This window comes from Brassica napus, chromosome C5 (assembly GCF_020379485.1).
Source record: "Brassica napus cultivar Da-Ae chromosome C5, Da-Ae, whole genome shotgun sequence".
Lineage (NCBI taxonomy): Eukaryota > Viridiplantae > Streptophyta > Magnoliopsida > Brassicales > Brassicaceae > Brassica > Brassica napus.
The window spans coordinates 14203601-14346666 of record NC_063448.1 but is presented as its reverse complement, the minus strand read 5'-3'; the positions used below and the strand labels follow the sequence as shown (position 1 = coordinate 14346666).

The 143066-nt window shown below is 38.9% G+C and overlaps 12 protein-coding genes, 1 long non-coding RNA gene and 3 other non-coding genes across 17 annotated transcripts; 9 read left to right on the top strand and 7 right to left on the bottom strand.

Moving 5' to 3' along the window:
- Window positions 1–3501: 3501 nt before the first annotated feature.
- On the bottom strand, window positions 3502–7131 carry LOC125587097. Its single transcript, XM_048757242.1, has 3 exons — window positions 5214–7131; window positions 4228–5144; window positions 3502–4071 (listed from the first exon to the last, which is right to left on the bottom strand). The coding sequence occupies exons 1-3, from the start codon at window positions 7129–7131 to the stop codon at window positions 3502–3504; spliced, it is 3405 nt and encodes a 1134-aa protein (XP_048613199.1).
- A 5573-nt stretch (window positions 7132–12704) lies between these two features.
- On the top strand, window positions 12705–15790 carry LOC106452052 (patellin-2-like). Its single transcript, XM_048756836.1, has 4 exons — window positions 12705–14512; window positions 14593–14720; window positions 14805–14940; window positions 15249–15790. The coding sequence occupies exons 1-4, from the start codon at window positions 12854–12856 to the stop codon at window positions 15495–15497; spliced, it is 2172 nt and encodes a 723-aa protein (XP_048612793.1). The 5' UTR covers window positions 12705–12853; the 3' UTR covers window positions 15498–15790.
- Window positions 15791–28680: 12890 nt separating this feature from the next.
- LOC125588039 lies at window positions 28681–28787 on the top strand. Its single transcript, XR_007324435.1, has one exon. It is a non-coding gene; the product is annotated as a small nucleolar RNA R71 (small nucleolar RNA).
- Window positions 28788–40657: 11870 nt separating this feature from the next.
- LOC125586927 (meiosis-specific protein ASY2-like) lies at window positions 40658–43511 on the bottom strand. The gene is made up of 3 exons (XM_048756835.1): window positions 43366–43511; window positions 42384–43279; window positions 40658–42295 (listed from the first exon to the last, which is right to left on the bottom strand). The coding sequence occupies exons 2-3, from the start codon at window positions 43176–43178 to the stop codon at window positions 41258–41260; spliced, it is 1833 nt and encodes a 610-aa protein (XP_048612792.1). The 5' UTR covers window positions 43179–43279; window positions 43366–43511; the 3' UTR covers window positions 40658–41257.
- A 14154-nt stretch (window positions 43512–57665) lies between these two features.
- LOC106345308 (E3 ubiquitin-protein ligase ATL15-like) lies at window positions 57666–59407 on the bottom strand. Its single transcript, XM_013784529.3, has one exon. The coding sequence runs from the start codon at window positions 59193–59195 to the stop codon at window positions 58065–58067; it is 1131 nt and encodes a 376-aa protein (XP_013639983.2). The 5' UTR covers window positions 59196–59407; the 3' UTR covers window positions 57666–58064.
- A 30733-nt stretch (window positions 59408–90140) lies between these two features.
- On the top strand, window positions 90141–90970 carry LOC125586926. Its single transcript, XR_007323453.1, has 3 exons — window positions 90141–90214; window positions 90428–90535; window positions 90620–90970. It is a non-coding gene; the product is annotated as an uncharacterized LOC125586926 (long non-coding RNA).
- Window positions 90971–91048: 78 nt separating this feature from the next.
- Window positions 91049–92012, top strand: LOC125587096 (pumilio homolog 24-like). Its single transcript, XM_048757241.1, has 2 exons — window positions 91049–91302; window positions 91400–92012. The coding sequence occupies exons 1-2, from the start codon at window positions 91049–91051 to the stop codon at window positions 91524–91526; spliced, it is 381 nt and encodes a 126-aa protein (XP_048613198.1). The 3' UTR covers window positions 91527–92012.
- A 3246-nt stretch (window positions 92013–95258) lies between these two features.
- On the top strand, window positions 95259–97839 carry LOC111202081 (transcription factor bHLH94-like). The gene is made up of 3 exons (XM_022694536.2): window positions 95259–95868; window positions 96461–96847; window positions 97539–97839. The coding sequence occupies exons 1-3, from the start codon at window positions 95434–95436 to the stop codon at window positions 97620–97622; spliced, it is 906 nt and encodes a 301-aa protein (XP_022550257.2). The 5' UTR covers window positions 95259–95433; the 3' UTR covers window positions 97623–97839.
- Window positions 97840–102011: 4172 nt separating this feature from the next.
- On the top strand, window positions 102012–103594 carry LOC125587095. Its single transcript, XM_048757240.1, has 2 exons — window positions 102012–103155; window positions 103203–103594. Exons 1-2 carry the CDS (start codon window positions 102012–102014, stop codon window positions 103592–103594), a joined length of 1536 nt encoding a protein of 511 aa, XP_048613197.1.
- LOC125588083 lies at window positions 102597–102703 on the bottom strand. Its single transcript, XR_007324479.1, has one exon. It is a non-coding gene; the product is annotated as a small nucleolar RNA R71 (small nucleolar RNA).
- A 4235-nt stretch (window positions 103595–107829) lies between the features above and the next one.
- LOC106345315 (blue copper protein) lies at window positions 107830–108901 on the top strand. Its single transcript, XM_013784535.3, has 2 exons — window positions 107830–108028; window positions 108417–108901. The coding sequence occupies exons 1-2, from the start codon at window positions 107884–107886 to the stop codon at window positions 108794–108796; spliced, it is 525 nt and encodes a 174-aa protein (XP_013639989.2). The 5' UTR covers window positions 107830–107883; the 3' UTR covers window positions 108797–108901.
- Window positions 108902–109550: 649 nt separating this feature from the next.
- On the top strand, window positions 109551–110288 carry LOC106345312. The gene has a single exon (XM_048756834.1). The coding sequence runs from the start codon at window positions 109717–109719 to the stop codon at window positions 110164–110166; it is 450 nt and encodes a 149-aa protein (XP_048612791.1). The 5' UTR covers window positions 109551–109716; the 3' UTR covers window positions 110167–110288.
- A 9605-nt stretch (window positions 110289–119893) lies between these two features.
- LOC106452055 (O-fucosyltransferase 7) lies at window positions 119894–124920 on the top strand. The gene is made up of 12 exons (XM_022702754.2): window positions 119894–122023; window positions 122148–122228; window positions 122299–122397; window positions 122849–122948; window positions 123047–123114; window positions 123204–123292; window positions 123389–123698; window positions 123777–123910; window positions 123982–124195; window positions 124278–124462; window positions 124540–124635; window positions 124717–124920. The coding sequence occupies exons 1-12, from the start codon at window positions 121865–121867 to the stop codon at window positions 124850–124852; spliced, it is 1671 nt and encodes a 556-aa protein (XP_022558475.2). The 5' UTR covers window positions 119894–121864; the 3' UTR covers window positions 124853–124920.
- Window positions 124921–125101: 181 nt separating this feature from the next.
- LOC106452057 (cytochrome c oxidase subunit 6b-3) lies at window positions 125102–126650 on the bottom strand. The gene is made up of 5 exons (XM_048756833.1): window positions 126405–126650; window positions 125878–126024; window positions 125686–125768; window positions 125509–125590; window positions 125102–125383 (listed from the first exon to the last, which is right to left on the bottom strand). The coding sequence occupies exons 1-5, from the start codon at window positions 126444–126446 to the stop codon at window positions 125330–125332; spliced, it is 408 nt and encodes a 135-aa protein (XP_048612790.1). The 5' UTR covers window positions 126447–126650; the 3' UTR covers window positions 125102–125329.
- A 5673-nt stretch (window positions 126651–132323) lies between these two features.
- LOC106452056 (alcohol dehydrogenase-like 1) lies at window positions 132324–134853 on the bottom strand. 2 transcript variants are annotated; one of them, XM_013894068.3, is made up of 8 exons: window positions 134586–134852; window positions 134457–134503; window positions 134010–134338; window positions 133692–133850; window positions 133110–133174; window positions 132902–132997; window positions 132651–132812; window positions 132324–132499 (listed from the first exon to the last, which is right to left on the bottom strand). In XM_013894068.3, exons 1-8 carry the CDS (start codon window positions 134778–134780, stop codon window positions 132383–132385), a joined length of 1170 nt encoding a protein of 389 aa, XP_013749522.2. In that variant the 5' UTR covers window positions 134781–134852; the 3' UTR covers window positions 132324–132382. The 2 variants fall into 2 exon arrangements, with proteins under 2 accessions (XP_013749522.2, XP_048612789.1); XM_048756832.1 differs by having other exon boundaries at window positions 132358–132454; window positions 134586–134853.
- A 4401-nt stretch (window positions 134854–139254) lies between these two features.
- On the bottom strand, window positions 139255–139361 carry LOC125588087. Its single transcript, XR_007324484.1, has one exon. It is a non-coding gene; the product is annotated as a small nucleolar RNA R71 (small nucleolar RNA).
- Between the last annotated feature and the right edge of the window lie 3705 nt (window positions 139362–143066).

Below are 143066 nucleotides of genomic sequence, written 5' to 3'. Positions count from 1 at the left end.
CACGAAGGCGGAGCCGCATGGAATATTCTCAGAGAAGATGCGTTCGAGCTACATTGTCTTGGCTGGGCATCCAAACAAGACGAAAGACTGGCAGCGCTCATATTTTTATATCAAGTCCGACGAACATGCCTTCTCAGAACCTCCTGGGGACGACTATCGCGTGCTATGGAACAAAACGCTCGGTAGATATTGTTTGTTGTTGTCATGTCCTATTCGGGTATTCTTAATCGCGTGTTTCTTGTTGTTGCAGTTCGCCATCCGAATACCATCGCATACCCGGAGAAATTCTTTGAGAGTGCCCAGGCGATCGCGGCTCACAGCCATCTCCGTTGGCCCGATCTTAGTCGAGAGTGGATAAGACGCCAAGAAGGTCGAATTGCCAGAGGTGAGTTCGTTGGTCTTTCACCGAGAAGTTTTCATCAACAACTTATCTGCGCCATCTCTATGTTTTTGTTGACCATTTAGTCTCCTCCTCTCTTTTTTGCAGTTGATTGGGAGTCGAGACTTCCCGTTGTACTCGGGCCCTGTAATCGCGCCTGTCCCTTTTTACTCGGAAACAGCAGAAGCTACTAGACGAAGCTAGAAAGATGGACGGAGTTCCTGATCTGAGTGCGTTATTGAAGGGGAAGCTGCAATTGCTTTCGAAGAAGTCAACTCCCGCCAATGTGCAAGCGTCGACCAGCTCTGACGGTGACCGAGCTTCCAAGGAAGGAGCACCCGATTTAGTCGACGAAGGGGTTGGGGCGGAGCCTCCTGACTCAAGTCCGAAAAAGAAGAAGAAAAAGAGTAGAAAATCCAAGAGGAGAGCAACCGAAGAGCTTCCTCTTGAAGAGATCGCCTCTCTCGATGAAACCTCTGAGGGTTTGGAGGCAAGGAAGGGAAAAGGAGGAAGGAAGAGGCCTTACGAAGGGGCTACTTCCTCTGTTGATCACGGAGAGGCGCCGGCAGTAGAGCGAGAAGGCGCTGCAGAGGATCCCGTCGAGACAAACCCGTCCGAGGGGGTGCCTGAGGATCGTCCCAGAAAGAAGAAAAAGAAGAGATCTATCGAAGCGGAGCCGCGTCCTTCTGATGTGGAGGCGGCCCTGGTCGAAGTCGTCACGAGAGACGGCGTTTCTCCTGAAACCCCTCCAGAGAAGAGAAAGGTCTCAACGCGAGGGAGTGATCCTGTTGCGAGCGAGAGGTCTGCTCCTGATCCGCCTGCGAGAAAAGGCTCTCGTTCTGAAGGTTCTATTGTGAAGAGGGGGAGGATCGAGTTCCCTGATCGCGTCAAGTTTTCCTATGATGAGACAACTCCCCTAATCCTTAATCCTCTTAGGTGCGCGGAGCTGACGCATCAAATTCGCGGCGGGACGAAGGAGATGCCGCAGTTGGAAGACCTTTACTTCAAGAGTGAATACATTGACGCTGCTTCCTCTAGAGCACGGGTAACTGCGTTACCTTTCTCCTTTTATCTCCTTCTTTGATTTATCGGGTTCATCCATCTCACGTGATCTGTGTTTGTCGTTCTGCAGAGTGACAGGAGCATGAACTTCCTCGTTGAGAAGTACGACAGTGCTCTGAAGCAGACGATGATCCAGTTGGGGTCTTCGGAGAAGCTTGCCCAGGCGAGGTTGAAGGCCATCGAGAGAGTAAGGGAGGAGCATAAGAAGGATAACGAGAAGGCTGCGAAGGAGAAAGAGATTCTTCGAGTGAAGTTCGAAGAGCTGGAGGGTAAGCTCAAATCTGCCGGAGCGGTGAGGAAAGAGCTTACCCGAGAGAACACTCGTCTGGAGCAGGCGGCCGCGAACCTGGAGAAGGAGAAGGCCGAGCTACACAAAGAGAGGGACGCTGCGGTAGAGAAGTTGACCAGAGAGAGGCAGCGCTTGAGGGACTCCCGGGGTTTGGAGGTTACTCGTGAGAGAGAAAGAGTCGAAGCTGCCATGATTGAGAAGGCAAATCGCTGCTTTGGTCGCGTGCGCGACCACTTTACTCGCTTGGAGGCCATTCGGAAGGCAAAGAACCTGTACGGTCAGGCTTCTGGAACGAAGAAGTGCCTCGAGATGATAAGGGCGAGTGGGACGGAGATCCCGCAAGAGATGATCGACGTCTTCGCTGAGCAGGAGAATCTCTACGAGGTGGAGGCTACGAAACTTTGTGTAGGTCCGCTATCTGATAGCGACCTCACTCTTTCTCCGCTGCGACTCCCTTCTCGCTTCGTCGAGGACAGGTTTAGAGCGTCGTTTGATCCTTATGGGTCGAACGTAAATTTGATCAGACCGGAGATGGCTTCTCAGCTTATTACCTCGCTCGAGATTACCGGGGAGCCAACAGAAGAGCCATTGGTTGACGTGACGTCGGTCCCCGCTTAGCACGTTGAGGTTCCGGAGAGAGGTGACCTTGAAGAGCGTCCAGAGAACGAGAACCTGGAGGAGGTCCTCGGAAAGGACAACCTTGAGATAGGCAACACTCCGGTTCGAGAGGAGGAGGCCGAGAACGTGGGCATCGAGGTTCCTGTCCTCGTCTCGGATTCTTCTTCTGAAGGACGAGAAGACGAAGAGGAGGAAGACGATAGAGTCGAGGAGACGTCGCCGTCGCAGCCTGTCGAGGAAGATCTGACTGCTGCCGCTACTGAAGACCCGGTCGGTCCTTCTGCTCTTGGAACGCCAGAGGAGGTCGGTCAAGATTATGCGCCTTGATGCTTTGTCTGTGTCTCCTTTGTACTTTTTGTGTTTGTGGTCTTGATAGACCCTGTTGTTGTATTACTAGACGTACTTCCATTTTATCGGTAAGTCGTTGTTTTCAAGCAGACTTTTAGATTTGCGGGTTGTTGTGTTCCTTATCTGTACTTGCAACTTTTCTAAGTAAATTTCAGTTATCTTTAGAGTCTCGCGATATGTTCGCCTAGAGACAATAGATTCTTGACCTTTGGCTTTTGCAAATAGATAACGACACAACCCGCTAAGGGACTTTGTTCAGCTCTTGTCGTGTTTCGATTGAGATAACGTCTAGACGCGTTTTTCTACTTTGAAAACAAGAAACTGAATCTAAGAGTAGAAGGTTATTTCGTCCGTTTTCTCAAAGACTATCGAGTAAATGGGTAGCTAATCCGTTACGCGTTTAGTCGAGAAAAGGTTAAAGATTCACTCCGTTTGGTCGGTCAATGCTCTTTGGGCATAGGTGACTCGCGACCGTTGGGTCCTTAGGCTAAGTGTCTGATCAGGACATAGTTAGGAGATGGAACGTGAGTGTCTGCGTACCTCCTGCTGGAGGTACGGGAGCCGTTGGGTTTGACAATCGGTATTTACTCGATCGGAGTCGAAACAAAGAACAAGATTTTGACTTTGGTTTTGTTACAGCTGGACCGGTTAAGGTTGTCTTCGTACCTCGGTTGAGGATCAAGCCATTCGTAGTTTGTTTTTCCCGAGTGAAAGTGGCCGATGGAAGCTCATTTACTCGGTCGAGTAGAAGTGACCGCGAAGGTGCATCTACTCGGTTTTTTTTTTTTTCTTTTTTTTTGTTTTTTTACGAGTAAAAGCGTCTTAGATGCTTTGAGTTCCATGCTCTAGGCACTTCTTCTCCGTGTGACGTTTGAAGTCGGTAGACGCCTGGTTTCACAACTTTGATGATTTTGTAAGGTCCTTCCCACATAGCGCCGAGTTTACCGGCGTTCAACTCCTTATTGTTTTCGAACACTTTGCGCATGACAAGGTCACCGAGTTCAAGGGGTCTGGCTCGGACCTTTTTGTTGTAGTAACTCTCAATCTGATGTTGATAGTTTTGGATTCGTAGCAGAGCTTGGTCCCGTCGTTCTTCAATTTCGTCGAGGACATCAAGCAGCATCTCCTTGTTGAGTTCGACGTACTGGGGCATTTTCGAGCGTCGGAGGCTTGAAACGTTAACTTCTGCGGGAGCCATAGCTTCGACACCGTATGCAAGAGAGAAAGGTGTCGATTTGGTCGACCCTCTTGGTGTTGTGTGGTGGCTCCATTGAACTCCGTCGAGTTCGTCGGCCCAATGACCCTTTTTCTGGTCTAAATGTTTCTTAATGCCGTTGATGATGAGCTTGTTGGAGGATTCCGCTTGGCCATTTGCCTGCGGGTAACGAGGGGTGGAGGGGCTTAATCAAATGTTCCATTTGCTGCAAAACTCCTTGAAGTTGCCTGACATGAACTAGGATCCATTATCAGTAACGATTTCATAAGGTAGACCGTGGCAGCAGATAATGTTTTTCCAGACGAAACCACAGACTTCTTTGTCGGTGACTTGAGCGTAGGCTTCAGCTTCGATCAATTTGGTGAAATAATCGGTGAGGACGAGAATGAAACGCCGCTGGCAGGAGCAGGGAAGAGGTCCTATGATATCCATTGCCCATCGCATGAACGGGTACGGCGCGAACGTCGTTCGTAACATTTCAGTTGGACAATGGATGCTTGGTGCGTGCCGTTGGCATTTGTCGCAGCTTCTGGCGTAGGACTCGCAATCTGCATTCATCGTCGGCCAGAAGAAGCCTAGGATTCTCACTTTAATTGCTAATGCTTGTCCGCCCGAATGGTTTCCTCCAGCGCCTTCGTGTATTTCGGCCATAACCCTGACCGTTTCATCACCATGGATACATTTGAGGAGTACTTTACTCGCAGTCCATCGATGGAGTTCGTCGTCTAGGACGACATAATGGGCACTGCGTGTTTTTAGTCGGCGGGCTGCCAATTTCTCGGTTGGAAGTTCCCCCTTTGAGAGATAGTCGATGAACTCAGTTCGCCAGTCGGGGCCGAATTCATCAGTAACGAGCGTGTCGGTTTCGGTGACTGGGGCAATGACGATGGTTTGGTCCGTCGAGATATCGATGCTCAGCTTCTCAATGCGATGTATTGGAATGGTTCGTTTAACTTGGTCCCGAAGCTTGCTTCCGAGGGCTGCAAGGGCGTCGGCGCAGACGTTTTCTCCTCTGGGAACTTTGACGAGTTCGAAGAATTCGAACTCTGCGGCTAAGCCCTGTACTATCTTGAGGTAGGCGTCCATCCGATCGTTGCGGGCGTCGTAATCGCCGCTAAACTGACTGGCGACTAACTGCGAGTCGCAGTAGGCACTTAGGAGTTTGGCCTTGACAGCTTTTGCTAGGCGGAGTCTAGCGATCAAAGATTCGTATTCTGCTTCGTTGTTCGAGGCTGGAAAGCCGAAGCTAAAAGACTGTCTGATCAGTTAGTCGGTCAGGGACTGTAGTTGAACTCCGGCACCTGCGCCCCTGTTAGTCGAAGATCCGTCGACATGCAGTGTCCAGTTTGGGTTCGGGAGTGTGAGATCTTTCTCCAACTCCGGGGCCAATTCGATTAAGAAGTCTGCAAGAACCTGAGATTTCGCTGCTGTTCTGTTCTTGTAAGTGATATCAAGCTCACCGAGTTCGATAACCCACTTCGTTAGTCTTCCGGACCTGTTTGTATTTTGAAGTATTGTTCGGAGGGGCTGGTCGGTTAATACTTCCACCGAATGTGACTGAAAGTACCAGCGAAGCTTTCTCGCCGCTTCAACGACCGCCAGCGCCATCTTCTCCAGAGTTGGGTATCGCGTTTCTGGTCCGGTCATGCGCCTGCTTGTATAGAAGATTGACTTTTGCTCACCACGGTCCTCTTTTATTAGAACGCTGCTGACTGCTGCTTGTGACACTGTGACGTAAAGAGATAGAACGTCGCCGATATCTGGCTTGGCGAGAACGGGTGGTGTTGTCAGATAATGCTTGAGTTGAGTAAATGCCTCCTCACATTTCTCATCCCAGATAAACCTTTTGTTACCTCGCAGGAGATCGTAGAATGGCAAGCATTTGTCGGTGGATCTGGAGATGAACCGGTTGAGTGCAGCTATCCTACCCGTAAGCCGTTGTACTTCTCTACTGTTTTTTGGGCTTGGGAGGTTCAGGACCGTGGAGATCTGCTTCGGGTTGGCTTCGATTCCCCGCTGCGTTACTATGTATCTAACGAACTCGCCTGAGGAAACCCCGAACGTGCACTTTGCTGGGTTCAGTTTCATGCCGTATTTGTTGAGAGTTTCAAAGCAATCTTGCAGGTGTCGGAGGTGATCAGCGGCGTGTAGCGACTTGACAAGCATATCATCGATGTATACTTCCATGGTGACGCCCAGCTTATCTGCGAACATTTTGTTCACAAGCCGTTGGTAGGTTGCTCCTGCGTTCTTCAAACCGAATGGCATGACCTTATAGCAGTAGGTTCCTCTATCCGTGATAAAGGCCGTTTTTTCGCGATCGTCGGGGTGCATCATGATTTGGTTGTACCCAGAGAAAGCGTCCATGAAGGTGAGCATCTCGTTTCTAGCCGTGGACTCGACTAAACGGTCGATGTTGGGAAGATGATAGTTGTCCTTTGGGCATGCTTCATTTAAGTCTGTGAAGTCGACGCAGACACGCCACTTCCCGTTCTTCTTTTTGACGACTACTGGATTTGCTAACCACTCAGGGTAGCGCACCTTAGCAATTGAGCCAGCGCCGAGCAACCGGTCGACCTCTTCATTTACAGCCTTTGACCTATCGGGACCGAGCTTGCGTCGCTTCTGCCGGATAGGCTTGAATGTCGGGTCGACGTTTAGTTCGTGAATTGTTATGGCCGGATCAATTCCTTTCATATCTGACATGGACCACACGAATGTGGACACATTCGCCTTGAGAAAGTTGAGAACTGACCGCTGCGTATCTTCAGACAGATACGCACCAATCCTTGCGGTCCGGCTTGGATCGGTATCGTTAATAGGTAACTCGAGAACTTCGCCTTCCTGGGAGCAGGCTTTATAAGTTGGAGGAGAAACGGAGTTAACCGATAAAGACGATCGTTGGAGTTTAACTGTGGCGACTAGGAGTTCCCTAGCGGCTTTTTGATCTCCTCGCATTGTTTTGATTTTTCCGTCCGTACCGGAGAACTTGACACACTGGTGATAAGTAGATGGAATGGCCTGCATTGAGTGTATCCAGGGGGTTCCAAGTATAGCGTGGTAAGGGGCCTTCGTGCTTTTAACGGCAAATTTGACAGTTCGAGTGACTCCACATGCGCGTACCGGAAGGCGGATTGTTCCTAGTATTGTTTCGGAGGATCCGTTGAAGCCGGTTAGTGTTCTGGAGGATGGTTTTATGTCGTCGAGATCGACTCCCATCTTCTGCAGAGTTCCTCGGAAGATGAGGTCGACGGAGCTTCCTGTATCGATGAGGACCTTGGTGACGTCGTACTCCCCAATTCCAAGGATTACAAGAAGAGGGTCGTTGTGGGGTACGTGAACCCCCTCCTCAGCGTCATCCGGCGAAAAAGTTATCGGAGGGTGATTTGTAAAAAGAAGTTCAATTTATTTTCATTATTTTATAAATTATTTAAATGTTCAGTTATTTAATGTATATAAATGTTTTGAAAGAAAATTGTTATAAATTATTAAAAAGATGAGTTCAAATGTTTTATCTAATTTGGACACAAGATTAGTATTAGTGTTGTTTGAAAACATAAATAGTAGTATAAAGATATGAGTATATTGTTTGAAAACATTGATAATATCATAGTAGTATAAAAAAATAAATATTAGTGATTTAATGTTTTAACTATAAAGTAGAAACATGTATTTTATTTAAAAACTTACAAAATAAAAGTTTGGTTCAACACAGTGTTTCTGTTTTAATAATATAGATTGATAATATTTATCATTGATATGTACTTTTGGTTAAAAGGTTTATCATTGATCTATACTTACATATATATAACATAAACATGTATATATATCAAAATATGCTAAAGTTTATCGACACAATTTTCACTTTTATAAATTTAAAAGTAAATAAATGGTAAATCATAATCCTTAAACCACAAATCCTATTAAGTAAGCCCTAAATCCTCAACGTTAAAAAAAAATCATGAACTTAATCTGGTTAGTGTACAATATACTATCTATAAGAGAACTAACATGAGAAAGCTAAACTCTAAACCATAGTGTTAAAGAACAAATTAACCCCTAAGATTTAAATATTACTAATACCTAAAGGCAAGATCTTAATTGTGCAATGAAATGAATTAACTATTTAACTATATCTTGATTCACGCTTTGCAAGCGCGAATTATTTTAAGCACATCACTAATAATTTAACAAATAGTTTGTTAATTTGTAAAAAAAATTTGTATTTTAAATATTTTTGCATTTAAATCAATCCTTTTAAATTCGACCCGAACATGCAGTCAAACCGGTTAATCCGGTCATCTGATAATTTGATTTAGGTTTTTAAAAATATCTATATTTGAAAAATCACTAAAACTCGAAACTAACAGATTGAACCGATGGATGACCGATATGTAATCCAATTTGATTTATATTATTATAGTTTCATAATTTTTCACCTTTTAATCCAACTTTTATTGTTCATCGTTTTACAATTTTATGAAATTATAACGTTTCTACAAAATTTTGATAGAGAAAATGATAGATATAAGATAATTAACAACTGTAAATATGTCTTGATCATATTACTCCTTTTTATATTGCTTGATTAATTTTATTAAAATTATGTTGTGTAATTTATCGTGTTAATAATTTATATTTTATCGGTTTAAATTTGTTGTTAACAATTAGTGTTAAGCATTTTTCTTTAGATAACATATATTTGGAACATTTTTCATAATTATCTTGTTATTAGATTTATTGTACAATTTATAACGTATATATATACATATATTTATGTAATGGCTATTATTGAATTATTATGTTACTTAAATAAATGATATAACTATTATTTAGTAATATATATAAGATAATCTGTTAATTTAATTAATTTATTATTGAATAAAATGTTTTTGTAGTATTTAAACCTGTAAAAAGAAGTTCAATTTATTTTCGTTATTTTATAAATTATTTAAATTTTCAGTTATTTAATGTATATAAATGATTTGAAAGAAAATTGTTATAAATTATTAAAAAGATGAGTTCTAATGTTTTATCTAATTTGGACACAAAATTAGTATTAGTGTTGTTTGGAAACATGAATAATAGTATAAAGATATGAGTATATTGTTTGAAAACATTGATAATACCATAGTAGTATAAAGAAATAAATATTAGTGATTTAATGTTTTAACTATAAAGTAGAAAGATGTATTTTATTTAAAAACTTACAAAATAAAAGTTTGGTCCAACACAATGTTTCTGTTTTAATAATATAGATACATTAACTATCCAAAATTGCACTAATAAGTATTAGTGTGTTTATTCACACAAGTTAACCTTGTAGCTAGTTACTGTTAATTTATCTTTTTACCAGGTTAAGATCTGCGTTTTGCACGGGATAACTATTATATATATATTATTTTATGTATTATATGTTTTTACATATTATGAAATAATATATTGAATAACTAAAAGTTAATAACTATTACATATATAATTAAATTAATACGAACATATAAATCAATTTTATTAATCCAAACAATATATTTTTTTTCTATTTGATAGGATATGTAATTAAATTTAAATGATATTAATATACATAGTGCATTTTTAATATTAATGTCTATTAAATGATGCTTTCTACTGATATCTTTTTTGTTTATCATTTGTATATTTATAGCAAAAAAATTCATTGTGGGATTAATAGTTTTAATAATTTATAATTTTTTAAAAATTAAGTTGTCAATGTTCATTCAAAGCTTTTATCAAAAAAAATTGTTCAAAGTAAATTTTGAAACTAAAATATTTATGCATTTTATATGGTTTATAGTTTAATTTAAAACGATATATATATATATATATATATATATATATATATATTAATCTTAATAATTAATTAAATTAAATTTTTACTTATATGATTTTGTAATCATTTGTATTTTGTTATAACAAAAATTTTAAACCATAGATCACAAAATTTGAATGTAAGACTTTTAACAATTTTACTAATTTATAGTCGTTTTAAAAAATTCAAAATATAACATATACAGAAAAATCTAAATGTTTATTATATTGTTATTACGGTTGTTTAATTTATTTTAATAGTTTAAAATTAAACAAATATGATAGAAGATACACTAATTTTTATAAAAAAATTATTATTGAAAATCATTAATTGTCATATATACTTTAAACACATTAGGCAATTCCGTAAATTTTATTTAAGGAAATAATAAAGAATATTTTTTTGACGACGAAAATAATAAAGAATATTAATAATGAATTTATGGTTAGTTTACAAAAAAATTTATTATATAATTAGATGGACCAACATATTTTCTAATGATGTTAAGAATCATCCTAGTAATAACGCGTGATTACAAAAAGAAGTTGTAATGTTTTTTAATTAATATATATATGAGATATTAAAAACTTTTCCCGAACTAAAGGAACATAAATTACTAAACAGTGAAATGCGACTTTTTAGGCAGTTACCAAACTGTTGCAGTGTTGCCATTTGGAACATGAAGTTAGCAATAACGCATATTTTTTTCGCATAAGAAATGTTTTGTCATTTGAAATATAAATTTCACTTGATAATATTGTGATCGCATATGAAATGTTTTTCTAAGTGTAATGGCCCATCTGAGGAGTTGTAAGATGTAACGCTGAGGTGTGTGTGGTAGGCCTACATGCATCAGTCCGCTTATTAAATTTTAAAACTATAAACCTAATACTTATCGTGACAGCTTCATTCTCTTGGTATTTCCCTGTTGATATCAAATCTTACATTAATATTGAATTTCTACAAATAAACATTTAATTTTTATTTTAAGATTACAACGCACCAAATATGGGTCCAAATTTTATGTTATAAATACAAAATCATTAGACGCGTTCGTTACGTGCAAGGCAGTCCGTAGATGTGTTTATATGTGTGACATCCTCTCATGACATGCTTTTTATAGTTATTAAATGAATATTAGGTTTGGTTTGTAGCAAAATTAATACTCCAGTTAGCTTAAAATTGAAGAACATATTTTATGCTTCAATGAGTCGTTGCCATGTAATTATTATGTAGTTTGACTTTTTATATTAAAAACATAATAATTTCACATCATGATTTAGGTCGAGTTATATGTATGCCAGGTTGCACAACGTGTGAAAAACATTCTCGTACTTTTACTATAAAGACATGAACAATTTGAACTAACAGACAAAGGGTTGGTTTCTTTTAATACTTTTCGACAAATGACAACATAACTTGACTGTTTTTTTTTTTCCAATTGAGTTTTCGTTGATAACTTTGGTAAACACACAAGAAAAGAATACAAATGCCGGCGGAAAACATGAATATCCCCGGAAACCAAGCCCACACAAGGGAATCAAAAGTCCAAGAGACAGACTACTAATAAACGAAGCATTAAGCTATAAATTAAATTCTTTCAACTAAAACATAACCTATGAATAGATAATAGAAACCATACTTAATTGTCTTACGAGTAGCCGGATGTCTCGCCACAAACAGAGCAAGAGAGCATGAAAAGTAGAAGTTCTTCATGAAGAGCAAGAACCATCATCTGAACCACCCGTTCAGGATGACCACACACACCACACACCACCACTAAGACGAAGCCAAGACATAAACCAAGAAGAAACAAACACCCGGGAGAGCTGTTATCTCAACCACGCCTTCATCTGGACACTACAAAGCCTCAACCTCTTTCTATTGCTTCAACACCTAGAAGCAACCGAGGAAATCTGGAGACCAAGAAAGATCAGAAGTAACATTTATTCGAAGGGCAGGAGAAGAACGTCTTAGAACCTGAGAGACTTAGAGGTGACTTGAAACCAACTCTTCTTCACGACACTAACCTTCAGTAGCTCTCCACATACCACTACTACTCTGCTTCACCGTTGCTTGAAACCAACTCTTCTTCAAGCCACCGTGGAAAACATAACTTGACTGTTTTCCAGTTTTCTTTTCCATCTTTTAAAAAAACAAATCTGTCTTCTCTGAGTCCTGACCAATGATATACATTTGCATGGACAATTGGACATCTATCTTGCAATCAATGATAATTATGTTGGTTGTTTTGCATGTAATTGACTATATTATGATTTCACATATGTATGTAAGAGTTATACCGCTTGTAGATTATCGAATCATTTTGATTTATAATCTTATGTTCACTAAAAGGACAATATACTCGAGTAAGAAGATGATAATTTGATTATTAAGTCACCCAAACAAGAAGACCAAAGAATCAATTCCTTTTCCTTTTGTTTAATCCCAAAACCTATTACATAGGTGATGATAACATGGTGTCATGATTTGACAAAAACTACTTTAACTATTTTATTGAAACCCTGATTAACCCCTTTTGTTTTTAATAAGATCAGCTCTTCTATCATATTATCTTCCTCTCCCAAAATATTCCACTTTTCTCCTCAAACAAAAACAAACATATCATTTTCATGATTTGTCCTTAAATTTAGAAGTTTTCTTTATGCGATGTGAAAGCATAACTCGTCTCTCTCGTGTCTTGCATATAATATTCAGCCTATCAAGGTGGTTATAAAATGAAAGAAGCTACTCAAGAATATCCTTCCTTCCATATAAAAGTCTGAAAATCGAATAAGAGAGAATATGATTTACTAATTAAAAAAAAGTTGTTGATTAAGTTAGTTTTAAAATTGAGATGTGCGATCTTTTGAGAAGCCCAAAGACGGCCGTTTTAGAGAAAGAAAAGGGGACCCACTAAGAAAAGTATCGAAGAAGTAGCTGTCTTAACAGCTCCGACCAGACTGTTTCTCTTTTGCTCTCATAGAACATCTCCTCCATTTTTTCTCTTCTTCTTATTTTTTTATAAAGACCTCTTCTCTTCTCTCTTCCCTCTCAACATTCCATCTCTTTTCTCTCTTTCTTTCTCTGATCATTGAGAAGTCCGAATCAATCATGGCTCAAGAAGAGATACAGAAGCCTGCTGCTTCGACCACCACTGCTCCTGTTCCGGCAAAGGAGGAAACTCCTGTTGTGCCGCCGGTTAAGGAGGTTTCTGCACCTGTTACTACGGAAAAATCAGTGACAGCGCCTGCTCCTGAGTCCAAGGAGGAGAATATTGTGTCTGAGAAAGAGGCGCCCGTTGTGGTGACGGAACCGGAGGTTACAGTGGAGGAACCGGAGGTGCCGGTGGAAAAGGTGGAAGAGATCGTGACGGGAAAAGTGATCGCGCATACGGAATCGTTTAAGGAGGAAGGCTATTTGGCTTCAGAGTTGACGGAAGCTGAGAAGAATGCTTTGGCCGAGTTTAAGGAGATGGTGAGGGAAGCATTGAACAAGCATGAATTCACCGCTCCACCTCCAACTCCGGCGAAAGAAGAGACAGCCGAGGAGAAGAAAACAGAGGATACAGAGGAAGTGAAAACAGACGAAGTGGCTGAGACCAAAACAGAGGAGAAATCTGCTGCTCCGACCGCCGCAGAGACCAAGAAGGAAGAAACATCCGCTGTTTCTCCTACGGAAGAGACCAAACCAGCTGCTCCTGCCGCCGAAGAGATCACGAAGGAAGAGAAACCGGTCGCTCCTACTCCTGTGGAGTCAAAACCGGCTGCTCCGGTCGTAACAGAGACAAAGAAGGAAGAGACACCCGCTCTTGTAGAGACCAAACCGGCTGCCCCGGTCGTCGCAGAGACAAAGAAACAAGAGACACCCGCTCCGGTCACCACTGAGACCAAGAAAGACGAGAAACCGGCTCCGGTAGAGACCAAAGCGGCTGCTCCGGCCACCACCGAGACCAAGAAGGAAGAGAAACCGGCTCCAGTAGAGACCAAACCGGCTGCTCAGGTCACCGCCGAGACCAAGAAGGAAGAGAAACCGGCTCCGGTAGAGACCAAACCGGCTGCTCCGGTCACCACAGAGACAAAGAAAGAAGAAGAGAAAGCAGTCACCTCTGCCCCTGTAGAGACCAAACCAGCTACTCCAGTCACCACAGAAGTGGTAACAATTGAGAAGGCTTTCGCAGCTGAACAAGAAGAAGCAACCAAAACCGTCGAAGCAATCGAAGAAGAATCGATCGTCTCCATCACTCTTCCAGAGACGGCTGTCTCAGTAGAGCCAGAAGAAGTCTCGATCTGGGGCATCCCACTTCTCGAGGACGAAAGATCCGACGTAATCCTCCTCAAGTTCCTCCGAGCCCGCGACTTCAAGGTCAAAGAAGCCTTCACCATGCTGAAAAACACGGTCCAATGGCGCAAAGAAAACAACATCGACGACCTCGTGGCAGAAGATCTCCAAGGGGCCGAGTTCGAGAAGATGGTGTTCACTCACGGAGTTGACAAGCAAGGACACGTTGTGATCTACAGCTCGTACGGTGAGTTCCAGAACAAGGAGATTTTCTCAGACAAAGAGAAGTTCAACAAGTTCCTCAAGTGGAGGATTCAGTTCCAAGAGAAGTGTGTGAGGTCTCTTGACTTTAGCCCCGAGGCTAAGTCCTCGTTCGTGTTCGTTAGTGACTTCAGGAACGCGCCAGGGCTCGGCAAGAGATCATTGTGGCAGTTTATTAGACGTGCCGTTAAGCAGTTCGAAGACAACTATCCTGAGTTCGTCGCTAAAGAGGTAAAGACATCAACATTTTCATCATGATTACAATTTTTTTTTAAAATGTTAATGTGTAATTTGAGGTATATATGTGTCAGCTGTTCATTAATGTCCCATGGTGGTACATTCCTTACTACAAAACATTCGGGAATATCATTATATCTCCAAGGACAAGGAGCAAGATGGTCCTTGCTGGTCCATCCAAAACCGCTGAAACCATATTCAAGTAAATAATGTTTCATTGAAACTTATGTATTAATGTTTCTCCTCACACACTAAGCTTTATATACTGTTTTTTTTGATGAAACAGATATGTAGCTCCTGAAGTAGTCCCGGTTAAATACGGTGGACTCAGCAAAGAAAGTCCATTCACCGTTGAAGATGGTGTCACCGAGGCAGTAGTTAAATCCTCAGCTAAGCATACCATTGAATTGCCTGCTTCCGAGGTATGTATGCTCTCCGCTGTTTATTTGCGTTTGTTTAAAGCACCTTTAACGCAGAGTTCTAATAACAATGCATTAAATGCAAAACATAAAAAAAAAATGTTGAAAAGAAACTTTCATGCCAACTGTTATTTTATTATTCGTTTATATTTTCTATTTAAATATATGATTTAACTTTTTTACAAAATAATAATACTTTTTATAATATCCCAACCGATGGACATGCTCTTATAATTTAGTTTTACATTTAATGTCTATTTTTCATGAACTCGTAATGTTGAAATAATAGAAGATAATGTTGCTACTACTAGGGTTCCACGCTCTCGTGGGAGCTTAGGGTTTTGGGCGCGGACGTGAGCTATGGTGCTCAATTTGAACCAACCAACGAGGCAAGCTACACCGTGATCGTCTCTAAGAACAGGAAAATCGGTTTAACTGATGAACCCGTGATAACCGATTCTTTCAAGGCGGGTGAACCGGGAAAGATCGTCATTACGATTGATAACAACAATACGTTTAAGAAGAAGAAGGTGATCTACAGGTTCAAAACGCAAGCATAAGACATATGTCCCTATCTTGAAAAGAAATATGGTTATTCGGGTCAACTTTTAATTAATTTAAATTAGAATTTTCATTTGTGTATGTACTTTTTGAACCTCAAAAGGGGATTGTGTTTTGTTGATGTTTTTGATTTGGTTTGGTGATGGGATTTTCTTTTCTTTTTTTTGTTAATGATTCCTATATATACAAATGTTTGTGTGCCGAGATGTGATTACTTGGCAATTTTCTTTTGTTTCGAAAAAATATTTGATACTTGACGATTTGTGTAAATTTAAAACTATGTTTGTGTGTTTCCAGTTTAAGAATCGATCTCGCATCAGATAATTACGTGAATCAAGTGTCTCATACTTGTTTTGACTATAAATTCCTAAATCATATGTTCTTATGGAGTAGGATAGACTAATCAATTTTGGTTCATAAACTAATAATCAATTTTGGTTTAAAAAAAGTGTCCATGGTTTAAAGTTTGACATTTGTGGCTTATGATTTTGGTATTTGTAGCTTAAGGTTTAGTTTTCTCATGCTATATCTCTTTTATATTTACTATTTATCAATTAATCAGTTTGGACTTTGGATTCACCAGTCTTTAGTTTTGGTTTTGGATTCATAATTTATAGTTTGGGATTTAGGTTTAGGATTTACGGTTTGGTGATTTAGGATCTAAGTTTTAGGTTTTAATTTTTAGAGTTTTGAAACTAAAATTGTAAAAATGAAAAATGATAGGGAAATAAAGTACAAAAATAATTAAACACAGAAACACTAAAGATATTAGTACTGAAAAACGATAGCTCGAAAAACTTGAAAAATGACTGGCCACACCGGAAAACGATACATGAACTCTAACTGATGTGTAACGTTTACTACAAGATCAACTCCAAGATTCTTACCAAGAGACTGCAACCCTTGATGGCGAAGCTGATTTCCGAGAACCAATCCGCCTTTGTTCCGGGCCGAGCTATCGGAGATAATGTCCTTATTACCCATGAGGTTCTCCACTATCTCAAAACATCCAAAGCGAAACAAAGATGTGCCATGGTAGTCAAGACGGATATGAGTAACGCTTACGACCGGCTCGAATGGGATTTTGTCTCACTGGTGCTAGAACGGTTGGGATTCCACCACAACCTGATAAAGTGCATAATGCATTGTATCTCTTCTGTTACATACTGCTTCCTCATTAACGGCTTGCCTAGAGAGAAGGTAGCACCGAGTAGAGGCATTCACCAAGGCGATCCTCTCTCTCCCTACATATTCATCATGTGTAGCGAAGTTCTCTCGGGACTATGTAACAGAGCGCAAGAAGAAGGCTCACTCCAGGGCCTGCGAGTAGCTCGAGGTAGCCCCCAACTATCTCACCTCTTTTTTGCGGACGATACAATGTTCTTCCTCCAAGCTAATAAGGAGAATTGTGCATCACTCAAAACTATCTTAGACAGTTATGAGCAGGCGTCGGGACAGTCAATAAACAAGGAGAAATCGGCAATAACGTTCTCTCGCAAATCACCCGCACCTCTGAAGACCATGGTTAAAGAAGCGTTACAAATCGACAAGGAGGGTGGTGTTGGCAAGTACTTGGGCCTTCCCGAGCACTTCGGACGGTGCAAAAAGGATTTATTCTCCTCCTATGTAGATCGAATCAAACAAAAAGCGAGGGGATGGTCCAACAAACTCTTATCTGCCGCGGGCAAACTCGTCAAACTGCAGAGCGTTCTCTCAGGAATTCTGTCGTATCCCATGTCTTGCTTCAGTTTACAGGTGTCGCTATGCAAGCGGATTCAGTCCGCAGTAACCCAGTACTGGTGGGACCATAATGAGGGGTCGAGAAAGATGGCATGGGTCTCTTGGGACAACATGGCCAAACCAAAGACACTTGGAGGGCTAGGAGTAAGGGATTTTCAAAACTTCAATGTCTCCCTACTAGCCAAGATTAGCTGGAGACTCCTTCAGAACCCACACTGTCTCCTTGGAAAGGTTCTCTTTGGAAAGTACTGCACAGACAACGACATTCTCCAGGCCACGACGACTTCATCTATATCACATGGGTGGCGGAGCATTTTACTAGGAAGAGACCTCCTAATCAAGAACCTTGGCTGGGTTGTGGGAAATGGCGATGCAATCAACGTTTGGAATGACCCTTGGTTGAGCCTTTCCGGCCAGCTGGGCCCAATGGGGCCTCCAAGCTTGCAGCACCTCGACACACAAGTATCTGCCCTTATGGTGCCTGAAACAGGAGACTGGGATTTAGCAAAAGTCAGGAGCATAGTGCCAGATTTCGAAGAACATATTCTGAGTATAAAGCCAAGCTTAACTGGGGTTCCGGACAAGCTTCTCTGGCTAGGCACGAAATAAGGCACCAACTCAACTAAGTCCGGTTACTACACCGCTGTCTGATGTTAGGAGTTTTCAAGGATCCTAAGACAAATGTTGTAGTATAAATGATTGTCGAACCAATTCTAAGGGATTTCAAGCACTGAGAATGCAAGTACTTACTTAATCTAAGTGCAACCGATGATTTAAAGGGTTTTCTAAACTAATGATTAATACTAATGCAGTTTCAGAATAATAAAAGCGGTAAATGAGTTGACTTTCTTAACTAAGGAAAATGAGAACTCGTGGGCATAGGAATTAGACCTTAGGTGATCAAGTTTCGAACTAAGGATGGCAGACGAACAATCAAACTATCAACCTTAAGCTTAGACACGATCCTAAACAAACTCTATGTCTAGATGAATGTTCATTTACTAACACATTTCAAACAACAAATGTCTTTGGTTGAATAATATGGAAGCAATCATTACTAACAGGTCTAAGGCTATCTTAGCACTTCTAACAACAAATGTCTTTGGCAAAATATGCTAAAAGCTTATAAGAGTTGTTTCATGCATTTCATCGAACACCTTTTGGGTGGGAAATGCCTAAAGATCAACTTTTGCGAAGCTAACTCAGAAGATGCATTATGATTACTCTACTAGCAAGGTTTTGGAATGATCTACACTAGAACATCCTAGCTCTAACCTAATCACCCTTAATCTTCCAAACCCATGAATTCAAATGGTGATTACTCACTACTCTTCATGATTCCTCTTAAACCCATTTTGGATTTCAGATTAATCATACAAAGGGATACAACAATGAATTGGAAACACAGAATTGCAATAACTAGATGAACAAAGATGATTCAAGAGATGAACTTTCCAAAGGTTTTACTTAAGAACAAAAGATAATCTGTCTGGTGGCTGCTAAAGGTACTTAAAACATAGGTTTTCAAAAGTAAAAACGTGCATAATGAAATGACCAAAAGGCCCTTAGAAAACATGAATTCGGCCAAACAAATAGACGCAGAGTGATCTCGGCACGTTGCTCCGACAAGTCGCTCCGGGCTTCGGGAGCGACCTCAATGGGTCGCTCTGAGAGGTCGCTCCGGCTCCATTGTGTTGTCGTCACGCGATAGACATGCGAGCGACCTCGGGGTGTCACTCTGGCCAAGTCGCTCTGGGCTTCGGAAGCGACCTGGAGTGGTCGCTCTGATAGGTCGCTCCGGGTAATTTTTCGGCTTCCACCGGGATGAGATGGCGAGCGACTTCTCGGGGTCGCTCCAGCGAGGTCGCTCTGAGAGGTAGTTTGGAGCGACCTCATGGCGCCGCTCCGTGATGTCGCTCCCATGCTCTGCTCGTCCAATGATCACCTAGAACACTTCTTTTGAGCTCAAAATGCACCCAAATGCCTCCAAGAACTCCATGTGGTACTCCAACACCTGATAAAGACTCATGTATGCAAAATGCAACCTAAACGTGGCTAAATCCTAGTCTATATGATCAAAATGCACATGGGTGAATGGATAAGACAATGGAAATATGCAAGACATCAACTCCCCCAAACTTGTTCTTTTACTTGTCCACAAGTGAACTTTCTAGAACTCATAGGGAGAGAGGTTTGAAGGTGGGAGCTCATAGCCAAAAGAAACACAACTAGCACTCGATTCAACATCTAATCCAACATGAGCACACTCTCTTATTACACTCTAGCTTCTGTAGGCCTATTTCAACTCCTTTTGCCCTTATACTCATCATCAAGCATCCACACATTCAAATCAACCAACTCTCACATTCATTAAGCATAAAACATCAAGTGAATTCTTGAAAATGTTCAATTGGTACAAATCATTTGGTTGAGTAAGGGAAGACTTTTATTCAAGTGGGTCAAGAGGTTCAAGAAGTTCAAAATCCATGATCTTTTAAAGTGGTTTACTCTCAAAACAAGTAGCCTTGACATTGCACATATTTTATATATCTAAGAAAGGGACCAACTCATGCATACAATGTTCAATCTCCATTATTCTACCCTTTTCCCAAACATACAAGTTACACAATCACTTCATAATGTCAAACCCAACTCCCGTCTCTCACCAAAAAATCCCAAGAACACTTTGCACATAAAACTCTTTTTCTTTGAAATCTATAAAGGATTTTCTCAACTTCTAAACAAATCTTAGCTCTACACAACTTTGCTAGCCTTTTTTTTTTTTAATATATATATATATATTTTTTTTCTCTTTTTTTTTTTCTCTTTTATATTCCTTTTTTTCGGGGGCCAAGACTTTTCATAAACTCGAGCTAGACGTTTATCTATTAATTCCAATAAGATTATTCATTTAAACACAAATAGTCTATTCTTTTCCTTCGAACTTTTCATGCTTCCAAACCATAGTCACAACACTCACCCCCACCTATAGCTAGACAATAGAGTGTCTAATCTAGCAAGAATGAAGACCAAGCATTGTCGTTCCCGATACTCTCAACATTATGCACATGTAAGGCTTTCCGAAAAAGGCCTCACTCATCAAATAATGAAAGCTCAAAAGGAGAGAAGGGTTTTGGGAATGGTGTACCACTCGAGTTTGTCAAAAAGATTGGCATAAGGGATGTGACAACTCAAGTGTGTATATCCATGACTCAGTACACAAGGGACTATAAGAAAGAAGCATTAAGTTCGTTCAGTTCAAACAAGGTTGTAGTTGGCTTCAAAAGTTGAGTTTCAGCAATCAACAAGTTTCAGGAAGAGTTTTCAAGGCTCAAAGCATACAAGTCTTTTTGAGAGGTGCATAAGCTACTCAGGTGCAAAGTAATGTTCTTTACAAGGCATTTCAAATCATTGCTCCCAATGCAAGTAAATACAACCTATATGCTCTAGACTCTCCTAGAAATGCAAATGATGCAAACTAAATGGTTTTTTTTTGTGTTTTTCAAATTTTTTTTTTCAAATTTTTTTTTTTAATGCAAATAGGTATGCAATGCATGACTCAATAAAACAACATCGAAGCAAACATGATCAAATACTTGGTACCTCGCCCAAACTTAAATGACACGGTCTCTGTGTTGTCAAAGAGAGAGAGATACCCAAAAAGAGAAAATTAATATGCAAAAACGAAATGGTATATACAAGGGAAAGTAGAGAAGTACCTTCAAGGATAGTGAGTGGGGGCAGATGCCCCAGCATCGTCGTCGTCCGGTGGGAACGTGGTGTAGTAACCTCCATGTCCTGAGCTGTAGTCTCCATACCATTGTTGGCTCTGAACTTCTTCAATCTCAGCCTCACTTTCTGAAGAGGCTAGGGATGGAGACTTGTTTCCAGAGGCGGAAGGCTGAGTGGGTGGGTTCCTCCATTGTCGCTGGAGCTGTCTATCAGTGAGTGGGAAACCAAGATCAGTGGGCTGAGGTGGGGGCTGGGGGACTGATGTGTTCGCGAAAGCGAAGTCCGCTGAGCTACATCCAGCTATTCCTCCTCTGGTCAAGACATCGGCCACCTTCTTCATGAACTTGGCTGAAGTCTTTGCTTGCCTCTTCACCGTCTTGCTCAGCGCCTTGCACTTGTCCTTCAGCTTTTCGATTGTTCTGTCTTGTGCCTTGTTCCATCGCTGAAGTCGGCCAATGTGGTCATGAGCGTCACGAAGCGCACCAGGGTGAAGGACTCCATCATGTGGCTTGAAGTAGTAGCGTGGAGGTCCATAGATGGGTACAGATTCTTCCCTAGGAGGTTCCGTGAAGTCGTGTCTCGTCGGAACACTCTTTTCCTTGGTGCAGCAATGGGACCGAGAGACCCGTGTTCTCCAAGAAAGTCTTCTTGGGAAAAGTTGAAGCTGATAGCTCCAGGTCTCTCTAAGCTCGTCAGTCTCTGGTTTGGAAGAACCACTTCGACCGGCTTGCCCTGCAAGTAGTAGTGGTAGACGTAGTCCTTCCCATACATCCCACTGAAATAGGTGGCAATCCTCAAGTAAGTGCCATCGATGAACTTAGGCCCTGCTGCGTCCTTTCCCAAGGGAACATTCAGAAATTGGAGCAGTGGTGTGATCATCCCGCCTATCCCAACCTTTGGTTGCGAATCAGTTGTGTATCATGCCCAGTCTCTGTAGTGCTCGAGACGATTCACGAAGAAGCTGACCATCCCGAAGGAAGCATAGATGTCGTTGCTAGGAAGGGACAACGTTCCAGGTGGGGCGTAGGGGCGGATAGCCGGGCAGAGCAGTCACATGTCTTCCTCGGTGACATTACCAACTTGCTTCCGTGGGTAGAATGCATGGACGAGCATCCTATGGAGGTAGCGTACAGACGGGTGCCGGATATGTGAGTTCTTGTCAGCCCCGGTAGAGTGCTTGTTTCCAGTGATTAACTTTCAAAGCTGAGTGGGGAGGTTTTCACACTTGGGAAGGGAGTAGTCTGCCAAGTCTTGGAAACCCATGACTCTCCCAATGTCTTTGAAGTTCATGTTGTACTCTCTCCCATTGACCTTGAACTTTATTTTGCCCCATCCTTGCCTCACGTGCGGAGCGTCATGGTAAGTGACCTCAAGGGAAGACAAGAACTGACAGGAGACATCCCGGTAGGCAGGGTAGGCCATGGTGAGGAGTTTGGGCATCTTCAGGTGCCCCAGCATTGCCTCAATATCAGAATCGAGACCCACCTCCTTCGGCAAAACAAGGTCAGCGAATCTGGTTGGAGTCCAAGTTACCCCATTCAGCAAATGATGATACAGCTCTTCCTCAGATGGAGTTTTCGCCCTATCTCTATCATCAGCAACCTCCTTCCCCTTGGACATCTTGGCCCTCTTTGTAGGAGCCTGCTCATCTGCACTTTCATCGCCACTCTCCTCATCTGTGGCAACTGCTATACTCTTTCCTGCCCTCTTCTCTTGCTCCTTTGCCTTCTTTGCAGCCACGGTTTGCTGTCGAGAAGTCCTTTGTGTCCCAGAACCAGCTCATTCCGAGGCTAAAGCCTTTCCTCTCAACGAAGACTCTTGTCTTTCAGGTTCTTGCCTATCAGCATCCGACTTTCCCTTAGTTTTCTTAACCATTGTACCTTGCTTTGGATGAAAGGAAATGGGGAATGGGTGGTGAGGAATAGACTGTTGGGGCGAAAGCTTGGATTTAGAAACAAGAACTAGGAGATTTGAGTGAGAATTGAGAAAGTTAGGAGATTTTGGTGTGGGTTTGTTTGAGAGAGTATGAGTGTTTGTGAGAGGAAGGGAGAGTGAAAGAGATGAAGGTCGTGGGTATGGGTAGGTCTAGGGTCGTCCAGTTAGGTTTAGGGCTGGTTAACTCGAATTAAACCAAACAAAATCGAAGAGGGACTTAGCTAGACCGGCTCGGGAGCGACCTGGAGTGGTCGCTCTGATAGGTCGCTCCGGGTCATTTTCTCGCGTCGTGTGTCGACAAAAACGCGGGCGACCTCACGTGGTCACTGCGAGACGTCGCTCTGATCGGTAGAAAACGCGAGCGACCTCACGTGGTTGCTGCGAAACGTCGCTCCGAGAGCGATTATCGAGCCCTGGAGACATAAATGCGAGCGACTTAGCCGAGTCGCTATGATCACGTCGCTCCCAGTCACCGAAAACGCGAGCGACCTCACGTGGTCGTTGCGAGACGTCACTCCGAGAGCGACTCTCGAGCTCCGGACACCGAGAATGCGAGCGACTTGGACCAGTCGCTCTGATCATGTCACTCCCAGCTGGAGCGACCTCGTGGCGTTGCTGCGGAACCTCGCTCCCACGCTCGATTCTTTGCCTTGACCTGATCGATGAACCACCTGAACACTACTTCAACACTTTTCCTTTTTTTTTTTTTTTTTTTGAAATATGATGAAAATGAAAATACCAATGCAATATGTACAAGGATACGCATGGGACTTCCTCCCAAGTGAGCTTGTTTTAAGTCTCTAGCTTGACTTTGCCTCCTTTTGGATTAGGCTGGGGTAGGATCAGACAGTGGAGTTGAAACTCCATCTTCCTCAGGTGCATCTGCCATGTAGAGCTTAACCCTTTGCCCATTGACTGTGAAGTCTCTTCCATCAGTACTCCACAAAACTATTGCTCCATATGGCTTAACCTCTTTGACCTTGAAAGGGCCGGACCACCTTGACTTAAGCTTTCCTGGAAACAACTTCAGTCTTGAGTTGTAGAGAAGAACTTGATCTCCTTCTTTAAACTCTCTCTTTAGGATATTCTTGTCATGGAAAGCTTTAGTCTTCTCCTTGTAGATCCTTGAGTTTTCAAGGCATCCATTCTTATCTCATCAAGCTCATGTAGCTGAAAAAGCCTTTTCTCCTTGGCACTCTTGATGTCAAAGTTCAGCAACTTTACTGCCCAAAGTGCCTTGTACTCAAGCTCCACTGGCAGATGGCAAGCTTTCCCGTACACTAGGTTGAAAGGTGTGGTCCCCAGAGGTGTCTTGTAAGCTGTCCTATAAGCCCAAAGCGCATCATCAAGCTTAACTGACCAATCCTTCCTTGTAATCCCCACAATCTTCTCCAAAATGGACTTGATCTCTCTGTTAGAAATCTCAACTTGACCACTTGTTTGAGGATGGTAAGGAGTTGCCACCTTGTGCTTAACACCGTTCTTCCTGAGAAGTCCCTCAAGCAGTTTGTTGATGAAATGAGACCCTCCATCACTGATTACAACTCTTGGAACTCCGAACCTTGGAAAGATGGTGCTCTTGAACATCTTGATTACCACTCTTGCATCATTGGTGGGACTTGCAATAGCTTCCACCCATTTTGAGACATAATCAACAGCTACCAGGATGTACTTGTTGCCATGTGATGATGGAAATGGCCCCATGAAGTCAATACCCCACACATCAAACACTTCAACTTCAAGGATTGGATTCTGAGGCATCTCATTCCTCTTGGTGATGTTTCCCCTCCTTTGGCATGAATCACACCTTGAAACAAAGTCTTGTGTGTCCTTGAACATGTGTGGCCACCAGAATCCAGCTTGTAACACCTTAGCAACAGTCTTGAAGGTAGCAAAGTGGCCTCCATAAGATGATCCATGACACTGTGTAAGGATCCCATCAATCTCCTCATTAGCAACCACTCTCCTATAAAGTTGATCTTTGCAGAGAATGTAGAGGTAGGGCTCATCCCAGTAGTATCTCTTCACATCCTTGTAGAACTTCTTCTTGGCATAACCCACAAGATTCAAAGGCTCTTTTCCTGTGGCTAGGTAATTCACCAAATCAGCATACCAAGGTTCTTTCTCTTCTGTTGCCTTGACTTCTTCAAGCTTCCTTCCAGTCTCACAAACTGCTATCACTGCTCCAATAGCCATGATCTGTTCCTCAGGGAGTCCTTCATCAATTGGAATGCCACACTCCACTCTCAGCCTGGACAAGTGATCAGCTACACCATTCTCAACTCCTGGCTTGTCCTTGATCTCTAAATCAAACTCTTGCAGCAAAAGAATCCATCTCAAGAGCCTGGGCTTTGCATCCTTCTTCGCCAAAAGGTGTCTCAACGCAGCATGATCTGTGTAGACAATGACTTTAGATCCCACCAAGTAGCTTCTGAACTTCTCAAAGGCAAAGACAATGGCTAGCATCTCCTTCTCTGTTGTGGCATATCTCATCTGAGCATCATTCAGGGTTTGGCTCGCGTAGTAGATCACATGGGTCTTGCCATCTTTCTTCTGCCCCAAAACAGCTCCCACAGCATAATCACTAGCATCACACATGATCTCAAAGGGGAGATCCCAATTAGGTGGCTGGACAATTGGAGCACTGATGAGTTCACCTTTCAGCTTCTTGAAGGCTTCTAGACACTCCACATCAAAGCTGAAGGTGGCTTCTTTGCACAGCAGCCTGGTCAATGGTCTAGTGATCATGGAGAAGTCCTTTATGAATCTCCTGTAAAACCCAGCATGACCAAGAAAACTTCGGATGTCTTTCACTGTCTTTGGTGGGGGCAAACCAACCATAACATCGATTTTGGCCTTATCCACCTCAATCCCCTTCTCTGAAATCTTGTGCCCCAGCACAATCCCTTCTTTGACCATGAAGTGACACTTCTCCCAGTTCAGCACAAGGTTGGTGTCTTCACATCTCTGTAGGACCCTGCACAAATTTGACAAACAAGCAGAAAACGAAGATCCATAGACAGAGAAATCATCCATGAACACCTCCACAACATCCTCAATCAGATCAGAAAAGATCGACATCATGCACCTTTGAAAGGTGGCTGGAGCATTACATAGACCAAATGGCATTCTTCGATATGCGAAGGTACCATAAGGACATGTGAATGTTGTTTTCTCCTGATCATTGGGATGTATGGGGATCTGGAAGAATCCTGAATATCCATCAAGAAAACAATAGAATGGATGATTTGCAAGTCTCTCAAGCATCTGATCAATAAATGGAAGTGGAAAATGATCTTTTCTAGATGCAGAGTTCAGTTTTCGGTAATCAATACACATTCTATGCCCAGTGACTGTTCTTGTTGGTATCAATTCATCCTTGTCATTTTTAATCACAGTTATACCACCCTTTTTGGCACAACATGCACAGGAGATACCCATTTAGAATCTGAGATAGGGTAGATAACACCAGCATCTAAGAGTTTAAGAATCTCTTTCTTTACAACATCCTTCAGGTTAGGATTTAACCTTCTTTGATGCTCGATAGAAGTCATTGATTCATCCTCAAGATGTATCCTATGCATACACAAAGAGGGTGATATTCCCTTGATGTCATCAAGTGAGTAACCTATTGCTTTTCTAAATCTTTTAAGTGTTTTCAAAAGTTCAGATAGCTCAGTTTCAGTAAGTTCACTACTCACAATGACTGGATAAGTTCCATTAGGACCAAGAAATGCATACCTTACACCATTGGGGAGAGGTTTAAGCTCCACTTTAGGCGCCTTAAGCTCGCTCCAGTCGTCTTGCTGGGTGTCCCCTTGTTGAATGACCGAGGCTTCCTGATGGACAATTTGAGGCAGCTCCTCATACTGATCCTTACTACCAAATCCTCTGTGTGAATCCAACATCATCCCATAGGCAGCACTCTCCAGGTTCTGAATCACTTCAGCTTCCCTCTCTATCGTCAAAGCATGCTGTAGAGGGTCTTCTAGTGACAACTCTTCAAGGAGCTCATCAGCAAGGGCATCCATCTCTTCAATGTAGAAAACTTGCCCTTGAACTGTTGGTTTCTTCATTACCTCCTTGATGTCAAAGTGAAGAACATGCCCTTTACCCAAGTGGAGATCAATCTTGCCCTCTTTCACATTAACAATTGCTCCTGCTGTAGCTAAGAAAGGCCTTCCAAGGATTAAAGGATCTGCAGCTTCCTCACCCATCTCAAGCACCACAAAGTCTGTAGGGATCTCATATTTTCCAACCATAACGGGGAGGTCCTCCAAGATACCCACAGGGTACTTCACTGAACGATCAGCCAATACCAGAGACAGTCTACACTTCTTGTACTGAGTGAAACCAAGCTTCTTAGCAACAGATAAAGGCATCAAGCTGACACTAGCTCCCAAATCGCAGAGACATCTATCAAATACCATAGGTCCAAGAGCACAAGGTAATGTGAAGCATCCTGGATCTTCTAGCTTCTTTGGAACAACAAGCCTCTGGATGATGGCACTGCACTCATGAGTGAGAATCATCATGCCCTCCATCTCCTTCTTCTTTGCAGCTACAACATCTTTCAGGAACTTGCTATATTGAGGAATCAGCATGAAAGCATCAATGATGGGCATTGTGACTTGAACTTCACTCATTTGCTTCTCAAATAGAGCTTTGTACTTCTCTAGCAGCTGCCTCTTGAATCTACCAGGGAATGGTAGTTTGGGTTCATAGGGAGGAGGAACAAAAGAATTCTCACTTGCTGGAGCAACAACTTCACCATCTTTCACTGTTTTCTTCTCTTCCCCAACCTTTCCTTTACCTTTTGCTTCCACAATCTTCTCCAAGATTTCATCATTGATTTTCTCATCAACAATCACCACTTCATCATCTATGTTGATGGCAACCCCCTCACCTTGTTTCTCAGCATCCTTGGTGAGAGCTTTCTGAGGTAACTCCTTACCACTCCTGAGGGTGATAGCTTTCATGGTCTCCTTGGGGTTTTGCTCAGATTTTCCAGGTAAAGAACCTTGTTGGCGATTTTGTTGAGTGTTCATGGCAGCAAACTGGTTCTCCAAGGTTCTGAACTTGTTGTTGAGCTCATTGTAGCTTCCATCAATCTTTGAGTGAAGGTTCTTCAACTCATAGCCAACATGCTTCTCACTTCTTGTCTGAGACTCCAAGATTTGTTTTAGTAGGGCATCAGTGCTGCTGACTGAGGAGTAGAGGTAGAAGTAGTAGGTTGTTGTTGGGCAGGTTGTTGTCCTTTGTTGTGGAAACCAGGAGGAGGGTTTGCTGAGGTTGATAGTTGCCTTGCTGGTTGTTCTAGGCTGATAACCACTCTGTTGGTTGTTGGGGTAAGATCTCTGTTGGTAGTTGTTGTACTGAAACTTTGGCTCTTTCTTGTACCAGCTACCATTGTTGTTGATGAAGGACAACTCTTCTTGCCCTTCCAAACCATCAACTTCCTGGACAACAGGTGTGGCTTCTTGGTTTGGGTTACCAACAAAGTGCAGCTGCTCCTAGGTGGCCTTATCAGCAGTGAGAATATCAATCTTATCCTGGAGAGCCTTTAACTCCTTCCTCGTCTGCTTGTCATCTGTTCTATTGCCTCTGTCGTTGTCTCCACTGTAGACTGCATCACTCTTTACCATGTTGTCAACCAGCTCTTCTGCATCTTCCTCAGTTCTCCCCAAGAAGAACCCATTGCTAGCTGTATCCATTCTGTCCATGTACTTAGGAAAAGCACCCCGGTAGAATGTGCTCAGCAGGCTTTCCTTAGAGAATCCATGATGAGGGCATTGAGCTTGGTAGCCTTTGAATCTCTCCCAGGCTTCACTGAATCCTTCCAAGCCTTTCTGTTGAAAGCTGGAGATCTCATTTCTCAGCTTAGCGGTTCTTGAAGTAGAGAAGAACTTCTCCAAGAAAGCTTTCTTGCAGTCATCCCAAGTGGTGATAGAGTCGCTGGGTAGAAACTTCTCCCACTGACGTGCCTTATCCCCCAAAGAGAGGGAATAACTTCAGCTTTAAGGCATCCTCAGACACACCATTGGTTTTTGACAACCCACAGTAGTTGTCGAACCTGTCCAAGTGATCAAACGGGTCCTCTAGAGCCAAGCCATGATACTTGTTGTTCTCGATCACGTTGAGGAGTCCTGATTTGATCTCAAAGTTGTTGGCTGCTACAGCTGGTGCTCGGATTCCCAATCTATGACCATGAATGTTTGGGCGGTCATAAGTGCCAATGGGTCGAGCTGCTCGCTGTTGGTTTTGTGGAACGTTGTTAGCTCCATTGACGTCATCATTTTGAGGTATGTCTCCCATATCAGTATCCAATCTCTGCAATTGAGACTGTTGCTCTTCTTCTCTTCTCTTTCTAGCACTCTCTCTCTCTAAAGCTCTGATGTCTGCAGCTCTTGGAACTAGGTTTGATGGACCCCTGCTCCTCAAGTTCATACACCTGTAAATTAAAGGGAGATGAAGAAGGAGAATCAGTAACAAAAGAAAATAAAAATGACTTAGTCTCAAGCAAGGGACTAATTCTCAATGTTCAAATCTACTCAGAATTTGGCAACAGCGCCAATTTGATGTTAGGAATTTTCAAGGCTCCTAAGAAAAATGTTGTAGTATAAATGTTTGTCGAACCAATTCTAAGGGATTTCAAGCACTGAGAATGCAAGTACTTACTTAATCTAAGTGCAACCGATGATTTAAAGGATTTTCTAAACTAATGATTAATACTAATGCAGTTTCAGAATAATAAAAGCGGTAAATGAGTTGAATTTCTTAACTAAGGAAAATGAGAACTCATGGGCATAGGAATTAGACCTTGGGTGATCAAGTTTCGAACTAAGGATGGCAGACGAACAATCAAACTATCAACCTTAAGCTTAGACACGATCCTAAACAAACTCTATGTCTAGATGAATGTTCATTTACTAACACATTTCAAACAACAAATGTCTTTGGTTGAATAATATGGAAGCAATCATTACTAACAGGTCTAAGGCTATCTTAGCACTTCTAACAACAAATGTCTTTGGCAAAATATGCTAAAAGCTTAGAAGAGTTGTTTCAGGCATTTCATTGAACACCTTTTGGGTGGGAAATGCCTAAAGATCAATTTTTGAGAAGCTAGCTCAGAAGATGCATTATGATTACTCTACTAGCAAGGTTTTGGAATGATCTACACTAGAACATCCTAGCTCTAACCTAATCACCCTTAATCTTCCTAACCCATGAATTCAAATGGTGATTACTCACTACTCTTCATGATTCCTCTTAAACCCATTTTGGATTTCAGATTAATCATACAAAGGGATACAACAATGAATTGGAAACACAGAATTGCAACAACTAGATGAACAAAGATGATTCAAGAGATGAACTTTCCAAAGGTTTTTCTTAAGAACAAAAGATAATCTGCCTGGTGGCTGCTAAAGGTACTTAAAACATAGGTTTTAAAAAGTAAAAATGTGCATAATTAAATGACCAAAAGGCCCTTAGAAAACATGAATTCGGCCAAACAAATAGACGCAGAGCGACCTCGGCACGTCGCTCCGACAAGTCGCTCCGGGCTTCGGGAGCGACCTCAGTGGGTCGCTCTGAGAGGTCGCTCCGGCTCCATTGTGTTGTCGTCACGCGATAGACATGCGAGCGACCTCGGGGTGTCACTCTGGCCAAGTCGCTCTGGGCTTCGGGAGCGACCTGGAGTGGTCGCTCTGATAGGTCGCTCCGGGTCAGTTTTCGGCTTCCACCGGGACGAGATGGCGAGCGACTTCTCGGGGTCGCTCCAGCGAGGTTGCTCTGAGAGGTAGTTTGGAGCGACCTCATGGCGTCGCTCCATGATGTCGCTTCCATGCTCTGCTCGTCCAATGATCACCTAGAACACTTCTTTTGAGCTCAAAATACACCCAAATGCCTCCAAGAACTCCATGTGGTACTCCAACACCTGATAAAGACTCATGTATGCAAAATGCAACCTAAACGTGGCTAAATCCTAGTCTACATGATCAAAATGCACATGGGGGAATGGATAAGATAATGGAAATATGCAAGACATCACTGTCAACACATCAGAAAGCGACACTGCTCCACCTAATGGAAACGGTTTTAAATGGAAGAAGAGTGTCTGGAACTTGCCATGTGCTCCTAAAGTTAAGCTCTTCTCTTGGAAACTTCTCAAAGGGGCCATCCCTGTCGGTGAACGACTTGCTGAGAGGCATGTTCTTGTGGATCCCCTTCGTAAAATATGCAAAATATGTTCTGAATCTATTTCTCATCTCATGTTCCACTGTCAGTTCGCACAACGAGTTTGGCAACTAGCTCCGTTTATAACTGACTTGGACATCAGCGGAACAATATATTTAATGTCTAGCTAGGATTCCCTCTGCGCTCTCAATTGCCTACCCCATGCGGGTATTACTTCAGGAACTCTGTTCCCATGGCTCCTTTGGACGATATGGAAAGCGAGAAATAAGTTTGTCTTCGAAGGTCAGTCGGCGTCACCGGAGGACACGCTCTCGTCAGCCATCAGATTAGCTAGAGAATGGGCTATGGAGGTAAAAAAGGACTCTTTTAGCGGACCACGACAGCCAACTCCGACGACTAGAGCCCCCCCAGGGGCGGTGGTGTTGCGATCTGATGCGGCGTGGGCTGCAACTACGAAAGATGCGGGTCTCGAATGGGTCATTATCTCCAGATCAGGCAACAGGTCCTTTAAAGCATCAGTTAAGTGGGTTACTTCGCCGCTAACTGCAGAAGGCCTGGCTCTACGCGAGGCAGTACAATCATGCGTTAACTTGGGACTGAAGACGGTGGCCTTTGAAGCTGATTCGGCTCAACTCATCAAAGCCGTGAATATGGAAGAGTGCCCAACGGAGCTTTGCGGAGTCTTATCTGATATTCTCTCTTATGTCTCAGCTTTTGATTTTCTTTCATTCTCCTGGATCCCTCGTGAGAGGAACTTCCTGGCAGATAGCTTAGCTAAAAATGCATTGAATGTAGCTGATACAATGGTTGTTGGTGAGGCCTTTATGGCAGCTAACTAACCCCGCTTTATATTAATCGAAGTATGTGTTTCAAAAAAAAAAAAGAACTCTAACTGAAGCACATACAAATAAGATATTAGTAGTTGAAAGATGAATTACTCGTTCAAACGTGTCATATAACAGGTAAAGCCATCATAGAAGCTTCAAAGATAAAATTATTTCCAGATTTCATTTAAACGGTTACAGATTCTTGAGATCAAATGCATCTTAGCTGTTTACCTTTAATTTCACATTCTGAGTGTGGCATTTAGAGTACTGTGTGTGGCTGTTGATCTTACTACAAATGCCTGACTTTCATGTAACTCTTAGTGTCGCGACTGGGATACGTGTTGGAAATTAATGATTAGTTATAAGTCGCTGGTAAATGAGTGATAATAATTAAGCAAAGAAGAACAATGGTCGAGTATCAAGAGCTTAAACCAGGACAGTTTAGAGTTTTGTTTTTCCTAATCTCTCTGAAGGCGTAAACGGTAAAAACCGTAACAATAATAACAAGTTCTCCCTCCCCTCTATTTATAGTAGTCTATCAGTACCTTACACACCCTCCCTTATCGCAGTTACTAGGTTTTGTTTAGAAGTGAAAACAGCTTGAATCTTTTGTCAGGTGTACGCAGTTTGTATTAAGTGTGCCATTAATTAAAAGTGACTAATCCAGTCATGCTCATCGTTGGTTATACTTGCACATTCAAGTTCAATATTTTCGGCCGCCATAATTTAACAAATTACAAGTCAAGCTTATTTATTAAGAAACAATTACTCTGGCCTAGTTTGGATGTGTCCTTCTTCTGGTATTTCCTTAAGTCGAACCTATCCTTTTTCGAGGTTAATAGCTACTTCATCCGTATCTAGACATGTCAATTAGGGCCGAAGCCCGCAGCCCGAGCCCGCCCAGCCCTAAAAATTACCGGGCTTGGGCTTAGTTTTATAAGCCCACAAAAAAATGGGCTTTTCGGGCTAAAGCCCATTTGGGCTTTGGACATTTTGGGCCTAAGCCCGTATGGGCTAGGGCCGGCCCGAAAACCCGAAACTTTATATTTTAATTTATTTAGTTATGTAAAATAGTTAATTTTCTTAATTATTAATTTATAATATTATCTTAAATCATAGGTAAAAACCCTAATCTTTAACTACGTATCTATACAAACACCTATTATCAATCTCAATTCTTTGCGGCAACCATCAAAAAGTCAATGTCTTCCCCAAACCATGTAAGTCGATTCATCATTCATTCACATAAAATTATAAACCATGTGTGTATATACGTAACATCGATGCTAAAAGTATTTTTTTATCCTACTGAATCATTTTCTAGAAAAGCTTTACGTCCACAAATTCTTAGTGTTTGTCAATAACATGCAATATTTGACCGTGTATAGTATTTCACTTTCAGTAACATGCAATACTCAACTGTGTATATACTTGATTTTATGCAATTTAAGTGTTATATTTAATTACATTCAATATCAAACATAAGCGATTACCTTTCATGTGTTTCATAGATGTTGTGTGTTTTATATATGGTTATGGTTTCACTTGTAATATAGAAATTGATCTTCTGTGTTGTATTTGTATTTGAAGGAACCAATTGAGAATGATATGGAAGATAATGATTTCCATGACTTGGAATTTGACGAGCTTAGCGAAGAGGACATGCCTTCCCAAAAAAAGAAAACAAAAAGAGGTGTAAGAGTCAACAAACCAAAGACACGAAAATGCACTTCACTTGTTTGGACGCATTTTGTTCTTAATGGAAAAAACAGTGAGGGTCTAGAAACAGCAAAATGCAAGCATTGTGCTGCGATACTTCTTGCAGAAAAAAGCTATGGAACATCACACTTGAAACGCCATGCATTTGGATGTAAGAAAAGGCCACGAAACGGTGATGTGAGGCAACAAATGGTTACCGGCGAGGCACGGTTAGCCGCAAAAAAAATTGATCAGTCGGTTGTTCGTGAGTTGATAACACTGATCATCATATGTGTAGGAGATGGATCTAACCATCCCTCAAGGCCCAAGGAATAGGAGGCCTGGCCCGGACCAATGAAAGCGACGGCTCGGATAGCCGGCTTAGAAGGTCAGTCTCTCGGCTCACTTCTAGAGTACCTCGAGTCGACCGTCGTCGACTAGGAGGCATCCGGCTCGGCGATCGCTCGGATTAATACGGGCCCTTCGGCCCAATGAGGAAGGCCCACGAAGACGACCTAAATTAGGTCAAGAACGACACATCAGAGGATTATATAAGGAGAAGGAAGAGGAACGAGAGAGGGATCCGAAATCATCTGACTAACACTTGGCGGCTAGATTAGGGTTTTCACCTTTGCTCATCTTGCCGATATCTGTATCTCTCCGGTAACTCATCGAGTTGCCGGCTTCTCTTCTGTCGCTTTCTCTTTACTTCTCTTGTAACCGACTGAAAGTCTCTCCGACCATAATAAAACGTCTTTGTTAAACCCACATCTTTTTATCACCGTTTTCCGATCAAACAGTTGGCGCCCACCGTGGGATCTTTAGCAAAGTAACGTTAGTACCATGGTTGTCAGCAACGACAGTTCTTCGTCAGGCGAGGAGCGCGAAGCTCTCGAGGTGATGCCGGCTCCCGAGGTAACACCCACGCCTACACCAGCGACTCCGCTCCCCCCTCCGGCGTCTATGGAAACCATCTTGGCACGCCTCGCTCTGCAAGAGGCGGCGCAGAAGGCGGCGGTCGACCAAATCACAGCGATAGCAAAAATACTCGCCCCTATCGCTGCAAACGCCGAAGCTTCAACGGCGCAGTACCGTCGACACCTGTTCGCCACTGAACGGACCACCAACGTCGCTCCCGCGCGGAATAACAACGACCAGAGCGCCGGTATCGATAACCAGAGCGCCGGCAACAATATCAATGCCGACACCGCAAGCGAGCTGGCCGCGTTGAAACAGTCGGTCCTCGACATCAACTCCAAGATCCACCAGGTGACGACCTCGGCGCCCCAAATCGAGCACGTACTCGCGGAGTCCCTCCGTACGCCCTTCACGCAGAGGGTCACCGCCGTACGACTCCAGAAGATGGAAAAACTTCGCCTCCCGACTTTCAAGGGTCTCTCTGACCCTTCTACTCATGTCACGTCCTTCAACATAGCGATGCGGCGCGCAAATCTGACCGACGAAGACAAAGACGCCGGCTTTTGCCAACTTTTCGTCGAAACCCTAGAAGGACCGGCCCTTACTTGGTTCACAGGCCTCAGAGAAAACTCCGTCGATTGTTTCCACGATCTCTCGACGGCCTTCCTGAAAAATTACATCATGTTCACCAACCAAGAAACGACCGTGTCAGATTTGTGGAACCTCACTCATACCAGCGGCCAAAGTCTCCGCGACTTCATGGAGAAGTTCAAGGCTATCGTCTCGAAAGTTGATATTCCTGACCATATCGCTGTCGAGTCTCTGATGAATACTCTGCACGTCGACTCCACGTTCCGTCAGGATCTTTACCGATACCCGACGAAATCTGTTTCCGATGCCATCGCTCGCTCGAACAACTTCATCCGCATGGAAGAAGACACAAGAGCAAAATTCGCAAAAGAAGCAGCAGCGAAACAACGACCTGCCCGAACAAACGACACCCACCCTGAGCCCCGCCAGCACTCCTCCGGTGGGAACACCACTCAGAAACGAGGCTACGTTAGTTCGGTGGGCGACGAGGAATCACCAAAAACAGCAGCTGTCACGCGAGAGAAAGCCTGGAATCACTGGGACCGAGACTCCGCCTCGAAACAGTCGAAGTCGTCCGAGCCAACGAGTTCAAACTCCGAAGAGCCAAAGAAATGGTGCCTCTACCACAAAAGGGATTCCCACGATACAAAAGAATGCAAAGTCCTCATCGGGCAATTCTTCGACGGGATCACTAACGGAACGATTCAAATGCCCACTTCTCCAACAACACCAAAAAACACCAAGAGCTGGAGTAAAAACAAGGAGAAGAAGGCACAGAGGTCTCAACCAAACGCGGCACCGAGCGAGGAAAGAGCGAGCCCTGAGCGCACTCCTGTCAACAATGTTGGCCCCGCCAACGACTCGTCAGAAGACGAACATCCGCGTCGCCGGCGGCGAGTGGACGTCATACTCTCTCATCCTTGCGACTCCTCTGACGACGACTCCTCGGCAGTACAGCCAGATCTACGCGAGAAACTGAACAGCAAAGTCGAGAAGTCTCTTACTACCACGACAACAGATAAAGACCTGCGTACCCTGTTGAAGCGAAAGAGCGCTACAAACGAACACGTAGGAAGCGCCGACCTCCGCACAACCATCTCAAAATCCAGCACCAGGAGAATAGGTCAAGACGGCGACCTTCGCGACCAGCTCAACTCAAAGGCCGATGACCTGCGAATCCAACTAAACCGTTCGAAGAAGTCCGATCTGCGACGACGTCTCGAGTCAAAAAAGAAAAAGCCCGCGGAAGCTCCTCAGTTCGAGAACACAACCGACGATTTAAGGAAGCAACTCGAATCATTGCGAGCTACCCGCACGCCAAACATTAGCGTCATAATGGGAGGATCGCCTCCTTGCGGCGACTCAGTTCGAGCCGTCAAAGACTATAAGCGACAAGCCACCACTTCCAAGAAGTGGCCACTTCCAGTCGAGAATGATCACCAGATCACTTTTTCGGCACTAGATACCAAGGGTATCCACATGCCGCACAACGACCCCCTCCTCGTCGATCTCGACATCGGAGAGTGCCTAGTCGCGAAAGTACTTATCGATACAGGCAGCTCGGTCGATCTCATCTTCCGCGACACACTCGATAAAATGGGAGTCGATTTAAGAGATATGAAGCCTTCCTCTCGCACGCTCACTGGCTTCAACGGAGCCTCAGAGCAGATGATCGGAACAATTCGTCTCCCAGTATACGCAGGTGGCATAACCCGCACCGTCAAGTTCTCCGTCATCCGAGCCAAAGCACCATACAATGCCATCCTCGGAACACCATGGTTGCATTCCATGAAAGCCGTTCCCTCGACGTACCATCAATGCGTCAAGTTTCCCGGCAAAGACGGAAAAACACAGACGATACGGGGAGATCAACAAGCCGCGAGAGAACTGCTGATTGCAACTGTAAAGATGCAGCAACAGGCTTCCCTCGTCAACTCCGTCAGCAAACCACTCCACAAGATATACCCCCAGAAAGAGGAAGTTCGAGAAGTCGCAATTGATGAATCCGACCCAACGAAAATCATCCGAGTGGGCGTATACCTGTCCGACGACTTGTGTTCAAGGATCATCTCTTTCATCAAAGACAACGCTTCAACGTTCGCCTGGAAGACCTCCGACATGAAAGGGATCGACCCCGCAGTTACATCCCATGAACTGCACGTCGACCCCACGTTCAAACCCATCCGACAGAAGCGACGGAAACTCGGTCCAGAAAGATCTAAAGCAGTGAACGACGAAGTCGACAGGCTCCTCGACGCAGGTTTTATTACCGAAGTCCGATACCCCGAGTGGTTAGCCAACCCGGTCGTCGTCAAGAAGAAGAACGGCAAATGGCGCATATGCGTCGATTTCACGGACCTCAACAAGGCGTGCCCAAAGGATAGTTACCCACTCCCTCACATCGATCGTCTGGTCGAGTCAACCGCTGGCAACGAACTCCTAACCTTCATGGACGCTTTCTCAGGCTACAACCAGATCCTGATGCATCCCGACGATCGCGAGAAGACGGCATTCATCACCGACAGAGGGACCTATTGCTACAAGGTGATGCCTTTCGGGCTAAAGAACGCCGGCGCGACCTACCAGCGACTCGTTAATCGAATGTTCGCTGACCAGCTGGGCAATACCATGGAAGTGTATATCGACGATATGCTAGTCAAATCACTCAAGGCCGACGACCACCTCAATCACTTGCGCGACTGCTTCAAGATCTTGAACGACTATGGGATGAAACTCAACCCGGCCAAATGTACCTTCGGTGTCACTTCCGGAGAATTCCTCGGCTACATCGTCACTCAGCGAGGAATAGAAGCCAACCCCAAGCAGATCTCAGCGATTCTCGACCTTCCAAGCCCGAAAAACAGCCGCGAAGTGCAGCGACTAACAGGACGCATTGCAGCTCTAAACAGGTTCATCTCGCGATCGACCGACAAGTGTCTTCCCTTCTACGAGCTACTAAGGGGAAACAAGAGGTTCCTCTGGGATGAAAAATGCGAGGAGGCGTTCAATCAACTCAAGCATTATCTCACGACCCCACCCGTTCTATCGAAGCCAGAAGCCGGCGACACACTATCTCTCTACATCGCCGTCACCGCCTCTGCCGTCAGTAGCGTATTGATTCGAGAAGATAGGGGAGAGCAGAAACCAATCTTTTACACAAGTAAAAGAATGACGGAGCCCGAGACGAGGTATCCAACACTCGAAAAAATGGCCCTGGCCGTCGTCACCTCGGCAAGAAAACTGCGACCCTACTTCCAGTCGCACACGATCGAAGTACTGTCAAACCAACCACTCAGGACGGTTATGCAAAATACCAACCAATCGGGACGGTTGACCAAATGGGCGATGGAGCTAAGCGAACATGACATCGTTTATAAAAATCGCATAGCAGCAAAGTCGCAAGTCCTTGCCGACTTCTTGATCGAGTTAACGCCAGAGCTGGAACAAGACCTCATCCTACCAAGCGTAAACTGGATCCTCCACGTCGACGGTTCATCCACGAGTAAAGGATCAGGAGCAGGAGTGCAATTGCAATCACCAACAGGAGAGCTAATCCGGCAGTCGTTCAGCTTCGGCTTCGCGGCATCAAACAACGAAGCTGAGTACGAATCCCTCATCGCGGGGCTTCGTCTCGCCAAGGCGGTGAAAGCAAAGCGAGTCAGCGCTTACTGCGACTCTCAACTCGTCGTAAGCCAGTACCTCGGTGAATACGACGTCCGCAACGACAGGATGGACGCGTACCTCAAACTCGTCCAAGACCTCACGCGAGACTTCGAGTTCTTCGAACTCACGAAGGTTCCTCGCGGAGAAAATGTTTGTGCCGACGCCCTTGCCGCTCTGGGAAGCAAGTTACACGACCAGGTCAAAAGGACAATCCCGATCCATAAAATCGAGGAACCGAGCATCGATACGAAGGCAGAACAGGCCGCGATTATAGCAGCGATCAACGACGCGATGGATATTGACGAAGTGGAATCCCCCTCGCCAGATGATCACTCAACGGATTGGCGCAAGGAACTCATCGATTACCTCGCGGAGGGTTTACTGCCCGTCGAAAAATGGGATGCCCGGCGGCTGAAAAGACGCAGCACACACTACGTCGTCCTAGACGGGGAACTACACCGATGGACTGCATCAAAGGTACTACTCAAATGTATCGCCGGCGACGAGACGAGACTCGTCATGGCCGAGACACACGAAGGAGCAGCAGGCAACCACTCGGGCGGGCGAGCTCTCGCACTAAAAGTGAAAAACCTCGGATTCTACTGGCCAACCATGAATGCCGATTGCGAGACATACGCGCGCAAGTGCGATAAGTGCCAGCGTCACGCCAAAACCATACACAGCCCAACGGAGTTTCTCCACACCTTGACTGCTCCATATCCATTTATGAGATGGGGAATGGACATCATTGGTCCAATGCCGGCATCTCGACAAAAGAAGTTCATCCTGGTCCTCACTGATTACTTCACCAAATGGGTTGAAGCCGAAGCCTATGCCAGCATAACCGACAAGGAGGTACAACACTTCGTCTGGAAGAACATAATCTGCCGACACGGGCTCCCATACGAGATAATCACGGACAACGGTTCGCAATTCATCTCGCATCACTTCAAGGGCTTCTGCGACAGATGGCGCATACGACTCAACATGTCGACACCGAGAAACCCGCAAAGTAATGGTCAAGCCGAATCGACGAACAAGACCATCATCGACGGTCTGAAGAAACGACTTGACTTAAAGAAAGGATGCTGGGCAGACGAACTAGATGGTGTCCTGTGGTCCCATAGAACCACTCCTCGCGGAGCGACGAAAACTACGCCGTTCTCAATGGCCTACGGCATCGAGGCGATGGCTCCCGCGGAAGTGAACGTGACGAGTCTACGCCGGTCGCGGATGCCACAGAACACTGAACTCAACCGAGACATGCTCCTAGATGCACTCGACGATATCGAGGAAAAGCGCGACCAAGCACTACTCCGCATCCAGAATTACCAGCATCAGATCGAGAGCTATTACAACAAAAAGGTCAAGTCGCGTCCTCTCGAAATGGGCAACCTCGTCTTAAGAAAGGTCTTCGAAAACACTAAGGAGTGGAAGGCTGGCAAGCTCGGAGCCAACTGGGAAGGACCATACAAGATAGTCGAAGTCATCAAGCCAGGAGTATACCGCCTCGAGACTTCGACAGGCGAAGCAGTACCGAGAGCCTGGAACTCCAAACATCTCCGCCTTTTCCACCCTTAGCCTGGGAACACCAACCCGAGTGAATGCGCCACAAAGGCCACTTTCACTCGCACATACTAGTCGAGTAAAAGCACCATAAAGGCGGCTTTTACTCCAAAAAAAAAAAAAAAAAAAAAAAAAAAAAAAAAAAAAAAAAAAAAAAAAAAAAATGAGTGAATGCGCCACAAAGGCCACTTTCACTCGCAATCTAAGAACTACGAATGGCTTGATTCCCGCAAAGGGATACGTAGGCAGCCCAAAGAAAAAGGGTCCAGCCGAAAAAAAAAAAATATAAAAACCCTCCCCGAGGAATCGATCTCCGAAGCAGACGATCACTTAAGCGATGCCTACTCGAACACGCCCCGGCTCCTCGAACAAACGTATCGGCACTCGCATCCCACGATTGAATACGTCCTGATCAGACACGTATTCACGGGAATCGACCGCGTTGCGACCTAAACCAACACGGCCGAGACAATGACTCCGATTCATCCTATAATTTAACTAAGTAAGGTCTGGCCAACCAAACGCTTGAAAATTACATCGGGATCGACGCGGAACCGTCAAAGTCGAAAACTCTAAATTAACGATTTAAGCTTAAAAATGGCAAACGGTCGCGACTCAAAGAGGTCAACCGAGACAAAGTCATAACAAGTTTAAAATTATAATGATTCGACATCTCGAACAATATTTACACCGAACGAGCAGAGTCACTTCAAATCTTGAGAAATCACGATTTCGATAGACAAATCTAAAGTAAATCAGTCTAAATCACCAAAAGAGTTCGAGATAGCGAGAAAACAGCAAAACAAAAGCCTCGAGGGCAAAGGTTCAAAATAAAAACAACAACAAAAGTCCTCCGGGACTCAAAAGAAAACAACACACAAAAGACGTTAACCCTCTCGATCGCTCTCACGGTCATTGAGGGCAGAAAGTTCTGAAGCCCTAACACTCGACTCGCGAGCAACCGGAGAGACGTGCATCTCATCTGATCTCGGGACCTCTTCAAGCATCCCCACATTCTCTCCTTCATTGCCTCGACGGGATCCTTCAGCCGAAGTGTCCGAAAGTACGAGCAAAGGAGCATTATCTTCAGCAACAAGGTTCCCTCGGTTAGGCGTCTCTCCCTCAAACGCAGTCGAAGGACCCTCGACGTGGGAGGGGGGGTCTGCGTGCTGTTCTTCAGTCGGATGCGTAAGAGGAGTGTGAAGAGTCAGCGCAGTCTCAGGGTCGATTAAGCCAGCGTTAGACCCATATGGATCAAGACTCGCCAAGATTCGAGCATCCACGAACTGAGAGTCCAACACAAGAGGAGAGAGTATGAGATCTTCCGCAGGTATCTCGCCCACTTTGAGTTTCTCGGCCTCTTGTTCGTATTTCCTCTCCTGCTCTGCGAATATCTCGATAACAGATTGCGAGATGTCGCTCCCAACCCTCCTTAAGGATTCAAGACATTTCCTGGTCCCAAAGGCTTGGCTATGGAGTAACCTAGCTTTATCATAGGCATCCCGCTGTTCTTCTCGGGAACGGATCCTCGCAAAGCGACGGTTAGCTTTCGCAGCCATCTCGGCCTCGACTCTCCCCCTTTCCTTCGTGACCTCTAGGATTCTGGAATCCCTAAGACGCTTCATCTCTCTTTCATGAGAGGCAGCGAGCGAAGCCTTCTCACCTTCGAGCTCCGCATTCTTCTGCTCTAACTCATGGATGACTCCACGAGAGGCCGCCAAATCGGCTTTGAGCTCATCCCTTCGAGCAATTGCGCGAGTGACCATCCCGTTAAGTCTCTCGACGTTGGCCTTCGATGCACTTAGCTGACGAGCAGAAGCCTCTTCTTTCTCCGCATGCTCCCTCTTGGCCTGCTCGAGCTCGTTCAAAGCCCCCTTCAGCGCAGTATCATATTTGTCGACCACGATGTTCATTGCGCTATCCCCCTACGAGATGCGAAGCAACGAAAACCGTAAAGAAATGGCACTAGAGGAACAAGGGAAGAAAAAGACAAAAGGAAGTCAAATTACTCACCAACAGCTTGGCCCTTGCAGCCTCCTCGTACTCGCCCCCGAAGACGAGATCCTCCACAGCGGGCAAAGGTTTCGCCCTTCCTCTAAACTGACGAAGGAGCTCCCCGCATTTTTCCGGAACATACGCCAGCGGAGCCGGCCCCTCGTAGTGAAAGTCAACTCTGTCGGGAAAGCTGACTCCGGGCACCCTCCTCAAAATGGCGTCACCGCGAGAAGAGGTACCAGTCTGGACGGCCCCGATATTGGGACGGGCTGGAATCTCTGCGTGAGGAGACATCGGAGCAGGAAGTTGCTCCTCGCCATCAGCTTCATCGCCGCGCCCTCTTATCAGAAGTGGCGACCCCTCAGATTCCTCTGCGAGGTTGTCTGAGCCCGCATCTTCAAGAGAAGTCTCAGACTCTTGTCCGTCGACGGCTTCTTCCTCGTCGCCTTCTTCTCCAAGGGCCCTATCTGCGGGAACCTCTTCCTCGGGACGAAGTTCTTCTTCCTGGACGTTCTCCCCCTCAGTTTCGGTCGGTCCCTCGAGATTCCCTGATCCCTCGACAGCAGACTTCTTCTCTGTCCTCTTTCTCTTCTTCTTCGTTTGGAGTTCACCTGAAGGAGGAACGCCGCTCGTTCCCTCGGCACTCCTTTCGGTTCCCGAGCCACCCCTCTTCCTTTTTTTACCCTTCCCTGCGTCGCGGGTATTAGAAGGGGGAATCGCGTCAGCGCGAGGAACCGCTACTGACGATCCTCCCCCACCGATCAACCCCAGCTGGGCAGACAGTATCGCACTCAAATCAGGAAGAGTTCCCATCCTCTTTGCCTCGGAAATTTGTTTTTGGATGTCCTTCGGGAAGATATCTAGTCGTTTGGTACGAATAGGAAGAACGACCGGAAGATCAGATCTCCACTCTCCTAAAAACAGAAGGCAGAGAGGTCAGGGCGCAACGAATGAAAATCGCGACTAAAAGAATATAACTCAGAGCCGCGAGAGAACGTACTTCGCGCGATTCGATCTTTAAGCTCACGGATCTTCTTAACGGTGATCTCCGACCAACGATAGGTTCGAAGCAGAGATACGGCACGAACACTCTTCAAAAAATCTTCAGGATAGATCGGGGAGGTAGGATGGCCAACTGCATACAAAGCGAAAAAGGAGACACGATTAGAATCAATAAGTCGCTTACGGTTTGCGACAGAATATTCTACCGCAAGAACGGTTCCAAAGAACTCGACAATCGTTTTGTGGAGGTTCCTCGAAGGCCGAGCTGTCAGATCTGAGGAAGAAGTAAGAACGCTGCCAGTTCTGCGTCTTGTTCGGATGACCGGCGCACACGTTGCAGTTCGGTCGCATCTTCACCGAGTAGGTGCCGTCTTTCATGTCAGTTATCGAGGTCATCTCTTCAAACGACCTAACGCTCATCGGCATGTCGATCTGCTCCGCCAAAATCGACAAAGTAACTGCTAATCGCAGCGAGCCATTCAGGAGTTGACTGATCGCGATATCTCGGCGCCTAGCGTATGCTGTGATCAGTCGAGGAATGGGAAACCAACATCGAGTATCTCCCTGAAAATAGGATTCATACACCGTCTGATACCCGATCGGAGGAGACCAGGGCCTCTGCTCTTCCGTAGGAACGAGGAAGGTCACGCCTACAGCGCCCGCAGCCCGAAGAACCCTCTTCACGCTCCCCAGGGTAGATTTTGTCTTCTCTACGCCTTCCCAATCTTGACCGGCCAAGAAAGCAGGACGCAATAAATCGGGATGGAGTTGAGGAAGCTCTTCAAAAATCCCTTCGGGGTAAAAGGTAGTCGGAAGCAACTCGGCCTCAGAATCATCGCCTTCCGAGAGGCCGCCTCCCGCGGGGGGAGTACTCGGGGTGACCGAGTCAACAGGCATCGCTCCGCTTTGCCCGTCCCTCGAACATTCCATCGCGTCTCTCGCAACGACGCTTTCGCTCCCTTCTCTCGCGAGCCTTGCAGCATCCGCGACCAGAAGTCTCTGGGAACGAGATAGATTAACCGTATCCATCATCGCCGCGCGATGAATCACCTCCGGATCGTCGACACGATCCCCGTCGGGATTCCTTGTCGGACTCAGCGTCGCGGCGACTCCCTTCCCCTTCTGCTGCCTCGATAACCTCGGACCCGACGACATCGCGGAACGGAACAGTGAAGAGCGCTTTGAACAAATCTAACAAACGCTTAGAGATATAAGGTAAGGAGAGAGAAAGTACCTTTGATCGCGGAGAAAACTTGAAGAAATAAGGGGGGGATCTGCGTATTTATAAGGAAGAGAGAGGGGGGAAACTCGAGGCGTCATCATTAAGCCTAAACGGGCCTAAATGGGCCTCGAAATTCTCCCTAAAAACCCAGCCGACTCTCGCGGCGTTTCGACTTCTCGATGCATTTATGAAGAAAGAAAAAGGGAAAATTCGAGGTATCATTATTAAGCCTAAACGGGCCTAAATGGGCCTCGAAACTCTCCCTAAGATCCCGATGGCTTCCGCGACTTTCCGGCTCTTCGTCTTAATTAATCGACGGCTATCCTAAAAACGGTTAAATCGACAATTAGCCAAGACGACTCAACGACTCCGAGAGAAGGCATTACCACAGCCTTTTCTGCGACTCATCGACCCCTCGCTTTAACCTCCCGACAGGACTCCCACTCCTTTGAACCCCCATGTTCTAGAATCCATCATGAGCTAAACGACCTTCGCTCACTGATGGACCGGGGGGACTTACTGTAGGAGATGGATCTAACCATCCCTCAAGGCCCAAGGAATAGGAGGCCTGGCCCGGACCAATGAAAGCGACGGCTCGGATAGCCGGCTTAGAAGGTCAGTCTCTCGGCTCACTTCTAGAGTACCTCGAGTCGACCGTCGTCGACTAGGAGGCATCCGGCTCGGCGATCGCTCGGATTAATACGGGCCCTTCGGCCCAATGAGGAAGGCCCACGAAGACGACCTAAATTAGGTCAAGAACGACACATCAGAGGATTATATAAGGAGAAGGAAGAGGAACGAGAGAGGGATCCGAAATCATCTGACTAACACTTGGCGGCTAGATTAGGGTTTTCACCTTTGCTCATCTTGCCGATATCTGTATCTCTCCGGTAACTCATCGAGTTGCCGGCTTCTCTTCTGTCGCTTTCTCTTTACTTCTCTTGTAACCGACTGAAAGTCTCTCCGACCATAATAAAACGTCTTTGTTAAACCCACATCTTTTTATCACCGTTTTCCGATCAAACAATATGTCATGACTTACCATTTTCTTTTGTTGAGTATCCACGGGTAAGGGAGCTATTAAAGTATTTGAATCCTGAGTTTAAAGCCATATGTAGGAATACTGCAGTGGCTGATGTGCTTAAGTTTCATGGGATTAGAAAAGATCAAATGAAGCAGGAGCTAGCTAAAGTTGGCAATAGGATATGCTTGACGATAGGTTGGAGCTGACTTTCTATGAAGACATGGATGTTTTAGAATGGTGGAAGAGTCAGACACAACGCTATGGTGAATTAGCTCGTATGGCATGTGATGTTCTAAGCATTCCGATAACTACAGTGGCCTCAGAGTCTAGTTTTAGCATTGGTGCTCATGTATTAAACAAATACAGAAGTCGTCTCCTACCAAAACATGTTGAAGCACTGATTTGTACACGTACTTGGTTGGAAGGATTTACCTTCTGCGATCCAGGTAACATATTAGTATTTATATTTTTTTTATTTTATGTTGATATATTTTTCAATTTTAATATCTCCTATATTTTTATATGCAGCTCTTGTTGACGATGAAAATGTGGAAACCACTGAAGAAGAACTTGATCCTACAAATTCTACTGCAGCAACTTAGAGTTGAAATGCTTTTATTTTATTTCTATTTGCTATTATTATTATCTTATTTGGTGTTTTTAAGTTACACATTTGTTTTAGTTTAAACTGGATTTCATTAAAAACATATGGCTTTTAGAAAGTGTGTTCCTCTCCCTCCCGATCATTTGAAAGACGGTGCATATTTATATTATTGGATTAGGTGTGAAATAGTGATTTGTATATGCCGGCAAGACATAACAAAAGCCCGAAAAAGCCCGAAAAGCCCTATAGCCCGTTTAGGGCCGGGCCGGGCTTTAAAATATAAGCCCATAATTTTTGCGGGCCGGGCGGGGCTGGGCTTTAATAACAATGGGCTTTGCGGATTTTGGGCCGGGCCGGGCCGGGCCGGCCCGATTGACACCCCTCACTACAAGAAAACAGCGATATTCTGACGGACATTCCGACGGAAAATGAAATCCTCGGAATATACCGAGGAATTTCCGAGGAAATTCCGAGGAAACACAAAATTGGGTTTCCTCGGAATATACCGACGGAATTCCGAGGAAACTACAGTCCGTCAGAATATTCCGAGGAAATTCCGAGGAAAACTGTGTTCCTCGGAAAAAACCGATGAATTCCGAGGAAATATTATAGCCGTTGGAGAGCCGTTGGGGGATTTTACAAAATTCCGAGGAAATTCCGACGAACTAGTTTTGTCCGTCGGAATTCCGTCGGAATTTTCTCGGTATGTCGGCAAGATTTAAACTATAAATACAAGCACTCCTCTTCCTCTTCATTCACTTCATATCTTCATCCTCCCTCTTACTCTATTTACACACGAATTTGATTCATAAAAAATATGTCTTCTTCAAATTATTTTCGTTCTTGGATCGATCGACCTCATTTGGATCCGAACACGAGATTGCTTACGGAAGAATACCAACGAGGTATAACTGAATTCATGGGGTTAGTTCACCGACAACCGGAAGCAAAAACAGGTATGTTAAGATGTCCTTGCTCTAATTGTAAAAATAGAAAGGTTATTAAAGAGTGGGATGTTTGGACTCATCTATATTTGAGTGGGTTTACACGAAGTTACAAAATTTGGTATCATCATGGGGAAACTGATTATGAACATGGTAGTACTAGTGAACCTCAGCCAGCGGTTAGATTAGAAGAACCAATTAGAACGGATGTAGATTATGGTGTAGGTACTGAGCAGATGGTAAATGATCATTTTAGAGGGGAAGATTTACCCAATGCAGAAGCTAGGAGATTTTATGATATGTTGGATGCTGGAAAGCAACCATTGTACGAAGGTTGCAGAGATGGTCATTCAGCTTTATCATCTGCTACAAGATTGATGGGCATTAAAACAGATTATAATTTGGCTGAAGACTGTGTGGATGCGATTGCTGATTTTGTAAAAGGTATTCTACCCGAGGATAATGTAGCTCCTGGTTCATACTACGAGGTTCAGAAACTCGTAGCTGGTCTTGGTTTATCGTATCAGGTAATAGATGTATGCAGCGACAACTGCATGATTTATTGGAGGGCGGATGAACAGCGGGTTACATGCAAATTTTGTGGAAAGCCTCGTTATAAAGATACGAGTGGAAGAGTTCCAGTGCCATATAAAAGGATGTGGTATTTACCTTTGACGGAAAGGTTGCAGAGGTTGTATCTGTCTGAACGCACAGCGCAACCAATGAGATGGCATGCGGAGCACTCAACAGATGGTGAGATCAGACATCCTTCAGATGCAAAAGCGTGGAAGCATTTCCAATCAAAGTATCCCGACTTTGCGTATGAGAGAAGAAATGTCTACCTTGGATTATGTACTGATGGTTTCAGTCCGTTTGGCAAGAGTGGAAGACAGTATTCTCTATGGCCCGTCATTCTTACACCATACAACCTCCCCCCAAACTTGTGCTTGCGACGAGAGTTTTTGTTTCTCTCGATTCTCGTTCCCGGACCAGAGCATCCTAAGAGATCACTTGATGTGTTTCTTCAGCCACTAATATATGAGTTGCAACAACTATGGGCTCAAGGTGCTGAAACATACGATGTTTCGTGTAAAGAAAACTTTCAAATGCGGGCAGTACTAATGTGGACAATAAGTGATTTTCCAGCATATGGTATGTTGTCTGGATGGACAACGCATGGAAGGCTATCATGTCCATATTGTCAAGATAACACTGATGCTTTCCAACTAAAGCACGGAAGGAAAACGTGTTGGTTTGACTGTCACAGGAGATTCCTACCACCTGATCATCCATATCGTAGGAGTAGGAATTTGTTTACGAAGAACAAGAGGGTGTTTGACAGTCCACCTCCGGAAATTTGTGGGAAAGATTTGAAGATACAACTAAGAGATTTTGGTGCAGAAAGGACGCCAGAAGTCGGTGGACATGAGCGTTTTCCGGTAGATGCTGTTGGAGAACTACATAACTGGCACAAAAAAAGTATTTTCTGGGATCTGCCATACTGGGAGGATCATCTGCTAAGGCATAATTTAGATGTCATGCATATTGAGAAGAACTTTTTTGACAATCTCATGAACACGATCCTTAATGTTCAAGGTAAAACAAAGGATAATTTGAAGTCAAGACTGGATTTAGTCGATATATGTGCTCGTTCAGAACTTCATGTTGATGAGAATGGTAGGGCTCCTTTTCCCATATACCGACTTGATGCAGCGGGAAAAGATGCGTTCTTTGATTGGATTTCAAACGATGTGGAATTTCCAGACGGTTACGCATCAAATTTGCGTAACTGTATCGACAGAAAGGAAGGAAAGTTTACTGGCTTGAAAAGCCACGATTGCCATGTAATGATGCAGCGCCTCCTTCCGTTCGCCTTCAAGGAACTATTACCACGAAATGTTCATGAAGCAATTGCAGGGATAAGTGGTTTCTTCCGCGATTTATGCACGAGATCAGTGACTCTTGAAGGTATTGAAAATTTGAAGACTAACATAGCCGTGATTCAGTGCAACCTTGAGAAGATATTTCCTCCCTCATTTTTTGATGTTATGGAGCATCTTGTTATTCACCTGGCAAGAGAATTGGAACTTGGTGGTCCTGTGCAGTATAGATGGATGTATCTGTATGAGCGGTATATGTTCCATTTGAAGAAGATGGTGAAAAATTTAAGTAGGGTGGAAGGTTCTATAGTCGCACAGATGATCAATGAAGAAACTTCAAACTTTGCCGAGTACTACTTTCCAGCAGAAGTTCAGACCAAAAACAGAAGACCTGCTCGGCATGATGATAGAGGCGAACGGGCAACATATCATGTTACGGTTCCAGACATTTTCACAGACGTTGGACGACTTAGCGGAAAACCAAAGGACCGTCGACTTACTGAGCAGGAGCGCAGTCATTTGCAAACATATTTGCTCACCAACTGCGAAGACGTTCTTCAATATGAGAGGTAAATAAATGAGCTTACAAATTTTTATTTTAACAAGTTGAAATTTAAATCTTAATTAATTACATTATTGTCATCATATACAGGATTTTCATGGCAGAAAAGCGGTTCGAGTATAGATACGCCACAGAGGACGAACTAGAAGAAATGAAGCAGAGAGAATTTACTGGATGGATGTTTACTTATGTGAGTGCTTTAAACAAATTAAAATATATTTTATCACATATTTATACTAATTCACATTTATTGATATAATATATATATATGTGCTATTAATAGGTGTCTGCTGGTTTGGCCAGAGGTGAAACATTTGACGATTGGATACGTGAGATGGTCGTTGGACCAAACTTTGTTGTGAAGTCATATCCGAGATTTTGTACTCGAGGATATGCATTCACAACTCAGAAGAGGAGACGTTCGAGTACGACTTATGATGCTGGCGTTTGTTCTGCATCAGGAGATGATGTATACTACGGACACATACATGAGATTTTGGAAATCAAGTATTTGGGCATGGTTGGATTGCGCTGTACTGTTTTCTATTGTGATTGGCACGACAACACCCCAGATCGAGGTGTGAGAACAGATGCATTTGGTGTTACATCAGTAAATTCGAGGCGAAAGCTGCAATATTATGATCCTTTCATTCTTGCTTCCCAGGCCGATCAGGTAATTAAATGTTAATTATTCAGAATGATTCATCATCATGTGTATTAATTTATAATTTTTCTAAATGTTACAGGTTTGTTATATCAAGTACCCCCGGGTAAGGAACAGAGATGATCCATGGGTTACTGTTACAAGACTCAACCCGAGAGGCCGAGTTCAGGGAAGTTCTGAGCTGGAAGACCCACTACAACCAAGCACATCCGGCAACTGTAGTGCAGCAGAAGATTTAGCTGGAGTTGGCCTTGTAGTCGATTTAACCGACTTTGGAGAGGAAGCCGTCGTTCACGTAGAGGATGAACCAGTGATTGGAGAGTTTCACCAAGATCCAGATTCAGATTCATCTGGTGATGATGACTCGGAAACAGACTACCATTGAACTTATTTTTATTTTTTTTTTAAGAAATACCGAGGAAATTCCGAGGAAATGGCAGCCCAGATCTTGTGTAGCATGTCGTTGTTTGTCTTTATGCTCTGATCTCTCCAATGTTGTTGCTGGCGCGAAGTGGCGTTCGGTGGAAGCTCTTGCAGCTTGTACTGGCTGGAGTCTGATGGGAGTAGCTGATGGGGTTGTGAATCATCTGGAATGGCTTGTGCAGCCTCATCTTGTCCTTCTTCATCAACCACGCCCTTGCCTTTGGTCTGATATTTTGGCGTGAAGAAGGATGGCTTGTCTACTAGTGCGGTAGCAGGGGGTAGGAACTCAACTGCAGCCTCTGAAAGTAGAGCAGTCAGGCCGATCTGAGGCAGGTGGCAGTAGAGTGTTTTCTTCGCTCGGTCCTGGAATACGTAGACGTAAGGACCATCCCGATCGATCCTCGAGTGGGGACCAGCTATGAACTCCTTACTTACTAGAGAAATGACATCCAGGTAGTTCCAAGCAATGTTGTTCGATCTGTCCAGTGCTACCTGCTGGTTCTCGCAGTCTACACCCACATGTCTAAGGATCCGAGTAATCACTGCACCAAATCCACATGCATTGCTCTTGGATTTGGTTACTTTCCCCTTGTATCCTGCTAAGTTTGCGGCCAGCACCGCTCCCATGTTGAAGGCAGTAGCAGGTGGGAATGTAGAGTTTCCAAATGCCGGTAGCAAATGCCTCACACCTTGGTACAGGAGGCACAACTCCCATTGCGTGACTGATGCGGCTGTGGTTGTCCCGTATAGCAATGAGCCAATGAGGCGTGTCGCATATCTCAGTACTGGGCTCCGGATAAGTGACTCCTTTGCCTGAGAAGATCTATAAACCCCTGTGCCAATCGTTTCCCAGAAGTTCAACAGCTCTGAAGTCCAATAAAGACCATATGTCCTCTCCCCCGCACTCAATCCAAATAGTCCGCAGAGGTCTGTGAAAGATACCTCATAGTATACTTTCTGCACTACGAATGCCAGAAAACCTTCCTGATGGCTATCATCGGGACGGGTGACGTATGCGGATGCTATGAACTGGCGTACCAACTCCGGATAAGTGGGTTCCTTGAGGTTGCATAGTTGGCCTAGACCCATGTTCTGGAACAGTCCTTCAATGTCTGCTTTGATTCCCAATATTGTCATCGTCTCAGGACATGCTAGTTGTGTAGCCGGAACGGCTACCTTCTTCATGTTGTTGTAGTGGGTGGTATCAGACTTATCCCACTTCTTTGGCCTTTGCTTCTCCAGCTGTGACGAACCCTCTTCTTGTGTGTTTTTCTTTGCTGATGTTTTCGTGCGCTTCATTCTCTACAAAATAGAATCATTGCTCTCAACATGGTTATAATCAATTAAGAACTCAAAGCAACATGAAAATGAAAAGCGAAATCGAGTTGTGATAAAAAAAACGAAATTGAAAAAAATTCTCTATCCCTAAATCATCTCAAATCATGTTCCAAACTCGTTGATCACAGACAATTGTGTTCTATTCCATGTTTAAACATCTGTTTCATGCATATTTGATCAAGGAATCAACACGGAAATAAGAAATTCACAAAACCCAAAAAATTGCTCAAGAACACGATTTCAGAATGTGGAGATTCGCGGAGTATACCTGTCTTAGGGTGAAGACGAGTGTAGGAATCAGGTAGAGCTCGAAAAATCAAGTGGAATAGAGCCCAAAATTGTTCAAATCGGATGATTATAGAGAGAGAAAGGGGGGGGCGAATTATAGGGGAAATCGGAGGGGATGAGAGTTCTAAGGTTTAGATCCAAAAAAGGTCGGGTTTTGCCTTATAATTCTGTTTTCCGAACACGCATCGATCGATGCGTTTTTTTTCTATAACGCATCGATCGATCACATTCTTACGGCCCGGGCCATCTTGGTAATCGATCGATGCGTTTTTGTTCTATAACGCATCGATCGATGCGTTTTAAAAAAAACATACAAGATTTTCCGAGGAAATTCCGAGGAACAATTCAGATTGTCGATCGATCGATGGGATACTCTCATCGATCGATCACAATCTTACGGCCCGGTCCATCCTAGTAATCGATCGATGCGTTTTTGTTCTATAACGCATCGATCGATGCATTTTTAAAAAAACATACAAGATTTTCCGAGGAAATTCCGAGGAACAATTCAGATTGTCGATAGATCGATGGGTTACTCTCATCGATCGATCACAATCTTACGGCCCGGTCCATCCTAGTAATCGATCGATGCGTTTTTGTTCTATAACGCATCGATCGATGCATTTTTAAAAAAACATACAAGATTTTCCGAGGAAATTCCGAGGAACAATTCAGATTGTCGATAGATCGATGGGATACTCTCATCGATCGATCACAATCTTACGGCCCGGTCCATCCTAGTAATCGATCGATGCGTTTTTGTTCTATAACGCATCGATCGATGCATTTTTAAAAAAACATACAAGATTTTCCGAGGAAATTCCGAGGAACAATTCAGATTGTCGATAGATCGATGGGATACTCTCATCGATCGATCACAATCTTACGGCCCGGGCCATCTTAGTAATCGATCGATTTGTTTTTGTTCAAAAACGCATCGATCGATGCGTTTTTTTAAAAAAAATTACGTTTTGAAACCCCAAACACTAGTTCGTCGGAATTTCCTCGGAATATTCCGAGGAAATTTCGAGGAAGAAGAGGGTTTCCTCGGAGTTCCCTCGGAATAATCCGAGGAAATTCCGAGGAAATAGGGTTTTTAAACCGAAAACAACGTTTTGCCGTTTGAATAACACCTATATAACCCTTATTAAGTGTCTTACGTTCATTATGAAGTCAAAAATTTGTTCCTTACCGTATAATTAACACTTTTCCGATTGTATGAACGAAATCTCGCAACATAAGAGAAACACTTATACCTTTTAATGAACGGTAAAGGGAATACTTTCAATTAGTTTTGAAATTTGTTATTTCATGGTTTATGCTCATGTATACAAAGAATCCTCAATGGTATGCATTACAATTGTATAAGAAATGAAATACGGCAAAAAAAATTGATGTTTTGAAACCCCAAACACTAGTTCCTCGGTATTTCCTCGGAATATTCCGAGGAAATTCCGACGGATATTTTACTATCTGTCGGAATTTCCTCGGAATATTTTCATTTTACCGGGCAAATATTTCGCGAAAATTGAAATTAGAATTCCGACGGAATTCCGACGGATAATGTCCGTCGGACCCTAGGTTTTATAACCACGAGCCCCTTCTTCTTCCCCATTTCTCTCTTCTTCCTCTGCGCGACTCCTCTCTTTCTCTCCGGCGATTTCCCCCTGAAATCCGACGATATCTCCGGCGATCTCCCTCTTCTCTTACACAAATCATGTAAGGACCCTATCCCACTCTCTTAGGTTCTATTTGTTAGGTTTTTGTGTAGTTTTGATAGATTTTTGTTAGGGTGATTGGTTAGGATTGTGATTTGGTTGTATAATAGGTTTAGAATTGTGATTTGGTTGAATAATTTGTTTTGTTGAATTGATTTAGAATTTTTTATAATTTTTTTATTTTTTGTATTTATAAAATCGATTTTTGTATATAAAATCGATTTTTGTATTTTACAAAACGATTTTTCTATATAAATTCGATTTTTTGGATTTTACAAAAAAACATTTCTATATAAATTCGATTTTTTGGATTTTACAAAACATTTTAAATATCTATAAAACTTTTTTTGTGATTAAATACTATTATTTGGGATTTAAAAATATTTTTCATATATATATATTATTAAAACTATTTTTTTTTGTAATTATTAAACAATTTTTATTTAATAAAACTATTTTTTGTTTATTATAACTAATTTTATATATTTATTAAAAAAATTTAATATATATAAATCTTTTTCTGTGATTAAATTATTTGAGATTTTTTTTAATAAAAAAATTAATTTATATATTTCTGTATTTATTAAATATATTTTTTTAATTTACACGTCTCATGATGATCAGACCCGGCCTCGACAGCGTCGTGGTCGTGGTGGTACGGGGAGCCAGTCTCGGGATTCCAGCCATTTTCAGGATTCCCCTTCGCCCCACAGCTCCAACCATACATCTCCCTCTGCTGCACCCGCTCATGCTCCTCTCGCTCCCGCTGCTGCATCCGCTCCTGTTCCTCCGGGTCCTCCGGGAGTGATGAGGGTTGCGGAGTTGGTTCAACAGCCCGGTCGTGACCATCTTCCGTATCTCACTCCGTATCCACATGGACGGGGTCAAACATGGTAATTAAACATTTTTTTTCTTTAAATTTGGATTCATTATTAACCGTTTGTTCTTTTAATAAGGTTCAACCGATCCGGGAACGGGATCAGCGCATGGATCAACCGTATGATGTACTCGGCCCTCGACAGTGGACATCCGACTTTCACTCACTTCCCAACCGACAAGCAGGTTCTGTGGTTTCGTCAGTTTGCGGTAAGTATTCTAATTTTTTACTTATATTTTTAATCTTTAATATAAATTTTCTACTAATTGTGTTTTTTTTTCAGCAAGAGTTCAACTGGAATTCCGATGAGACGCTCTTTATCTATCACCACTTCGTCCATAAAGTAATGGACAACTATGGGAAGCAGATCCACGAGTGGAAGAAGAAGTGGGAAATCAATAAGGTTCGATTTAATTTATTAAACAATTTTTTAATTTATTAAACTATTTTTTAATTTATAAACTTTTTTTTTTTTTTTAATTAAAAGGTCCCAAAGTCGATGAACGACACGGTCTGGAAGGAGTTGTGTGCGCATTGGGATAAGGAGGAGACGAAAGAAACTTCTTCCACCAACTCCACCAACCGCAGGAGCGACCGTAAAGGGAAGGGCATCTACAAGCATAACTTGGGTGCTCAATCTATTGCCACTCTCGGAGATCGCATGGTAAGTTCAACCGCTTTTTCTTCAATTATTTGAGTTTCAGAATTTAAATTTATTGTGCATTTCTTCTAATTTCTAATGTTTCTTTAATTTTATGTTTTTTTTCAAGGCGGAAGAAAATGATGGCGAGCCGGTCGATGATCTCGCCCTAATGAGGAGGGCGTATACCAACAAGAAGACCGGCCAGATTGATGACGGTCTTGTGAGGGACGTGGTCGACCTGGTCCAAACTCAGGTGGTAGACGAAGTGTCTCAGCTTCAAACCGAGGATGACGCTTCGACGGCTTCGACCAACTTGTCCCGGTTTCGAATCAACGAAATCGTTGAATCCGTAAGTTTTTTTTTTTTTAAAGTTCAATTCATTTATTTCTTGGTTTAAATTTCTAAATTTGGCTTTTTTCTATTCAGTCGGTTCCAAAGAAGAAGGGACGTTTGTTCGGTTTGGGTCGTCGCACCCGGTCGGTTCCTCCTTCTTCTGCACCACCGCCCTTTGTTGATCCAGAAGTACTTACGGCTCAGTTGAAGGACAAAGATGATCGAATATCTTTGTTGGAGACCCAGATGGCGGCTCAACAGGCGGGCTATGAGGCACAGAGGAGGCTGAACCAGCAAATGATGGAGATGATGCAGAGGATGTACCCGAACGAGGTGTTCCCGGACGTGCCAGACCCGTAGTTTTTTTTTTCCCCAATCTCGGAATGTTTTATTTTTATTTGTGAAACTTTGAATATTAATTAATATGATTTCAATTTTACTTTTAATTTCATATTTTCGAATTTAAATTTCAAAAATTTTATTTTTTCAAAAAAAATAATATTTTTTACATTCCGAGGAAATTAATTATATTTTTCACTAGATCGATCGATGCGTTTTTGAACAAAAACGCATCGATCGATCCGTTTTTTTTTAAAATATAGCGAGGGACATTTCCCTCGGAATTTTCCGAGGGACAACTCCCTCGGAAAATTCCGAGGAACGGATCCCTCGGAATATACCGAGGGAACAGTTCCTCGGAATAAACCGAGGAAAAAGTCCGTCGGTATACTCCTATCGATCGATGTATATATGTCCAAACACGCATCGATCGATGAACTTCCGAGGAATTATCCCGACGAAGTTCTACCTCGGTATATTCCGAGGACTTTTCCGACAAACAAGGGATCCTCGGAATTTCCTCGGAAATTTATTAATCTCAGAATTCCGTCGGAAAATTCCGAGGGATTTCAGAGGAAAAAAAAGAAATTCCGAGGAATTATTTCCGACGACGTGTTTCGTCGGAATTTCGTCGGAATAACGAAATTCCGACGATTTTTTTCCCTCAGAATCTTTGATGTTTTCTTGTAGTGCCTATCCGTATCACTTCAAGTGGTGTTTAGAAAAAAAAATTATTTCAAAATAATTGATGTTCTCATTATTCTAGATAGAATTTAATATCATTTGAACTAGGTGACCAATTACACATTATTGTGTTATTTTCTTATTGGTTGAATTAGTTTCAATTAATGATATTTTTATGTAACCAAAATAAATTGTATATAAATTTGTATTTTCTTAATCCATGTAAAAAACCCTTAAAAACCACTTATATTGAAACACAGGGAGTAACACTATTTAGGATTTTTTTTATTCATATGATCTACCCTAGGGTGATTTCCTTTTATGAGGTGTTTAGCTAACGCTCTTTAGGATTCTTTGATTTTCAATTGAGAGACATGCTTCCTAATTAGCATTTGATCGGATGCAGGTGAAAGTCGGTGGAAATTACAGGATGCGACCAATGATATAGTTCCGGAAGGTGGTTCCTCATTTTATGCCCTGACTATAATCATAAAATACAATTCTAATAACTTGCGTTAGTCACCTTTACTTTGTATCCAATTCTTGTCAGTATTCTCGGTAATCTAGTCATAACCTGATTTGGCTTCAAGCAGTGGCTTACTCGGTTTGGAGAGAGAAAAACCGTAGGAAGCATGGGGAGCACCACCAACCTGCCAGTAGTTTGCAGCTTATGAATGATAAAATCATTCGTAATAGGATCTCCACAATTCAACATACCGGCAGAAAAGGATACGAGCGAGCAATGTAAGTTTGGTTTGCTTACCACACAAGTTAATCAAATTTCTCAATTGTAATTTCAGTTTATTAGCCATTATTTGGTAGAAGTAAAGCTGCATTCAATGTAAAAACGTTTTTGAATCGAATAAATTTAACACATTCAAAAAAGAAACCTGATTTGTTTTCTACATGTTGCTGCCCTCTACCTATCCGTTCTCTATTTCCGTTATGGTGGTTTTTGTTCATGAATCTCTTTGAAGTTTTCACATAGAACTTAGTGAGATGGTTTTGTTGTTATGTTGATGGTTTGACAGTCACAAAACTTGGGATAAACCAAAAACATTTATTTCATTTCAGCAGTAAGAGGTATTAAATTTCTTGTATAACAAAAAAATTAGAAGAAAATATATACCGAACCCAAATTTTATTAAATCCGACTACACAGGACTCGCATCACCGGATCTAAGGTAAGAACGTTCACCTACATTGTTTTTTCCAGCGAATAACCGATCAAACGGTGACCTTATTGCTAGAAGCAAACTTTTGGGTGTACCAGCACGTTCCTGATAACCATCTCCCCCGTTGATAACCCCACTCGGAGACCTGATCAAGCCGGTCCGGTACGGGGGAGTTATAGAAAACGGTCTTCGGTCGAACCGACCGTCTTGATCGAACCGTTCAAAGTAGAAATAGTTTCTTTCATTGCCTAGGCTTCCGGTTCTGTACCCTCGTATCGAGCTCCTCACTTGGGGCAGCGCAATGTGGCCTTTTGACCCTTGGTTCACGAGCTGATCATGTATCTCCTGCGGTAATCTTAGCGTGAACCGGTCTAGATTCTCCTCGGTCTGACTGTAAGAACTTGACCGGCTAAACAATCCAGCTAGTTTCCACCCTGTAGACATGGACTTACGTGGCATGCTTTGGTTACCTATCCAAGCCACTGAGTCAAGTAACCGCTCGTCCGGAGAAGCCAAAGCCATTCTCCGGTTATCATCAACAATCGACGTTAGAGGACAGCTCTGACCGGATTCTCTAGCTAAACCGGAGATCTCGAAAGAAACAGACTCACCCGGTACAGGAACGAGATTAGCGCGGCAGAGAGGACACGTGGCGTGAGAACGTAGCCAGGCATCTATGCAACCAGGATGGAACACGTGGCAACATTGAGGAAGCAAACGCAACGTTTCGTCGTCCTCGAACTCGTTGAGGCAAACGGGACACTCCAACTCTTCTTTGCCGATTCTCAGCGTCTTCACGGTGGAGTAACGAAACGTCGGAAAAGTTTCTATGACAGACGCGTCGAGTCCACGCGGCGTCTGCTGCCTAACGTTAAGCCAGTTTCCCGGGTCTCCGGATCTTCCGTCGTCGACCCCTAGGGCTTGCTCGAGACACCTTCTCATGTAGACGGAGACACATCCAAGTGAGAAGAAAACGCTGACGAGTACGATCATGACTATAGCCGTGGTTGGATTGAACCCTGTTCCTTGTTCATAGCTGCTGCTTTGAGCGGCAACGAACCGTAACAAAAGCAAGAAAGAAGAGTAGAAGCATAATCTTGACATCACCATAGTTTAACAATCTCTGGGCTTCATGAGGACCAAAGTTCTGCCGTTATGGTTCCGGTGGGGTGAACGTGTAATAAAATAATTAAGGGGGCTTGCTTAGCTTAATGACTACAAGATGGTTGACTTTCTGAGATTGTACCAAAGGCACTACTATTGATAATTCTTTTTTAAGGGAATATTAACGAAGCAATTGATGGTCGAAAGTGCAGGTGGCAATAGCATAAGATATAGTGGTGGAATAAAAAAGTTTGAAGTGTTACTAAAATAATATGTACAATTTTTATTGTGCTTTTAAGTGAACCACCACTTTTGTTTTTTTTAAATCAATTTTTGTCATCTTATGTCCTATTATCTGTGTAACCACGATACATTTCGTGCTACTATGATACTATCAAATAGATATTACCACCACTTAAAGCAATGCATTGTTTGCCAAAAAAAGAAGCAATGCATTTGTTTGTAAATTATTTTGTTAGAAGTCAATTTAAATTACCACAAGTCGGATAAATTTACCAATTTTGGGGATAAGTGGTTATGTCATTGCTAATTTGATGTCTTAGATTAGTGAGGTTTATATACATATGGACATTTTTTGTATTTACATTTAAGATTTGCAGAGCAGAAGCTCCACATATCTTCCAAAATGACTAAAATCAATACACACGAGATCAAAGTTTTGAAGTAATCCCTAGCTAGCAAGTCAACTTCAACATGGCTTATTATAGAACAAAAAAGCTTGATGTGGTCTTAACCATAGTAAGTCAACGCAATTACACAATGCTAATGTTGTATGTGTGATTAGATTATATTAAAATGATTGGTGACACACTTGCATCATCCATAATGCTCATATCCCTTGTTGTGATCACGTCGCCCGCCAACTGTTTAATTGTGATCATTTTAATGGAAGTAGTCTGGATATTGATATGTATATCTGATCAAATTGGTGTGGAAAATTAGTGGAGATCTGTATATCATACAATGCAATGACTTGGACGACGGGCCGCATTTATTTTATACTTATTTTGGATAATATGAGGTCATTCAAATTAAAAAAAAACTCGCTCTTTCATTCAGGACGATTTCAACTTAGAAATAAGTCCTCAAAACATTTTAAAAAACATTTTAAATTCTTGTATGTATCTGATCACCGATCATATACATTTCAATAAAACTCAATCAAACATATTAAATTGCTAACTGTCTGATCAGATAACGTACATAAATTTCTCCATAAATTAGGTTTTTAATAGTGTTAATGTTTTTTTTTTGCCATAGCTAACCTTTGTCTTCCTTTATGCTTTATATTAGTTATCATGATTACCATTCAAAATTTCTTCCATTTGCTCTGCCTTGTTTGGCTCGTTTTACATAACTAATGGCAGTTGTTCTGTTTATTCAGTCTTATCTGTTTGTTCTGTATGCTACATTCAAAAAAAAACTTTGATCATTGTTCCCGAAGATGATAACTATAGTTCGATTTGATGGCTTTAGGCCTTTGTGAAACAGAAAAGGCTCATTTACTTAAGAAAATCTGTAAATTCAAATAAGCCCAACAAATTGATGTAGGCCTTAGTTACCCCTTAACATTCCATATATTCTCTTTTTCCTTTTTAGGACAGATCAACAAAAACAAATCTGAATCAAACAACGAATGATGTATTTTAATCGAGTTGATTTTTTCTTATATCTTAGTTCCGTTTATTTACAACTCTTGTTTGAAAGTCAAAATATAATTTTCAAAGAAAATTTTAAATTTCATGTAAACATATTCTGGAATTAGAAAACCACTCAAGAGGACCATATTATAAATGAAACAATGATAAATGTTATCCTCAAAAAAAAAAACAATGATAAATGTGGTCATGTAATATATTCAACATAGTAATATTATAATAGATTCTACAGCTGTAAAAATTTATAAATATAAATAAATTGAAAATCGAAACTAATTAAGGAAACCAGTGAACGTTTGAGAAAATATTTAAAATTTAGTATATAGGCTAAAAATATATAGGTGTTTCAAAAAAAAAGGGGCTAAAAATAAGGAAATTAGGAGGCATGACCATAAGAAACAAAAAATTAAGTGTACAACCATAAGACCGACATGGCTATGACATGTTATATAATGTTTTGTAATTATCCAAAAAAACCCTCATTTGCGCGTGGAAAGTGGATAGTTTGCTTCTTTTGTTTAACTAGGAAACTGAAAATGCAGTTTTGCTTTTGAAACACAAGCATACGAGACAGAAGACAGAGTTTTGAAATCGAAATAGAGTGTGTGAGACGTGGTAGCGAATCGCTAAACGGTGTTTTCGAGAGGCGGCAATTAAAAAGTTAGGGTTCCAAAGGGACAATGATAGTTAAGGCGGAGGGAGCGATTGCAGATTCCCTGCAGCGCGAGCGGTTGCAAATCGGAAGGCCAGGAAGCAAGGTTAGATTGAATAGCGTTAGTTGACAAATCATCAGTTTTCGATGAACCCATATTTGCAATTAAATCAGAACCGTCGTTCCGCTGTGAAGGGAGCAACAGAGGAAGACGAAAAAGGTAAAATTGGGAAACTGCATGCATGAGTTGAATATTTTAGCATGAAAATGGGAACTAGCTAAGTGTAGGGCTGTATTGAAACATCTGATGGAGAACATACGGTTGTGGGATTGGGTTGTGGGGGAGACAATGAATAGTGATTTGTAAGAGATGTCTATACTATATGAATAAATTAAATAGTATAGTTATGCGGTAACATTTCACATTAGCCTATATGTGAAATGGTAGGAGTCTATTAGAAAATTTTGTGTTGTGACTACATTTATGGTAAGGGTAGATGTAACATAATAGCATATGTAATACCCGTTTAAAGTATGGTGGAAAGTGACATATGATTTCAAAGGTTTGCTTATTATATATGGTAGAAGTTCATAGTATAGTTATACTAAATTTATCCAAATAGGTGAAATGGGGCAAAGAACTTCGGCCTTCAGCCATGGTTTTTATTTAGGTAATTTGTTGTATGTTGTGAATGCATTCGCTGTAGGGTAGCAAGTGACATATACCGTGAAGTCATTTCTATACTATATGGCTGCCGTTCATAGTCTAGTTACCAGATTTTCCCACCCCCCCCCCTCCCAAAAATATCATCTAGTTAATGTGCATGAGATCAATAGCGATGGTATATAATATAGTATACTGTTCACATATGTGTAAACAAACATGTAACTGACGTTGGTAAATAGAATAGCTGCCAATAGTCCTAGAAAGAATGCTACTCAGTCCCTGAATCAGTGTGCGCATCTGACGGAAGAGGCACTAGCAATTGTAGCGAGGACATATGCTATTGAATTCTTCTCGACATTCCACCCCAAACAACTCCCATAAAACCTCGGGTGCTTCGACCCCTATGTTTTACTTATGTACTAAGCGGTTATTACGATTATGACTACTTATATGTTTCCATTAACTGTATAGTTGTTCAATCGCCAGACTAATAATTGTCCACCTTCATTTTTGTTCAACATTGCTGACATTATATATTTAAGAATATTTAACATCAGTTACCATACTATGGCATTTATATTATAGTATATCGTTAAAATGAAAAAGAAAACAGGGTTGTGATGGCCAGTCATATATAGTTGCCTAACCTCCCCCATAAATGTCTAAATTTATGTGGCGTTGACGTTGATGAGACAACAGTCTACTAGTTATGTTGCCCATGTTGAGCATGCTTTTAATGTTAACCATTTGTTCATTACATATGCACTTTGTGAGTTCAGTCTCCACTTAAAGAGAAAATGTGACGAGAATATGAACATTGCATTTATTTAACACAAAAAGTAAGGTTACATATGGCGATACTATTCATAAGGTTGTTAATTATTTCTTACATGCCTTATGCCCCTCGTGTTTTTCAAAGTTTCTAGTATTATTTTGTATCAGAAAGTCTATTCAGCACAACCTAAATGGTATAGAATATATTGTTTTTAGTACATGTCTTTTGCTTTCGCGCATATTCACACGCGCGAGCGCTAGCAAAGCCATTACGGGCAATTTTGAGGGAAACTTGTCAGATCTAGAGCCTTGCTCTGTAGAATAGACATATTTTTAATTTATATGTCTCTTATTAATATTCACCAAATTCTCCCCTAAAAATATCATAGAAAATTTACAGATTTTGGTATTGATACCTTAATAATTTTTGACAAGAAGAATCTAGTGAAGAAGCGTCTCGAGAATGCTTTTTTGGAGCACATATGTAATGTTCGTATCTTCTACTCCCTCTGTTCCTAAATATAAGATGTTTTGGGTAGTACATATTTATTAAAAAAATTATTTTTTACCTAGAAAGTATCGTTAAAATTATAAACTAAAAACTACTCAACCAATTACAAATAGAACTATTAAATTTGATTGGTTACACAGTTTTTGATAAACCTAAAGTTATCTAGAAAGATGAGAACATCGTATATATTGGAACATAAAAATTATTCTAAACTTCTTACATTTCAGAACAAAGGGAGTACTATTTATCACATTTTTATAGACTGAAGTTCTGTTTAGCGTATTTATATATGAGAAAATGGTCATTTAAATCACGAACTTTCAAATTTGGTTGAAAAAAATCATGAATTTTTTCGTAGACCATTTAAAGCCTCAATTTATCTTGACAAGACACTTAATGCCTCAATTAATTTTGACTAAGCCAATTTTAAAATGTCGTTTGTTCGATTAACAGATCGATTAGATGAGATTAATCTCCGTTATAATCTCTGTTAAAACACCAAACGACGTTGTTCGAAAACATAAGAAAACCTCCAAATCGAAATCCCTAATTCTCAGAAAATCAAAAACGCACTCTCTTCACAACTCTGTCTCGATTTTATGATGAGTTCATCTCCAGAGATACAATTTTAAGGAGAAAATAGTAGATTCCCAGCGAAGTGTAAGTGTGGTTCCAAACGATCCCCTTGTTTATTATCATTCTCGCACATATTTAAAGAGAAAGTGTATGATTTTGATTTGGTTCTGATTTTCTGAGAATAACGGATTCCGATTTGGGGATATAGGGATTTGGGAGGTTTTCTTTTGTTTTCGAAACAACGTCGTTTGGTGATTATAACAAAGATTAATCATATTTAATCGAACTAACGATGTATTAAAATTGGCTTAGTCAAAATTAGTTGAAATTTTAAATGGTTTGTCAAGATAAATTGAAGCTTTCAATGGTCCACGAAAAATTTATGTTTTTTAACTAAGTTCGAAAGTTTCGTGATTTAAATGACTATTTTCTGATTTATTTATTTTACTTCATTTATCATTTATTAACATTTACTTACGTGAATGAACAGTTATGAATAAAGGTTTTATTATTCTTTGGAACAATCCACTTGAAGATTAACTGACTTTAATCGTGTCATTCACCCAGTAAGAATCTAAATTTGTGGCTCGACTTTGTTTCGCTCCAGTTGTGCATTTTACATTATATATAAACCCCTATATGATAATTTATTGAGCCTAAGTTAATGATCTGGATTTTTTTTTTGTCAACTGCATTTCCATTAAAGGAAATAGCCCCATGGGCTTACAGGAGGTAAGGGCTAATAAACAAACAAGGCCCAACAGAAATGCATATTATTTAAAATTTAAAACTCAAATATGAAAACCAAAGAAACACGTGTTCTTCGCCCAAACTATTGACGAGACACGTATGTAGGACACGCGTGTATCATGCAGAGCACATCGGAGACGCTTCTCCTCCACCGTTTTCACACCGGAGAAACTCCTCCACCACCGCTCACGATCGTCGGACTTCATCTCTTCTTCTTCTGTCTCACCCCTTCTAGTTTATACCCCTTACCAGAACCTCTTCCGTTTTTAGCCGCCACTTGTAGATGAAATATCCTCCATCTCCAGTTGTTAATCCAGGGATTGCTCAACCAGATCCAAAAGTAGATCCTTTGTTGGACCGCTCAATGAACGCCAAACTTTACTGAATCACCTTTGAGATGATTGAGATTAATCCTTCGTTCAAGCCGGGTGAAGAGTAATTTCCGCTGGAAAGAAATCAAAGCATAACTCTTGAAGTAGAAACTCCACCACAAGCAAAACGGGATCTTGAGTTAAAACATGAAAGAGATATTAACCGGAACAAATCCGGACTTTATTTTTCAATCTCAATCTAAGCAGAACATAAGACTCTTAACCCTTCGATTGAAATTGAAAAACCACAACAAAAGATCGCCAAAGCGAAAAAGAAAATCCTCTAAAGGAAAACAAGATCGATCATATGATCGAAGTATTATACAAACAAAAATAAATTCTCCTCTCCTCTCGGAAGATTATCCTCCTCTGAAAGATGTAAGATGTGGTAAGAGGAGAGAATTTTCTCTCACTAAAGAGAGGAGAGAGAGATGATCTGGAATTTACGTCCTCACAAGTACACATATACACACTGTTTAATACTAATATAAATAATTAATCTATTATATAGGGTTATTGGATGTTGTTAAGCTATGGACATCCAGCCCTACAAATATATTTGCATATTTACATATGCACAATTTCTTTTTATTTTTATTTTATTTCTCGTACAATATACAACTTCGATATACAAGATATATATATACATATATAATGAGTGTGTATAGCGTTGAAGGTCTAGCTTTTTTTTTTGATCACCTAATAATTATTAATTTTATTAAGAGAACAAGAAACTTACGAGAACATTACAAAGCCAGAAAAAATCTGGAAGCAAAGCTGACGGAAAACATAAATTCCCCAGAAACAGAGCCGTCATATAGGGAAGCATAACAATAGATCAAAAGAAAACGATTTAACCTGAATTAAAGATTCACACAACCCAAGAACACATGTACACATCATCAAAGCTTCTTTAAGGTTCGAGATAGGAGAATTATCGAATGATGCCCCCGGCCAACCATCGATAAATGAACCTCCAGAGAACTCCACTTACCAAGACAATCAGATCGAATTATTCACTCCTTAACCCAATCTCGTACTTATGCCTCCATATGTTCCGCCACCGGTTCCTCGGTTTGATGTGCCACCCGTGCATCATGATCATGTTCCTTAGGACGCACCTCTTCCTCCGATGGGGCCGGATGAGATTCATCCTGATTTGCTGGTGCCACCGAATGCTCCTTATGCTATGTACACCGTCGAGGACCTTCTCGCTCAGCCAGACAGAGGAGGTTTACTAGTCTTAGACCCCGACCGGCGGACAGAATTTTGTGGTACGTTACATTTTTATTGTGCAATTGTTTTATAACAAAAAATAATTAAGCTAACACTTTTTTTTGTTTCTTTCAGGTTTGGGATTGACGATTCTGTCGCTCGGAACGTAACCGAGGTGATCAAAGGCTACTTCCCCCATGCTTATCCGAACTGGAAATCGACGCCGATCTACATCAGAAAGACGTGGTTTAAAATGTTTGCTGTAAGTTACTATTACTCTAATTTTTTATTATTACAAATTATTCTTTTTAAAGTAATTACTAATTTAATTTTTTTACAGCAAAACTATCATTGGTCCATAGGGGTGAACGAGAGGGTGAAGAATGCGTTTGAAGGGAAGGCGAAAAAACTATTGTTGGACACGGTATCCAACTGGAAGGATGATTGGATCTTTAGGGGTTATGAGCAGGGAAAACGCGCTGAGCTCACCACGCGTGTGTGGGTTGACCTCATATGTTATTGGAACCTGCCATCGTCCATTAAAGTCTCCAACAATTGCTCAGCCTCCCGTCTGACGAAAGATGAGCATGGCAACGGGCCGATGCTTCACACCACGGGTCAAAAACTCCACGCCGGTGTCCGTTTGGAGATGGTAATTAAATATTTTAATTACTTTATTTTTTTTAATATATATATATATATATATATATATATATATATTCTAACTTCTTAAATGTTTTTAGGCCAAAGAGACGGGAGTTCTCCTGTCTCTTATGGATCTTTACGAGAGGACCCACAAAAACAAGGCTGGACAATTTGTTGATCCTAGGTCCGAGCAAATCTACAATGACGTGGTTGCTCGAATTGAAGATCGCCAAACCCAGCTGACCCAACAGTCTCCCGATGGAATACCGGTCACATTATCCACAGTTGAAATGGATCAGATTTATGAGGAGGTAAAATTTTTAAAAAAATCTAATTATTATTATTCATTTAATCTAATTTTTAATTACTAACGTTATTTTTTTTTAAGTTGTCCCTAAGAAAAAGAGACGTACGTTGGGGATTGGTTCCGTCAACAATTTCTCAAGAGCGACATCGTCTTATGGTCAGAGACGGGCTGATGAAGTCATTGAGCTGCGTTCCGAGTTCAACGAGACGCGTTCCAAGTTGAACCAGACACGGTCTTCGTTTGCAGCTCGTATGACTTCACTCGAGGGAATTCTAGACGTTCTGGCGTCTGAAAATCCTCAGGTGGAGGCTATGGTGGCACAGATGCGGACACAAACTTCCATTCCAGAGCCATCCCACAATGAAGAAGATGTGCAGAGGACGGGTCAGGAGTTCTTCGATGAGCTCCGCCCCTCCAACAACCCTTAGTTTTTTTTCATCTTTTTATTTTGTAGCAAAAATTTGAAACTTAAATATTTATAAAATATTTTCATATTTATTTATATTATTTACATTTTTAAGAATTTTGAAATAAATTTAAAAATAAATTTGATTATATTTTTGTTTTTGCACAAAATAAAGAATCGAAGCAAATTCGTAGCTAATTTACGTCTAATTAACGACGAAACTGAGCGTCTTCTTTACGAGGGAATAGTTTACGTGTTCTTTACGAGGATAATATTTAAGTCTATTCTAAGAGGATAAATTTTACGTGTACTTTACGAGGAAACATTTACGTGTTTTTACGAAGAAATGATTTACGTGTTCTTTACGGCGAAAATGTTTACATGTCTTTTACGAGAAAACTTTTTACGTGGTTTTTACGAGGAATGTGTTACGTCGCTTTTACGACGAAACGTTTGACCCCACTTTACGACAAAAATATTTCCTCGTAAAGTTACGACGAACTAGCGAGGAAATATGTGTTACGACAAACGTTTAACGACGAAACAGCTTTCGTAGTCAATTCGTCGTAAACCCTATTTTACGACGAATTAACTACGAAAACCGTCGTCGTTATAATTGCGTTTTCTTGTAGTGATATGAGGCACGTAAAATCTATCCCACGCCTTTTTCAGTGAGGCGTTGAAGGTATATTTGAATAGGAAATATAAAATCCAATTATGCACTAACCCAATCTCGTACTTTGCTTCTATATATGAAGCACGTAAAATCTATCCTACGCCTTTTTCAGTGAGGCATTTAAGCTATTTATGAAAATAACATCTTTTTTGATGAAAAATAACTTGTCATCTCTTGATCAATTATTTCTTCGGATCCATTATGCGTATATTTTTGTTAACTGGTGATAACTAACATGGTACTAACAGGTTTATATTAAATTATAAACATTTTGGTTTGCACATAACTACTGAAGTAGGTTGAACTGGTATGAGAGGGGTCGAATAATATAATAGGCAAATTAAATACTTGCGAAAAAGTTGGTTTACACTTTACACTTATAACATTTTGTTAGTATTTTACTCCTCCCGTTTCATATTAAGTGTCAATTTAACATTTTTTTATTACAAAAAGAGTGTCATTTTAAAATTTCAATACAACTTTTAGCTTAAAATTAACTACAAATGCATTGATTTTATAAATAGTTTCATTTATCTCAAATACTATTGGTTGAATATGTGTAATTAATAAGATATTTAATATATTTAATACATTTCAATCATTTTCTATATATGAAACGGAAGGAGTAATACGTTTAAAGTATATCATTATTTGTTATTTAAAAACTGAAAATATAAATAAATTTAATGAATATTTTTTATGATAAAAATTATGGAATTATTTTTCGAAATAGAAAAAGTGATATGCCATTTGTTAGATTTAGGCCTGGGCATTTTACCCGGACCCGAAGACCCGAACCGGAACCGACCCGAAATACAGTTTTGGGTCCGGATCCATGCTAATTACCTATTGGGTCTTTCTTTTTTGGACCCGCGGGTCTCGGTTCGGGTCCGGGTCCGGGTCCTACCCGAGACCCGTTCGGGTACCCGAAGTACCCGCAAATAATTGTATATACTAGGTATATTTGGGTGATTGAGTATATTCTTGGTATTTCGGATTTTTTTAAAGTTTCGGATTTGGATTTTTGGGTATAATTGTAGGTTTTTGGTGAAATTTTAGATTTTTAGAAAATATAATTTGGGTATTCAGGTAAAATTCGGGTATGTTTTGGGTTTTCGGGTTTGATTTTGGATAAATTTTTGGTTATTTCTGCGGTTCTTCGGGTATTTTTAGAGTTTTCGCGTCCAGTTCGGGTACTTCGGATCTATTTCGGGTCCTAAATACCCGAACTGACCCGGATCCGAAATATACCCAAAAATTTTGGGTATTTTACGGGTATTGAAATTATATACCCGAACCGATCCGGAACTGACCCGGACCCGACAAGACCCGACCTGAAACCGATCCGAAAAGTTATAGGTACCTATATGGATCTAAATTACTAGGACCCGAATGACCCGGACCCAAATCCGACAATACCCGATCCGAACCCGACCCGAGGACCCGGATGTCAAGGCCTAGTTAGATTATCATATCATTTTGGGAGGCCGTTAATATCTGGGGAATCAGATCAGTGTTGATCAATTAGGTCAAATACCGAGGGGAGGGGAAATGGTAGAGAGTGACGTGGCAGAGTGGTTGGAAGCGAATCTTGAAGTCACCATGTCACTCCAACTGCATACTTTCAACATTTCCCAGAATTTTACCAACATCCCCGGTTTTCTCGGGGCACTCAATTGGTTACATTACAATTATTTTTATAATTAGTTTTAAAATGATTATATTTTCTATCGCATAGAAAAGAGATTAAACGTTAAATAATTATGTCAGAATAAAATTTACTTGAAAATGGTATTACATGATCATTGCGTATACACAAGCCCATCAGGCCATCACTAGTATATGCGATCTTTTAAACAGGAGAACCGGCACGAATATCATTGTTATTCTATCTATTGAATTGGTTTTGTTTGCTATTAGCATGAATGGAGCATGTTTTGTAACTAGCAAATGTCTTCTTATAGAAGCTGTTATTTTAAAATTCACAAAAATCTATAGTAAAATCAAATACAGTACATAGCAAATACTAACAAAAGATATATCCTTTTTTTTTACACTACAAAATATTTATCCAAATTCACTAAAAACTAAGTAAAATAAAATTCATTAGTAAATTCATATAACTTAATAACAGATGATTTTAATATATAATTTAAAATTATAACACATAAAATCATGAAGCAAACCGGTTTTAGCAACTTCTTACACAATCCAAAAATATTGTGATAAAGTATCACCAACAATATTGAATGGATTAAGAATTTTAAGAATCTTTTTGGGGTATAAATTAATTATGACATTTTATACTTTAATTATATTTTCAAACCTTAATTAATTACAATATAATAGATATGCTTTTATTTATCTAAATACAGAAATTCAAAAGACACACGATGTCAAAAAAAAATTCAAAAGACACGCACGCATATACGCCAGATATGATCTTCGTGGTCGTGAGGGATGCAAGGTAGGACCGAGGATCTATATCTATCGCACCCTATGTTAATTGTTATTATTAGCAAACTTAATTAATTAATAATATGAAAATCTGATGAGGAATTATCTGGACAAGTAGACAATATATCTCATGTAAGAATTTAAGGCAGCGGAACTTACGGTGCACCACATGCTAATGTCTATCTATTTTCTATTTTTAAGCTAATGTCCAATTACCACTTAAGGGGTTTTATTTTAAACTTATTAGGCTAAGTTTATTCTATTAGGATGCTTAGTTGTAAATCATTCTTTAGTATCACCTCTAAAAATGAATTTTTTGTTTTGATCAACCAGTACTTAAATTAAGATAAAGAGAAGAGTCCAAAGAGAGTGTAGCCCAAAACGTGATCCAAATTACAATAAGAGAGTTTGAGTTCTGCCTTAGCCAAAGCATCGGCTTCTTCATTCTGCGATCTATGAATGAAACTAAAAGATAGATAAACACACAATGAAGAGATCTGTTTGATGTCCGTAAGAACACCATAGATTTTCTTGATCAATTGCTTGTGGTTGATTGCACTAATAAGCGTTTTACTGTCGGAGTTGATGCTGAGCTTTGTGAACCCAAACAAAGCTGCCATGAGGAAGGATGATCAAATTGCTAGAGCTTCTGCCATCAAAGGGGACACTACATGGTTATGAGTCTCGGAATCTTGTTGATTGCTTGTCAGGGAGGGTCCTCTGAAGATCCATGCTAGTCCAGCCCTATTCAAGGTTTTGTCCCAAGCTGCGTCTGTGCGGCAAGTAATATGATCTCTGGCTTGTGTTGTTTGTTGGTGATGATGGTTTTGTCGTCCTTTTCGTTTCGTAGGTGTGACGTGCTTGATTCCACTCTTCTCCCGCTAAGATACCTCTTAGTGTCATTTCATCTGGAAGGGATCCTGCTTGTTCGAATATCAGTCGATTATGCGCTGTCCAAATGGCCCAGCAGATATAAGGGAGGATGTTTCCCGTGATTCCAGAGGGAGGAAGACAAAGCATTGCTCTAGATCTTACTAGAGATTCCCTTGTCTATAAAAGCAGCTATGTGAGTTGTGTTTAGGATGGGTACTTGATTCCAAACTTGTATTGCAAACGGACAGGAGAAGAGCATATGTTCAGTTGATTCATATTCTCCAGAGCGCAGGCATCCAACATCAGCAATACCACGTCTGCGGAGGTTCTCTCCCACAGGTGGAGCCTTATGTATACAAGACCACATGAAGACTTTTAGTTTAGGGGAAAAACCTCCAGTCCATATATCTATGTGCCACTTAAATTTTCCAATAATTATTGGCCTTCTAGTGTCATGATTTGATGACATTATTGAGTAGTATCATGATTTCATTGTGTAAGTTCCAGTCTTGAGGGGGATCCAAGTGTATGAATCTTCGGTATTCAGCAAACTTGACTTCAGACATTGAATCCTCTCTGCCATATCAGGTAGGATTTCGTGAATTCTCTAATTGTTCCACTTAAGCTATGATGTTAAGAGATCTGATACTCTGAGATCGAGGCCTGCTTCAGGGATAGGTTCAAACGGTTTAGTTGGCGTGTCTAGGTCGATCCATGAATCTTGCCATATCCTTGTGTTTTTTCTATTGCGTATAACATTTCCTAGATTGCTCTTCAATATATCTCTTCCAACTAGGATACCACGCCAACCATGGGAGCAATTAAATGGGGTTTGGACCTCTAGGAAGTGTTTACTGTGACAATATTTTCCTTTAAGCACTCAGGCTAAGAGGCAGTCTGGTGCTATTAAGATTCTCCAAGCAATTTTCGCTAGAAGATCTTGGTTGAAAGCTTGATTTTCTCTAAATCGGAGTCCCACTTCATCCTTAGATTTTACTAGGCGATCCCATCAGACCCATCACATTTTTCTCTTTTCGTCTGATCCATCCCACAGAAGCGTGTTAACACTGATTGGATTCTTTTGCAAACATTTACAGGAAGCTGAAAGCATGACATGGAGTATGTGGGGATAGCTGTGAGCACTGACTTCAGCATAGTCATCTTGCCAGCTCTGGAGAGGAAGCGTGAGGTCCAACTTCTAGCATTTAGGTTGATCATGTCTAGTATTGAAGTGAACATGTCCCTCTTTTCCCTTCCAAAGTGCTCAGATGATCTCAAGTACTTCCCTACTCCTCCCTCTAAAAATGAATCCAAAATAACAAAGTTTCATCATTACTAATTATTAACTGCAAATGAAAATTTTCAGGATTCAAGCCATGATAAAATATTGGACAAGTTTTTATTGTTCTTGATATAAAACTTTAAGTTTCCTATTAGTCATTTCGTAATAGTTCCCTCTTAAAATGTTTAGAATCACGGAGAGCAAGAGCTGCAGACTGCAGTTGGAGCGTGATACCAATACAACAATTTTGAACTTAAATGTTAAAAATGTGTTAATGTTTTAATATTTAATCACATGTATACGTCTATAAACCTTGGAAACGAATTTATTTGGTCCACTATATCAGTAGATTGGATTTGTTTTCATTTTTAACAATGTTCTTGACACTATATATAAGGTTAAGCTTATTTGAATTATAAAAGTATTCTATAATTTTTTATTAAGTGCTCTATAGTTTGTGACTCAAAACCAGTGATCAAATCTTTGCGAAACATGAACCAATAATAGAGAAGAAATATGAGAGACTACTGACAACACTGACAACAACAGTAGTAAGCAAATCATGAATTCTTCACTAAGGCGAAAAGAGTTGTCACAATACGACCGAGTTGTGGGCAGAACAGAGCATCACGGTCCACATAATCATTTCATTTACTAAACACATGGTAAACAATCACATTTTTCTTTACCGAAATGAAATTACAAATACAGACTTTATGTTCTACATATTAAATCATTTCTAAATAAATAGAACTGAGATGAGAACTGTAGAAGAGTGTGCGTCTGAATACAAACGACAACCAATAACCTGCAACGTGTTGCGCCACAGTAAAACTACTGTATTCTCAGTTTCCTTGATTTTCTGTATAGAGAATAAATAATACGTGTAGTTTTTTTTTTTTAGAAAGGGCTTAAATAATACGTGTAGGTCCAAAAGAAAATACACGTTAGATTTTGCTAATTACTAAATTGCTAATTACTAAATTTTCAGGTTGTAGGGAAAAGTTGAGTCTTGAGCTTCTATTTATTTTACATTTTATTAGTATTAAATATGTACTTTTAGATATTTCCGAATATGTTTTACATAAAAACTTGAAAGATATTTTTTAAAGAACTAATATAAAACGAGATTTTGTGAAATGGAAAGAATATAAGATAATTTAATATATAAATAAAAAACAGTTGGTTTAAATAAAGGAAATTGCATCCTATATACAACAAAAAGACATAAATACACTAACTATAGGGGTGGCATTGAATTCAAGAATTTAAAAGAATTCACAAGTAATAACTTTTGCAGTATTTTAACAGATTTAATGAGATTTCAATGCAATTGTCTAATTCTTTATGTTTACCTTTTATCATGAAACTTAAATGAATGTAAATAATTTTGATGGAATTCAAATGGTAATACTAACGCTATGAATGATAATGAAAAAATTACAAAACTAATAGTTAACTCTTAGAAAGTTTTTTACCAAAATAAAACTCATGGAAAAATTTTACCTTTTATAGATAGATTTTTTTTCTTATACATGATATTTTTTTTTTGTGCAAACTTATAGGAAAGTAATGTAAAAAAGATTTATCTAAAAAATAGATAAAAAAATAGAGGAACAAACAAAATGCTTTTAAAAAAAATGATACGTACTATTATGGATGACAAAAAAATCGAGCACAGTTGAATGCTAAGGATGATGAATGATGTCATCGACATTGATAGTTTCCGCTCTTCGAAAATAAGAGAGAGATAAATGCAATTATTGGTGTTTTAAATAACAAATCCCTTCGTAAAAGCAAGGAATTGATCCTTTGCATTTTACATTACATTTTCCGTTAATTTTTTTTCAAATAACATTCCTATTAAATCTGTCAAATATTGAATAACACTAGAATTTAAATGAATTAGTAAACTACACAATTGAATAACACAAAAATTTGAAAGAGTTGATAAAATACATAATTAAATAACACTAGAATTTAATGGAAACTACAATTCTTTCAAATTCTATCACATTTCTAAATCCAATATCCCACCTAAAACTACTCTCTTTTTCTTACTTTCTTTTCCTATCTCTCTACTTTCTCTTCCAAAAATCTAATTTTTCAATTTCATTACAAGAATTTGTTAATATAGCCACCGATTAATTTGTAGCTATTATACATAATCCATAGCTAGAATTAAGAAGGCGACAGATAGCGACATATTAATTCCTTGGCCTCAGAACCGACACTAAACTCAATCCGTAGCCAATCCATAGCCAATTCATAGCCAACTAGCGACAAACTAACAAAAGCAATTTTCGTAGCCAATCTCAACAACATACCTACAACTTATTCCTTTGCTAATTAGTGATGACTTTAGCTAGTAAATTTCTGTAGCTAGTAATCCATAACAAAAATGTAATTTTAAAAATATATTTAAAATAAATAAATCACAAATTAAATTGAAATTTAAGATAAAATAAAAATTAATCAGAAAACTGAATTATAAAATTAAAGTTTATTTATATAGTAAAATTAGTTTACAGAAATAAACCAAAATTTCAAAAAACAAAAACACTAAACGGAATACAAATTAAACCTAAACCTAAATCTAAATCTAAACGTCTTCGTCATCATCCGCTGCACCACCTGAAGCTTTGTCTTCACTCTCCGGTGAGCAGAGGCGGCTAGCACCACCTGCACCACACCGTACCTACTCTGTGTTCAAGCTCACGACCACCAACTCTGCTCACAACAACCCTTCCTGTACCAAAAACAAAACAAAATCAGAGAGAGAGGTAATTAATTGTGATATCAAATAATCAATCCCTAAATTACAGAACAAACTCAAACATATAAGAACACACACTAAGCTCAAACAAAGATTATTAATTATCAGAAGAAGGCACAGCTTCACATAGATTATTGATTATCAGAAGAAGGCACAGCTGCACAGATAATTACATTTGAGCGAGCCATAAATTACAGAACAAGCTCAAACATACAAGAACACACACTAAGCTCCAAAATAAAGAACAACACAAAGCTAAAACAAGCCACACCGGTTACCAAACTATACGCAATTATTATGTACAGACAAGGCAACAATACTTTGTTGGTAGGCGGCTCTTCGACATAGAGAAAGAGACACAGAGAGAACCAGAACACAGAGAGAACTATCAATCAAATACCCAGACACATAAACACAAACACAGATGGAAAGATTCAGGACAAGTCAAACTAGAGATAAGAACAATCATTTATCCCCAAATCGAAACCCTAATTGCTGAAATCGAAACCCTAATCGATGACTAATACAGAACAGAAGAAGAAGAAAAAGAAGAAGCCATGAGGATTCTGGTCGGAGGAGAGAACGAGAAGGAAAGTTGGAGGAGACTCTTGGTGACGAGGGAGAGAGATCTGAGAATCCGAGAGAGAAAGATCTAAGAGTCCGAAAGAGAGAGTTTTTTCTTTTTTTATAAGTGTCGAGAGATAGATTGAGCGTATTTTGTGACTCAGCGCATCTCCAACCCCACTCCATAATTTACTGTAAAATGGAGTGGGAAATGAAGTGATGAACAAACAAAAAACTCATTACTCCATTTCATTTTTGTTTGTAATCACTTTTTTGTTTGTTCATCATTTCATTTCCCACTCCATTTTGCAGTAAAATATAGAGTGGAGTTGGAAATGTTCTTAATGATAAATTTGGGCCAAATTTGAATTGGAGCCAAAATCCAAAATATTATTGGAGCCAACTTTTGGGACCAAACTTTACGAAGGGAAATATAATTGGAGCCAAATATAATCTTTTTGTAATCCCTAAAAATATAAATATCACATTTAGGGTATAGGGTATGGAATATAAGGTTTGGTTTAAGAATGGGATTAACTTTTTATTAAGATTTCATTTAGTTAGTTTCTTCCAGGTTAGGATTTACTTAAACCTTTTAATTTTATATATATAATCCTAATATGGGACACATATATATGATTACGTGTCTTATTTTTCGTTGGTGTAAACATTTTCTGTATATATATAATTAAAATTTCAATATATTTTGTAATATAATATGGAGTTTTTACAAAAAAAAAAACAAACATACTCATTCTTATCAATTAGTGATTCTTGTATTTACGTTGTGCACTCTTTGTTATCACCTTGTAATGTAGGTGTTGGGAATGTCTTAAAATCATTTGTACTTACTCTTGTTAAAGTCGTAGTGTCGAGATTGACAATCGTATAATATTAGGTGGTTATAATGTTTTGCTAGAAACCGCTTATAATCTATGAATTGAGAATTCATTACTAATATTATATGATCCTATAGGATCACACACCTAAGCAAATTGGATTAATCATATATATTGGTTTGTGAAAAGTATACATTTTATTTTATGTGATATAAATATGAATGTATCTATATGGACAATTACGTGAAAGTAATAATAATCTCCTTAGAAGAGATTGTGCATTATCGCTAATGGGCTTTGCTAATAATTCCATAGTCCACTAATTAGGTCTTAGTCTTCATTATATAATGTGATATAATGACGTGAGTTGGTAGAGGTTTTGCCGAAGTCACAAACCTAATATAAGACGAACTGTTCGTTGTGAAGTTTTGAGATTTGATCTCAACGGCACTAGCATCCCGATCTGATCCAGTTTGTGTGCGTGTGGATACCGGTAGAAGCACGACGTTTGGAATGCTAGAAATCTCGATTTGGTTTATTCTTTTTTTCGCTGCGAATAACCAGGTATATACGAAACCTTAAGATCTAGATTTGTTTCAGTATTGACATGAGATTCTAGGCAAATTAAATTAATAGGTTGATTTATAAATTGTTATAAACCGGTATGAGTTTCAACAGTGGTATCAAAGCTACTTGTTTAATATTGAAATTTGATCTTGTTTAATCTATAATTTGATATAGATAAATAATTCCAATAATTTGATAGTTTGAATTTGATGTATTCGATATAAACCCTAATTTGATTATGGTATTGATCGATTTCTAAAACTATATATTTGGAATTATTAGATAAAGATGTACGTATTAATTTATTTGCTAAGGAATATTGATTTTAGGAAAACTCAATATTACATATTAATATAATACGGCATGAATGGGATAAGTATGTTTGATGTGATCATTCGATATTTATGCAATTAGTATATTCCTTTTATACGGTTTATTATATTATTATGCATTCTTTGCCTGTGATATGCGTATTAAATAACTAGCCATAAAACATTATTGTAATGTTATGAATCCAAGGCTTAAATTAGTACAAGTATTTCACTCGTGACATGTGAAACCAATTGAATCCTTTGATACCAGCCGGTTCAGTTTTATCGGTTGTAAATTGGTTTGGTTCATTCGAACACATGTTTAATCTTTCATTTAATTGGAATACTAATATGATTAGATTCTCAAGATTAAATTAAAATTAACGATGTAAAAATAATTTTAAAATACATATAAGATATGTATAGTTATATTTATATTTTATATTTGATATAAATTTTAAATATAAAATTAAAATTGAATTAAATTTTGTTCCTCAATTAATTTCAAGTATTTTCGATGTCTACCCAATCTTATTAACTATCAAGATTCGTTTCGTTGTAAGATGGGCTTGCCAAAGTAAGGTGTCTACAATTACATAAGTGGGATAGATGGTAACGGTTACCATATGAAACAAGATTGGTTAACTTGACTAAGCTATCAAAACGGTTTTAGGCTTAGAGACATAGGTTGGATAAGACATAAGATGTCGTCTGACAACCAAGAATTATATTGGATATAATCAGCAAAGTGTTGCTTACCTAAATAGCTTTATATTCGGGCGATGAGCCAAAGCTCACTCGGATTTTAGTGAAATATGGATCTTGGATTATTATATTCATTTGAGGAAATGTTTTGAATATAATATGAGTTTGCTTAATTGCTGAGATTTTTATAATTCCTGAACATCATATTAATATTTGATATTCTTCAATTCCAGCAATGTTAACTCCTCACAACCTATTTTCATTTCAATATGCCCTTAAGAAGGACAAATTGAATGGATCAAATTTCCTCCAATGGTATCGAAACCCGAGAATTGTTCTTCAGCAAAAGTTTAAACCTCACTTGGAAGATCTGAAAAAGAAAAAAGATTTTTGAAACATCGTCTAGGGGTATTTATGTTATAGAAGTAAATGTTACTACTTCTTACTACTTCTGGTTCTACTTCTTGGGTATTGGATACCGGATGTGGTGCTCATATTTGTACGAATATGAATGGCCTAAGAGACAGTAGAATCTTGGAGAAAGGACAAGTGGACCTACGCGTGGGAAATGGAGCAAGAGTTGCTGCATTGGCCGTGGGAACATTTCACTTGTCTTTACCATCAGGCTTGGTTTTAGAACTTAAGAATTGCTACTATGTACCTGCTATAAGTAGGAATATTATTTCCATTCCTTGTTTGGATTTGGAAGGATTTCAGTTTTCGATCAAAAACAAGTTTTGTTCCTTTGATCGTAATGATGTCTTTTATGGTAGCGGTCCATTAGAGAATGGACTTTATATTCTAGACCAAAGTGTGCATGTCTATAATATCAGTACCAAAAGATTCAAGTCTAACGACACGAATCAGACTTTTCTTTGGCATTGTCGTTTGGGCCATATAAATGAAAAACGCATTCAAAAGCTTCATAGTGATGGACTTTTGAGCTCATTTGATTATGAATCATATGAAAACTGTGAATCTTGTTTATTGCGTAAAATGGCTAAGGCTCCTTCTACTGGACACAGTGAAAGAGCCAAAGACTTGTTGGAACTTATACATACTGATGTATATGGACCAATGAGTATACATGCTAGAGAAAACTATCAGTACTTCATTACATTTACTGACGACTTCAGTAGATATGGTTATGTTTATCTAATGAAACATAAGTCTTAATCTTTTGAAAAGTTCAAAGAATTTCAGAATGAAGTACAAAATCAGCTTGACAAGAAAATAAAAGCTCTTTGATCTGATCGAGGTGGAGAATATTTGAGTCAAGCGTTTAATGATCATCTGAGAGAATGTGGAATTGTTTCACAACTCACTCCTCCAGGAACACCACAGTGGAATGGTGTGTCCGAAAGGAGAAATCGAACTTTATTAGATATGGTTCGATCTATGATGAGTCATGCAGATCTTCCACCATCCTTTTGGGGATACACTCTAGAAACGTCTGCGTTTACGCTAAATAGATGTCCATCAAAATCAGTTGAAAAGACACCATATGAGATGTGGACTGGAAAGGTTCCAAATCTGTCTTTTCTAAAAATTTGTGTTTCTGATGCTTATGTCAAACGTATGTTTACAGATAAGCTTGGACCAAAATCTGATAAATGCTCCTTCGTTGGTTATCCCAAAGAAACCAAAGGTTATTACTTTTACAACTCCACTGAGAACAAAGTGTTTGTTGCTCGTAGTGGCGTTTTTCTTGAGAGAGAGTTTCTTTCTAAGAAAACAGTGGGAGTAAAGTACAACTCGAAGAAGTTCGAGATACACATGAGATGGTTTCATCATCTTAGGAAGATGATCAATTAGATTTACGAAGAATCGTATAATCTACACCTGTGGTACCTGAAGAGCGTAGGTACGAAAGGAGACGTCACGAACCTGATAGATATGAGGTTTGGGTGACGGATCATCATGATCTATTGATAATAGAGAGTGATGAACCTACGTCCTTTGAGGAAGCTATGATGGGCCCTGGCTCCAATATATTGCTTGAAGCAAGCATCTCGGAGTTGGAATCTTCGTTTTAATGAGGCAATCAAAGAGTTTGATTTCATTAGAAATAAAGAAGAACCTTGCGTTTACAAGAAGACTAGTGGGAGCGCAGTTTTCCTTGGTGTTGTATGTAGAAGACATACTTTGAGGTTGTTTCTTAATGAAAGATATGGGAAAAGCTACGTATATCCTTGGAATAAGAATCTATAGAGATAGATTAAATAAGACTATTGGATTATGTCAAGATACTTATATCGATAAGGTCTTACATAGGTCTCACGGCATAACTCTTAGCAAGACTCAGTGTCCTTCGACACAGGATGAGCGAGAGTGCATGAGTAAAATCTCATATGCTTCTGCTAAAGGATCTATCATGTATGCCAGATCTGTACTCGTCGAGATGTTGCATGTGCTTTGAGCATGACGAGTCGATACCAATCTGATCCAGGTGAAAGTCACTGGATAACAGTCAAGAATATTCTCAAATATTTGAGAAATACTAAGGATAAATTCTTGATCTATGGAGGAATTTATGAGCTTGTTGTAAATGGTTACAGCGATGCCAATTTTTCAAAATGACAAAGGTGATTTTCGATCACGAGTTGGTTTCATCTTTTGTCTTAATGGAGAGTGGTGGGTTGGAAGAGTTCCAAGCAAAGCACGATAGTATAGTCTCATGAGAGTCATACTGCAGCCATGGGTATTAAGTATCTTAAGATGTGATCTTGATTTTAGTGGGAGGCTTTATGTTTATGATATGATGTTCATATTGACATACATTTGATTATGTATTCAAACAAATGAAATTGTTTCAGATTTATTTGATTATTGGATAATTAAATAAATGTCCCAAAATAATTTATATCATTCTTTTAGGTCATCAAGTATGTGACTTGATCATGAAACTCTATAAGTGAAAGATGCTATAAATTATTGAGGTGCCTAGTCAAGTTTGTTAACGTGGAACATTAATAACCATGAATGGCTAGTATGTGAGGTGATTGATGACTAAGTTTCATGTAGTCATTCAGTATGTGGTATTGAAGTCAATCACATGGATATGTGTTAGAGAACACATGATCGGACTGGCCCGCTATGAGAACTCTACAAAATTGTTATATGAGTGTCATGAGAGTTTCTCATTACGACTATAGAGTATAGTCCTTAGACCTGAGTTCGTCATGATTCTTTATTTATGGATTAGTTCACTTTGACCTTGTCAAACGTCAGCCGTAACTGGTGATTATAAAGGCATTGATTAGGTGTTCTATGAAGTTTGTTAAGGAACAGGGATGGAACAAGATGGGATTTGTCCCTCCTATATAACGGGAGATATATATATTCTGGGCCTATCGAAGATTTGATACTGAAAAATGCATGGCCGTGCTCAAACGAGGTGATTGTCAGTCGTTTGTTTTATCAGTATAAATCAGAGTTCGATAAACGTGATTTAGCTTAATAAGGATGACACTAGTTCTTGCCTTATGCTGAGATCGAGATATAGAGACAAAAGGATTATGAGAATAGATGATTCTAGTACAAGTAGTAGATTGTTGGGAATGTCCTAAAATCATTTGTACTTACTCTGGTTAAAGTCGTAGTGTCGAAATTGACAATCATATAATATTAGGTGGTTATAATGTTTTTCTAGAAACCGCTTATAATCTATGAATTGAGAATTCATTACTAATATTATATGATCCTATAGGGTCACACACCTAAGCAAATTGGATTAATAATATATATTGGTTTGTGAAAAGTATACATTATATTATATGTGATATAAATATGAATGTATATATATGGACAATTACGTGAAAGTAATAATAATCTCTTTAGAAGAGATTGTGTATTATGGCTAATGGGCTTTGCTAATAATTCCATAGTCCACGTAATTAGGTCTTAGTCTTCATTATATAATGTGATATAATGACGTGAGTTGGTAGAAGTTTTGCCGAAGTCACAAACCTAATATAAGACGAACTGTTTGTTGTGAAGTTTTGAGATTTGATCTCAACGGCACTAGCATCCCGATCTGATCCAGTTTGTGTGCGTGTGGATACCGGTAGAGACACGACGTTTGAAGTGCTAGAAATCTCGATTTGGTTTATTCTTTTTTTCTGCTGCGAATAACCAGGTATATACGAAACCTTAAAATCTAGATTTGTTTCAATATTGACATGAGATTCTAGACAAACTAAATTCATAGGTTGATTTATAAATGGTTATAAATCTGTATGAGTTCCAACAGTAGGGTCATCGTGTTTCAAACCGTGAATATTACGAATATTTCATCCAACTCAAGTTGTAAGAAATTTAATATTAGGAATATTTTCTAATATATCGTGTTGAGATTGTAGAACTTTTAATCGTGTAAGCAACTACTATAGATCTCGGATTTTTCAGTCTGATTTTTTTTTGTCTTTTGGTTACGTAAAGTTAGAGTTTGAGAATATGATTAGTTTGAAGTTTAATGGTTACTTAAGTTTATATGTGTATATATTGTATATATATTTTGGTTCTAGGTTTAGTTTTTTAGTTAAAAACTGAAAACATTTTGTTTGAGATTTAGATTTAAAGTTTAGTATTATGATATAAAGTTTTGATAGGTGGTCTATCTGAGATTAGGTTTGATATTTAGATTTTAAATTTAGAACACATGGTGTGGATACGTTGAAGGAGAGGGTTTCAAGTATAATTTGTGGTTAAGATTTAAATATGAAACTAATATTTGAAAATTTTAGGTTTTACGGATTGGTTATGATACATATGTTATTATTATTTAGTTACATATAATTTTGTGGTTATTCATTGATAAGTATAATAATTATGGAGACAACTTATCCCTATCCAAGACGTCTCTATCTAGCTACAGAGATCAACGGATTTTATCTCTAGCTATTTAGCTACGAATTGCTACATCTGGTTACAAATTTAGCTACGAATACAAAATTATGTATTTTGTCGCTATTTTTGTAACTAATACATTTAGCTACAAAAATGTGTCAGTCTATATCTAATTTGGTAAATTCTTGTAGTGTTTTTTTGGTTATTTGACAAATAAACCTTTTAAATAATGAAACTAATTTAGTAGATAGAGTATGAGTTTTTTTTTTTTTTTGAAAAATATAGAGTACTAATTAAACTATACGTAGACAAGAAAATATTAGTAAACCAAAGATCCCGGAAATGCATTGAACCCCGCATTGAACAATCAAGAAAATCCTGTAACATCTAAATATGAAATTGACTCATACCATATATTAAAAATATCCAAATGGAGAAGCATCAACAGCGATTATCTAATCAAATAATAAAGGAAGAGAATATTGGGTTAATATGTATATTATATTACATCTAAATTTGAGCACTCTAGATAGATACAGTAAAATAATTTGATTTAGAACAAAAAAATAATATGGCTAGTCTGTATGCATATGTACACTAATACAGTCAATAGCCAGTTAGTCACACGAAGTTTGCAGAGAAATTTTACAATAACCTAACTATGCAGAATATCTGTTCGCAGAGTAATTACGAAGACAAAAAATGGAGTCTGAAACATCTATTTTAACATATTGAAATTACTTTCTTTTACTAACTCGAAAGTATCTCAGATTTATGAAAAAACCAAAACTTATCTTCAAAAAAAAAATATAGCTTACAAATAAACTATTTTTTCGAATATTCGAATGAAGTCTAAAGAATAACCTTATATCCATGTGTTCATAAATTGAAGTGTAAGAACTTTATATATATATATGTTATTTAATTACTCACTAAATTTTTGTTTGTTTGCGATTCTATGACTATTTAGTTTCGTTCTGCTGAGTATTATATACATAAAATGCACATATGCATATAATTAATCAGATTGATTTTGATAATTGATAGGGGGAATGATTCGGAGGATGACATGAGAAAACAAGCCCATTGGAAAATTACAAGCTGTGTTCTTGGGAAAATACCTGAGAGACAAAGAAAGAGAAGCTTGTGAAGTCACATGGACTCTTCTGGACGTATGCTCTAGCTTTTCCACTTATTTTATTTTACCTTTTTCCTCAAATGAACTCAACTTTAAAAGTCTACAGCAAAAAAACTCTTATATGATGAATAAAAAATAAAAACTCAACTTTGGTTGCTCAGATATGTTTTCTCATGTCATCCTCCGCTATAATTTGATGCTATTAATACCCACATTTCCTGTAGTGTTCGCTACAATAGAAGTCTGAGTGATAAGCCAGAGATTAGAGCTTTGGTGGAAAACACTTGAAGACAAAACTCGGATTCTGTACTGTCTAAGATCTGTACCATCAGAAGAAACTTGGCAGAGTGGGTTAAGGCTCAGGCAAAGACGAATAAAGAAGCTCTGTTGTTACAACAGAACTTATTGGAGATGGCCCTTTCGGACCTGTTACCAGATCAGGACAGAATCATTGAGCTACAAGCTGCTCTTAATAAAGCCTATGCTGAAGAAGAAGCTTACTGGCGACAGAGAAGCCGCATCCAATGGTTGAATGAGGACGACAAAAACTCAATTTTTTTCCATGCTGTAACTAGGGGACGCAGAGCAAGGAATAAATTCTCGGTTATTGAAAACGAGAATGGCCAATCCTTATACGAGGAGGAACATATTGTTAATGTTTTTTGTCTCTTCTACCAAAAACTATTCTCATCCGGTAACACTGATGCTAGAGAGGTGGTTCATGAGGCGCTCTCCCCGAAGATTTCTGATGAGGATAATCTGAAGCTTATATCTCTCCCGGAGATGGAGGAGGTTCGAGCAGCAGTCTTTTCTATCCATCCCGACAAGGCCCCCGGCCCTGACGGATTCTCAGCGGGTTTTTATCAATCTTTTTGGGATGTGACAGGCGAGGACATCTATCGGGACATCCGAAGCTTTTTTGAAACGAGCCTCCTCCACCCGAGACAAAACGAGACCCACCTACGGCTGATCCCAAAGATCTCCAGTGCAAAACGGGTCTCAGAGTACCGTACGATAGCTCCGTGCAATACCCACTATAAGATCATCGCTAAAATACTGTCCAAAAGAATGCAGCCGCTCCTACGCTCCATTATCTCTCCTTCGCAGTCAGCCTTTGTTCCGGGGCGTGCGATTTCAGATAACGTGTTAATCACGCATAAGATTCTGCATTATCTTAGGCAATCGGGTGCAAAGAAACATGTCTCCATGGCGGTCAAAACGGACATGACCAAGGCCTACGATAGGATCGAATGGAACTTCCTGCGAGAAGTTCTAACTAGGATGGGTTTCCATGGAATCTGGATATCATGGATTATGGAGTGCGTATCGATTGTCTCGTACTCATTCCTGATAAATGGTGGACCGCAAGGAAGGGTCCTGCCTTCTAGAGGACTGCGACAAGGCGACCCGCTTTCTCCGTACCTCTTCATACTATGTACAGAGGTCCTCTCTGGATTGTGCCAACAGGCGCTGCAAAAAGGAACGCTGCCGGGAGTGAAAGTCGCCCGGAACTGTCCACCAATAAATCATCTCCTTTTCGCTGATGATACCATGTTTTTCGGGAAGTCGAATGCTTCAAGCTGTGCGACTCTACTTTCGATCATGGACAAATACAGAGCTGCCTCAGGCCAATGCATCAACTGAACCAAATCAGCGATCACCTTTTCATCTAAAACTAGCCAAGCGATCAGTGATAGAGTCAAAGGTGAACTGAAAATTGCCAAGGAGGGTGGTATAGGCAAGTACTTGGGCTTACCGGAACATTTCGGTTGAAGAAAAAGAGATATTTTTGCAAGTATTGTGGACAGAATAAAACAACGGTCTCACAGCTGGACAGCCAGGCACTTATCGGGGGCTGGTAAAATGGTACTTCTGAAAGCGGTCCTAGCAGTCATGCCAACATATGCTATGTCTTGCTTTAAGCTCCCGAAATCGCTGTGCAAGAAAATTCAATCCATCCTTACTCGGTTCTGGTGGGATGTGAAACCGGGAATCAGGAAGATGTGCTGGGTCTCCTGGGATAAACTCACTCTCCCGAAGGGCGCATGAGGATTTAGCTTCAAGGAGATTGAGATCTTCAAGGACGCGCTGCTAGCAAAGCACACCTGGAGGTTGTTAAAAAATCCAGACTCTCTATTGGGACAAACCTTACTGAACAAGTATTGTCGAATAGAGAACATCCTAGAGTGCACTGCCCCAAAGTTAGCGTCTCACGGCTGGAGGGGTATTCTAGCAGGAATGGAAGTCCTCAAAAAAGGTCTTGGTTGGGTAATTGGAGATGGAAAATCTGTCAGTGTTTGGAGAGACAACTGGCTCTCATCGTCTCAACAACGCTGTCCCATAGGGCCGCCAAACCGAGAAGATCAGAACCTCCTGGTCGCTGATCTCATCCTCCCAAATGCAGCAGGTTGGAATCTAGAGAAGATAAAGCTCTATGTACCTCAGTATGAGGTGGACATTAGAAAACTTGTCCCAAGTGAGCACTCTATGCCTGATGAGTTGTTTTGGTTACTAGAGAAATCAGGAACCTACACTACAAAAATGGGTTATGCTAAGGCGAAACTGAATGTTGAAGGCAAGCAGGATGGTTTTGACTGGAGGAAGTATGTTTGGAATGTTGCTTGCTCTCCAAAGATCCGACAGTTCCTCTGGAAACTAAAGCATGAAGCCTTGGCAGTAAGGGAGTCTCTCATTAAAAGGGGAATGCATGTGGAAGGAAAATGTAAAAGATGTGGTGAGATGGAATCGACTGCTCATGTCATGTTCTTATGCCCCTTTGCAAGGGAAGTATGGTCCCGCTGCCCTTCCTTATTTGTCCCACACATCGCAGCAGGACAGTCACTTGAAGAAAGCTTGAAGGCATGTTCTCGGATGATCAATTTTCCTCCGACAGGGCTTCGAGTTCCTCTCTATCCATGGGTGTTGTGGGCCTTGTGGACAAGTAGAAACCAGTTATGCTTCGAAGACAAGTCTTTCTCAGAAACAGAGGTTATGGGCAAGGCCATCAAGAATGCCTTGGAATGGCAAAACTCGCAGGCTACCAAAATCCCCTCTACTTCGTCTAAAGATTGTCCTATAAAGAAAGCTCCAACACAATCTCAGATTATGGAAAACGCCTTCTCTTGCTATTCAGATGCTGTTTGGAATAGTAATTCTTGTGCAGGAGGCTTGGGCTGGATCTGCTTTAAACCGGATGGAACAAAGCTGTTTCAGGGCTCCTCGGCGCATCAAGTTATAGCCTCTGTACTGGTTGCAGAAGCTCTATCTCTAAAAGCAGCCATAAATGCAGCGATCGCACATGGTGCAAAAGACTTGGTCTGTTTCTCAGACTCAAAAATTTTAATCTCTCTGATCACAGGAAACATGTCTGTGATCTCACTTCAAGGGATTCTCCATGACATCGGCGTGTTGAGCCGGTCCCCATCATCTATCTCGTTTAAGTTTGTTAGTCGGAATGGTAATGTAGTTGCTGATGGGTTAGCAAAATCAGCTTTGTTTTCTGTTTCAAATTCTCCCTCTGAGATTGTGAACTATGTTACTAGTTAAATGAATGAAGTCGCAAGGTTTGACCAAAAAAAAAAAGCTAGTCACATATCTATCTTATTCTTCAAATTTAATTTATATTAAAATTTTAATTTATATTAAAAATGAATTATAACTAGTATTATATATTCCCAGTGATTAATAAGAAAAATCAAAAGATGCCATATAATTTTAAATAGATAGTTTTTTGCTTTAGATAATGGAGATTTTTTAAATACATAACTTGAGCTAGTCATTTTTTTACACGCCAAGTGATACCTCGAATATGTATATATCATCATGAAACAAATTTGTTAAACCTGACATTAAGCGTATCGACCGGCCAAATAAATCTTATTTCTGATATCTACTTTATTATCTGATATACAGTAGAATTTACGATTTTGTAAGTTTAACCAAATACTATGCAATTTATTTTTATAAGTATGGAAAACATTATGTTGTTCAAGTTATATCGAACAGGAGTGTTAGTAATCCAACGACTTAAAGCCTGCAAACAAAAGCTTTTATATGGTCTTTTAGACCGGTCTACTATCACAGGTGCCAAGTTGTAAGGCTATATATATATCCATTTATGTATTTAATTAGTAATTTAGGCTGATTAGTGTATTTAATTCGCCGAGTTGGAGGGTAATGTAAAGTTTTCTGGTAGGACTAAAGACCAACAAATTGGTATAAAATGTGAAATGCGAAAAACTCAAAATTAATTGACGATATAATTACCAAAGTACATAGTAAAATAAATTCTTCAATAAAATAGTGAGAAAACTAAAATATGCTTAAAATATTTAGAAAATCGATAGAAAAGCATATACATAAACACATAATAAATACTAGAATGCTTAAACTTATTTGTCCAAATGATTGATTTACCGTTTATAAAAAAACTACCCACTTAACATCAACAATACTAACGAACTGATGTTTGCTATTGATGATGTTCTACCATATTTTGAATTTTCAAGTTCTTTTTAACTACAAATCTATTGATTTTGAAACATAATCCTAAAGCATTCTTCTTGTAATAAGTAGCATTCCACAACTCTGTAAAATTGAAAACTGGTTATAAATCTTAACATTTTGTCCACAAAAAAATGTGTTAAACATTTTACCAAAAAAAAAAAAGTGTTAAACAAGTTCAAACTTTAAAGTAGCAAGAAGAAAGCTTAAAGAATTGTTGGACAAGGTATACAATTGCTAGATCTTATTGTAAGGCAAGGGATGACGGCAGTTTGAAACAAACATCTGAAAAGTTCCTCTAATTTGTGTGCATCAGTATATATATACTGAAAGAGAATATTATGTTTTTATGGCCTTCTCGGCAATATTTGTTTTAATTACCTTTTCATTAATTAAAAATCCGATTACAGCTCTGTTGTCAGACAGATCAGTTAGTGCTGACAACTAACTGTACAAAAAAAACCGGAAAGGTTACAAAAGCTACTTTAGGGACTTATAAAACTGCCCTCAAAAAAAGATTTAGCCAAGAGCCAATCATCAATAAGCTGAGTACAGGAGATTCAACCACTATTATGCCACCGCGAGTTTTTTTTGCAGAGATAATCAATTATCATACCAATCAAGAATTAGTCATTGATTTGTCACGATCAGATTTGTAGAAGATGTTTTAAAAAAATATGATTTTTGTTTTTTAAATATCACACTACCATTAATTTATCAATTAAGTTGAATTAAAATTATATATTGTAATTTTCGTAATTGATTTTAAATGGGTAAATATTAAAAGTTAAATAATAATAATAAAATTTTTAAAAATAACAAAAAGGAAAAAAGGTGGCCGGTACCCTAATTTATTTTTCTCCTTCTCTTCTCCACATGTTGTTTTGTGTTGGTGACCTGGAGGCCAACTTAAAAGATCTTGTTATGGGAAAGGTTTGTGTACATTGATTTTGAAAAGCATGCCAAGATAATAATGTACTTAGTCTCATTTCTTCGGCTTGATGACATCTATCTTAGTCTCATTTCTTCGGCTTGATGACATCTAACCTTTTGTTAGACTTTTCCTTTTTGCTTTCTTTAGGGTATCAATGGCTAATATGTTGAGTTTTTCCAGTATTAACGTATGGCTTTAAATTTTTTGTGCAGAATGGTAGGAGACCACTATTGCAGTTACTTCATCCAAATTCTTCACGTTATTTCAGTCGTGATGATTTGGCCTCTCTTGATCTGTCTGTTCCATCACTGTGCTTAATGGTATAGGAATATAACCCCAACTATCTGCTTAACTAAGCTGGATGTAAAACTTTCCTGTATTTACCAATTACCATCCAATTTCAGGATAAGTCTGAGACAAAGGACTAAGATGGCAATGAATCTGCTGAGGAGGAGAAAGACGAGCAAGAAGATATTGTAACTGAACAGAGCGGTCTTGAAGAAAATGTCACAATTGCAGGCAGTAAAAAAGATCCCTTTTTGAGAAGGCAGGAGTTGCTAGTCAAGAGTGGCCTTGCTGAGGTATCTTTGAGTGGGACTCTTTTTGTAGATTTTTTTTGTTGTAGTTTTCTAACCACTCATGTATGAGGTATTGAGTTTTGGCTTCTATCATTTTTTTAGTCCTGTTATAAGAACGATAGGAGAGAGTTAAATGGTTGTGTTACCATATTTGTTAGGGTATATACAATACTTGTATGCTCTGATCTCCTCCCTTCAACAGATGCTAGTTTCCAGTTGTCTCATTCTGTATTGTCATGTTTTATTATATATCAGATGGCCGTGGGAGGCTGTGATGGTATTCTTTTGCCAACTTTGAGTGAGAATCTGCGTGAGCTGTACCAAGCCATAGCCTCTGCAGCAGCAGAGCCGAAACCCGAAGAATCAGAAAAGAGTTCACAGCACATCCTGGAAGACTTTCACTCAAGACGAACAATTAGAAGGCTGGTCTTGGACAGCCCTACTTTTTCTTCCATTCTTTTTAAGAAGGCCTTGTCTGGAAAGTGTTGGTCATGGGCTCAAGGACACTGGTTAGCCTCTAATCACTTCACTCATTTATCCATTTTATTTGCAAACAAGCAAGTCCTTAAAATCTGAATTTGTGTTCAATCTCCTCTTTATCTGCAGTTCAAGGATATTATATGCTTTCTTAGAGACTCAAGATGTTCAAGTGCGTGAGATGGCTAAGGAAGAGCTGCAAGTGTTGGTGGACGAAGGTGCTCTAAAGATCACAGGAACCAAAAAACCCGAATGATGCAGCCAGTATTGCTGAATCACTTGGTGGTTTGTGTTTCAGTCTTTTCAAACAGGTTTCTACTAGGTTTTAGAGAATCTGGGATTATGTCAAAGTTTTATTTTTTTCTTCCTTCTATGGTTTATTACTTTAATGCAGCTTCAAACCCCACCTTTACAATGTACTCATACTCAATCTTTAGTTGCATATGTATTAATTAATATCACATTCTTGGTTGTTGAAGCTGAAAACATTTATATGTATTTGTGTTATTAGTTATTAGAGGTTAAAGAAGAGACAAAGAGCATCCTTGGCGATGCTTCTTCTTTTCTTTCGTGGTAGGCAAAGCAACTTCATCACTTTCTTTACCAATCTCTACGCGCTCTTTCACTACTATCTCCACTGTTTCATCATAGTGTTCTCAAATACATGGTGGAGGAAGCCATACATACAAGATCACAACACAAAAGTATTTTGATTGGAAATATAAAATAAGACTGAACAAAAGTAAAGAAAGCATAGGCCATGTTCAGAGACAAGATAACTGATAGAAAAAAGGACAACAGCAGAGTTAACTGATACTCTATTTGCCTTAGTGGGGGGGGGGGGGCAGTTTACATGATTTCAACAGAGCTAGGAACATAAGAGCACACAAACACAGGTGGGCTACTACATCCGGGGAGGTTAAGAGAAGGATCTACGAGTCCTCCGAGATCCACTTGTTTGAAGGGTCCATTTCTATCAAAGATGCAAGCAATGCTGCGAGTAATGGGGCCAACCTCATCTCTGGCTTCATCAAGAACCACTGCCACCTCCTCCTCCTCGTCTACGAAGAAACTCTCACCGGAATAATGAAACGGAAAACCCGTGAGTGGTTTTGTATCAACACTTAGGAACAGCTTTGACAATTAGATGTTTTCCGATCATTGGTGATAATAATTGGAGGATTCCCTATTTGATTCACTATCGAATAACTGAATTCGGTATTAAGAACATTATGGTCCACCCCATAATCCTTACACACGATCCTCTTGAGCTTCTCCAATGGAGTAGTAGTTTCTAATGTTACCTTCGACCACGCCTTGCTTTGTCTACCACGAGACTCCACTCTTCACTGCAACTAGACACCCATTCACCAGATTTAACATAGATTAGAACCATGTTGTATTGATAGAGAGAAGAGATGACTTTGTGGATGAAGAAGAGAGAAACACAAATGAAGAGAAAAAAATCGTGGGAGGAGGAGGAGAAGAACGTGGAGAAAATATTCTCAAATATATTTTGAGAGATTTAGGGCAGATTTAGTTTAGATTTAGAAAACTTCTTTAACCGAATATGGAAGTTTCCATATTTTCACGATTTGCCTAGAATATGTACACTACCTAAGCAGAACACCGTAATTAGGTGAGAAATGTATTCTTCCTGTATGCGTCATATAAGGTAAAAGGCATAACAAGTTATGTCACGTAATATAACCAACCTATATCATTGAGTTGTGGCTATATATCGTTATCAAGCTGTAGGTATACCGAAGACATTTTTCTTGATTATAACGTAACCGATTCTATCTTTGCTAGAATATACAAGAAATGTTAGTTTACGGTATATACCCTTGATATATCTATGTTTAAAACTTAGAATCAAACAGATAAACTAGATAGATTGCCAGAATGAGTATTCTAATTATAGCTAGAAGATAAAATAAAATATGATTCTAATTTTTTTTTTTAAGTTTAAACATATATATTGTCATACTTATGTTTCCAACAGTTTTCATATTTTTTACATTTTTAAAATTTAATTTACTATTTTTCCCATTAAAGAAGGGTAAAACATGTCCAGAATTGCTAAAAGTATGAGAAGTCTTATTGTGACAAACAAAAATTCAAAATGTCTCATTTTTTCAATTCTCCCTCATTAAAAATCACTTCTCACTGCTTCACCTAGATTATTTATTGATAAATCTTGTTTATTCTTAAATTACATAGGACTAAAAGAATTATCTGCTAATGGCGTTTAGGGATAACTAAAACAACTAACATCGTAAGGACATATTTAATCTAATTATTATATATATATATATATATTGTTGTATGCAAAAGTTATTTCCATATTGATATTATTACAATTTCTGTCAAGTTTCATTCCAATTTAAAACTAATATGCGGTAAATGGAGTGACTCAAGTCCTCATGTCCTATTGAAACATACGATGTGGAAGCTTATATCCTTACACACTGATTAAGGCACATAGCCTATTAATCTCTACGTAATCCCAATACCTGATCCCTCGAAATAATGTTCTTCTAGCCATTTATCTCGTAGACCATCATTTTGAGTAGGAGGGCACAAGCCACTTTTTGGGCCAAATTATAAACGCGTGTAAGATTGATTCTAAACCTTTTTCGTAGTCAGGTTTAGCAGGCTCTGATACCTTGCTCTGATACCTTGTCAAGTTTCATGGATTTTCAATTTAAAACCAACTGGCAGTAAGTGGATTGACCATAACATTTTATATATTAATTAAGGTATTTTTGAATTCTCGATGTGAGATACTTATCTCTAATACTCCTCCTCCAGATGATGTTTCTTATCGGCCATAAATCTAAGAATTTTAAGATATATATATTTGGTCGAGCAAGTATAATACGATAGTTATATCCAATCGGGAGGGTTAAGTATGACCTTTATGCTCGGACAGAAAAATTATATTAGTAGGGGTTTAGGGAATTTAAGATTTGGACTCTGATAGCTTGTTAGATGTATGTTTATTATGAATTTTCGAGAATCATTGAGCAACACCTTATCAATTTAATTTAAATTCAATTGGTAATAAATAGATTGACCTTGATCGTTTAGATATCACTTAAAGTTCTATTAAATTCACTTTATCTCTTCAGTAATTTTTTTAATCTATATTCGTATTGGATTTTTGGAGCTTTTTTGGGGTCAGCTGTCGAGAGCTTCAAAATAATATACTAATAGTTACCATATAGTCTCACAGAGGTAAGGCTGGTACGTATCCGGATATCCGGGAAATTTAGGGTATCCGGATCCGGATCCGGATCCGTCGGATCCGTGGATTTAATATCCGGATCCGGATTCGTGGTTTCCGGATATCCGGATTTCGGATATCCGTCTCTATATTCTATTAACCGCGGATATCCGGATCCGGATCCGCAAAAATAATTAAAAATAATAATTTTTTTTAAAAACTAAAATTTTAAAAATAATACATAAATAAAATATTTATACAAGATTTATATATATATATATATGTCTATAATATTGTAAAAACTAAAATATAGTATTACAAAATTAATTTATGTATAAATATTATTATATAAAGTATAAATATTAATGAAATTTAAAAAGTTAATGTGTTTTAAAAGTACGGATCCGGATCCGGATATCCGGACCTAAAAATTAAGATATCCGTATCTGGATCCGGTTTGGACGGATCCAAGATTTTACTATCCGGATTCGGATTCGGATCCGGGCACCCCGGATATCCTATTTTCGGAGCGGATCCGGAGCGGATCTCGGATCGAATCCGGATCTCGGATAATAAGTCCCAGGCCTACACAGAGGTACTCTGCATCGACCAACCGCATGCAAGAGTCCCCATAATAAACAAATACCTTTTTGTTTGATCTTCATACTTCCTCTTTCACTCTCCTATCTATCTTCCTCCGTGCCGGTGAGTTCTTAATATCAATATAAAAAATAATCTTATATAACTAATAACAAGCTTAGTTTCCTTTTGTGGGTCTTAGCCCTTTTGCCTTTATTTCCCCCTCAAGACAAAAAAGGAGAGCGACAAACACTTTCTGTCTTAATTTTGTTCCTTTCCTTCTTTCTCCGTCTCTTGATTTCTCAATCCGTTCTTTCCATATAATTGAATTTTTTTAACAATCTCGAGCTGAAAAATGCCTTTAGGCGCTGTCGTATACCCGCAAGATACATCCGGATACCTCTCTAATTGCAAAGATTTCATGTTTTACGACTTGTCTTATCAAGAAGAGGTAGTAGCTCAAGACACGAAGAACAACATTGATACGTTAGGCCAAGAACAAAGTTTTGTGGAAAAAGATGAGGAAGAACGTCAATGGCGAGACTATCATCATAAGTACCCTTTAATCCCTTTGTTGGATGAAAAGCTTGATCTTCACGCCACTGATGTGGAAAATCATCCTCCTATACAACCGAGGAGGAAGAGAAGGAGAACGAGGAGCAACAAGAACAAGGAAGAGATCGAGAGCCAGAGAATGACTCACATAGCCGTCGAGAGAAATCGCCGGAAACAGATGAATGAGTACCTCGCCGTACTCCGTTCTCTAATGCCGTCGTCATATGCTCAAAGGGTAATTTAGTCTTTGGTTACTCACATACATACACTTATATACTATTTCTATCATTTGGTCACTATAATTCATAGGTCTTTCAGATGTGTGTGTCCTTGTTTTACTTCCTTGGTGTACCAGTACTACTATATTTTTGCGTATTTTGAGGTTTCTTCAAACCAAAGAAAAATAACTCTTTTTAAAAGATGAAATATACATTATCATTTAACAAATAAAGTTATGGAAATGATTTAGATTATTTGGATTATAATACGATTTATTAAGAAGAACGCCTACCCTGTAAATTTATGCAAAGATGATGCGTTTATATACAAATTTCGATCTTTATTACTACTATTTAACACCAAAAAATTATGTGACAACAATTTTCTAGAATGAGTATATATGGGTTAATAAAAAAAAAGAGTATATATGGGTTAATAATATTGGGAATTTTTAATAAAAGTATACAACAACAAAAAAAACCCAGTAATTTATGCAATTACCATGATACTTGGGTATGTAATTTATCTAACGTTCAAAAATTTGTTAAAATCCTGGATGAACCACCCACATTCATATCCGATCTGAACGAGTTTTTTTTGTGGTAAAGGGAGATCAAGCGTCGATAGTAGGAGGAGCCATTAACTATGTAAAGGAGTTAGAGCACATCTTACAATCAATGGAGCCTAGGAGAACCACAACGACGACCCATGAAGTTGACACAAGCACTAGCTCATTGATGAGTCCCTTCTCAGAATTCTTCACTTACCCTCAATACTCGACAAAATCATCATCATCAGCAACGGAAAACTCATCTTCACCGGCAGAGATAGAAGTGACGGTGGCGGAAGGCCACGCGAACATCAAGATAATGTCTAAGAAGAAGCCGAGGCAGCTTCTTAAGCTCGTAGATTCGATACAGAGCCTAAGGCTAACTCTTCTTCATCTCAATGTCACCACTCTCGACAACTCGATTCTCTACTCCATCAGCGTCAAGGTACGTATAAATTTTCCATCATTTATTTTACCTCTAATATTTTGTTTGCTTTTTAGTTAATCAATCACGAGATATTAGAGAGGGATTAATTGGTGAGTGGTGCATATAGTTTCAATCTGATGATTTACTTTTTAAAAATCTTTTACTGTCGGGGAGAAACTGGATTAGTACTGGTTATGGTTATGTCTTGGTTTTAGAAGGTTGCAAAGACGAACAAGTTAAGATCAATTTCTTTGTATATAGATATTTTTACTTAGCAACAAAAAAAAATATGATTCTTTGGTTACTTAGGGCTGGCTTCAGTAGTTGTGGGTCAGACTCAAAATCATCCTTTAATATAATCTGAGTTTCATAATCGTGCATTTACAATGTAAGAATGAGGGGACCAACCTAAAAACGAAACACGAATATGATTCTATGAATCGATATATATGCATGTGTATGCAGTGTGGATATGTAGTGGTCATCAGATTGTAGATGAAGTGAGTACGGATAACCAAGTGAGGCTACCACTTGTTTTAGGAGACATTCATATTTTTTTTTAACTTAGGAGACACTCATATTAAGCTTGTTTCTTAACAAAATGTAGTTTTTTTATTATAAAATGTACATTTATTTTGTCAGCTTTAACCTTTTCCAATATTGGTTATATATATACTTTATTTTATTAAGAAAAAAATGGTTTATTCAGGTCGAAGAAGGGAGCCAACTGAATACTGTAGACGACATTGCAACAGCTTTGAATCAAATCATAAGGAGAATTCAAGAAGAGTAATAATTTAATATTAATTTGCTTAGTATTTAATGTTCCCTGTTCCCTATATTTATTTCGAATAACTGAACTACTGATTCATCTTATATATGTAGTTTTACTGCTTCTCTTTATTTTATCTGTCATTTGTTTCCTGTAATGAATCAGTTGTCGTTGGCCTCTATTATATGCCATATATATACACACATATATAATTATCTAAGAAAGGTTGATAATTTCATTACATGGGTTAAGTCGATAGGTTGGTAAAATTGGCTATTGGGCGTACGGGTGGCTGATGTTCTTCTCCACGTTCTTTAAGTGATATTTTGATTAAAACAATAATGAATATATGTGATCTCTTTATTGAAAAAGGTTTTCATCTTTTATTGGACCTTTGAAATTGTGCGAGTACAACTTTTAACCCTTTAATCAATTTTATAAAACACTCTCTTGTGGTAATGGACAGTATATACTTTGGCTTTGAATGCAAATAAATTCGAATAAATAATAACCAAAAATCATTACACAAGGCTAAGAATGTCTTGTTGTGGCAACTTTGTCAAAAATTGTCTTCTTATATACTAACTTACATCTTTATAGAAAATCACATAGCCGACTAAACATGCATAAACTATTCACCTCGATGTGTGAACCATATTAGTGGACAACTCTATATACAAACCCACTCAACCTTATAATTGTTATGCGATAATTATCTAAGTTAAACGACGCGCTAAATAAAACTAAGGTTTCGAATGGTTACTAACCATCCCGCACCGCACCGCCGTGAATAGTAACAAAAATCTTTACATATACCTATCTATCTATGGCTCCGAATAGTAACTGCGGGTTGAGCGGTGCGGGACAAGCGGTTCAGCTGCGGTGCGGTTTTCACAGTTATAAAAACGTATATAGATAAAGTATATGTAACGATTTTTGTTACTGATATGCGGTATGGTGCGGAGTGGTTTGTAACATTCAAAGCCTATATATTTTTGTTACTATTACAACCGCACCGCACTTGTCCCGCAATTATCCCGCACATCACCATTCGGAGCCTTAAAAATTTGCGTCTTACAAAATATAAAGTCCAACCAAAATTTGGTTCGAGAGATAGCGTCAAAAAGAAAAGAAACTTGTTTTGTACAGTATGCAGTAATCATAATAGCAAATCATGTTTTGGGGGTTTTATGGTTAAACTGGAACACAAAATCAGTGGTACGTGGGATTCACGGAAGAAGAGAGACTATGATCATTGTTTTATCATGAAGAAGAACAATCTATCGAAGAACATGGAACCTATATTCACTTTTAGGGTTAAAAAGCAAAAAAAGTAACTACGTATCATTAGAAAAGTAAAAAGTAAAGCCATAGGTATGATTCATACTTCTGTGAAAAGATTTTCATTATATCTAAATGAAAACACTTAAAAGATAGCTGACTGTTCTCTTCAGCTGCTTTTTTATGTTTTCAGCTTAGATTCACTATCTTGCAGCTTTCTCTTTATCCTATTTTTGTTTGTTTGTTGTATTTATACATGATATTTTCATCTACTACTCTCTTAAACTTAAAATGCGTATGAAACACTAAACGGGTTACTTTAAAAAAAACACTAAACGGGTACGCCACAAATATTCATTACGTGGATTTGTTTCTACTTTTTCTAGATATATTCGGATATCTAATTATTTAATTGCTAGAATTTAAAACATGTTAAAACTCTAGACTTTTAAGCTGTTAAGACCATACTCATCTTCCCTCTGTAATTTACTTCAAAATAGAGTGGGAAATGGAATGTGAATAAAAAATAAAAGATTGCTTATAATAAAGTAAAATTTTATTTTTGTTCATTAGTGTTGGTGTAAGTTTTCAATATTTTTTGAAACGGTATTATAACTGTTTTAATGGACAGATGCATTCTATACGCAAGTAAAAGTAAGAAAACCAAATTTCCCAAAATAAAACCATCTTTTATTCCGGCCTGCCAAATAAAAATGTAGTATATCCTTACAATGATGATGATATTTAAACCCAACAGGCCAGCACAGACTCACCTTCAACTAAGTTCCGAATTATCCTGATCAATACGTATTTGATGCACATGCACGCAGCACGTCTGAGTCAGTATCCAACGTATAGGCTCGACCGCTCGAGGAAGTTCGTCCCGAAGTAGTCTGAGGTGGAAGAAGTGTTAGTATGTTACCTAGCTGGATATATTACATTTTGAGATCCTGCAATGGTAAAATTCAACCCTTAGTTTTCTAAAGTATTTTTATGAATATAACGGTCTGTTAATCATGATGGAAAAGAAAAATGCACATCATTAGTTACGATGTCTCGATCTTATATTTCCCAAAGACTAATTACCATATAACCAACCTTTTCATTAGCGTAGACTCTAGTCTGAGTAAGCTTGAAGCATCTCTTTTAATAGGTTCGTTTTATAAAATTTCAAATTGACGAATCATCTAGTTAATTAGATAAAAATTTACTGACAGAAAACGTTATATATATAGCTGATGATTTTTTCATTTATATGATCTATTAAATTTTATTTATTTTTATCTGGAGGGATTAAAACCCAAATTAATTCACTGAAAATCCTTAAAAATTTAGGTTTTTTGCTATTAAAAAAAATCTGTGAATGGCCAAAGATCAATTGAAATCGTAGTAAAAAAGACTCGTAATCCCAAAGAAAAATATTTATATTGAACCCGTCAACCAATAAATCACCAGCATTTGGTTCATGATCATCTACCAAATATGTGTGATATTCTTGTTATTCCCCTTAAAGCTGAGTACAAAATACTAATGACTTCATAGGAATAGTTATAAGATTAATTGATGGATTTGTTTTCTTACTTTAATTTATGAGAATGTATCAGTTTCAAGATGATTTAATAATTCCAGAAATTTAATTATTTCTTCCATCACTAATTAATTTAAAAGACTCCTTACCTTAGTGATAAATAATTGAGTTGGGTAATGATTAATTAATATACAATAAGTCACAGGAGAGGACGAAACAAAATCTTTTTCCAGGATGTCCAAAAGTCCAAAACGTTACTAGTATTTACGTAGTTTTAGCAACCATTTTAATTTTCAATTTGTCCATTTAGATGCATTTTGAATAGATTTAGGTGCATTGCATATACATTTGTCTCCATTAGGTGATAGAGATGCTATTTGATGATTTTGGAACATTTGGAGATGATTTAGAGACAAGAAAGGTGATTTTGGTTCATAAGACGAGTTCCCAACTGTCCCAGCGGCCAAATGCAGTGGCCAAGACAAGCCGCTGGAGAAATCCACTACTCCCTGCCCGATATCTGGAAGATGCAGCGGCCAAACGACAAGAAACATGCTGCTGGAGTGTGCAGCGGCCTTCTGCAGCGGCCAAATGACATGTTAAAAACCACCTGCGACACTTAGAAAAATCTTCACTTCTGTTTTTACCAACTTTTTACCCAAATTATCTTAGGTCAACCAATGCTTGATGGGTCGACCCAGCTCGTTTTTAGGCCACTATAAATACTTTTTAGACCTTATCTTAGGACTTATCTTGTTTTCTATCTAATCAAAAGCCACTTTTGGGTGAAAGATCTAATCTTGATCATAATTTCTTATCTTTGCTTGATTACTTTGACCATTAATCATGTTTAGATTTGGATCAACTAATGATCTAGTGTCTACCATGATTATGAGTAAGTAGTCATCTTTGGATTCATGGTTTAGGATGATTTAGGATGATTAAGTGATGATCTAGAATGTTTAGAGTATATTAATGTGTTTTTTTCCTTGATTGAGTGATCTTAATGCTAAGCTTGAGTTGGCCATTCTGGTTTAGAACTCTAGACATTTCATTGCCCGGAAGGTGTTCGATGAAATGTCTGAGCCAACTCATCAAGCTCTTAGCTTACCCTACCAAAGGGATTTGATGTTTGATCATGAGAGTAAATGAGCTTTTATCTTGGAAGAAAACTTGCTTAGAATTGATATCTAGACTTAGAGGAATGTGTTGATTGAAACCTTGCCATTTTAGATTTAATCTTAGTCATCTGAAATAAAAATTATATGCCCATGATTCATCCTTATTCCAATTGATTGAAAGTTGTTGTTTAGTTGCTTTAAAAGCCTATTAGATTGATTGAAACCACTCATCTTATTGATTGCATTTAGCTTAATTGAAAACCTGAATTCTCTTTGATTCAAAACTCTTAGAAATGGATTGACATCTTAATTACTATGATGATTTAATTATTGGACCCTTGAAAAGTCCATTTCAAATTTGGCGCCGTTGCCAATTCTAAGTTGATTTTGACATTGAGATTTGGTTCTTGCTTGAGACTAAATCTTATTTTCTTATATCTAGTTACCGATTCTCTTTCCTAGCCTTTTGTATCCAGGTGCATGAACTTGCGGAGTAGAGGCCCAACAGACCTAGTTCCAAGAGTTGAAGACATTAGAGCACTTGAAAGGGAGATTGCAAGGAGGAGAAGAGAAGAAGAGCAACCGGCTCACTTAGACAGATTGGGGTTTTTGATGGATCAACATCAGAATCAGCCTCAAGATGGAAAAGGTAATGGCCAAGGAGCTGACAACCTTAGGCCACAACACCAGCATCGCCAAGCTAGAGCTATTGGCACCCATGATGAGCCCAATATCCATGGGCATAGAACTGGCATTAGAGCACCAGCTGTAGAAAACAACAACTTTGAGATCAAATCAAGCTTGATAAACATGATCCAGAGCAACAAGTATCATGGTCTTGCCTTGGAGGATCCACTAGACCACTTGGATAACTTTGATAAGCTGTGTGGAACTACAAAGATCAATGGTGTCTCTGAAGATGCATTCAAGCTAAGGGTGTTTCCATTCTCTTTGGGAGACAAAGCTCACACATGGGAGAAGAGCCTCTCAAGAGATTCAATCACCACAAGGGATGAGTGCAAGAAAGCTTTCCTCACCAAGTTTTTCTCTACTTCAAGAACTGCTAAGTTAAGGAATGAAATCTCTGGATTTCATCAAAGAAATCTTGAAGGCTTTGGGGAAGCATGGAAAAGGTTCAACAGCTACATCTCTCAATGTCCTCATCATGGCTTCAATATGGAGAGTTTGCTTAGTACTTTCTACAGAGGTTCTTTGCTCAAGTTTAGAAGCCAGCTTGATACTGCTAGCAATGAATTCTTCTTGGGGAGAAGTGAGGCAGATGCTTTGGAGCTTGTAGAGAATATGGTTAAGAGTGATTCAGTCTACAGTGATGACCACGACAGAAGCAATAGAGGCATTGGAGGAGATGATCAGAACACAAAAAGAGAGTTGAAAGCTCTACAAGAGAAGATGGATTTGCTTCTCTCCAACAAAGCTAAACAAGAGAAGGTCAACTTTGTTGGTGATCATAGACAAGAAGAGCTGGTTATGGTTAGTGAAGTTGATGGTCTAGAAGGTCAGGAAGAATTGTGCTTTGTGAATGCTGATGGGACATGGTACAAAAAGGAGCCTAATTTTCAGTACAACAACTACCAACAAAAGCCCTTCTACAACAACCAACAAGGTGGTTCCAAACTAGGGAAAACTACTCTCAAGGCTTCTTTTCCAAAGGAAATCAGTCTACACAAGGCCAAGCCGGATCTTCTACCTCTTCTCCACAAGAGAGTAGCACTGATGCAATGTTGAAACAGATCTTGGAGTCCCAAACTAGAAGTGAGAAGCACATTGGATATGAGCTGAAGAACCTTCACACCAAAGTTGGTGGAAGCTACAATGACCTCAACAACAAGTTCCTACAACTCTCCTCTCACTTCAAGACTTTGGAGAATCAGTTTGCCTCTATGCCTTCAACCTCCAAGAGCCCAATGGGATCTCTACCAGGAAAATTCGAGCAGAATCCCAAAGAGTATTGCAATGTTATCCTCTCTACTACTTCTGAGATTAAGTTGAGTGATCATGAGAAAGAGGAAGATCAGATTGAAAGATTCATATATGGAACATAAGTTTTTGCCAAGGCTGAAGCACATATTGTGGAGAAGGTTGAACACAAGATTGTGGAAAGGGTTGAGATACAAACTGTAAAGAAGGTTGAGGGAAAGTTTTTGCAACCAGTTAGACACAAAGCTGAGAAACCGGTTATTGGGAAAGTTGTCACGCAATTGAAAGAGGTTCAGATAGAATAAGCTCATGTGGTTGAGCAATCACCTTACGACAAGCTCCCATTTCCACAAAGGTTCCTCACTAAAGCTCAAAAGAAGGTGATCTCCAAGTTCAGAAAAGACATGGAAGATGTAGGAGTCAAGCTTCCATAGATATCAAATATGCATGATGCTCATGTCCAAATGATGCTCATCAAGGACATTCTAGCTCACAAAGAAGAAGTAGGAGAGCTCCTAAACATCTGTACTATGCAGCTTGATCCACCAGTCACACCAAAGTCCCTTCCCAAACTAGAAACCAAAGGGAAGTTCACCTTGTCTTGCTCCCTTGGTAAGTTCACACTTGATGATGCTCTTGTTGATTCTGGGGCAAGTGTGAATGTAATCTCAATGGAGATGGTAAAGACTCTTGGGATTGAAAACATGGAGCCAAACACATCTTTACTAATGTTTGAGGACTCCTCTTCTACAACCCCAATTGGTCTCATCAAGGACTTTCCTTTGAAGATTGGAGCTTGCACCATTCCTATTGACCTCACTGTTTTGAAGATGACAACTGAGAAGATAGTCCTATTGATCCTTGGCACACCATTTCTCACAACAGTAGGAGCTTGCATTGACTTTGCCAATAAGAAGGTCACACTCCTCAAGGTGAACAAAGTTGTCTCCTACCCAATCAAATCTCCAATGATGAATGTTGAGTACTGTGGAACGATCACTTGTGGAAAAGAAGGTCTTGATGGAGAGTCTTCTAGAAAGATGTGTGATGAGCACTTGGAAAGTGCTACAAAGGAGGAGGTGAGTAGAGTCACAAAGGCTGCTCATGACAAAAAAAGATGATGCAAGAACCTCACCCTACACCTTTTGATATGATGCCACACAATCTCACTCTTCACCCAATGAAGTTCAAGGATGGAGCTATTGAGTACAAGATCAAATGCAAGGGAAAGTCTACACCATTCTCAAGTGCAAAGGCCATCATCACTCCGCAGCTCCAAGATGATCCAATCAAGCTTCAAGAGCTTCTCTCTCAAGTCCTCACTATCACTCTTGAAAGTGGGAAGGATCCTCCTTCTCCACTCTCCGCTTGAGGTACCACTCCAACCTTTCCATTGTATATACCAGTTTTTCTTTGCATGTATTCTTTCTTTTGGGTATCTCTTTCAACTTACTAACACAGAGACTGTGTGAACTAAGTTTGGGGGAGGTACCAAGTATTTGATCATGTTTGCTTTGATGATATTGCATTGAGTCTTGCATTGTACATACATATTTGCATAGAAAAACCAAAAAAATTTAAAAAATTTAAAAAAACACAAAAAGAACCATGTAATTGCGTCACTTGCATTATTAGGATTGAGTCTAGAGCATATAAGTTGCATTCATGAATAGGGAGAAACCTTGTAAAGAACACATATCTAGAACTCAATTTGACATCCTAGCTAAACATATCAAGTAACTTAAGCATCTCTTGAAAAAGCTTGTAAGCTTCGAGCCTTGAAAACTCTTCTTGAAACATGTTGTTTGCTTGATGATTGACATTGTTCTTGAAACCAACTCCAAATTAACTAGGCTTAATGAACTTAATTTCTCTTGCATATGGACATTTGCATACTTGATCATGGATATTATACACATTTGAGTTATCTTTTTCTCTTTGTACCAATCTTTGTTAACCCAAATGACACTCCATACCCATTAACCCTCACCATTCTTTGAAGCCAACATTAATTTGCTTGAGTGATGCCTTTTATTGATAGCATGTCATGTGTAAAATCTTGAGAGTATTAGGAGCGACAATGGGGTTGTTCTCATCTTTGGCTAGCATTGGGACTTCATTTGAGCTAGCCTCTAGGATGGTTTTTGGGTTTGTGAGCTTAAATTTTTTTGATCTTGGGAATGAGAGAGATTGAGCGAAAGAGATGAACCAAAAAGAGTGTTTAAAGTAAGAAACCCCTAGGGACAAAGAAAGTTAGAAAGGAAAAGCTCTAAAGTATCAATAAAACCCCATCCCAAATTAAAAAAAAAAAAAGGAATCAAAGAAACAATAGTTGAGTGGGGGAAAAGAAAAGAAGAGAGCTAAGTCTAAAAGTTTAAATTCAAAAGAATAAGTCCCTAGTTGGTTAAATCAAAGGAAAAAAAGGAGAGTTCAATGGGTGACAGATGAAAGTAGGAGTATTTTGGGTTTGAGAAAGAAAGAAAAGAAGGTTAGAACTTCAAGCTACTTAGGAAAGTGGTAGAATGATGAGAACAAGCATTGTATGCATGAATTGCTCATTTTCTTAGATAAATTTTGCATAATGATCTTGCTCCTATTCTTGAGTGTGAGTCACTATAAATAATGCAATTAAAACCCATTTTTCTTCACATTAGACCATCTTCTCTCACCAAGCCAAATGATTGAGATCAAATATCCATTTGCAAGAATTCACCTTGTATGTGTGTGTGTTTGTGAATGAATGTGAGAGTTGGCTAATGAACTTGTTGGTTGAATGGCAATGTAAATTGTGTAGAGACAAAAGATTCTTAATAAGCCTTGAGAAGCTAGAGTGCACTAAGAAAGTTGATCATGCTATTTGCTATGTTTTCTTTGGGATGTTACATTGAAGGTTAGAAACTGTGTCTTTTGGTTATTAGCTCCCATTTGCAAACTTTTCTTCTAATTGACCTTGAAAGTTTACTTGTGGACAAGTAAAGTTCTAGTTTGGGGGAGTTGATATCTTGTGTATTTACATAGTTTTAACAATCATTTTAGTTCTCAATTTGTCCATTTAGATGCATTTAGAGTAGATTTAGGTGCATTGCATACACATTTGTCTCCATTAGGTGATGGAGATGCTATTTGGTGAGTTTGGAACCTTTGGAGATGGTTAGAGACAAGAAATGTGATTTTGGTTCATAAGACGAGTTCTCAAATGTCCCAGCGGCCAAATGCAGCGGCCAAGACAAGCCGCTGGAGAAATCCACTACTCCCTGCCTGATATCTGGAAGATGCAGCGGCCAAACGACAAGAAACATGCCGCTGGAGTGTGCAGCGGCCTTCTGCAGCGGCCAAATGACATGTCAAAAACCAGCTGCGACACTTAGAAAAATCTGCACTTCTGTTTTTACCAACTTTTTACCCAAATTATCATGGATCAACCCATGCTTGTTGGGCCGACCCAACTCGTTTTTAGGCCACTATAAATACTTTTTAGACCTTATCTTAGGACTTATCTTGTTTTCTATCTAATCAAAAGCCACTTTTGGGTGAAAGATCTAATCTTGATCATAATTTCTTATATTTGCTTGATTACTTTGACCATTAATCATGTTTAGATTTGGATCAACTAATGATCTAGTGTCTACCATGATTATGAGTGAGTAGTCATCTTTGGATTCATGGGTTATGATGATTTAGTGATGATCTAGAATGTTTAGAGTAGATTAATGTGTTTCCTTGCTTGATTGAGTGATCTTAATGCTAAGCTTGAGTTGGCCATTCTGGTTTAGAACTCTAGACAGTTCATTGCCCGAAAGGTATTCGATGAAATGTCTGAGCCAACTCATCAAGCTCTTAGCTTACCTTACCAAATGGATTTGATGTTAGGGGAGTTAGAACAGTTGAATGATCTATCCTTAATGATTGCTTGATTGACACAAACCAATGGAATTTGATGTTTGATCATGAGAGTAAATGAGCTTTTATCTTGGAAGAGAACTTGCTTAGAATTGATATCTAGACTTAGGGAAATGTGTTGATTGAAACCTTGTCATTTTAGATTTAATCTTAGTCATCTGAAATCAAAATCTATGCCCATGATTCCTCCTTATTCCAATTGATTGAAAATTGCTGTTTAGTTGCTTTAGAAACCTGTCAGATTGATTGAAACCACTCATCTTATTGATTGCATTTAGCTTAATTGAAAACCTGAATTCTCTTTGATTCAAAACTTTTAGAAATGGATTGACATCTTAATTACTATGATGATTTGATTATTGAACCCTTAAAAAGTCCATTTCAGTAATAAATTTATTCGAACAAGTTAACTTCAACAAAACATATCCACTCTCTCTATATATATGCACAAGTTACATGAAGTAGCTAGTCATAAAATAGTATCCCTTATTTTTAACAAATACTAGAAAACAATATGAGCACATTTCTTTGCCTTGTCCTCATATTATTCTGTCTGATTTCAGCGGCCACATCCGCCACTCTTACAGTGAACTGGTCCCTTGGCACCAACTACACTCCGCTTGCCACGAGAAATACTTTTTCCGTTGGCGATACCATCGGTGATTCATTTCTTAACTCCCTCGAGACTTATTTGGACTCATAGTTACTTAACTATTTTTATTTACGTATGTATATTCATTTCTTAACTCTCTCGAGACTTATTTTGATTCGTAGTTATTTAACCTTTTTTTACGTATGTATGTTTTTATTAGATTGAGATGAAATTCTAATTTAGTAAACAAAAGCTTAAGAGAAATCCTTATCTGGAAATAATCTCATTTTATTGAGGTGATAAAAATGAATATTAGGACACAGTGGTTTTCTTTATGTCGAATGAACATGTAAACCTAAAAATACTGGACAAACAAGTATACACCGCCGGTTCATATAATATGGATTCACATTTGTAATGGACAACACTGATATTGCTACATTTGTGTCATTCAGTGTTTAGCTATAGCGCGGGTCACACGGTGGACGAAGTGAGCGAGAATGACTACAAGAGCTGTACTTTAGGGAACTCCATTACATCGGACAGCAGCGGAACAACGACCATAGATCTGAAGACCACTGGTCCTCGCTACTTCATATGTGGAATCCCCGGCCATTGTTCCACCGGTATGAAGCTAGCAGTCACCGTCGCTTCAGCCCCATCAACTAATTTAGGTGGTGGCACCACCACGCCTACCCCTTTTACCGGAGGTGGTAGCACCACCACACCAACCCCTCTCACCGGAGGTGGTGGTTATGTTCCCACGACCACACAGGCTATTCCTTGTGGTTGTTGGGCCGTGTCTTCTCCAGTATGGGCTATGATTGTGACTTGAGCCGTTTGTTTTATGCTTTGGATTTGTCTTAGTTGAAAATTTGTTGTATGTGTGTTGGTTACCTAAATGAATCTTGATATATACATGTAGCATGGTTTGTCTTAATTTTCTTTAAAAAAACATACCGAATTTAAACACAAAAGAATAACATGATTGTCATGTGTCTCAGTGTCTGAGCATCTTCTGAGTATGATGCTCCCTAAAGCATCAGATCCACCGTCTCACCTAATTAGGTGGATTCCACTGGATCTATCCTACATCTAAACCGTCCATCTAAATATAAACATTGTAACCACTCAAGATCTCTTTACGAACCAAGGCAACAACTAACAATGTCGTTTGCGTTGTGTTTTTAACCAAGAGATGGTGGTGACCACTGACCATATGACGGATTTCTAAAGGCTATTTCTGTGGATTAGAGATCAAATACTCGGATTTAAGGTCTTTTACTGGTTTACATTGGCCATTGCTTACATTCTAAGAAAATTGAAAAATAAATTTCGTGCACGTATCAAAAATCATCCTGGAGTTCGATATGTTGGTTTGGTTAAAAATAAGAATTGTTTCTATGTATGATTGATCAAGACACTGATATATCACGTATTTTGGTCGATAGTATGGAAGAGTAAGCCAGTATTTTCTTTCTTATTACAAATTAATTGTCTTTTGCTTAACCACTTCAAAAAGCACATTATACTATTAGAATAAAATACGGTAAATATATGAACCAGTGACCACTGTTTTTTTTTTGGCTTTTTAGGAAGATATTAATAATAAATAGAAAAAGAAATATCTCGGAAACATCATATAGAGATCATAACCAGCTTGCAAGCGCCTCTATAAATAAACACAAACAACATAGGTGACGACGGCGAGAAGAAGAAGAAATAAAAATACACATTAGGTCATCACCAGTAACAATGGCTAACGTTTTCCTCAACAGTAGCAGAAACAGAAGATCATTACGAACAACAACAGATTCGAAACACAAGAATCTTACGTTGAAGAGATCAGAGTCTTCTTCAGACAACAACTACTCATGCAAGAAACATCCCAAGCACAGACAATCTCCTGGAATATGTTCCCTCTGTCTTAATGAGAGCCTCTCCAAGTTGTCTCTCGATTTCTATGACTATAGCTCAAACATGACCTCGTCTTCTTCAAAAAACGTGGCTAAAACGGTATCGTCTTGTTCCTCGGCTTCTTCAGAATCAGAATCAGACTATTCTTCGACGGCTATCTCTTCTTATTACTCTTCGGTGTCTTCTTGTTTGTCTCCTCTGCAACATCGATACAGTGAGATCGTAGTTAATAAGAAAAAGAAGAAGCATCACAAGAAACAAAATTTCCTCTCTAGATTATTTCTGTAATTATTATTTACCATATTTTGGTTTATATTCTTTTTATTTGTTTTTAGACTTTGTTTTTCAATCCCGGAAATACAGAGTGATATTAACATATGAAGATCTCAATAAACTTTTGACAAAAATAAGTTCCTAACAAATAATTAAATTTATATATGTCGATAACAAAGTGGAAAGATCTATGTCAGAACTATGTGCATTGCGTTGAAATGTAGAATAAATTATATTTTAAATTTTTATTGGTTGGAACATGACATGACCAGTTGGCAGAGAGAGAGAGAGAGAGAGAGAGAGAGAGAGAGAGAGAGAGAGAGAGAGAGAGAGAGAGAGAGAGAGAGAGAGAGAGAGAGAGAGAGAGAGAGAGAGAGAGAGAGAGAGAGAGAGAGAGAGAGAGAGAGAGAGAGACGTGTTGTGTGGTTCATCTATCCAGGTTTGATAACTACCATCACAATACATATTACAGGAATGTAATTAAATTTTTATTTATTCCTTTAAGACAAAACTAGCTTAAGATCGCTCAATTGGGCGGATTTAATGTTATACTCCCTCTGTCCTAATCTAAGTGACGCTTAAGAAAATTTTACGCATATTTAGGAGACTAACACAAAACCAATTCTAACCTTGTGTATTTATTGTTTTGCTCTATTTCATCATTACGGCAGATCCAAGTCAAAGGGTAAAAAATATCATTTTTTATTATTTGTTTCCTAGATTTCTGTAAACGACTAGTAAAACAAAACAAAATATAAATTCGAAAACATCATTTAAAAGAAACGGAGGGAGTATATAAAAATAATTTTTATTTATTATTATTTATTTATATTCATTTACGTATTATGTATATAATTAAATTAGAGTAAAAACATAAATCAAAACAATACATCTTGTTTATTTACGATATTTGTTTTGGTAAATAAATCAAAACAATCATTTTATTTATTTTATATGATATATAACTAAATTTCAATGACATGGACATAGATATATAGTATACTTTAATATAAATATTTATTATTGAGAATTCATACTCATATGATAAACACAAAATTTCAAATATGCGATTTTTTTAATGCAAATTTCAAAATTAAAATATTAAGGTTTCAATATTTTTTCAATACAAATTTAGAAATTATCATATTTAAGTATTTTCTGTGTTATATAGTTTAATTTTAAACTATATTAATATATAATATGAATGTCAAGTAAATAAAACTTCATATTCATACGATTTATGATCATTTATATCTTCTAATTACCAAAAAAAAGTTAAACCATTAATCACAAAATTTTAGTACGAGACATTTAATGTTTTTAGTAATTTATAGTCGTTTTAAAATTTTAAAATATAACATATAAGAATTTTTTTTTATTATATGATTAATGTGGTTGTTTAATATATTTTAATAATATAAAATTAAACAAAAAGAGCTAAGATACAAATATTATTGTCAAATATTTATTATTCATAATCATTGATTGTCATATATACGTTAATTATATTAGGCAATTCCGTAATTTTTATTTAAGAAAAGTGCGAAAATATTTTTTGTACACTATTTATCAATTTAATAGCTAGTTTAATAAAAATATAATATAAGTTAAGATGAACCAATTTATTTCTCTAACTACCATCACAATACATATTACAGGAATGTAATTAAATTTTTATTTATTCCTTTAAGACAAAACTAGCTTAAGATCGCTCAATTGCGCGGAATTAATGTTATACTCCCTCTGTCCTAATCTAAGTGACACTTAAGAATTTTTTACGCATATTTAGGAGACTAACACAAAACCAATTCTAACCTTGTGTATTTATTGTTTTGCTCTATTTCATCATTACGGCAGATCCAAGTCAAAGGGTAAAAAATGTCATTCTTTATTACTTGTTTCCTAGATTTCTGTAAATGACTAGTAAAACAAAAAAAATATAAATTCGAAAACATCATTTAAAAAAACGGAGGGAGTATATAAAACTAATTTTTATCTATTATTATATATTTGTATTCATTTACGTATTATGTATATAATTAAATTAGAATAAAAACATAAATCAAAACAATACATCTTGTTTATTTACGATATTTGTTTTGGTAAATAAATCAAAACAATCATTTTATTTATTTTATATGGTATATAACTAAATTTTAATGACATGGACATAGATATATAGTATACTTTAATATAAATATTTATTATTGAGAATTCATACTCATATGATAAACACAAAATTTCAAATGTGCGATTTTTTAATGTAAATTTCAAAATTAAAATATTAAGGTTTCAATATTTTTTTCAATACAAATTTAGAAATTATCATATTTAAATATTTTCTGTGTTATATAGTTTAATTTTAAACTATATTAATATATAATATGAATGTCTAGTAAATAAAACTTCATATTCATACGATTTATGATCATTTATATCTTCTAATTACCAAAAAAAAGTTAAAACCATTAATCACAAAATTTTAGTACGAGACATTTAATGTTTTTAGTAATTTATAGTCGTTTTAAAATTTTAAAATATAACATATAAGAATTTTTTTTTATTATATGATTAATGTGGTTGTTTAATATATTTTAATAATATAAAATTAAACAAAAAAAAGCTAAGATACAAAAATCATTGTCAAGTATTTATTATTCATAATCATTGATTGTCATATATACGTTAATTATATTAGGTAATTCCGTAATTTTTATTTAAAGAAAGTGCGAAAATATTTTTTTGTACACTATTTATCAATTTAATAGTTAATTTAATAAAAAATATAATATAAGTTAAGATGAACCAATTTATTTCTCTAAGAATTCTGAATTTCATTCTCGTGGTGACACCTGACTACAAAACAATGTTGTAATATTTTTCAGTTAATATATAAGAGATAGTAATCCAATCAAAATATCTTCAGAAAAACGCATTCAGTAAAAACATTAGCCAAACAATGTAAACTTTTAATATTTGTAAAACTAGTAAATCATTTGCAAATCTACAGTACATTATAAAACGGCTATTTGGTAATATCAAGAAATCCAGTACTGTATGTGTAAAGTAACCTTGGGACTCTTAAAAGCTTTAATCACAGCTCACGAGATCTGCCATGAAAACTTGCTTGTTACATTGACTATGAGGTGTAGTAATTAAGACGAGTACGTGTAATCACTAATCACTAGTTAATGATAATGTTCAAAATAATACTATAAGAAGACAAGAGAACGTGGAGTAGGTGGCTAAATGTTAAAAGAGAGAGTTGGGAGGAAATGAGTGGGTGGGTTGTACAAACAGAAGATGTACAACTGAAGTGGTCAGTTCATGTCTGAGAAGTAGTGATGGATATCTACCCAGCCGTTTTCCACGAACATTCTCTCTTCTCTTTCTTCCTATCTCCCATGTGACGTCACGACTATTCTTTCCGTACGATCTCAAAACGAACAGATATCCTATTGACTATTCTGTAGTACACAATTTATTTTGTTGATATCTGTTAGCAGAGCTGAGAGCTCGGAGAAGAAAATCGAAATGGGAATGTATTTTATGTTATTGATTCTGTTACAGGCCGTTACACTTTAGTGTTAGTACCCGTTTAGAGTTATACCGAGTACAATCACTTAACCGTATTAAACCAACTATACACACTAATATTTCTCTTCAAGATGGCGAGTAAATGGAATGTAAAGACATTTTGTTTACGAGTGCATTAAACTGAGAAAGAAAGAGAGGTTTGGTTAAAACATCAGCCAGTTGAGTAGCTGTCCCAACGTGTAGAGTCTTGATCAAACCACTCAAAATCCTCGAACTTGATGACAATCCAATTCAACATGTTTTGTTCTTTCATGAAAAACTAAATTGTTACCAATGTATATAGCCGCTAAGAATACAAAAACTTTAGGTTGTGGTGAATGTAATTCTCCAAGAAGATTCACTATCCATATGACCCCTTTAACCGCAACAAACATTACTCTATACTCTGATTCAGCTGAGGAATGAGAGACAACGTCTTGCTTCTTAGATTTCCATGAGATGAGAGCTGAACCAAAAAACATACAGGAGCCGGATGTAGAACGTCTTGTATCTAAGCAAGATCTCCAATCTTCATCAGTGTATGTTTTGAGAATCAGATCAGAGTTTGCATAATAGAATAGACGAAGATCAATAGTTCCTTTAAGGTAATGAAGCACTTTGTATGCAGCTTGAAGATGAATACTATGTGGATTCGCAGCAAACTGACAAAGCTTGTTCACAGAGAATATCCGGACGTGTAATTGTGAGGTACATTAGTCGTCCAACCAGTCTTAGATAAACACTTGGATCATCAATAAGAGGTTGTTTTGGATCATAGAAGATTTTAACACTCAGATCCATTGGTATAGATGATGGATTACAAGCCATTTTTCTTATTTCTTCTAGCAACTCAAGAACATATTTGCGTTAACAGATATATATTCCTTTGCGAGAATGTGCAATCTCCAAACCAAGGAAGAATTTTAGAGGACCAAGGTCTCTTAGCTTGAACACCTCTCAAATGTTGTCTTTAATTTGATCGACTTAATTATCATCATTACTCGGAATGATAATGTCATCAACGTAGACTAGAACAGCTATGTACTTCCTATTAAATTTCTTGATAAAAAGAGTGTGATCAATATGAGACTAGGTAAATCCTATTGATAGAAGAGTAGAACTGAACTTTAGAAACCATAGCTTTGAAGCCTGCTTTAAGCCATAAAGAGATTTCTTTAGTATGAAGACTGCATTTGGAGGCAATGTTTCCCCTTCTTTTGGTGTGTAACCCGGAGAAAGTGTCATATAAATTTTCTCTTGACGATCGTCAATGAGAAACGCATTCGAAATCTCAAGTTAAGTGAGACTTCAATTCTTTGCAGCTGCCATTGATAATATAATTATTATGGTCATCTTAGAAACATGAGAGAAAGTATCAACGAAGTCAACTTGCTGCGTGTAACCTTTCGCCATTAATTGCTCTTTATACCATTCCAAAGTTCCATCTGCATTCAACTTCACTTTGTAAACCCACTTGCATCATCATCCTCCAGAGCAACAATCACTGCATTACCTGGTATGGCATATTCTTCCTCCACTCTGAGATTTATAGCTGTATTGCAGGCTACTAGCAGTGTATTGGGATGCACTTCTTGCATAGTGGACAGTCAAAAATGAAGCGAGGAACTGAATTGAGTGAGATTTCGAGCCTCACTGCTCTGATAACATGTTAGTAGAGCTGAGAGCTCTAAGAAAAAAGATCAAAATGGAAATGTATTTTTTGTTATTGATTCTGTTACAGACCGTCACACTTTATAGTGTTAGTACATGTTTATAGTTATACTGGGTACAATCACTTAATCGTATTAAATCAAACTATACACACTAATAATATCTCGTTTTCATCATCTAATTTTCTTTGGTATAAATATAATGTTCTTCGTATGCTCTATTTCAGTGAAGTTAAGAAAACTATTCCTATATACATATATTACTTTTTCTGTTAATTTCCAACATTTGATACCTAAAACTTGGATTGATAACTTAACGATTGGGAGTGTGTTTTAATGTAATTTGACAATTCTATACCAATAAACGAACACATATGCTATATTTCCAGACCTATAACACGAATATTCAATTCCGAAAATGATTCTATTAATATATTAATATAATAGTTTAGCAGTTTCATTTTGAAGAAATATGAAAATAATAAGTGAACATAGCGCTCAATCATATTTTAACTACATTCTTGCGTGGTGGCCCTGGTGGGATCAGGACGGTGAGGTAATTTTCTCTTCCGTGCCAAAGAATATTGCAATGAAGCTACTAGCCAGGGAATGAAGCTGGTTACAATGTTAAGATGTCGTCTTGTTATCCTGGTTTAGTGAAAGTGCATTATGTTATGCAAAGACATTGACCAGAGAGTTTAATTACAATGTCCCTAGTAGTACCAGGACTTTTATGACTCTTTTGTTGAAACTAATTTTTTGAACATTATGAATAGTGTATTCATATGTCAAAAATGAAGTTTTATTGGAATGAGAAATAGAAATCTAATGTGTGTGATTTGAGAAACTTGTATAAAGTAGCAAATACACACATTGGATATTTGAACTTGGATTTGAGTTTTTTTATTTGTTAGTTGGACTTCATGTTCATTAACTTAATCTTATAAACCAAATATATGTTGATCTTTTATATTGATAAAATATAAAAAAGAAATCCATTTTAAAATATTTTATTTAGTTTGAATTGTCCAAAGAATAATAATTTTTACTCTTTAATTTATTGGTCAAAATGTGGAATAAATTCACATAATAATTGACAAGAATTAAAGACTCCATTAGTGCACTATGGAGGTTTCATTTTTGTGTTGAAAAATGAAATTTGTACTTCTCATTATTTTTCTATAAAAAACCTTGCTAGCATTATAGAAAAGATATACGAACAACACATAAACAAAGACTCTCTCACTCAGAATAGTTATGCTAGTATTTTTTTTATTTGAGTCTGAGAGTACAACACAAAATTATGTTCGATAGATTCTTATTTCGGTGATGGTAAACATAAACAATGTTGCAGTTGTATCCTAAGAATCTGAGTGCTATGAAACCGTCACACTACGGGACGTTTAAAGATTTAAAGAAAGATATTAACCATCTCGATTCTGCAATTCTTCTTTATTCTTATATTTCAGTATTGTAATTTTAATTTATGTTCTTATTATTTTTTACAAATATCAGTCGTCCTATGATAGTGAAATAAGGTTCTTACACTCTTAAATCTTTAAATATTGTTTTTGCTTTGAACTAACAATACTGATATTTGTTAAAAGTTTTTTTTTCTAAGAACAGTTTATGAAACCAAGAATTAGATCATTCTTGGAACCGAGAAATGCAAGATGATGGAAACATTTTTTCATCAGAATTATCGTTTATTTATTATTAGATTTTTTTCAGTCAATTGTTTCTTTTGTTGAGCAGGTGTTCATCATTTTAACAATCAAACTGGAAAAAAAAGAATGCAGGGTTTGTTTAGTTAATTTATCGCAGTTTTTAATAGAATGACAAAAAAAACTGTTGGTTTAATTTTGATTTGGTTTGACATGTTCAAAGCGCTGGTTTGGTTTCCATTGTTTTTAACTCTTAACAGTTTTCTGGAAGAAGAAAAATGCATACATTTTTTTTAAATTTACTGCCTCATAAAGATGTTTAAAAGAAAACGTTACTAGTCACAGTGTGTGTTAATGCTTTGACTTGTTTGATTTAATTATCAAGATTGAATAACGTTTTCTGTTTCATTGTTACAGATTTTCTCCTTAAGGTGTAATTTAATTTAATTATTAAGTACATTTGTGACCAACGAGAAAATAAAAAGAAATTCAAGTTTTAAGTATGGTTATACCATAGTTATATAAAAAAAACATTTTTGATCTTTGAGAGATCACGTTGTAAGGAAGAAAATGATTGTGAGTTGACGTCCCAAATTAAGTTTGGGAGCGATCTGCCACATATAAATCATTTACTATAGTAAATAAAATGTTTGTTGATGTTGATCAAAACATTTATATTTCGTCAATGCTTAAATGCAAGTTGTAAAAAGATTTACCATAGAAAATCAAATAAAATTTTCAGACCAATTTGACTATATCTGACATGTGTATTGTAGTTTATAAAGTCAATATGGTTGAGAATAGCCGTATAAAATGCTGGTTTTGATAGTACAAATAATATCTCGTAATTATATGTATATTTGCTAAAAAGCAAGATATGTATTTGGAAAATTTGAAAGCATATAAGTTGGATTTATAAAAATCAACTTGAAAAAACTATGAAAATAGTTGTATGTAAAATGTGAATTTCTAAGAATATGAAATACATTTTTTGAAAATGCTTTTTATTCATTTACTTCTAAAGGAGTTGTAGATCAATTTTTATAAACTCTTAAAAGATATTAAATGCAAATATGCATATTTTTGAATTATCTCAATAAATGTGGGGGAAGCTTTGCTTACATATAAAGTTGTTGGCAAGAGGCCAAATGAACTTAGTGATAGTTATGACAATATGATTTTTTCAAAAAAAAAGAAAAAAAAAACTAGTGTCATACACTGAGTTTTGTGTATAATGGTTAATTGTATCTTAAAAAAAATGACAAAAATCATTGGACAATTGATCTCGACTAATTTCAAGAGATTATGTTCACTGTGATGACAACCTAGGATCCTTTTATTAAAGGTGTGTCATGAGATCAAGTTGTTATATCATCTAAATGAATGGGTAGCATGTGAATTAAGATGAGGTTTGACGATAACTCTACCTAACTGACTGGAGATCACAAGAAATAGGTTTAAAGAGACAATTAAGTCAAACTAAATCTGCCCAAAGCACTGTAAGACTTCGGTCTATAACCGGTTCCTATGATGATCAAGCAGTGCTACATGTAAGGAATAGAAGATAAGCATTTGCTTTTAATAATTTGTGTCCATAGATTTGAGATATGAATAGAGTAGTACATGATATTCCTCTAAACAAAGCTAATGGCAAATCACCTTGTGAGTGTGAAATGGGACCGTTTCTAGGAGAATGAAGGAAATGCTATATTATCCAAGTTCACTCATGATTAACCAAGATTGTTTACGACCAAAATGAACACAATAGAAAACCTAGTTCTGTGAGAGAATGAAGCTGTGTTATAGCTATTGTCTAGGTTTACACCAAAGCCCGGGAGGTTCAAGACATCATGGCCACCTCCTGGCCGAGTAAATCCGATAGCTATTAACAATAATTGGTTCAAGGCTGAAAAATTGCTACCAACTCATCATGCAATGAATTTTTCGTTTGTACTCTCAAAAGCCCTTAGTTGAGTCTTGTCGAGTCTTGTCTAGGAGGTCAAGTCTATCGAGTCATATAGTGTCTAGAGTCATTTCTATTCATGTGGGGGATTGTTGGAACTATTTTTTGAACATTATGAATAGTGTATTCATATGTCAAAAATGAAGTTTTATTTGAATGGGAAATGAATGTCTAATGTGTGTGATTTGAGAAACTTGTATAAAGTAGCAAATAGACACATTGGATATTTGAACTTGGATTTGGGTTTTTTGATTTGTTAGTTGGACTTCATGTTCATTAACTTAATCTTATAAACCAAATATATGTTGATCTTGTATATTGATAAAATATAAAAAAGAAATCCATTTTAAAATATATTATTTAGTTTGAATTGATCAAACAATAATAATTTTTACTCTTTAATTTATTGGTCAAAATGTGGAATAAATTCACATAATAATTGACAAGAATTAAAGACTTCATTAGTGCACCATGGAGGTTTCATTTTTGTGTTGAAAAATGAAACTTGTGCTTCTCACTATTTTTATAAAAAAAGCCTTGCTAGCATTATAGAAAAGATATATGAACAACACAGAAACAAAAGATTTCCTCACTCAGAATAGTTATGCTGGTATTTTTTTTTATTTGAGTCTGAGAGTACAACACAAAATTAGGTTCGATAGATTTTGTTTTTCGGTGATGGTAAACAGAAACAATGCTGCAGTTGTATCCTGGAAAATTTGAGCGCTATGAAATCGTCACACTACGGGGCGTTTAAAGATTTAAGGAAAGATATTAACCATCTCGACTCTGCAATTCTTCTTTATTCTTATATTTTGGTATTGTAATTTTAATTTATGTTCTTATTATTCTTTACAAATATCAGTTGTCCTATGGTAGTGAAATAAGGTTCCTACGCTTTGGATTTTTCCAAAACTATATTTTTGCTTTTTCGCTTTTTCGTTTGCACTCTCAAAAGTCCTTAGTCGATTCTTGTCTACGAAGTCAAGTCTTTCGAGTCGTCTAGTGTCTAGAGTCATTTTCAATTTATGTGGGGGATTGTTGGAACTTTTTTTTGGGAAAATGGCTTTAGTCAATATTCCAGTGGATTTTCATGGGCTATGTAGTTGTCGGAATGACCAGAGATTGAAATCATTGGATTTCTTGCTATGAACACTATGTGATAGTGTATCATATGTCAAAAAAAAGAAGTTTGATTAAATGAGAAATGTTTGTTCAAAGTCATTGACTTGGAAAGCTTGTAAAACTTGACAAACTAACTATGTTTAAAACTAGTAAATGTCCCACATAAAAATATGAGGTGATAGTCCTCTTGCTTATATATGGAGAAGTAATAACTTGGTTAAAAACCTTGTGAACATACTATGGTATAATGACGAAAGATATATCCAAAATGGAAATGAATTTGCAATTTAGTAAATAGACTATTAGTCTAATATCCATATTGTTTTGGACTAAATTCAAATTGATGTGATTAATTTATTTGTATAATAAATTAAATAAAATCACAAATATCTTCATCATTGATAACAAAAGACGTTTTTTTTACTTTGTCCACAATGAATTCAAATTCAATGCAATAATCAATTGTGCTTTATTGTATGGTCAATGGAAAACGTTTTTTCTTGCTTGCTTTTGATATGTGTTATAAAAGCCACTTCTTCGATTGCATAGAGTATTCTCATTCATACGAATAAGAGAAGAAAAAAATTCTCCGCTCAGAATAGTTATGTTAGTATTTTTTTATTTTAAATTTGAGAGTACAACACAAAATTAGGTTCGATAGATTCTGTTTTTCGGTGATGGTAAACAAAAACAATGTTGCAGTTGTATTCTGGGAATATGTGCGCTATGAAACTGTCACACTACGGAGCATTTAAAGATTTAAGGAAAGAAATTAATCATCTCGACTCTGCAATTCTTCTTTATTTTTATATTTCGATATTATAATTTTATATTTATGTTTTTATTATTCTTTACAAATATCAGTTGTCCTATAGTAGTAAAATAAGGTTCCTACATCTTCTACATCGTCGTCGATCAGCAGCTGTCTGAGCTTGAGAGCTCCTTGCCTACATTTTTGTTCATGTAAATAACAGTACCGGATATCTAACTACGGTTTCCTATTTAGAGAGAGAAGTTTGCTCAAGCCGGTTCAATACATATATGTTGTTACGTTACTGACATTCAGCATTGGCAATTTCTTTGTAGGCACATGCGAAGCTTGATAGCATTTCTTACGGTAATGGTTGTGGTTGCAGTTTTGGTTCTCATAGCCACTGTGGTATACCCAAGACAGAACGTGGAAGATATATAGTCACCAGTCACTTGGCATTGAAAAGTAAAACTTATATGTCGAATAGACAATTTTTCGTCTAAGTGGTTTGTTTAGTTATATATTTATATACACTAATAATAATCAATATAAAAGAATATATTCTTGTCCTCCTTCCTCTGCATGATATTTTATGCAACGGTTACGTGTAATAAGTTTTTATTTAAAGTTCACTGTCCTTTTACAAATATAGAAATGGTCTCCTCCTCACCATTGAGACACCTCTTATATCCCTCTCTGTAGATCAGGTCAAATGTCACGTGACCCTTATCTTACCCTTTTGTCTTCTTACCACATCTTTAAAAATAGGATACAAGACCCAATCAAATATCGAAAGAAAGATCCCATAAATGCATTTGAATACTTTCCTCTTTTGGCAAAACACATATACTCCCGTTATAGAAACCTCATCCACTCACCATCAAAGGAAGAAAAATAAGATCAAGATCCGGTTATTCTGAATCGTTATTTCTTGAATGTTTTCGTTTAGATCGTTCTCAGAGAAATGCGACGACGGAAGAAGACGCTTGTGGTGGTGGTGATACGCAGACTATTAACATGTGCCATATGTATAATAGCATTACTTGGCTTTCTCACTGTACACATCTACGTAGCTCCTCTCAACAGACTCCCTAGGCTACATCTTAGCAAATACACCACTCGTGTCCGTAACCTATCTCTATTCTCTCACGGATATTTTTTAAAGGAAAAAAGATTGATCGGTTTTGTTTCGAGGCAAGAATAGTGTTCAATCTTAACTTGTTTTCCGGATTTGATTCTTTGTTCAGCAGCGAGGACACATCAGTTACGAAAACTCCATTACAGAACCGAGCTCGACTATGAACCTATCTCGTCGGGAAACGACTGAAGTAAAGCTTTGAACGTTGGCTATCAATGTGGTTTCGTTTAAATGTCTGGCTGACTCTTGTCGAATTTCAGGAGAATGAGATTCAGAATCAGAGATTAACATCTGAACACATCAACAATACACATGAGCTATCTCAACCTCATTTCTTGACAAGCCCTTCCTTCGCCAAGGTACAACTTATGTGCGGCCTAATATATTAGTTGCTTATAAGTAAATATATTGTTTAACTGGGAAAATTAAACATGATATCTTTATGATCGGTTTGTTTGTTGTTTGAAACTAGAAGTCTATAACCATGACTTGTGGCCTGGTGGTGATTAATTTGAGGGCAAAAACCCAATACGGTGAAACCATCAGGGTTCGAGTCTCCGACCACTGGAGAATTAACATTTTGGCATCGCCAGGGACATACATAGGACCGACACGTGGCAAAACGTGACTAGTCTGGACCACTTCTGTGGGACCAGTATACCCATGTATAATTCAAAAAAAAAAAAGAAATCTATGTTTATAGATAGACACTAATCTGCTATGCTTAAGAGCGAGTTTTAAGAGTGCATATTAACTTAGCACACTAGATCATGTCCTCTTTCGTGTTTCTGACTCCATTAGATTTGACAGTTGAACACGACAAGCGGGATACCAGATTATGACAAGCTTTGGAAACATCCACCTAACCGCAACTTCGTCCCTTGTGTCAATCCCAATCCTAATTACATATGTAAGAAACACATATCCGTCTGGTTTGGTTTTTTATGTAACCAAAACTGACTCATAAATAAAAAAATTTACGTACTCTCTGGTTATTTGTTTCCTCAGCTCCGTTGGAGTCTAGAGGTTATCTTCTTGTTCACACGAATGGCGGTCTTAACCAGATGCGTGCTGGGGTAATTAAGTGTGTATAGTATTACTTTTTGTGTTACGATCTGAACTCACAACTATTAAAATACTTATAGCTATGTGACAAACTTTACAGATATGTGACATGGTAGCTATAGCTCGTATTATAAATGCCACACTTGTAGTCCCGGAGCTCGATAAACGATCTTTCTGGCAGGATACTAGGTTAACCCCATGTTCCCATTTTTTCTTTCTTTTTTAGCATCTCTTGAACTTGTTTAACGTGTTTTTTTTAATGTTTCTCATTTTGTATTGATCCAGTAAATTCTCGGATGTATTTGATGAAGATCACTTCATCAGTACTTTATCTAAAGATATTAGTGTCATTAAGAAGCTACCAAAAGGTATTGATGGACTCACAAAAGTGGTTAAGCATTTCAAAAGCTACTCAGGATTGAGATATTACCAAAATGAGATAGCTACCATGTGGGATGAATACAAGGTGATCCGAGCTGCCAAATCCGATTCTCGTCTAGTAAACAACGGTCTACCCCCAGATATTCAAAAGCTACGTTGCCGTGCTTGTTATGAGGCTCTACGCTTCTCTACTAAAATCAGATCAATGGGACAAGTAAAACTATTAGTTTCCTATAACCATCTCATATAATATATATACATTCTTCTCTCTAATACTTAAGTTTTGTTGCAGATTTTAGTCGATAGGATGACATCTTATGGTCTATACATTGCGTTGCATTTGAGATACGAGAAAGACATGCTAGCTTTTAGCGGCTGCAACCATGGTTTATCTGCTTCTGAAGGTGCTGAGCTAAGGAAGATAAGGTAACCAAAAAGAAACAAGAAAACATTACTTGTTTGTGTAATTTTTTCAAATAAGAAGATTGAGTGTTTAGGAAGAACACAGCGTATTGGAAAGTTAAAGACATTGATGGAAAAGTACAAAGACTCAAAGGGAATTGTCCATTGACTCCAAAAGAAGTTGGAATTTTACTAACAGCTTTAGGATATGCACCAAACACACCTATATATATAGCTGCTGGTGAGATTTACGGTGGTGAGTCTCGGTTAGCTAGTCTTGGCTCTCGTTTCACCATGTTAATGAGTAAGGTACTACTACATAGTTTCAGGATGTTAATTTATTATTACCAATGAGACTGAATGTAGACTGACCATCTTTGTGATACTGAAGGAAAAGTTGGCAACAAAAGTAGAGCTTAAGCCTTTTATGAACCACTCAACTCAAATGGCTGCACTGGACTACATTGTTTCCGTCGAAAGCGATGTTTTTATTCCATCTTATAGCGGAAACATGGCGAGGGCTGTTGAAGGGCATCGCCGGTATCTTGGTCACCGGAAAACAATATCTCCGGACAGGTGACAGATGTGTTTTTTTATTTTGTCAAGTCATGCAATCTTTAGTTACTTACATTTTGTTTGTATTTGTGATTCAGGAAAGCCATTGTGAGGTTGATAGACAGAATTGGAAGAGGAATTGAGAAAGATAACAGGAAAGTGTATGAAAGAATCATAGAGATTCACAAAACTCGGTAAGCAATAATCAAGTGTTTTAATTCAATACTACTATCTCCACATAGTAGCGAGACATAGTAGCTGTGGTAATAATACAGACAAGGATCACCGAGGAGGAGAAAAGGACCTGCTTCAGGAACAAAGGGTTTGGAGAGACATCGTTCTGAGGAATCTTTCTATGAAAATCCATTACCAGACTGTCTCTGTCAGAGAGACCCAAGCAGAGGGAGCTGATGGTTGCATGAGATATGGATTTAACAAAGGCTTGTTGGATCTGCTACCACTTCTTGGCATTGGGGACACACGACAAAGTTAATTAATTATAAACATTCATCATTTATAGTGAAAACCACCAGTTCTGATGATGTAATCAGTTTTGGTGATGAATGATATACCATTTTCTTATATCTTGAAATATCATTCACCATCCGTAAAATGTCTAAAGTTTTTCCATGGAAAATAATATAATCAGGAAGAACGGCATATCAGAATCGGATGATCCTCAAAAAAATTAAGTTGAACACAGAGAAAAGTTGAGATTATAATTGTTAAACTCTCACATTTTATGTTGAGGAACCAGACATGCTGGTTGTTGTAAAATCTTATTAAAACTCTGCAGTGTAATCCGGGTGACATCATGAAGTGTATAAGAGCAAAAGAGGAAGAAGGGGGGAGGGGGGATATGATGCTTCTTGAGAGGCAGGAGTAGTCTTAAAGAGGACCAGGGAAAGTTCCATTCTCTCTTTGCTCGTTCCACCTATCAACCTGCAACACACACAAGGAAGACAGATTTGATGTATCAGGAAGCACTAAAGGTCATCTTTAAATTATCATCATCATCTACAAAAAGACTAGAAGCACTGAAGGAGTGAAGGAAGTTAAGCATATACCCATTCGCCGGGGCAAAGAGATCGATAAAACTTTGAAAACTTATCGCACTCGGGAGCTTCGTCACCCTTGGCAGCTACACATCTGGAAATTTGAAAACAATCAAAAGACATAAAGGGGAGAGGGATCACAACTTTGGGGAAAAGAGGAAAATTAGAGAAGAACATTTATTTTATCACCTGTGATATTCAATGTAACGCGTGAAACAATGCCTAGTTTGGTTTGTTGTCGGGAAACGGAAATCAGCAGGCGCTGTCTCAAGCTGAAAAGAAGAAGAAAAAACACACACCACATGAGCCAAATCAATTCATCAAGAGCAAGCTCATCAAAGTTAGTCTCTATTTGTTGGTGGATGGGTATGACAATATTACCTTGATCTCATCAGGAGTCTCCTCGGCAACTTCTTCACTAGTGTTTTCCTCATTAGCACGAGCTTCTTCAGTCGCGGCAGGAGCCTCTTCAGAAGTCACCTCAGGAGATTTAGACTTGTCTTCAACTGCTTTCTCCAAATGATATTGCTGTAAAATATGGAATTGTTACAAATTGATGAATATGACTTAACAAGATCACTCCCACAAATCTAGATTTCAAAGCAAAATATCAGCTGGCTTTAAAAGAATGTCTCATTCTCCCCCAAACGTAGTTCAATGTATTCTGCAAAATGTTTTATTTTCTTACAGAACATAAAAAAATATATCCAATCTTGTTGAACTGTTCAAAATCCAATCTGTTTTTGGTCGGAAAACTGAAAAACACTTTTTATGTAATGATGAATAGAGAGAAAGATATCTAATTTCCGCTCCTTCTCGAAATTAATCAGATCTACCTAAATACACGAGAATCTCAGTAGATCGAACGAAGAAGAATTGAAAACTGAGCTTCGGCAAGAGAAGAATACCTCCGAGAGCGACGGAGTTTGAGAAGAAACAGATTCCACCATTGAAGTGTGTCGTTCAATAGAAACTCGGAGATTCTTCAGGTGGAGTTGATCGACGAGGATCGGAGAGACGGAGATGGATAAACCAACACTGGGAGCAAATGGTTCGGTAGGTTTAAGCTCTCTCTGGACCTATCTGGCTATTTTTTCGAAGAGCACGAAACGACTGTGTTTTGTTTCCAAACTTAAGTGGGCCTTAGATTTTCTAAATCAGCTTTGAGCCCAATATAAACAATTTATTTGAGGAACTTAGAAATAGAAATCTCAGTTTCACAATCTTATTTCTTCACACTTTCATGGTATCAGAGCCATGGAAGCTGTTGAACTCTATTCACCTCCTTCACTAAAGATAGTGAACTCAGTCACTATTAAGCTCACAGAAAGAAACTACTTGTTGTGGAAGAATCAGTTCGAAGCATTTCTCAACGGTCAACGTCTCTTAGGGTTTGTTACCGGAGCTACACCTCGACCACCTGAGACTCTCGCCGTTCCAGGAATCAATGGATCTACAACTCCTGTTATAAACCCTGACTATCACACTTGGTTCCAAACAGATCAGGTTATCAAGTCTTGGTTGCTTGGTTCTTTCTCAGAAGACATACAGAGCCTTGTTGTCTCCTGCTCAACCTCTCACCAGATCTGGGATGCGTTAGCCAAGCACTACAACCGTCCCACGTCGTCACATTTGTTCGAACTCCAGCGCAAGCTCCAGACCGTGGCCAAGCTAGATAGATCTATGACAGACTATCTCACTGATGTTAAGCTTATTTGTGACCAGTTGGCTTCGATTGGAAGTCCTGTTCCGGAAAGGATGAAATTTTTTGCGGCTCTTCAGGGTTTAGGCAAGGACTATGAACCTCTCATAACAAGCATCGAAGGTTCTGTGGACATGATGCCAAATCCTAACTTGGAAGATCTGGTTCCGCGTCTTCACAGCTACGATGCTCGCATCCAAAGGTACAATGCTCCCACAGACGTCTCTCCTCATATGGCTTTTAATACTCAGAAAACAAACTATGAAGCTGGGTACTACAACCAAGGAGGAAGAGGTCAGTCTAATAGACGTTTCGGAGCTAACAGAGGTCGTGGTTCCTTCTCCACAAGGGGAAGAGGTTTCCATCAGCAGTTGTCTTCTCCAAGGTCTAACTCTGGTTCCTCTGCATCGTCAATCTCGTCTGATGAAAGCCCGTCGTGTCAGATCTGTGGTCGCTATGGACACAGTGCGTTGAGATGCTGGCATAGGTTCAACAACACTTATCAAGAGGAGGACTTGCCAGTTTCTTTGGCAGCTATGCGCATCACCGATGTTTCTGAGAATGCTGGGGCAGAATGGTTTGCCGATTCAGGAGCCACTTCTCACATAACCAACTCGCCACATCATCTAGCCTACAGTCAACCTTACAAAGGAAACGATGCAGTTATCATTGGAGATGGTAACTTCTTACCCATTACTCACGTTGGCTCTGCGGACATAGCTTCTACGTCAGGTGCCTCTCTTCCTCTTAGAGATTTTCTTGTTTGTCCCGGGATTACTAAGTCACTCTTGTCTGTTTCTAAACTCACCAATGACTATCCATGCTCGTTTGAGTTTGATTCTAACCAAGTGTGTGTAAAGGACAAGCAAACGCAAAGCCTTCTGAGACAAGGCAACACCCGTGAAGGTCTGTACAGTCTCAACTCTCCGAAGCCTCAAGCTTTGTACTCAACAAGACAGATAGCAGCGAGTGATGAAGTGTGGCACAAGAGGTTGGGACATCCACAAGATCAGACCCTCAAGTACCTGAGTCATAACAAGTTTATTTCAGTCAATAAAAGTACCTTGAAGATGTGTGATTCATGTCAACTAGGGAAGAGTTGTAGGTTACCGTTTGTTGCGTCTTCTTTTGTAGCGTCTAGGCCCTTAGAGAGAGTCCATTGTGATCTCTGGGGTCCATCTCCTGTTACCTCTAATCAAGGATTCCGTTTTTATGTTATATTCATAGACAACTTCTCTCGCTTCTGTTGGTTACTCCCTCTCAAAGCCAAATCAGACTTCTTCAATACATTTGTATGGTTTCAGAAGCTGGTTGAGAATCAGTTGTCATAGAAGATTGGAATTTTTCAGTGTGATGGGGGTGGTGAGTTCATTAGCAAACGGTTTCTGGCTCATCTTAAAGACAGTGGGATACAACAGCTCATCTCGTGTCGTCATACGCCGCAACAAAACGGTTTAGCGGAGAGAAAGCATCGTCATGTTATAGAACTGGGACTCACAATGATGTTTCAGAGTAAAACACCTCAAAGATATTGGGTCGAAGCTTTCTACACAGCTAACTTCTTGAGTAATCTTTTGCCGTCCTCAGCTTTACAAGACAAGAGAAGCCCCTTCGAAATACTAAACGGCAAAGCACCAGACTACTCTTCTCTCAGATCGTTTGGCTGTTCATGTTATCCTATGTTGAGAGATTACGCAGCAACGAATTTGATCCTCGATCTCTTCACTACGTTTTTCTTGGCTACAACGACAAATATAAAGGGTATAGATGTCTGGATCCACCAACAGGACGTGTGTACATCTCAAGGCATGTGATCTTTGATGAATCAAGCTTCCCTTTTGGATCAGTCTACAGTCACTTTCACAGTCAGGAAACTACACCGTCCTTGTTAGCTTGGCAAAGAAGCTTCCTGCAGGTAGATAACTCTGATACGGTTGAGACTCAACCAACACAGACATCTCCTGTTGTTACATCAAACGTTCAGATTCCACAGACATCAACTGTGGTAGCTTCTGCTGGTTCCCTGTTCAGAGAAGAAGACTTTCCACCTCTCACCAGGAACGTCTCTTCAACCAGTGGAACAAACGACTCACGAAGTGTTAGTGCTGCATCTGCTCCGGATGAAAGAACTGTTGGCTCTGTATCTGTCAGTTCCACAGTTCCGATTTCAACATCTCAACATTCCATGGTGACAAGATCTAAGTCTGGAATAGTGAAACCAAATCCTAAGTACGCCCTGTTGACGCATAGATCAACTGATCCAGTTCCGACAACTGTAACAGCGGCTCTCAAAGATCCAAGATGGAACAACGCCATGGGAGAGGAAATTGAGAACTGTAACCTTACAAAGACATGGTCACTGGTCCCAAGAACGCAAGAGATGCATGTACTAGGAAACTCGTGGATCTACAGGCACAAACTGAACGCAGACGGTACTCTTCAAAGTCACAGAGCTCGTCTTGTAGTGCACGGTAACAATCAAGAAGAAGGCGTGGACTATCTCGAGACATATAGCCCGGTAGTCAGAACAGCGACTGTCCGTATAGTGCTTCATCTTGCAACAATTATGAAGTGGGAAGTGAAGCAAATGGATGTTAAAAATGCGTTCTTACACGGCAATCTTCTTGAAACTGTCTACATGAAGCAGGCAGCGGGATTCGTTGATAAGAGCAAACCGAATCACGTCTGTCATCTTCACAAATCCCTCTATGGACTGAAACAGTCTCCACGTGCTTGGTTTAACAGATTCAGTGACTTCCTTATTGAGTTTGGATTTGTGTGCAGCGTGAAAGATCCGTCTTTGTTCATCTACAACAAAGATAGTAACATCATCATGCTTCTACTCTACGTAGATGATATGGCTATAACAGGGAACAGCTCTCAGATCTTAACTAAGCTGCTTGATCAACTCAACTCAGAGTTCAGGATGAAAGATCTCGGAAAGTTGCATTACTTCTTGGGGATTCAGGCAACGTTTCACGATGAAGGTATGTTTCTGTCTCAAGAACAATATGTTGTGGACCTTCTTGGAGCTGCAGGTATGGAAAATTGTTCACCAATCAACACGCCTCTGCCTTTGCAACTCAACAATGTTCCGGATCAAGATACACCTTTCTACAACCCTCAGTTCTTCAGAAAACTGGCCGGAAAACTTCAGTATTTAACCCTGACAAGACCTGTTATCCAGTTCGCAGTAAATTATGTGTGCCAAAAGATGCACGCACCTTCACTCTCAGACTTCAACAACCTGAAGAGAATTCTGCGCTATGTCAAGGGAACAGTTGCAATGGGTGTCTCACTGGTTCGTGATACTGACTGCACTCTCCGTGCCTACAGCGACATCGATTGGGCTGGTTATCCAGCTACCAGAAGATCAACAGGAGGTTTCTGTACATTCCTCGGTCAGAACCTCATCTCTTGGTCGCCTAAGAAACAGCCGACTGTTTCCAAAAGCTCTACTGAAGCCGAGTACAGGTCGCTCTCTGAAACAGCATCTTAGATGGCGTGGATAAGCATACTTCTCAGGGAACTCGGCATATCTCTTCCAGTTACACCTGAGCTATTTGGAGACAATCTCTCCTCTATCTACTTAACAGCAAATCCGGCATTCCACAAAAGAACAAAGCATTTTGAGATAGATTATCACTACGTTCGTGAAAGGGTAGCCTTGGGGTCTCTGGTCGTCAAGCACATACCAGCACAGCTTCAACTGGCCGATATCTTTACCAAGTCGCTTCCGACTGCTTCATTCTACAGTCTCCGTTTCAAACTAGGCGTTGACGTTCCTCCAACGCATAGTTTGAGAGGGGATATTGGCAAGTCATCTCAAGCCCAACCGTCTCAAGCCCAACAACTGAAGCCCATTCCAGCAAATCATCAAACCTCTTCAACGGCTCTCTGCGATAAAGACAGAGCAAGAGAAGAGAAAAGAAAGGGAAAGCAGGTCATGACATCACCAAGTGGTCCTGGATTGTACAACTCATTCTCGGCCTTAGGATCTCTTGGAGAAGAAGGATGATAACATGTGTAATAGGAACTAGGGCTTCCACTTGTTTCTATTTAAGCAATCTCAATCTATTGTAAAACGGAGGGGGGAAAGAAGCAAGAAATAGAAATCTCAGTTTCAGAATCTTATTTCTTCACATTTTCACTTAGTTCTGTGATTAAATAAATAATTTTGGATAGGAAAAGAAAACACTGAAGATCAGTTCAGCACATGCATTGCGGTACCCTGTCACTGTCAGTCTGTCACCAATGCTTCGTGGATGGAAATTGCTAATGTATGTGTCCATTTGGTGAATGATGAACTTGAAATGAGAGGGAAAACCCAATCCAATGCTCATGAAATTTTGTACGTTATAGACGATTCAAGAAAAACAAAGATTCTTACAATCTTTTTATGTAGTTTACGTTGTAAAATTTTAGAAGCACTAAACCAACTTGTCTATATTCATGACCAGCTCTGGATTCCCATATCTATGCAAAACGATTTTCCAGTTTTTATTATCATTTATTTTCTAATAAAATATATTTAGTGGACTGGAGTGTATGATTAAGATGTTTTAAAATGGGTTTCTAGATATTTATAAATATTTAAGATTAATCAAAATATTAAATGAATTTTTTTGTTAAAGTTGAAAAAAGACAGTTGCGTACGAGCTCGTCATGTTTTATACATGGGCGTTAACAAAAAAAAAAGATTATTTCGTTAAGATTATTTTTTTTCTCAAAACTGTTATAATAATATTTTACCTACAATCAGAAAATTATATTATTAACAAATTTTCAAAATAAAGATGTAAATATATTTTAGATAAAAAATTAAAATAGTTTAGTCATCTTATTAAAAATATTTAGATGAAAATAGAGATTTACAACTATTAAGCAAACAAACAAATGTTTTTTTCCAGATACTCCATCCAAATGAAGATTTAAAATTTTAAACAAACAATATTCAGATAAATTATATCATTTGGATGGAGCATTTAACTAGAACACTTAGATGAATCATTTGGATGGAGCATTTAACTAGAACACTTAGATGAAGTAATGAAAAATAAAAGATGAGCAAACCGACATGGATCTACAAGAAAGAAAATACAGCTGAAGCTCCTACCCACTCAACCACCCCCCCCCCCCCCCCCCCCCCCCCCCCCCCCCCCAAGGATCTTAACTAGCAACTTGTTACTTATCCATCCATATGATGCAGCGGAGAGTCTTTCCTTCCTCTAACAACTCGAAAGCCTTGTTGATTTCCTGAAATTTCAACTCGTGTGTAATAAAACTATCTAGATTAAGCTCCTACAAGTAAACAAACAAACAAACAAACAAAAAGAATTAAATCCCATGAAAACAGAACACATAGGCTGGAAATAAGAAGTAAAACAAACAATATACTCATCATCTGTTACGATATAATCACATAGATAGTTTGATGCATGTCATGTAGTACCTTTTTTAGGTAATGATCCACGAGAACTGGAATATCCAGTTTAGATTTCAAACCCCCGAACAAGCTTCCGCAAATAGTTCTACCACTTAGAAGATCAAAACTACCCAAACTTATTGGCGCTGCATGCTTCCCCATCCCTAACATTACCGTCTTTCCTGATCCCTATTTTGACATTCTAAATTGTAAAACTTAACCATTGTAAAAAAGATGCTGAATCGACTGAGATTTGGTACGATCTAGTGTAAGCGTACCGTGCGGGTGCTGATAAAAGCCTCACTTAGTATAGAAGGTAAACCAACGCATTCGAAACTGTAGTCAACTCCTCCTCCTGTCATTTCTTTAATCACCTTTTTCGGTATATTTTGTGGGAATAAATTAGTAACTACTCCTTCTTCTACTCAATGGTATAAACTCATGAAAAATCATAAATGAGATGGTGTAAGATATTGAATAACATACCTCGCTAACTTTCTTTTCTCCGCACAAAGTAGGATTGACGAAATCCGTGAAACCAAATTTCTTACCTATTCATGTAATTGACATGATGAATATATGATCTCTGTTTTTATATCAAGAATTGTTTAGTGACTTTAGTCTAACTATTTTTTTCATTCTTAATAATATTTTTAATGTCAAAATATATGTTTCTATGTAATTGCATATTTTTTTCTTATTGATTTAATTGTCTTTTTAATATTTGATTGTTTTGTCCAAAAAATAATAATAATTGATTATTTGTATTATTTTCAGATTAACAAATATCCATTGTTTGTAACTAATTTTGAATATATGTGTATTGCAGTGAATATTACTTATAAATTATACCGAAACAGAAAATAAATGACATTTGGCTTTTTCAACAAATAAATAATACACCCTGGACGGGTGGACCATTGTTGTTGTTATACCATGTTTATACTCCGTATATTGAATATATAATAATTAAATACCAAAACCAATTGGGTCAGAAAAAGCCAAAAAATAATAACTTTCAGAAATTAATAGACAAAAATATTAAATATAAATATAACACGACTTTACCTAACTCGAATTTATCAGGATTGAGATCAACACCGATGATCTTCGCGGCCCCTCGCAGCCTAGCTCCTTCGGCAGCCGCAAGTCCCACGGCACCGAGGCCAAAGACTGCAACGGTGGAACCTTCCTCCACGTTAGCCACCTTCCAAGCTGCTCCAATTCCTGCTCCACGTGACCCACAATCAGCCAATATGCAATATCTAACTTGCTTTTAATAACAATGCAGCCCCTACTATCTACTTTGTTTATCTTTTAACCTCAGAAAAATCTAAAATGTCCATACAAACCCACGAGAATAGCTAAAGAAGAATGAAAACAAACCTGTGGAGACACCACAGCTGAGCAAAGCAGCTTTCTGAACGGGGATATCAGGAGAGATTTTTACGAGATGTGCGATATCTACCACGGTATATTCAGAGAAACTGGAAACAAAGAGAAAATGGTGGATATCTTCTCCAGTAGAATCTTTGAACCTAGAAGCCATTCCATATCGTCTCGTGTTTGATATAGAATCGTTGGCATATCTCGCACACCAGTTGCTTTTTGAGGATTTGCAGTCTTTGCATTCTTCACAGTTAGGGTGAAACACTGGTAATACAACGTCACCTTGTTTAAATCCATCCACGTGTTCACCAACGCTCTCGACCAAGCTGGTTATAAACCCAATTATAACAATATATTTAAGTAATAATGCAATATTAACCCAAACAAGTAAGCAAAGCACATTCTCAATGAAGTTGAAACTAAATAATTGTATGAATTATTCACCCGACAGATTCGTGTCCGAGAATTCTAGGAAACCTTGCAAGCGGCCCCTGGAAAACTCAAAAAGATTAGTGGAACGATTTTTTGAACAATTGATTTTGCTTTGACTTTGTGATACAATAGTACACTTACACTGTCTAACTTCCAGAAAGTAACATCAGTGTGACAAAGAGAAGTACATAAGATTTTAATCCGTACTTCGTAAGCTTGAGGTGGATCAACTTGGATCTCTTCCATCACCAGTGCTTCTCTTGCTTTTCTACATAATGCTGCTTTGCATCTAATCGGTTTCCCTTTGTGAATGGAGAATGAAGACGTCTTGTCCATAGTGATAGTGAGATGAACAATAAGTGTGTGGATGAAAAAGAGAGAGAGAGAAAGTGGAGTCGAAGATTCTCCCTATCTTCCCTTTATATATATTTTCCAGGCGATACACCACTACTATAAGAAAAGCTTTAAAAGTTATTATAATGTTGGAAACGTTAACAAAAAAAACTTGTAAAATAACATATCTTTCCTTTTTGAAAAAATCTTAGCTTTAAGATAACATATATCTTATACAACAAAATAAGATTTCTTACAAAACTTCAAGAAGGTGATATGTGCTATTTTATTTTTATCATTTATTGTTAATCAATAATTAATCTATTTATTTTATTTTTGCTATTTGTTTTTTATTCAACAATTGAGTAATCTATTTCATATTTATTGGTCTTATATAATATATAAATTAAATGTCTTTTAGATAAAAGCTTTAAAATGACATGTATCATCTTATTTTTTTCATTTGTCTAGCCTTCATTTAATATATTCGTTTTTGCCTTTTGTAATCTAATTCTACCACTAATTTAATCACTTAATTTTATTTATTTATTTTACATTAAAATATTTCCTTAAGACAATAAGGGTGTAACTAGTAACATATTTTAGGGGAAAAAATGATAAATTTGTTATTTCTCAGAATTAATACCAGTTAAGTTAATTTTTTTGTCTAACTAGTAATTCATCAGCTCCACTACATTCCTTTTTTTTGCTCATAAACAAATGAACTAATGAAGAAAATTTTCCTTTTTTTAAGTTTGATATGAAGCATTTGTTTCTTTCTATTCAACTATTATTTTTCAATTCTATTTTTCAAAGAAATTTTTTTTTCAACTTTTATTTTATTCATTCTATTTATTAAGTGGTCACCAATTAAAGCTGATGCCACTCTTTATAACATCTAACTAATCATATATATATATAAGATAATAAACAAATAGTATGTATCTTTTATAATAAAGTATTATGCCTCTTACAAAAAAAAAACTTTGGGAGTGTGATATATGTCATCTTATTCATTGCCCTTTATAATTATTATTTTTTTTTTGATAAAATGTGAAATTTATTGATCAACGAAGAAGAATAGAAATTTACAAAAGGTTATGAGAGGTTATAAGAGCTATGAAAGAAAAACTATACAATGCTTGTAAGAAATGAATTTAAAGCTCATGTGTGCTAAGTTGTAACTTCAAACCACCGACACATCAAGCCTGCAAACTTGTGGTCAGCCTTATATCGAAGACAAGTAATCCTATTTCGCATAGCCTTATCAATGATCTGAACCACCTGTTCCACTGTCTGAAACCCCGTTTGGTACCCTCTCTCATTCATCTCTCTCCAAAGATGATAGATACTACTCCGAAACACCATTTTGAGAAGAATCTTGTCCATGATATGAAGAGAATTTCCACTCACAAACTGCAATGTAGCCATCTAATCTGAATCGGTCCTATCCCCATTCAGTCGATTAACAAGCTTGTCCCACACCGTAAATGAGTAAGGGCATGCAAACAAAAACACGGTCCTGTGTCTCATCTCTCTCTCTCCACACAAGACACACCCATGCTGGATACTCCAAGTTATCATTCTATCACCTATTGATAATCTCTTCTTCACTGCCAGCCATACTATAAACGAGAACCGCGGAACCGTCTGAGAAAACCAAACACTTTTACTCCAGAATACAGTAGCCTTTTTCACCCTGATTTGGTCCCAAGTTCTGGCCGATGAAAAAAAAGTTTTATAGGTATCCTTTGAATGCCTCCAGACCACCACATCGCTATCAAGAGAGTCATTAGGCACCTGCTCATTTTGAATGCGAAAGTAAAGGGTGTGGAAGTGTCGGGTTCTACGACCTCGAATGTTCCAATCCAAGTGTCGAACTGCATCACTCACCCGCACATTGCGAGCTACTCCAAGGTAACAAGTGCCAATAACACCAGTGATATCTATAAGCTTCTCTATTTTTAACTAATCATCTAACCAAAAGTAGGCAGTGTGGCCATCATTCACCTCGTACCGAATAAACTGATTTAGGAAGAATGCAGTGTGGGTCTGATTCGGAGAGCCCGACCACAAAAAAGCACTGCACATACTTTCAATCTCATCCATACAAGCTTTAGGAAGAATGAAAGTTGGCTCCAGAAGTTTACAATACTATAGATAACAGACTTGATTAATTGTAAACGACCAGCATAGGAGAAACTTGTTGCGCCAAGAGAGCATCCTCTTACGTACTCTGTCTATCAAAGTTTCATAGTCCTGCTTCGTGAGGGCCTTAGTGGTGAAAGGCATACCCAGATACCTGATATCTTGCATATTTCCATTGTCTTATCCATTCACCCATGTGCATTTTGATCATATAGACTAGGATTTAGCCATGTTTAGATTGCATTTTGCATACATGAGTCTTTATCAGGTGTTGGAGTACCACATGGAGTTCTTGGAGGCATTTGGGTGTATTTTGAGCTCAAAAGAAGTGTTCTAGGTGATCATTGGACGAGCAGAGCATGGGAGCGACATCACGGAGCGACGCCGTGAGGTCTCTCCAAACTACCTCTCAGAGCGACCTCGCTGGAGCGACCCCAAGAAGTCGCTCGCCATCTCATCCCGGTGGAACCCGAGAACTGACCCGGAGCGACCTATCAGAGCGACCACTCCAGGTCGCTCCCGACCCAGAGCGACTTGGCCAAAGTGACACCCCGAGGTCGCTCGCATGTCTATCGCGTGACGACAACACAATGGAGCCGGAGCGACCTCTCAGAGCGACCCACTGAGGTCGCTCCCGAAGCCTGGAGTGACTTGTCGGAGCGACTTGTCGGAGCGACGTGCCGAGGTCGCTCCGCGTCTATTTGTTTGGCCGAATTCATGTTTTCTAAGGGCCTTTTGGTCATTTCATTATTCACGTTTTTACTTTTGAAAACCTATGTTTTAAGTACCTTTAGCAGCCACCAGATAGATTATCTTTGGTTCTAAAGAAAAACCTTTGGAAAGTTCATCTCTTGAATCATCTTTGTTCATCTAGTTATTGCAATTCTGTGTTTCCAATTCGTTGTTGTACCCCTTTGTATGATTAATCTGAAATCCAAAATGGGTTTAAGAGGAATCATGAAGAGTAGTGAGTAATCACCATTTGAATTCATGGGTTAGGAAGATTAAGGGTGATTAGGTTAGAGCTAGGATGTTTTAGAGTAGATCATTCCAAAACCTTGCTAGTAGAGTAATCATAATGCATCTTCTGAGTTAGCTTCTCAAAAGTTGATCTTTAGGCATTTCCCACCCAAAAGGTGTTCGATGAAATGCCTGAAACAACTCTTCTAAGCTTTTAGCATATTTTGCCAAAGACATTTGTTGTTAGAAGTGCTAAGATAGCCTTAGACCTGTTAGTAATGATTGCTTCCATATTATTCAACCAAAGACATTTGTTGTTTGAAATGTGTTAGTAAATGAACATTCATCTAGACATAGAGTTTGTTTAGGATCGTGTCTAAGCTTAAGGTTGATAGTTTGATTGTTCGTCTGCCATCCTTAGTTCGAAACTTGATCACCCAAGGTCTAATTCCTATGCCCATGAGTTCTCATTTTTCTTAGTTAAGAAAGTCAACTCATTTACCGTTTTTATTATTCTGAAACTGCATTAGTATTAATCATTAGTTTAGAAAACCCTTTAAATCATCGGTTGCACTTAGATTAAGTAAGTACTTGCATTCTCAGTGCTTGAAATCCCTTAGAATTGGTTCGACAATCATTTATACTACAACATTTGTCTTAGGAGCCTTGAAAACTCCTAACATCAAATTGGCGCCGTTGCCAGATTCTGAGTAGATTTGAACATTGAGATTTAGTCATTTGCTTGAGACTAAGTCATTTTTATATTCTTTTGTTACTGATTCTCCTTCTTCACCTCCCTTTAATTTACAGGTATATGAACTTGAGGAGCAGGGGTCCATCAAACCTAGTTCCAAGAGCCGCAGACATCAGAGCTTTAGAGAGAGAGTGTGCTAGAAAGAGAAGAGAAGAAGAGCAACAGTCTCACTTGCAGAGATTGGATACTGATATGGGAGACATACCTCAAAATGATGCCAACAACGTTCCACAAAACCAACAGCGAGCAGCTCGACCCATTGGCACTTATGACCGCCCCAACATTCATGGTCATAGATTGGGAATCCGAGCACCAGCTGTACCAGCCAACAACTTTGAGATCAAATCAGGACTCCTCAACGTGATCGAGAACAACAAGTATCATGGCTTGTCTCTAGAGAACCCATTTGATCACTTGGACAGGTTCGACAGCTACTGTGGGTTGTCAAAAACCAATGGTGTGTCTGAGGATGCCTTAAAGCTGAAGTTATTCCCTTTCTCTCTGGGGGATAAGGCACGACAGTGGGAGAAGTCTCTACCAAGCGACTCAATCACCACTTGGGATGACTGCAAGAAAGCTTTCTTGGAGAAGTTCTTCTCTACTTCAAAAACTGCTAAGCTGAGAAATGAGATCTCCAGCTTTCAACAGAGAGGCTTGGAAGGATTCAGTGAAGCCTGGGAGAGATTCAAAGGCTACCAAGCTCAATGCCATCATCATGGATTCTCTAAGGAAAGCCTGCTGAGCACATTATACAGAGGAGATCTTCCTAAGTAGAGAGCCAGATTGGATACAACTAGCAATGGGTTCTTCTTGGGAAGAACAGAAGAGGATGCAGAGCAGTTGGTAGACAACATGGTCAAGAGTGATGCAGTCTACAGTGGAGACCACGACAGAGGCAGTAGAACAAATGACAAGCAGACGAAGAAGGAGTTAAAGGCTCTCCAGGATAAGATTGATATTCTCATTGCTGATAAGACCACCCATGAGCAGCTGCACTTTGTTGGTAACCCAAACAAAGAAGCCACACCTGTTGTCCAGGAAGTTGATGGTTTAGAAGGGCAAGAAGAGCTGTGCTTCATCAACAACAATGGTAGCTGGTACAAGAAAGAGCCAAACTTTCAGTACAACAACTACCAACAGAGATCTTACCCCAACAACCAACAGAGTGGTTATCAGCCTCGGAACAACCAGCAAGGCAGCTATCAGCCTCAACAAAACCATGCTCCTGGTTTCGACAACAAAGGACAACAACCTGTCCAACAACAACCTACTACTTCTACCTCTACTCCTCAAGTCAGCATCACTGATGCCCTACTAAAACAAATCTTGGAGTCTCAGACAAGAAGTGAGAAGCATGTTGGCTATGAGTTGAAGAACCTTCACTCAAAGATTGATGGAAGCTACAATGAGCTCAACAACAAGTTCAGAACTTTGGAGAACCAGTTTGCTGCCATGAACACTCAACAAAATCGCCAACAAGGTTCTTTACCTGGAAAATCTGAGCAAAACCCCAAGGAGACCATGAAAGCTATCACCCTCAGGAGTGGTAAGGAGTTACCTCAGAAAGCTCTCACCAAGGATGCTGAGAAACAAGGTGAGGGGGTTGCCATCAACATAGATGATGAAGTGGTGATTGTTGATGAGAAAATCAATGATGAAATCTTGGAGAAGATTGTGGAAGCAAAAGGTAAAGGAAAGGTTGGGGAAGAGAAGAAAACAGTGAAAGATGGTGAAGTTGTTGCTCCAGCAAGTGAGAATTCTTTTGTTCCTCCTCCCTATGAACCCAAACTACCATTCCCTGGTAGATTCAAGAGGCAGCTGCTAGAGAAGTACAAAGCTCTATTTGAGAAGCAAATGAGTGAAGTTCAAGTCACAATGCCCATCATTGATGCTTTCATGCTGATTCCTCAATATAGCAAGTTCCTGAAAGATGTTGTAGCTGCAAAGAAGAAGGAGATGGAGGGCATGATGATTCTCACTCATGAGTGCAGTGCCATCATCCAGAGGCTTGTTGTTCCAAAGAAGCTAGAAGATCCAGGATGCTTCACATTACCTTGTGCTCTTGGACCTATGGTATTTGATAGATGTCTCTGCGATTTGGGAGCTAGTGTCAGCTTGATGCCTTTATCTGTTGCTAAGAAGCTTGGTTTCACTCAGTACAAGAAGTGTAGACTGTCTCTGGTATTGGCTGATCGTTCAGTGAAGTACCCTGTGGGTATCTTGGAGGACCTCCCCGTTATGGTTGGAAAATATGAGATCCCTACAGACTTTGTGGTGCTTGAGATGGGTGAGGAAGCTGCAGATCCTTTAATCCTTGGAAGGCCTTTCTTAGCTACAGCAGGAGCAATTGTTAATGTGAAAGAGGGCAAGATTGATCTCCACTTGGGTAAAGGGCATGTTCTTCACTTTGACATCAAGGAGGTAATGAAGAAACCAACAGTTCAAGGGCAAGTTTTCTACATTGAAGAGATGGATGCCCTTGCTGATGAGCTCCTTGAAGAATTGTCACTAGAAGACCCTCTACAGCATGCTTTGACGATAGAGAGGCCAGCTGAAGTGATTCAGAACCTGGAGAGTGCTGCCTATGGGATGATGTTGGATTCACACAGAGGATTTGGTAGTAAGGATCAGTATGAGGAGCTGCCTCAAATTGTCCATCAGGAAGCCTCGGTCATTCAACAAGGGGACACCCAGCAAGACGACTGGAGCGAGCTTAAGGCGCCTAAAGTGGAGCTTAAACCTCTCCCCAATGGTGTAAGGTATGCATTTCTTGGTCCTAATGGAACTTATCCAGTCATTGTGAGTAGTGAACTTACTGAAACTGAGCTATCTGAACTTTTGAAAACACTTAAAAGATTTAGAAAAGCAATAGGTTACTCACTTGATGACATCAAGGGAATATCACCCTCTTTGTGTATGCATAGGATACATCTTGAGGATGAATCAATGACTTCTATCGAGCATCAAAGAAGGTTAAATCCTAACCTGAAGGATGTTGTAAAGAAAGAGATTCTTAAACTCTTAGATGCTGGTGTTATCTACCCTATCTCAGATTCTAAATGGGTATCTCCTGTGCATGTTGTGCCAAAAAAGGGTGGTATAACTGTGATTAAAAATGACAAGGATGAATTGATACCAACAAGAACAGTCACTGGGCATAGGATGTGTATTGATTACCGAAAACTGAACTCTGCATCTAGAAAAGATCATTTTCCACTTCCATTTATTGATCAGATGCTTGAGAGACTTGCAAATCATCCATTCTATTGTTTTCTTGATGGATATTCAGGATTCTTCCAGATCCCCATACATCCCAATGATCAGGAGAAAACAACATTCACATGTCCTTATGGTACCTTCGCATATCGAAGAATGCCATTTGGTCTATGTAATGCTCCAGCCACCTTTCAAAGGTGCATGATGTCGATCTTTTCTGATCTGATTGAGGATGTTGTGGAGGTGTTCATGGATGATTTCTCTGTCTATGGATCTTCGTTTTCTGCTTGTTTGTCAAATTTGTGCAGGGTCCTACAGAGATGTGAAGACACCAACCTTGTGCTGAACTGGGAGAAGTGTCACTTCATGGTCAAAGAAGGGATTGTGCTGGGGCACAAGATTTCAGAGAAGGGGATTGAGGTGGATAAGGCCAAAATCGATGTTATGGTTGGTTTGCCCCCACCAAAGACAGTGAAAGACATCCGAAGTTTTCTTGGTCATGCTGGGTTTTACAGGAGATTCATAAAGGACTTCTCCATGATCACTAGACCATTGACCAGGCTGCTGTGCAAAGAAGCCACCTTCAGCTTTGATGTGGAGTGTCTAGAAGCCTTCAAGAAGCTGAAAGGTGAACTCATCAGTGCTCCAATTGTCCAGCCACCTAATTGGGATCTCCCCTTTGAGATCATGTGTGATGCTAGTGATTATGCTGTGGGAGCTGTTTTGGGGCAGAAGAAAGATGGCAAGACCCATGTGATCTACTACGCGAGCCAAACCCTGAATGATGCTCAGATGAGATATGCCACAACAGAGAAGGAGATGCTAGCCATTGTCTTTGCCTTTGAGAAGTTCAGAAGCTACTTGGTGGGATCTAAAGTCATTGTCTACACAGATCATGCTGCGTTGAGACACCTTTTGGCGAAGAAGGATGCAAAGCCCAGGCTCTTGAGATGGATTCTTTTGCTGCAAGAGTTTGATTTAGAGATCAAGGACAAGCCAGGAGTTGAGAATGGTGTAGCTGATCACTTGTCCAGGCTGAGAGTGGAGTGTGGCATTCCAATTGATGAAGGACTCCCTGAGGAACAGATCATGGCTATTGGAGCAGTGATAGCAGTTTGTGAGACTGGAAGGAAGCTTGAAGAAGTCAAGGCAACAGAAGAGAAAGAACCTTGGTATGCTGATTTGGTGAATTACCTAGCCACAGGAAAAGA

Excerpts from the sequence above, each read along its gene's own strand:
- LOC125587097 (XM_048757242.1), bottom strand. The coding sequence starts at position 7,131 with ATGGGAGTCGATCTCGACGACATAAAACCATCCTCCAGAACACTAACC. Across the intron at positions 5,145-5,213 it reads TTCGACTAACAGGGGCGCAG|CCTCGAACAACGAAGCAGAA; the intron begins GTGCCGGAGTTC and ends TCGGCTTTCCAG. Across the intron at positions 4,072-4,227 it reads CTCAAGTCACCGACAAAGAA|GCAAATGGCCAAGCGGAATC; the intron begins GTCTGTGGTTTC and ends CGTTACCCGCAG.
- LOC106452052 (XM_048756836.1), top strand. The coding sequence starts at position 12,854 with ATGGCTCAAGAAGAGATACAGAAGCCTGCTGCTTCGACCACCACTGCT. Across the intron at positions 14,513-14,592 it reads CTGAGTTCGTCGCTAAAGAG|CTGTTCATTAATGTCCCATG; the intron begins GTAAAGACATCA and ends TATATGTGTCAG. Across the intron at positions 14,941-15,248 it reads TTGAATTGCCTGCTTCCGAG|GGTTCCACGCTCTCGTGGGA; the intron begins GTATGTATGCTC and ends TGCTACTACTAG.
- LOC125586927 (XM_048756835.1), bottom strand. The coding sequence starts at position 43,178 with ATGGGAACTCTTCCTGATTTGAGTGCGATACTGTCTGCCCAGCTGGGG. Across the intron at positions 42,296-42,383 it reads CTGCAAGGGCCAAGCTGTTG|GGGGATAGCGCAATGAACAT; the intron begins GTGAGTAATTTG and ends CGCATCTCGTAG.
- LOC106345308 (XM_013784529.3), bottom strand. The coding sequence starts at position 59,195 with ATGGTGATGTCAAGATTATGCTTCTACTCTTCTTTCTTGCTTTTGTTA.
- LOC125587096 (XM_048757241.1), top strand. The coding sequence starts at position 91,049 with ATGGCCGTGGGAGGCTGTGATGGTATTCTTTTGCCAACTTTGAGTGAG. Across the intron at positions 91,303-91,399 it reads TCATGGGCTCAAGGACACTG|TTCAAGGATATTATATGCTT; the intron begins GTTAGCCTCTAA and ends CTTTATCTGCAG.
- LOC111202081 (XM_022694536.2), top strand. The coding sequence starts at position 95,434 with ATGCCTTTAGGCGCTGTCGTATACCCGCAAGATACATCCGGATACCTC. Across the intron at positions 95,869-96,460 it reads CGTCGTCATATGCTCAAAGG|GGAGATCAAGCGTCGATAGT; the intron begins GTAATTTAGTCT and ends TTTGTGGTAAAG. Across the intron at positions 96,848-97,538 it reads TCTACTCCATCAGCGTCAAG|GTCGAAGAAGGGAGCCAACT; the intron begins GTACGTATAAAT and ends TGGTTTATTCAG.
- LOC125587095 (XM_048757240.1), top strand. The coding sequence starts at position 102,012 with ATGAACTTGCGGAGTAGAGGCCCAACAGACCTAGTTCCAAGAGTTGAA. Across the intron at positions 103,156-103,202 it reads CTTCTACAACAACCAACAAG|GAAATCAGTCTACACAAGGC; the intron begins GTGGTTCCAAAC and ends TCTTTTCCAAAG.
- LOC106345315 (XM_013784535.3), top strand. The coding sequence starts at position 107,884 with ATGAGCACATTTCTTTGCCTTGTCCTCATATTATTCTGTCTGATTTCA. Across the intron at positions 108,029-108,416 it reads TTCCGTTGGCGATACCATCG|TGTTTAGCTATAGCGCGGGT; the intron begins GTGATTCATTTC and ends TGTGTCATTCAG.
- LOC106345312 (XM_048756834.1), top strand. The coding sequence starts at position 109,717 with ATGGCTAACGTTTTCCTCAACAGTAGCAGAAACAGAAGATCATTACGA.
- LOC106452055 (XM_022702754.2), top strand. The coding sequence starts at position 121,865 with ATGCGACGACGGAAGAAGACGCTTGTGGTGGTGGTGATACGCAGACTA. Across the intron at positions 122,024-122,147 it reads TTAGCAAATACACCACTCGT|CAGCGAGGACACATCAGTTA; the intron begins GTCCGTAACCTA and ends TTCTTTGTTCAG. Across the intron at positions 122,229-122,298 it reads CTCGTCGGGAAACGACTGAA|GAGAATGAGATTCAGAATCA; the intron begins GTAAAGCTTTGA and ends GTCGAATTTCAG.
- LOC106452057 (XM_048756833.1), bottom strand. The coding sequence starts at position 126,446 with ATGGTGGAATCTGTTTCTTCTCAAACTCCGTCGCTCTCGGAG. Across the intron at positions 126,025-126,404 it reads AAACTCCGTCGCTCTCGGAG|CAATATCATTTGGAGAAAGC; the intron begins GTATTCTTCTCT and ends CATATTTTACAG. Across the intron at positions 125,591-125,685 it reads CGTTACATTGAATATCACAG|ATGTGTAGCTGCCAAGGGTG; the intron begins GTGATAAAATAA and ends TCAAATTTCCAG.
- LOC106452056 (XM_013894068.3), bottom strand. The coding sequence starts at position 134,780 with ATGGACAAGACGTCTTCATTCTCCATTCACAAAGGGAAACCGATTAGA. Across the intron at positions 132,813-132,901 it reads CTTTTATCAGCACCCGCACG|GGATCAGGAAAGACGGTAAT; the intron begins GTACGCTTACAC and ends ATGTCAAAATAG. Across the intron at positions 132,500-132,650 it reads TGGATCATTACCTAAAAAAG|GAGCTTAATCTAGATAGTTT; the intron begins GTACTACATGAC and ends GTTTACTTGTAG.